General features: G+C 41.4%; 1 protein-coding gene across 2 annotated transcripts; it reads right to left on the reverse strand.

Annotated features, from left to right (window-relative positions):
* Positions 1–27,831: 27,831 nt before the first annotated feature.
* On the reverse strand, positions 27,832–98,357 carry MINDY4 (MINDY lysine 48 deubiquitinase 4). 2 transcript variants are annotated; one of them, XM_039726614.1, is made up of 18 exons: positions 98,186–98,357; positions 96,533–96,652; positions 95,302–95,504; positions 93,704–93,962; positions 92,256–92,674; positions 78,057–78,115; positions 77,625–77,734; positions 76,427–76,543; positions 72,942–73,030; positions 69,198–69,299; positions 68,154–68,217; positions 67,109–67,174; positions 66,618–66,685; positions 49,833–49,896; positions 47,386–47,547; positions 37,839–38,019; positions 34,127–34,199; positions 27,832–28,957 (listed from the first exon to the last, which is right to left on the reverse strand). In XM_039726614.1, the coding sequence occupies exons 1-18, from the start codon at positions 98,222–98,224 to the stop codon at positions 28,909–28,911; spliced, it is 2,244 nt and encodes a 747-aa protein (XP_039582548.1). In that variant the 5' UTR covers positions 98,225–98,357; the 3' UTR covers positions 27,832–28,908. The 2 variants fall into 2 exon arrangements, with proteins under 2 accessions (XP_039582548.1, XP_039582547.1); XM_039726613.1 differs by having other exon boundaries at positions 98,162–98,357.
* Between the last annotated feature and the right edge of the window lie 45,822 nt (positions 98,358–144,179).

The following is a 144,179-nucleotide window of genomic DNA, read 5'->3' on the forward strand; positions in this document are numbered from 1 at the left end:
GAAAGGTGCCTTGATAGAAGAAGCTCTAATTTCATATGGAATTGCTTCAGGATTTATGGATCTGAGAAAACTGTGCAGATGTTAAAGCAGAATTTTTGAGCATTAACTTATCACTGAATAGGCACTATTTCAACATAATTTGTATTTCAGTCTTGGGATTTCCCTGACAGCCTCCTCCAAATCATTCCTGCCTGTTAATGTCCTGTCAGATTTAATGATTCTGGCTTCTCTGATAGTTTTATCCTAATGTGAAATAAATGCATTCCTGATGCTTTGCTCTGTGGTGCTGATGATGTGATAGATCAACGTTTTTATTTGTGTTTGTCTTTTGGCCTTCAGAGGATAATCAAAGCTGGCCACTGAAGGCCATGAAATGGATCCTGCTGGCTTCACTGGAAGTCAGAGCAGTCCCCAGACCAGGTGGGAATGCAATGGTCACTGATGCAGATATGGAGGGGATCAGCCTCAAAGCAGAGGAATAAATCTCAAAGGAAACCACTCCTTCTTGCTAACTAAAGACAGGCGAGTTGAGAGACAAATATTTTTGCCAGAGGAAGTAGAAAGAAGGGAAAGTCCTGAGGCTCTTGGGATATCACAGGACCAGTTGCATTAAGAACACACCAGAGGAAGGAAAGTTTTCCTCACTAAAACTTCTTTCACTTTATACAACCCAATATCCAGGTTTCACAGTGCACACAAGTTCCACAACCAGCCCTGGTGTGTCACCCACGAGGATTTACTCCAGACACAGCATTTCTTTACTCAGCCCTTGCAAGAATTAACACCTCTGACTCAAGGCTTAAATTCTGCTTCAGAGAGACTGGGTCCAAGCCAATGCCAGCAGGACAAACTGAGAAGTTGCCATCTTTCCAAAGACTAATTTTTTTCTTAAGGTTTTGCCTTTTCTGGGCTGCAAATCCCCATGCTGTGGTCCCTCAGGACTGATTATCATGGGAAGAGGATCACAGTTATGTGATTTGTCTCCTGGATTGCAAGAGAGGCTTCTCCAGAGGCTCTCACCAACACGTCTCTCTCCTTTGAATAAGTGCACGGATCCCAAACTGCTGAACTTTGTGTCAAACTTTGGTTTTTAAAATGAGGTGACAGGAACATCTCCCTCCCCACAATGTCTATCCCCTAAATTATGGAGCCTACAGAGGGATCCACATAGTTCTGGAAACATGATAACTGAAAACCAAGGCACTCCAAGGGCCATGTCCCCCCTGATAAGACTTCATTCTGACTTATTTTGTTGATTTTTTCTTGCCTACTTAATGTGACCAAAACATCTTCAGAACAAGCCAATGCAAGAAAACAGGGCGGCCCCAAATAACAAAATATGAGGTGGAGAAGAAACTCATGTCTCTAACACAGCAAATATTTCAGAAAACATCATTTTTCACTCCACTGTTTATTCCTCTGATTTTTTTATCTCCATTTTTTTCCACATAATAAGCCAAAACCAAAAAAAAATATTCCAACCAACACAAAACACCATCCCAAAACCCAAAACCTTCTCAAAAGGTCAAAATGATGAATAATATTTCATACTGCAGGTTGCAAAGTCATTGCATTCCTTTTCAACAACTCCAAAACCACATGAGAAAGTTTGAAAATACCTTTGAAGATAGCAGGGAACAAGTCCACTTACAGAGGACCTCACTCTCCTACTTAGGCAATATTCAGCCTATAAAACCTAATAACTGCTAACAGCTTCCCTTATTAACAGCAAATCCTCTATAGGCAAAATATCCCTTAATCTGCCATTACCACTGTCAACATTTAATTAATCTGCTTAAAGGCCTGGTGCTGCCTCAGTGGGGCAAAGGAATTTTTTACCATTTATTTAGAGCTAAATCATAACCCAGTTGCCATTTTTAAACACTTGAACACTCTCTGACTTTCCAGAGTAACACTATTCTTTCCAGCAGCAGCAGTTGGTTTTTGTTTCTGGACAGATTTTGAAGCCTAATTTCAGGGCTAATTTCAGTGTTTTTTTGTAGTATAAGTGTTGTTTAAATGCCAGGCACTTCAGTGGTCCTCAGCCATCATTATTTATCTTCATTCTGTAAATGAATACTCCAGAATTAATTAATCCCAGGGCACAATGGAGGGATAAATTACTTGTGTTTCACACGCAGTTTATGCATGTGAGAAATTTCAGGTTTCAGAAATTTCAGAAGTGACATTATTTGTGTTCATTCTGTAAATGAATACTCCAGAATTAATCCTAGGGCACGATGGAGGGATAAACTACTTGTGTTTCACACACAGTTTATGCATGTGAGAAATTTCAGGTTTACAAGCTGTGCTTTCACTTCTTTTCCAATTCAACCCAACTCGTGGAGGGGTGTTTTTTTCCAGGAACCAGTTGGGTATGAAACTTCTTCAGCCCAGAATATGAAATGCTCTCATATTGCATGCTCATGTGATAGCCCATGTAATCTTCTAATATAAAGACACCTCTGTATATGGAGTTACTGTTTTCTGATAAAAATAAGCAGGAGTTTTTTTGGTGGTATTTGTAGCACTTTCAGCAATCACTATAACAGAGTGAAGTGATTTAGGCCCATTAGGTCCCAACTTCTTACAAATCCTTTCTCAAACCAAGTTCTGAATTTGAATCATTTGTTTCAACAACAACGTAAAGTTATTATATTCCTGGAATTCCCCAGCTTGCTGAAAAGAGTGAAGTGATTTAGGCCCATTAGGTCCCAACTTCTTACAAATCCTTTCTCAAACCAAGTTCTGAATTCGAATCATTTGTTTCAACAACAACAACATAAACTTATTATATTTCTGGAATTCTCCAGCTTGCTGAAACAGTGGAAATAACAACAAAATTCCATTAAAAAATAATAATATACATACATTTGCAAAGTCCTCTCTTTTGGCCAATGCCCACACCCAGAACAACCTGGAGTTCATCCTGCATCCATTTGTTTAAGCAACTAAAGAACAATGAAACATTTCTGGACATTCCTGCAATTGCCTTCTATCCATCAGCTCTGGCAGCTGCTTGGCAACTCTTCCCTTGACCTCCAAAATAAACCCACCCTCTGAAGAAAACAGTGCAAACCTCTAGAGCCAGCCTGTTTGCCTGCAAAGTGATTAATTTCGGTTTGAAACCAGAGCCAGTGTGCTGACAATGTGAAGAAAACAGAGGGAGAAAAGTGTTGAACAGCTCAGAACGAATCGTTCCTGCTTTGCAGGATATTCCTCAGGTTTTCCAAGGGATGGGAAATGAGCACTCTGGGCAAATTTGAAAGGCTTAAAAGGAGATCTTCCTCATTATCCACCTCCTCACGCTCATGATTGTGGAGACGCCCTTTTAAAACCTGCATTGAAGTCCTTCATGTTGTTCAAGTCTCTGTCAGATGAAATTCAAGGGTTTTGCTCTCTGAGACACCCCTGAAAATTCCTTCCATTATTCTACTGATAAAACAGGAATATTTCATAGAACAGCACAGACTGATAAGAGGTGAGGGCTGAGATGAAGAGGTGCCTTATGAAACCCAGTTAAGAAACACTTGGGTTATCTCAACCAGATGTTATGAAACTCACCACAGGAATTACTGGCTTAGATATGCTGGCCTGGGTTAGGAAGTGTTCAAGCCACATAATTAAAATTATCTCATTTAGCTCTAAAATCCACCTCTCCTTGCAGCTATTGAACTTGCTAACTTCTCTGGAATTCATGGGACAATATCAGTTTCTACTATTTTCTTCAGAAAATTATTTGCAAAGAAAGGCTTAAAAATCATTAATAAAACAAAAGGTTCCCTATTCCTTAATAATTTTCAAGTCAATATTGAAATTGGGAGTCACTGCCTCGGGATTTATAAATTACTTGAAAAGTTAGAATTCTTACCTACCATGTACACTTTTATTTCGTACTTATCCAATTGTTTCTGGACATGCCCAGCTATATCCAAGGAAAACTTAATTAATCTTGACTTAAGTCAAAACAAACAATTTAGAGCATTTTAAAATCCTCTCTGGGGCTCAGAAAAGAAAGCAAACAAGCTTCGTAATGGAAGACATGATTTCATTTCACAGGCTCTTACTAAGTTTTCTTCAATTTGCTTGAACATCTGCAGCAATTTTCCAAAAAAGAAAGCAACAAGTATTTGCTTGTAACTACAGAGCTTCAGTTCATGTCCCACCTGATTTTTCCTGACAGTCCTCAAGATGCTCCTGGACTTTTTTATGTTTTATTTTATTTCTCCCACTCCTTCCTTCATGTATAGCAAAGAGTCCTGGGGATTCATGATAGAGGGAATGGGGGCATCAGTTGATTGTTCCCTTGAACAAAGAGAGTGTTCCCAGTATTCCAAGTGTGCACGGGGATGGCAGACCTAGGGCCCCCCTAAAACACTGAGTTCCTCTTGCCTGAGTGTCTTTTTGGATGGAGACAATTAGAATTTTTGGTTTAGGCTGATATCAGGAAAAAGTTCTTCCCCCAGAGCGTGGTGGGGCACTGAACTTGGAAAGGGGCACAGCTCCAAATCTGCCTCGTTTCAGGAAGCATTTGGAAAACGCTCGCAGGCCCAGGGTGGGATTTTTTGGGTGTCCTGTGCAAGGTCAGGAGCTGGATTCCATTATTCTGGTGGGTTCCTTCCAACACAGCATATTTTATATTTCTATGATAATGTATTTTTGCAACCAGCTCCACATGCACCTGTATTTACTTAACTTCAAAATGAAGTCTGTGCTGGGCATTGCTGGATAAAGTGTCATCCTCTATAACCTGGTCAAATTATTTACTCTCCTCAGAAAAAAACTCTGAAATTGTTAAAGACAAATTCATTTCAGGGCATACAGAAGGTGATCTAAGTGGGTGGTTTACAGTTCAGTGAACTATCACACATCCACTGCTTAGCCTGGAAATATTTCCAAGATACACAGACCAGTGAGGCAGGATGGAGCAAGGAGGTATCAAAGAGCTCAGAAGAGCTGGTCAGGGCCCAGGAAAGAGAGTGAGCTGAGAAAGGAGCTCACACTGAGGTCAACAAGGTCCCCTCAGAGACCAGCTATGAACAGCAACTTCCAATCCCTCCTAGGACTGATGCCAGTGTCTGGTGATGCCACTGGAAATCCAAAGACAGTCCTCAACTTTATCTTTCCCATGTAGATAACAACAGAATCTGTCTGTGTGTTGTGTTGAAGCTCAATGTCACAATGTTCATCCTGTTCAATTAGTCAGTAGAGGGCCATGACTCAAGAGAGACCAGAATACAACAGGAAATCAGGGATATTAAGGATATTAAGGAAAAAGTTTTATCTGCTGGTCTGTTCCTGAGAGGAAAAGGTTATAGAAACTGTATCCTCAGCAAAATGTGGGAAGAGGGAAAACTTATTTTTTACTTTTTAGTTTGTTTCCAAATATTAAAGGAAGAGAATTCCTCATTACTTTATACAGGGCTGCACAGTTATGGGCAGCAAAATCAAATTACATCAATTTTTGATGCTCAGGAAGGCAAATGTTACAAAAGCTGAGAAAACTTCCCTTTAAAATTTCCAAAACAGTGTTAACAGTTACCATGCACAATATCAAGATCATCAGAAGAAGAGACACAAACAATTCTTCTATGTAAAATCTTGAGGCAGAAGAAACACTGACATTATGACTTGTCCTCCCATCTGATATGGGAAGGAGAAGCAGAATTCTTTTAAGGTAGATGAAATATTCTTTTGGATAGAAGTCTATCTTCTATTAGTCACCACAATGGAAATCTGGTGGAATTCACTAATAGACAGTTGAGCTCTCAATTTCTTTACTCTTTATGGTTTTCTTCTTTATGTTCATTCCCCTGTTTGTTGTTTGTTTTACTTCAAGACAACAATTTGCTGTTCTTTATTTCTTCATTATTCTTTCACTCAGGCATGGCTTTCTATTTGTTTCTCTTTATCATATTTGATCTTCTGAAATGCTAAATCTGCAAAATTTATTTTTTAATTAAAAATTCTTTAGAAATGAAGGAATTATTTAAAAAATTAAATCAGGAAATACTTTCCTGGTGGTCTACATATGCATGTCTTCTTAGCTCTGGTATTTATTAATTTTTATAAAATCTTTGCTTTGAAAACACCACTCTTGATTGTAGTTCTGACAGGTGATATGTGCTTCCTTTGTGTTTGAGGGTTTGTTTGTTTTTGTAAATTAACTTATAGATGGTTTTAAAATGTAAATTTTAAAGCTGTCTATTAAAACTGAAGATGGAAACGTAATATGAAATGTCCTGGTTCTGTGCCACTGCTCCATTCTGGATGAAATATCAGACCTACCACTGATTCTGTGTTTTTTTCCTTCGTGATAAGCGTGTCCATGCCATAAAACCACAAAATTCTAACAGATCAGTAAAATATCCAGCTGAAGAAAGGCTTTCTGTCTGGTGGGGCAGCAAACACATAACCATTTCCACCACGAGCTGTAAATTTCCAGTGTCACAGGAATGGGCACTTGCTTGGGAACAGTCCATCCATTTATGCAGCCTCTCAAAGCCATGTCCTGTTCCCAGCCCATGTTTGCTGCGAGCAGTGAATGCCATCCCTGTGGGGTCAGTGTCTGATGGGCCAGACCAAAACACCCCTTGGCAGAGCAATTCCCCCATGCTGAGATCTCTGCTGCCCTGGCTGCTCCACCTCCACAACAAGAGCTGGCTTGGTTGAAGGTACCAGCTGAAAAGACGTGATAAATTGATGTCATGACACCAGATGTGTCTCATCTACAATGTAGGGCAAGACTTTGGAAAAACTGCTATTTACTCATTGAAAACAAGGTTTTATTAATATAAGGAAGCTTAACTCATAGGTGTTTTAAGGCAAGCACTGAAGATCTATACAACCGCAGCATTAGAAAGGTGGGGTTTGGAATTCCTAGAACCCGAAATCTGACCTATGTCTAGAGAAAACCAAGAGAATGGGAAAAAAGTTCATCAGCCAAGCTGTCCAGGTACTACTTAAATATCAAATAAAGCCCTTTCTCTTTGCCCTCAAAGCTGTCAGGAGCTGCTATAAACCTTCCACCCAGCAGAGCCCCTGAAACAAGCTGTTAGCATTTGTCATCCTCCCTCTCCTGCAGAACAAACCCTCCAGCCATGTGTTCCACTGCAGAACAACAAAACAGATAATGGAGATGCCAAAAAAGGTCATTTTGTGTATTTCTTCTCCTTCCCGTTTCACGCAGCTTCTGTCAAAGATCCTGACAGGTGGTTTGAATAAAACATCCCACGTGCTTTCTTTTCATCAAAGGCTGACAAAGGATAATTTGTTTTGCTGCATCCCTCCTGCAAAGCCTTTATTGGGAAAAGCTTCAGCAGAGGCATTTTTAGGTTCAACAGTTATACCAAGCATTTCTAGGTGGCTGAGCTGAGGCAGACAGATCAATCAGACTGCTCTGATGCACTGCAGGCCAACAACACCTTCTCTCCAAGCCAACCAGGGCTACCAGGGATTCATTAATCTGAGCCTTGGCCAGTGGGTGTCACTAAAATTAAGCTGCAAGGGAAATTAGGGAAAAAAAACAAAACATGGGGGCAAGATAACCTGAATTTTAAAAGCATTCCAGACCTTACTTTTGGCCCCAAGCCTTGTTTTGAATCCTTCCTTTGGTCAAACAATGGCAATGAGATCAGAGCCAGGCATCCAGTGCCCGCTAATTACCAAGAGGACTGACGCTTGCAGGGAATTGCTGGTAGGATGCCTGGATGGGATGGGAAATGGTTTTACTGAGGCATCCCTGGTGGTGGTGGCATGTTTCTTTATGGGTTTCCTACTGCCCTGTCCCTCCTGCACTGGGGGGACGCCAGCCAGGTGACTCACTGAGGTTCTGCCCCATGTTTACTGCAGCAAACCTCCCCACAGGGAGTTGCTCGCTGTGCACAGCCTGATTTTCCCAAGAACACCTCAAAGGGCTAATTTTAAATGAACAAAAGCTTTGGAAGGCAGGGAGAAGGGAAGGGGGAGGAGGGTTTCTTGCGGGAGGAAAGAGATGGCAGAAATAGCCTCCTTCCTTTTTCCTCTCTCTTGTCCAAGATAAGGAAACATCACACGCTAAAGGCAATTTAAAAACAACTTAAAAGGCAGATAAATTTAGTCACAAGTATTTCACTGGGTGGACAGTCAAGATACAGAGCAAGTCTTCAGCCAGAAAGTTTTTAGGGAAAATTATCAGTGATTAAGGCAAAGGGGCAAAAATCAAGGAAATATGGTCAGCATTAAAACTACTGTAGGATGGGGTCATAAAATCCCAGTTCACCCACCCACAGCAAAGGGAAACTGAGCTGGGATGTTTCAGTACGCTTTGATTAGAAGTGTCCTTCTGTAAAAAGGGTGGAACGGCCCATGATGAGCATAAATATGCAATTTTCATATTAAAGAGCTCATGTTGCTGTTCTATCAGGATTCAGACTCTTTCAGAACTCTAAAAGGGTGAAAAAACTTACAACTCTAGGAGATAAAAAAGGGAGGTGATTAATGGACATCACAGGCACTGCTGTGGTCTGATGATCCTTCCATGAAAAGTTGAAGGGACCTGCAACTCTGAGGCAGAGAAATGCCACCAGAAAATCACACTGGCAACTGCTCAGAAGTTGAGGTTTTTCATGAAACCAAATGTGCTGGAGTCACACTCCAGATGAAATACAAGGATTGTAATAAAGTCTCCTCATTTCATGTCTCCTTTCAACTGTCTTTTTGCTACTTTATTGACTGTCTTCTCAGTGGTCTTTGGTTTATATGGAATTTGAGCCGACTTCTAAAGTTGGACAGTCCAGCAGAGATATTCTATTCATCATTGTGGCGAGCGTGTATCAACCACAGGTCAGCACTAGCTCGAGGACATCTGCACAATGCTCCATTGCACAAGGCAAACATGTCTTTAATCTCTCTGTACCATCTGGAAAATAATATTTCTTTTATTTTTCCCTTTTGATTTTCTTTTCTGTTGAGATTGCAAGTATTAAAAGGCAAGCCCTTTATCTGATTACAAAAGGATACACCAACACAAGCAGGATAAACAGTCCAGGACCTGTTCCTTGGCCCTGACGGCAAGTGGTGTGATTCATCTTATGGACATATGGCTAAACTTTTGTCCATGTGAAAAAAAATGAGTGGACTCACCCACACCTCCTCCTGGGAACAGGCTCTGACCCGTGGTAGTATTTGAACCATCTCTGAGCATTTTCTGGGAAAGAGAAAAATGGCATGGAGTGAAAATGTTTCGGGGAGTAGATCACTATGGAAGATTGCAGGCCCAGCCCTGGTCATCTTTAACAGCATAAACCCAGCTTAAGGTACAATGCCCAAGACAAAAAGACACAAGGTTGATTTGGACCTGTAGGTACTACTAGAAAAGAAATAAAGAAAAAATAGGGTTTTTCCATTTTTGTTTTTGGTTTGGCTTCTGTTAATTCAAATCATGGTCATGAGCACCTCCCAGCAGGAAAATACTGACACAAAGGCAGCAGGCAGCCCCTACACAATCCAGCACATGCTCTGGTGCACTCCCAGCCATTCTTTACTTGGTTTTCCAGCCCTGGAAATATGTGTTTCCAGCAGAATATTTGACACCAGTTCATGAGGTGGAAATGCCATTAAAGAGCGTGACTCTCTTGACAGAGAAGTGCTGGTGTGCATTGCTTGCCTTGGCTGTGGTGCACTTCCAAACACACAGCAAGGAAAGAATCACCTCTCAGATAATCCTTCCCAAGCGCAGCGAGAAGGAACCGCTGGTGCTACAGAACAGAAAAGATTTCCAAAGCCTGGATTCTAATTTCCTGATCTTTAAAAAGAAATTGCTCATCTGCAGCTAATCATGTTTGCGCCTTTTGCCGTCTCCAAGAGCAACATTTTCCAAGGTGCTTTTAATGAACTGAACAGCCTCCTAAAGACTCAGGAGAGACAGAGAGACTGTCAGAGGAAAATCCCTTTATTTGATTAGGCTTCACAGGATCTTGGTACATTCCTAACTGAAAAGAACACAACAAAGATTGATCCTCCTCCCACCCAAATCAGTTGGACTTTCTCTCCGAGGTGGGACCAAATCCAGCACATATTAATTAGAAATGGGTTTTGATGAAATGTTGTTCTGTAGCGCGAGGCGTGGAACCAGGAAAGCAGATTGGGTTGCAGGAGAGACATAGCTGGAGGTGACTTCCAAAGGAAAAAGGACGAGGAGAGACCAAGGTGGCAGGTTTGACCACAAAAGGCAACAGGGAGCAAGAAGGGGCAACCACACAACAAACCTCGCCTCTTGTGGGAGCTTGGCCCCTTCTGTGGGACACAGTGGTGTAACCCCACCTACATTCCCAACTCTGGGCCAACAGATAAAGGCATTTCTTCCTAATAAACTGCTTCATGTGCCTTGGCAAAGAAGCACATAGTTGGGAGCAGTTGGGAAAGCGTTTTGTCAGAGGCAGTCTGGCTGAAGGTTTGCTTGTAGCACTCTTTGCTGGAGTTCTGTTGGGATACATTTCTCATTTACAATCTGTTCTGCTTTTGCTGCTTCGTTTTTCTTTAAGTATTATTTCTACTCTATCTAAAAGAGCATTTTTCCCCAAACACAGATGGAATGCTCAGAATTTTTAATTTAGTCATTTTGTGAATTTAGTGACAGGTTCTTGCAATTACCTGCACATAACACAGTCTCATAAACACCTTTGACAGAAATCACAAGGCACATTCTGCACTTCTAGGCAGAGTCTGTGGTTTGTCTGTCAATTTATCTCCCACTTTTATGCTCTCTCTTTTTCTGGAAGCCAAATATTGCATAAAATTTGAGCACATAATTTGAACCAGCTCAACATAAACTGAAATGTTGTCAAAGGTTTATTCACAAGTTACAAAATCAGCTCTAGAGAAAAATAGACTTTTCTTTCTGCTCTGTTCTTTTGATGATAATCCACTTTTGAACAAATGAAAACCCACTTCAGTTTTCATCTGTAGCTTTCCTGACATGTGAAAAATTGACAAATTCCGTGAAATAACATTTTCTTACATGTTTTCCTTCTTTGGTACAACTGAGATTTGGCCAGGACAGAACACCAACCTGCCAGGATTGTGCGGAAGGCGTAGGATTCATGGTATTTCAGACCCAGTCAACACAATTAAGCCAGCTTTGTTCTATTTTAAATTCACAGAACACGGCGATCACCTCAGAAGTAACTTCCAGAAAGTTTTGATTTGTTTTGTTTTGTCCTTAAACACAAATTCCGGGCTGATTTCCAGGACATTTAAGTTTCAAACCCGAATAATCAACTTCTGAGGGATCACCTGAGCTGAATCTGCAGGTCCTTGACAAGAACTACCTGTTGGGAACAGACAGATCTTCTCTGCACACAGAGTTCTGTTCAGCTTCAGGCCTCCCTATAAGATCTCCTGTAACTGCCAAAACATATCTTTCCAGAAGATTCCTAGCAAAAATCTTCAACATCTCTGACCAAACCTGTTGGGTAAATGAAAAAGAAAATACTCTATAAAGCACTCCAATGTTCCAACAGTGCTGACCTATAAGATGAAAAAAAACCACCAAAAATCTCAGATGTCTACATTAAAAAATATGAGCCATTATACTATTTTTGCTTTTCTGTTTGTTGCAAACTGATTTAAATGCCAGGTTAAATCTAGCTCAGTTTTTTCAGAGCTATGATAACCCCAAAGCAAATTGCATCCTCAGCTTGCTGACAGGAGTCTTAAGGGTCAGAACTCTAAATTCCATCACTAAGGTTGAGTGCCAAGTATTTTGGAATGAGAAAAAAAAGAATCAAGCAATCTTCATATGCATCTTAAAAGATGCAAATAATTTTAATAAAAGTAAAGTGTTGCCTGGGTCTCTGCACCCTGGAGCCTCATTTAAATTTTATTCTGACATGTAAAATGAAACCTAATGAAAAGTTACCATTGATTTATGGGAAGAGAAAGGGATTTTTTTTTTTCCATTTCCAAACTGTTGTGGAGCCAGTAATGAATAAGAAGAATCTGTTCTGGATACTATGGTGTAGTTTAGATTGTGGTTACTGAGTTTTGGTTATGACATCATATCAGCAGAGACACATGGAAAAGGAAGAATTTTAAGGTTTCTTCTGGGCTTGCTGTACACTTAGTTTCCAGTACATTGTTTTGTATTTGGTATGAATTTGAATATTATTTACCTACTCCCATCTAAGTTTTTATAAAAGAAAAATCTGGGACACTGGGATTCAAAATATGGAACCCAAACACTCAGACCCTGCTATCTGTGGACAAGATCTTGCTGCTTTTACAGAATCACAGAAGAGTTTGGGTCAGAAGCAATATAAAAGATCATCTCATTCTATCCCAGCCATGGGCTGGGACACCTTCCACTGTCCCAGGCTGCTCCAAGCCCCATCCACACTGGCCTTGGACACTTCCAGGGATCCAGGGGCAGCCACAGCTTCTCTGGGTAATGTATTCCAGGGCCTCGCCACTTTCATTAGAATTTATTTCTAATATCGCATTTAAACTTGCTGTCTGTCAGCTTGAAGCTATTCCCCCTTGTCCTGTCACTCCAGGCTCTTTCCATCTTTCCTGTAACTTCCTTCAGGCACTGCAAGGGCACAATGAGGTCATCCTGACATCTTCTCTTTTTCAAGCTGAATAATCCAAATTTTCCCAGCCTTTCCTCACAGCAGAGCTGCTCCATCTCTCTGATCATCCTCTGGACTCTGTCCAGCACCTCCACATCCTTTCTGTGCTGGTCCCAGGGCTGGGGAACCCCTGCAGGTGGGGTCTCACCTGAGGGGACAAAAGGGGAGAATCCCCTCCCTCAATCTGCTGCCCACACTGCCCAGGGTATGATTGGCTCAGCCTAATGATTCAGTCATTAGAGGGGAATGTGAAATCTGCATCATTTTTGGAAATAAAATGTCTCTGGACATTATTGAAAGCTTAAGGCAGCTATATCATAACTGAGACATCTCCAATAGAGGTTAAAATGGAAATGGGTTCAACCTGCTCTGCTGTTTCCAAGCACAAAGTCACAAAGCAAGGAAGTTCTATCCTTATACCAACAGTCCCTAAAGCTCCCCTTACCTTGACAGCTCTAAAATTGTAAAAACCAATTAAAAATGTGATTAAGTTTTCAGAAATATCTTTTAAAAGCAGGAAGATGGGATGTCTTGGAGATTCCAGTATTAAAGTGTTCCACGTGCAATGAATTCCTGCCTCTTCTCAGTTCTTACTCTTACAGAATAACGCCAGGGAGGCTGATTAAATACAGAGAAATTATTCTTTTGGCTCCTTGGCAAGAGAAGGCTCTGGGATCATCCACTCCACACCGCTTCCCTAAAAAGGAGATGAGGAGCATGCACTGCAAAAAGTGCTTCCCAGGGAATGTTGAGGGAGTGATTAGGCACTAATGACCCTCCTGGGCCTCCTGGGGCAGGGAAAGGTCCCATTTCCCTTGGCCCAGGCTGGTTTTTCAGCTCATTTTCCTTGGTAGCACCACTGCTTTTTCACATCCCTGCTTTCTGTTGAATCAGTGATTCGGTTGTTTCAGTTCCAAGTTTTCTTAATTTTTTTTTCCCCTTCTAACCTTGGTAAACAGTCCTTCAGTTGTCAGGTCCTGACTGATTATCTTCACCTGGCTAAAGACTGCATTTTTCCTTCTTTGGTAAAAACTTCATGGGTATAGACATTTATTCCCTGATAGGGAACCCAAATTAACAGATAAAAAACAAGATATTTGTGCAGCCAAATGGTTGTACTTTTTTTTTAATATATTAAGTGAACAGAATTTTTCTGTTTAAGTCAAGGCTACGTTTTGTCTGGGATTCTGTAATTGCTCACCCAGTTAATTAATCTGAAAAAGACCATATGATTATTTTTGTGAGGAACCATCCATCACTGACGTAGCACTGAAAGTGCACCATGGCCATAAAACTCCAGCTGAAATAGGCCAGCCCTATTAAAGTTGGTTTAAGACTATTATATTTATTTATTTTGTACTTTGGGAGATACCAAATCAAGAAGCTATTCTCAATTATGGATTTGTATTTGATTCCAGATACCTCAAAGTAAATTTTTTGTGACATGCTCTTCATTTTGAAATCACATCATATTGATTTCAACAGGAGTGGAGTTTCACTTTTAAATCCTTTTAATGGGATACACAATCTTTCCCACTGGGTTTCCTTCAATCCAATGCTAAAATTTTTCTCCTCAAAGAAGTGATGGGTGGAGATCAGTCAGACTCGTTAGCTGGGAATTAGAAATTAGGAGGGGAACGAGGCTGGAGAGGGGCTGGGAACACAAACCCTGAGAGGAAGCCCTGAGGGAGCTGGGGGTGCTCAGCCTGGAGAAAAGGAGACTCAGGGCTGCCCTCATCACTCTGCACAGCTCCTGAAAGGTGCCTGTGCTCAGCTGGGGCTGGGCTCTGTCTGCAGCAGCACTGACACAACCAGAGCACACAGCCTCCAGCTGCACCAAGGGAAATACAGGCTGGATATCAGGAAAAAGTTTTTCACAGCAAGAGTGATAAAGTTCTGGAATGGCTGCCCGGGGAGGTGGTGCAGTCCCCATCCCTGGGTGTGTTCAACAAAGCCTGGATGTGGCACTGGGTGCCAGGGTTGAGTTGAGCTGTTGGGGCTGGGTTGGACTCAATGGTCTTGAAGGTCTCTTCCAACCTCATGATTCTGTGAATTCTCTGAATGTCTTGGCCTCTAATGGCCTGCTATGAATTACTCTAAACATTTTGTGCCAGTAGGGACAGAAGGCCCTTAAGACACGATACTGATGGGTGCTGAAATGTATTAAAGGCAAGACAGAAATTCCCTGATTAATTCTGAGAGAATCCCAAAATGTTTTGGGTTGGAAGAGATCTTGAAGATCACCCAGTTCCAATCCCCTGCCATGGGCAGGGGTGACACCTTCCACTATCCCAGGTTGCTCCAAGCCCTGTCCAACCTGGCCTTGAACTGTTTCATTTCTAATCTTACAGCATCCACTCAAAATCCTAGGGGAATTTTCCTTTTTAATTTTACGTGTTAGAGTACAAAGATGCCAGTTTCATTCTCAAACTCCGTGCTGTTAAGAAATAGGAATTGAAAAATGAAACTCAGTCAATAAAATTTCCCTGAATATCATTAAGCATATTAGGACAGAAGTAAACAAAAGACAACTGGATAAAGGCATTTTATTTGAATTTATTTGATGTTTTGAAGTTATTTTCTTTCTTCTCCCAATTTCCCTTCCCCTTACTGCAATCATGTATTTCTGTTGTCATTATATTCTTTATTTCAATTTCAAATTAGAGAAGGGAAGACAGGACATTTTAAGTAGTCACTTTTAATTTAATAATAACTTGATGTCATTTACAACATGGGTGCTTTCAGTAGGATGTGCAGGCTAAATTGGGGCTGCCAAACACTGCTAATTTTGGATAAAGCAGCAGCTCTACACTCCAGCTCTGGAGGATGTTGGAGCATTCACCCTTCTCATTCCTACTTTACACAAAGGGCAAATGCACCGTGGCTGAGTTTATTTGTTATAGCAGCATACATCTTGGCACAGGTTGGCACTGGCACCCGAAGCAGAGAAATGTCACCAGAGGCCGTTTCCTACACACAGCCCTGGGATTGCTCAAAAATCCCCACTGGAAAAGAGCCTGCTGAGCCCTGAGATCATAAAGGGCTCCTCGTGCGTAAATGACACCGACCCTGGTGCTGAAACAAGCAGTTAAAGACTCTGCAAACTCAGAAAGAGCACGGAGAAAACGCCTCTGAAGTTATGATTCATCATGTGTGCTGTGCTCTGCTTTTGTGTATTCCCAAGGCAACTCTAAAAGCTGGGTCAGGATGGGCCATCAATTCATCTGGCCCTGAAAGTTGTGTCAGGTGATGAGCTCTAATAAACCATTCAAGGATATAACTAAAATGGAGTTTAGGTTTTACCTCAAAAGGAAAGCAGCATTTCACACAATTCTGGTATTCAGGTACCAGTCAGTGCCTGATATTCAGGTATCAATCTGTGTCAGGGGTGCTCAGACCAGAGCAGCTCTTCAGACATATCCTCACAGCCCAAGAGAACTTTATGTTTGTAGAGGGGATGGAAAATTAAAGCTCTTCTCCTCATTTTGCCCCATTTTTGGTATAAAATGGAAAGCAGACCCATGCTGCAGTAAACAAAATGCAGCTTTGCTTCAGCTGGAAGGACACTTGTTTTTGAACATAAAAGTGATTACAAGAAATAGGTAAGCTCTGATTTTGACTTAAACCCAGATAAAATCTCCTGGCTAATCACCACTTTCCTGATCTGAATAGGTTTTTTTCTCCAGATCTCTGTTTTCACACTTAAAATTTATGTATGATTTGCAGACTTTAATAACACAAAAGGCACACTTAGCCATGAGGTTCCCAGGAAATCATGATTGAGATAAGTTAATGAGCTTGTTCATTAAAAAAGTCCTTATTTTTTAAAATCCTTAGCAATAAACTGAAAAGCACAAACCAAAGATGAAAATAAAGGTCATGCACTGGTGAAGAGCAGGTAAGCACACCTAAGCATAAAATATTTCTGAAGATAAAGAACAGAAGAAGAGAGTGGAGCTGCATTTTCTGTAAGGCTCTGGCAGTGCTTTGCCTTTGGATTTTCATCACAGATCAAAGTTATCCATAATATAAATTCTCTTTGCTTGTATCTGTCTAGATATTGGATATTTTTTGATAATGAGAATATTTTTATACTAATTAATATTAAAACTCACAGCAAACAAGAAGTTGGTGTTAGAGTTTCACTGGGGTGCCGTGGAGTTAAAAATCAGTAACAAAACTCTGGTTCAAACACCTGGCATTTAATCTTGGATTTGTGACTGGATGTGATGTGATTGGGTTGGATGTGAGGCACAGCACACTGGTTTGGCATTTCATAAATGTTCACCTTTACAATGGAAAAAGATGAGAGGAAATATTAATCAGAAACCCACTGGCCATGGAATCCCACATAATCCCAGAACAGCTAGGTTGGAAGAGACCTTAAAGATCATCCAGTTCCAACCTCTGCCATGGCAGGGACACCTTCCACCAGACCTGGTTACTCCACGCCCTGTCCAGCCTGGCCTGAAACACTTCCAGATCTGTAGAAACACAGGAGGAAAAAATCATCTGGATTGTTTGGTAAGCAAAAAGACAGAGATGATCTTATAGAAGAGGAAATTTGGAGCTCCCCCAGACCAAGAGTGGTGGTGATGTGACTTTGATATATGTCTGCAGTGGAATGAAGGAGCAAAGGAGATTTCCCTGAGTTGCAGAAGTCAGCACACAATGTTCTTCAGAAACATTTGTTGATGGAGCAACAAGTTCCCACCCCAGAGATTCAGAGCACAGGGAGTCCTCAGAGGGTTGCAGCTGTCCATTAGAGTTGTTAAAACCTTACAAAAGCATTAACATAAAATTTATTTCCCTTTTTAAACATAGCTTGAAATAGGCACCCAGAATCTTGGTCTCTCCCTTGGGGACTCACAGCATGACTGAAAGCCAATCACCACAAGCACCAAGGTTCAGTGAGGATCAGAGGGATGATGATGGGGGACCATGGGTCAGGATGATGGATGTCAGAGGCATTTGGGATCCCAGTGGATGTGAGGTGGCCACAGCTCCACATCACTCAGCCCTGCTTGCTGTGAGGTCATGTGTGTGTCCCCACAGCTGTGCACACACCCCACAACCTACCCAGAAGCTGCTTGAGACCTTCAGCCCCTCCAGCAGCCAACTTGCCACCCTCTGGCCCCTCCAGTATCTGTCCCAGGGCAGCAGTCTCAGCTCAGACCTCTCCCCTTGTCCCCAGCTGGGCTGAAGTTCTCTCAACAAACCAGGCACATCCACGTGTGCAGGAGAGCAGCTCCTTAGGGAACACTCACAGCCTGCTGTCCCCAGTTCCTGGACCACACCAGCCCTGTGAGCCACGGCCCCTTCTCCAGCTGCTGGCCCTAAGACCCCACACAAACCTGTGGGGGCCCCTTGCCCAGGAAAATACCTGGAAATGGAGTTTAATAAGGAGACAGGGCAGATTGAGCAAGAGCAGAGGGCAGCCCAGGTTTTTTGCATGTTCTACAGCTTTTATCCCCTTATCTCTCTGTTTTCCCACACTTGCTCCTCCCCAAGCCACATTGATTGGTCCTTCTCTAAATATCCTACAATAACTTTCACACACTCTCGCAGCTCCTGTAAAATCATCTCACTGTGAGTTTTATGCAATCTTCAAATGCTCCTCCCTTGCATCCCTGTTCCTGTGAGGGCAGTAAATCCCACAGCTCTCAGGATTCCCTCTGGGAGCATTTCTTTGGCCAAGCCAAGACATCTCAGTGGGTCTCAGCTGCTGTATGACTGAGACAGAAAATCCCATTGGCACCAAGCACAATATTGGGGTTTCCTCCACCTAATTGTAGTTCCTCAGCTCCTTGATGAGCCTTTGGGTTTATGGTGATTAGCTGTTAATCACCAATGCTAATGGCTTAGGGAAACATTCTGCCTGGTTTATTGCTCTTTCTTGCCAGCCCTTCCATGGCACCAAGCATGACTTACACAACTGATAATTTAAAAAAAAAAAATTCCCAAGGTCTGGGGAGCCCTGTCTGGTGAACTTCTTGTGCTCTCTTCCTTTCAGCCACCCTATATCAATCAGCAGCTTCTCCTTACCCACATCTGTGAAGATTTGAGATCCTATAAACCTCTTCCTGATAAACAGCTTCTACTCCATTTGTTGGTGTGTGCCTTTCCCTGCAGATCCCTCCCTCCAATTAAGCCACGAGTTGAGTTTTATTTCGGAGTTTCCTTCTCATTCACTCTGAGCCAAAGATGTGTGATGCTGACAGCTGTGCCCCATTCACATCCCTACTCAAAGCTCCTTTTCCTGGGAAGACTCACCAAATCAGCTGGTGAAACGTTTTCTCCACCCCACTGTGATTTAGAAGGGCAGGAATGAGAGATTGGTGAAAATCAGCAGCAACTGCTTTATTGGAGAAATATTCTAGAGCTTTCAGGCTGGTTTTAAAGCAAAAAAAAAAGATTTTGAAGCAGGGTCCACATGAAATATTTTTTGCTTTTCCATAGCTAAGGGTATCCCTTCCAGACTCACCCCAGCAGCTACAGAACCTGCACTTGGGGCAAAAAAGTTCCACCTGCCCAAGCTGCATATCAGCAAATTTAGCAGCACCCCAATATACAGCCTTGAGAACCCAAATAAGAACAGATTGTTCCATTTTCCCTTTACTTCACTGGGCACTCCAGGACACATTTTTCCCATACTCTTTGATGCTTTACTGGAGCAGGGACTCTGCTCTGAAGGTGTGGCCATGGCACAACTCAGAGGATTTACGCAGCTTCAAGACCTGGCCCTGCATTTTACCTTGGCCTTTCCAAGGTTTAATTTAACCCAAGGCCAAGAATTAAAATATTAAAATAAAATAAAAAAAAAAACAAACACAACAATTCATGCCTAGCTACATTTGTGCTTGTGACCTACGCCTGTCCGAGCAGGAGTTGGACAGGACAAAGCACAATGCACTTCCTTGCTTTTATTGCTCTCATTCACTTCATGTCATGCCAAAGAAGGTTGATTTAGGAAGCTCTAGTAATTAACTGCTGATGTTTTTGACTGCTGTTCCCAAGGGACTCACAATGACTTGTAATTGTTGTTCTGTAGGAAATGCTTTCTGGAACGATTGTAGATAACATATATTCTCTCTATGGCTTTACTTTTACTTGATTATTTTTTTAAGCTAGGAACATGATTTTTTTTTTTCCTTTAAGCAAAAGTCACCTGTTCCTTGCATCCTGGAAAACTCATAAATCACCTTTCTTCTCGCAGACCATGCTTGCATTTTACTGTCCACAAAATAAAGAAGGTTTTTATTTCAGTTACACATTAAACATAGAAAATGTGAAGTGGAAAAAAAAAAACCAAGGAGAGAGTAAAAATTAATGCTGTTTTTAAACTTCAGGTTACAAAGTGCCTTTCTTTGCTCTTGGCAGCTGAGAAAACTTGAAAGGAGGAGGCACAGGGGCAATGTATATTTAGAGAGCACCAGTTGTTACAAGAATTTAAACCCAGCCTGGTGCTATTAGAGGAGGCTCTAACAGAATCATAGAATGGTTTGTGTTTGAAGGGACCTTCAAGATTATTCAGTTTCAACCCTCTGCCATGGGTAGGGACTCCTTCCACTATCCCAGGCTGCTCCAAGCCCTGTCCAACCTGACCTTGGGCACTTCCAGGGATCCAGGGGCAGCCACAGCTTCTCTGGGCACCTGTGCCAGGGCCTCACCATCCTCCCAGGGAAGAATTTTCTCCTAATATTCAGTTGAAACCTGATCTCTTTCAGGGTGAAGCCATTCCCCTTGTCCTGTCACTCTACACCTTTGTAAATCCTCTCTCTCCATCTTTCTTGCAGGCTCCCTTCAGGTACTACTGGAAGGCTGCAATTAAGTCACTTCTCCAGGCTGAATAATCCCAATTCTTTTAGCCTTTCCTCATAGCTCTCAATATAGCCTCCCACTCATCATGATATTTCCCTATGTTTTTACTCAGTGTTCTGTTAAAAATTAATTTGTGGATGCCTTAGCACTATTGCATTATTGAATCCTTTTATAGAGTCTACTCAAAATTTAAAAATTATAATAATTATAATTCTAATTTCTCTTTTTGTGGCCCCTGCTACTCATGCACACAGACACATGGTGTGATTTTTGGAGTGTCCTTTTCAGGGCCAACAGTTGGACTTGATCCTTGTGGGTCCCATTTAGCTCAAGAAATTCTGTGATTCCATGATTTTATGCATTTCTTAAATACACCTATTAAAAACCTATTTTGTCTCTCAGATGACTCAACAGTTGCCTATCCAGAGCTATATTTCATAGTGAAAAAAAACTCAAAAGCCTAATTTTCAGATTTTCACTTATTATATTCCTCTGCTACTGACCGAAAACCAACCCCAAGGAACCCAGAGCAGATTCTACTGCTCGTGCTGTGTTTGCCAGGTTTGCAAACTGGAATAACAATTTGAGAAATGCTGGATTGTTTCACCGGACTGACCTGAGCAAGAGGGACTCAGGAAGGATATGGTGATAGGAATTCAGCCCTGAGAAGGATGTCAGTCATAATAAAACTGCTCTGCATTGAAGTGCTCGTAAAAGACCGACTTTCTTCACACGCCATGGCACAGCACTCATTACTCATTTGTCACCCTGCCTGGGAGTGACATTTACCAGCTGCAATTTGCCATTGTGATAGTCTTCCCCTTTTGCTTCCATTGACCAAACGTAAACAGTTCTTGACAGCAGATCTGAGATGGCATCAACAGCATGCTGCAGCCACTTCAAAACAGGAATATGGCCATGTGTCACTGACAATAAAGCTTAAAGGCATGGACCATGAAGATTTTCCTCAGCCAAGATGTCACAGCATGCAAAGGAGTGATCTTCCATCACAAAGAGAAAAATGTGGAGCCCACTGAACACAGAGTTTAGCTGATTTCAACAGAAATGGGTCAGATTGGAAGGGAGCACAGTGAGTCCAACCTCCTGCTCCAGCAGGGTCATGCCAGAGCTCGTGGCACAGGATTGTGTCCAGACAGTGCTGGAATATCTCCAGATCTACACTTGGAATGAGCTTGGCCCTCAGTAGGTTTTTCTCCTGATTTTAATGGTCTTGAAGCACAGGCCTAAAACTGCATCACAAATGAAAAATAATCTGAGTAACACGGAAATAAGTGATTGGTGATGTCCTGTAGCTGAGAGTAAAATGATTTGTATCATCTTCCATGCTCAATGTTTAAGGTGGATTTTTATTTCTTACTTGAGATACTAAAATTAATTTACTGTTGCACCTTCCACCCCCCACCCCATGACAATGCTTTTATAATGTTTGGGATTTAATATCTACCAAAAATCTACTAATGTGACCCATGACACGTTCACAGCTCATCCACAACCTACGACTGCTCCCTACCTGTGATCTTCAGCTTGGATTTTCACATCTCTTGGGAAACAGCCTTGCAGAAACCCATCCATCCTCAGGGGAACTGCCCCCATAGACCTGCACAGATGGATCCTGGACTGCTCCCTTCCCTCAGCCACAAGGGACATTTTTCCACTCTCCCTGAAGCAATGATTCAGAACTCAGGGTCTGGAGACCTTGGCTCCCATCCACACCACTCACCAAACCAAGTACAGCTCAGCAAAAGGTATGTTTGTGGAATATAACTTTTAACCTCCTATCCTTTGTGTATTTTACAGAGAAGAGCTGAGCACTTTCATTCTTTTTTTGGTTACACATTCTTCACCGGTGTTCTGTCAATTAATAAATATTTGCTGAATTCCAGTGCACGGAGTATTTTTTACAAATGCCCAGAATATTTCTTAGATTAGTTTGGAAGGTCTTGCCAAAAGATAAGATGATGATAAGGAAGTAAGCAGAACACCCGCACAAGGTACAGCTATCTTGGGTGTTTTATCAGGATTTAGGGTTGTGACACAGCCCCAGTGCTGTTCTACACGAAATCTGTGCTTACAAATTCTCACGTCCAGGACACCTTCCAGGTCCCACCTCTGAGATGGCTCCTGTGTGCCCACGTGGGTAACCTGATCTATCAGCAACTCCTTTTCCAAAAGCTGGCAAATTCCTGCTACTCAGCCTCGTGCTTTCTTCCACAGAGGTGATTCTCTGTCTCACAGGTGAAAGCTGTGAAGTGGAAGCCAGAGGTGAGGGTGGTGCAGGAGGCAGGAGGAGTCTCTGAGCCATGACCTCATTCACTTCTTCTGCCAAGCTCCATAAACACAACTTCCTTCTTTTCAGGCTTTATCATTCACACACAGTGGGGTACATTTGAATCAGTCATCCTGTGCTCCTCTAATAATCAGATAACCTGTGGAGATCCAGAGAGCAGCAGGCAGGGAAGAGAAAAATGCAATTCCTCCTGTAGCACCTAAACCAGGCCAGGTGGCCAAACTCCACCAGTGCCTGATTCTCACCAGTGGCTTTCAAGATATTCCTGGGTCACTGGTTTAGATGGAGATATCCACCATGTAATCACCTGTGAGGAGGTATTTTGATGATGATGATGACATTTCCAGGGATCCAGGGGCAGCCACAGCTTCTCTGGATAACCTGTGCCAGGGCCTCACCACCCTCACAGAGAATAATTTCTTCCCAATATCCCATCCATCCCTGCCCTCTGGAAGCCATTCCCTGTGTCCTGTCATTCCATGCCCTTGTCCAAAATCCAGCTCTCCTGGAGCCCCTTCAGGCACTGGAAGGGGCTTTGAGGTCTCCCTTTCTCTAAGCCTTTTCTTCTCCAGGCTGAAGAACCCCAAATCTTTCTGCTTTTCCTCAAAGGAGAAGTGTTTTATTCCTCTAACCATCCTCATGGACCTGCTCTGGACTCACTCCAGCTCAGCTGGAATTCAGCTTCAGAGCCATATTAAAGTCACCCTGCAGATTTATCACCTCTGAATATCTCTGCAAGACTCCATCTCACCTCAGGCTGTCCACAGCCAACTCATTGTGCTCTACTTTTTCACAAATTGCCCTTGAAAATCGAGGCACCCAGATCCAGGGTTGCTATAGGACATTTTAATCAGTGTTGGACAAGGATGTGGAATGCATGGGTTGTGCACAATGCCATGGAAAACACTGAAACACCACCTGAAATTCACTCTGGGGCCCAGAGGCAGAGATCAGAGAAAGTGTTTTAATGTGAGGGTCTGGAAGAGTCTCAGGGCCATCATTGATCATTGCAAGGATATTTGAGTTGTGCCTTTAAGCACAACTTCCTGAAGGATCAAGAGCTGGAGTTACCCATCATCCCTTCAGAAAAAAAAAAAAAAAAAAAATTTAAAAAAAAAAACTCACAGCAGATGAAACGAAAAATATTGAATTATTTATCTTAGAAAAATCCCAGTGTTTTCCTTGTAAAATCTGTGCTTGATTCCTTGATTATGCTGATACAGTCAGCAACTATTGGTGAGGGATGTCACAAAATCTGATTGTTTTCCACTGTACTAACAATCCCTCCTCACCCTCTTTGAAATGACAAATAAAATACCTGATTAAGCCCTTTTTCCTTTTCCAGTTTTATAAACAAGGCTGCTAAGGAGGAACTGCTTCCTTTTTTTCAGAGCTGGTGTTGAATTTATTATTTTATAGCCAATGAAAACAAATCAATGAAGAGTGTGAGTGTACACAAAGTGGAGTGACTTTTCCTTAGGAGGTGCAGCAGATGGGAGCATGCAGAGATGCAGGAGCAACCATTTTCATTCCATAAAAAAAATCCGTTTCCAACATGATCTTTTTGATGAAAAAATAAACTAAAACTATGCACATTAAGGCTTTGATGCTTGATTCTTAATTTTGACATTTCTGAAAACATAAACCGAAGAGAGAAATTATCACAGGACAAATTTTGGTGAGGGTTAAGTTTTTATAATCTAAAACACAGCTGTGCATATCCCACATATTGAGAATGTGAAATTCAGGGCAGTTCCCTTCATAGTAAATTTACCCTGGGACAGGAAAATAAAGCAGAGTTACCAAAAGAATTGAAATCCGTATTTTTTACCACATTATGTTATTGCAATCAGACCCCAAATCATGTAGGCCTTCTGAAAAATTACTATTTTACTGCTTCAAAAGATTGCTGCAAGTATTTTCAGGAAAAAAACAGTGGTTTGATGTCTTTGGTTTTTTAATGCAGCTCTTAACCAGCACCAGAAAAAATCCTGTCTTCTCCCAGTACTTCACTTTCAGCAAGTGAATCCTCAGAGCCCCTAAATCACTTCTCCCTAATGGAAAACTTGGCTTATGGTGGTGTCATTCTTCCAAGCTCTTCAGCTTTCCTTGATTACTGAAGTGACCATTTCCTGCCATTTCAAATCAGCCCATTAGATACATTGCAAACACAAACAAATAGAAATCTGCCCCAGGAAAGTGAAAACCTGAAAGCAAGAGACTCAAATTGTCATTTTTCGTTTACCTGGGAACCAAACCCACAGTGACTGCAGGGATTTATTCATGGGATCAGTCATCATATCTTCAACTTCTCCCAGATTTAACCAGAATAAGGACAGGCATGTAAAAAACAAACATCAGAAGGTCTATAAAACTGTGTATTTTTTATCCACAACCATAATTTTTCACTCTTGCCATTATTTTTCCACTGAGCTGATGAGGCCCATGAAACATTCACAACTCAATCTCCCAGATTAATTTCCACTAGCAAATCAATTATTAAAAAATTAGGAGGAAATCTGGGCTTTTGCCTGACCATTGCTCTAAATGTTTTATTTGTATGAGACACCCTGTACAAGACAAAGCTAAATAAACATTTTGTAAAAAGGTGGCAGATATGACACCCTGCCAAAATAGTAACTCTGCTTCCATATTCATCTCCACACACAATAAGCCATGTTTGTTATTAGTTAAGGGATCAATTTTCAGCACAGGGTGCACTTTTTTTTTATTCCACAGATAAAAGAGAATGAAATGAAGGCACCATGCAGACCTAAGTGCCAACATCACTGGTGCCTTTTAAAGCTCAATTATCTAATGATCCCTGCTTTGTTCAGTTCAGTGAGACACATTATTTGGGAAATTAAAAAAAAAAAAAATGAAGAGGAAGGGAAATAATTTCTGGTGCTTTACATGGAATAAAAACATGGAAACCTTGATGCAGGCAGCGACCAGGCAATGCTCTGGCATTACTTTTTGAGAGTATTTAGATGTAAATGAGTGCTCTGGTTGCAGATTCCTTCCAAGGGGCCATTCCTTTGTGCCTGGTAAGGACACTGAGCCCTGCAGAAGGATCCTGCTGTTCCCAGGGTCCAGGAGCAAGGAGCTCAGCAGTGCTGAGGTGCCCTGCCCAGCTGGGGGCTTGGGGAGGTGGTTCAGGTTCTCATTTTCCTCCTTTGTGAGTGAGGGACTGGGTGAATCTGGAGTTAATTCACTGTCAGGTGGGCAGTGGACTTTGCAAACAAATATACAAGGACACAGTGACAGATAATAGGTAAGAAAAATCTGTTTTAACAAAAAATATTCTCCATAACCAGTGATGAAAGAGCTTCAGAGTTCTTTGGAGTCTGTTTTAGAAAGGGGGACAGAAAGAAGGGCCTCTCCTCATCTTTGTTTACCCTCCACAAGAACCCAAAAACCACATTTTCCAAACACATTTTCTTTCTCATGCCCTAAAAATCTTTACATCTTCATGGGTGTGATGCACTGGAGACAATCCCCTTGGGATCCCTTAGTAGGAACAACTGTGTCATCCCAAAACAAAGCTCCACCACACCCTGGAATCTCCCCTCCTCTGGACAGAGAACAGATCCCCTGAACACCTCTGCACTGCAGACATCCAGATTTCAGCCAGACCAGATCTGCCTGTCCCACAGCAGCTCCTCCTGCTCCAGACCAGCCCTTATCTGTGCCTTATCTCCAACCTGACACAGTTTAAGGCTTTGAAATAAATGGTGTGGGTTTACTAGATTGGAAAAACCAGAAAGGAAATTTTTGGTTGCAAAAATCTTCTGACATTTGTCATCTCCACAGTATTTTCTTTCCAAATGCACCCCTCAAAATGTTATATTATGGATGTCCTCTGAGGAAGGTGGGAAAATCAAACTGTATTTGCTTCATGAAACAAAGTGGGGACTATAGAATAAAGAAATTTAAGAGAGGGGAAAAAAAGTTTTACATCTGGGATCTTTGGCTGTTTGGGACTTGCCAGAAACACAGAAGCTCAAGCTGAGGTGTGTTAAAGACATTTTTGAATCCAGCTGCAGCTGACAGCACAAACATCCCTAAGTACACAGGGATGGCAGGGCCAGCAGTCAGCAATGAGCTGGATCTGGTGCTGAATCTCTTTGGGAAACCTGGATCTCACAAAGTTTTCTGTTCATCTATGTGAACTAAACCAAACAGATTTTATTACACTGAAATAAATAAAATTAAAAAAGCTCAAGCTGAGGTGTGTTAAAGACATTTTTGAATCCAGCTGCAGCTGACAGCACAAACATCCCTAAGTACACAGGGATGGCAGGGCCAGCAGTCAGCAATGAGCTGGATCTGGTGCTGAATCTCTTTGGGAGATCTGGATCTCACAATGTTTTAAGTTCATCTATGTGAACTAAACCAAACATTTTATCACACTGCAAGAAATAAAATTAAAGTAACTGCAACCCTGAGATGCTTTATTGCATATAATGGCTTTAAACGGGAAGGGGGCAGGTTTAAATTGGATATTAGGAAGAAATTCCTCCCTGAAACCTGAAACAGGTTCCCAGAGAAGCTGTGGCTGCCCCTGGATCCCTGGAAGTGCCCAAGGCCAGGCTGGACAGGGCTTGGAGCAGCCTGGGATGGTGGAAGGAGTCCCTGCAAATGGCAGGGGGGTGGAACAAGATGAATTCTTATTTCCCTTCCCACCCAAACCATTCTGTGATTCTGTGACAGTTTGATGTGAATAAGAAGCAAAGGGTGAGGCAGATCTTCATACAAAGGCCATCTAAACCTTTCTGGCACTCCTTTGTAACTTATATTCAGGTTGATTTTCAAATCTAACTCTGCCAATTCCCTGAGATCTCCATTTGTACAGTTAGTTTGCACCCTACACCCAGAACAACACTGATTTTTTGCTGGAAATTGATTTTACACTCATTTTTAGGACCAAAAGGAGTTTCCACACTGACTAGGAAGAAGGTGCTACAATAAACATCAGGAAATAAAAGTCCTTTATTGAACTCTCATTAAATATCTTCTCTCTTGATTTTACACTCATTTTTAGGACCAAAAGGAGTTTCCACACTGACTAGGAAGAAGGTGCTACAATAAACATCAGGAAGTAAAAGTCTTTATTGAACTCTCATGAAATACTCACTCTGAAGAGAGGAACACCTCTAGAAACACCATTTATCTGCCTTTTTCCCTGAGGCATTTTTTTTCCAACCTTCTGTACAGTAACTTGCCCCAATTTTGGTAATAAAGTGTTGCTAAAGCAGAATTAATCAAACTGTGGCTTCAGTATCTCAGTATCCCTCTCCACAGTACCTCATTCCAGCACATGCATTTTACTGAACCATGGCACCTATCACAGATAGGCACCATTGGAATTTCAAAACTAACACCTCTTCTGTTTTCTTGTAGTTATGGAGAAGCAAATCCCAGATCTGCTCTGTCACCTGGGTGTGACTAAACCCTCGTGTAGAAATAAGGGCATCAACGTGAAGATGCTGATACAGCTGCCTCTCACCAGAAAGAAAAATGAGCTATATCAGCACGAGGCACTGTTACACACCAGCTGCACCTAGGAACTATCAATGGGATTATTTTGGTGACACACAACCACAATCCTTACTGCAAATTGATGACACAACAAGAACTTGGTATAGGCCAGGCTTTCCCAAAAATGCCCAGATGGTCACCAAGCTTTTTAGGCTTGCTAATACCAGGTAACTAGGTGAATATATGTTCCTTGGATGATGTTTTATCCTTTTTTCAAGGAAGAACAAGGCAGGACAGAGAAGGCTGTAAAGTGAGAGAAATCTGGGTTCAGCATCTCCCATCAAATGCTTCCAAACAATTACAGGATGCAGAGTGGATCCAGCAGGAGACCTCAAGGGGACGTTGATGACTTCAGAGCTTCATCTGCAACCTTGATTTGGTGGTGGGAACCCAGCCTGCCCTCAGGAGCTTTATGCTGAGGGCAGTGACAAGGAATTTACGTCAGTGTTGTTTATATTAAAAGCAAAATATCTGAAGCATGAGGTGACTGAGGTGAAACTCTGCCAGCCTGCAAACCTTGTCATTCTTCCTCATGTCAAACTGCCCTATTTCCTGTATTGGTGGGAATAGGAATGTGCTCATTCAGTCATTTCCTTTTGGTCTTCCCAAATAAAGTGCAGGTCAGATCAGTCACAAGATGGGTTCTGTGCCATTCCAGTCGATGACAGCTCCTTGCCACCTAGAAATGAAATAATTTACATCCATCAGTTCATCACTGGAAAGGCAAACCCACACCCCTGAACCACCCAGGGGAGCTCAGAGAGATTGGGATGGACTTGTTTGGGGTAGCTAATCCCATCCCAAAGGGAATGGAGCAGAAATGAGGAAGTTGTACTCTGATTTTAGGTGCCAAGGTTGGAGGTCTCTGTCCTGACCCTTCCTCCAGCCTCTCTGGGCAACAGAGCAGCAGCTGAACCTTCATGTTGGACAGAATAATTAGGGAATGCCAAAGATTGTGGTGTTTGTGAGGGTCCCCAGGATGAGGGGAGAGATGAGTCTGAATCCATCTTCTCAGAAGGCTGATTTATTATGATATGATATATGATATGATATGATATTATAGAATGCTATACTAAAACTATACTAAACTACAGAGAAAGGATACATCAAAAGGCTTAACAAGAATGAATAGTAAGAACTTCAACATAGCTGGACTATGATTGGTCACTAAATTAAAACAATTCACATGGAACCAATGAAAGAATCACCTACCACATTACAAAGCAGCAAAACACAAGGAGAAGCAATCAGATTATTATTATTATTTACATTCCTCTCTGAGGCTTCTCAGCTTCCCAAGAGAAGAAATCCTGGCGAAGGGATTTTTCAGAAAATATCAAGTGACACAAGATGGCTACCAGAATTAACCCTAAATAACCAAAATACTCACTCTCAGCTGTCAGGAGGCAATTTGCTTATTGTGTTTAGCTCTGATTAGGAACTCTCTGACTTTGAGATCCTGTGCCTTGATCCACTCACTGAGCACCTTTGCTCCTGACCTTGGGTCCTCAAGCACTCCATGGCTCACTTTAATGGTGACGTTTTGCTTTTCTCTGCCCTTATTCCTCCTTCAGAATGATCCTGAAGATTAACACTGAGAACAGAATGATTCTGGAACCTTCCACGTTTCCCATTCCTGGCTCTGCACTGGCTGCCACAGCTCAGCTGCCCACCTCAGCAATGTGACTGAAAGCAAAGGAGGCATCAATCCTGAATCTGCCACAAAATGTGTCTTCAAAGCGTGGCAAAAGACAGAGATCTGACCTAAAACCTGGTGAAAAGCAGGATGGTGCTCTCCAGTCACCTCCCTGAAGTGAGTCAGCTCACTCCTCGTGGTATGGATTCACCCTTGGCCGTGGCTTTTCTCATCTGCAAGGTCATGGCCCACATTTTCTGGGAACTAAACTGTTGCATTCCCAGTGCTGAGTATTTATATCTGTTCTGAAAATCTGTCTCAGAGCAGTAAGACATTGGTGAGGGGGTGGAGGGAACAGTGAGCTGCCAGTGCCACATTCTTTCTGTCACCGAGGACAGGATGTGTCAGCAAGGGTATGGCAGCTCAGACCTTGAGCTGAGCTAGCCAATTAAGTGTAAAACAAAACCAAAAGCTGAATTCTTGCACTCTTCAGGGCAATGTCTCAAAGGAAGTGACCATCTGAGGGCTGTTGTGAAATTTTTCCTTCTGTTTTTCACTTTACTGAGAAAATTAAAATCGAAAATTGCAGAAAGATTGTCTCCATCCCAGGAAAACAGAGCAGGAATACACAGCAGACGTCCCACACCTTAAATTAAAAGCAGAATTTGTTTCATCTGGGGTTACTCAACCTAAGTCTGGCATTTGCCAGAGGTGAGAGCTGTCCCTGTCAGAATGCCACCCTTAAACAACCAAATGGAAAAGAACAACTGCCACCTTCTGTCCCCATTGGATTTGTCAGTAATGCCATCAGATCATCCCTTATCTTTGAGTACAATCTTCCCAAGGTGCAACTTCCTATCTCACCAGGGTATTTAAAGCTTTGAGAGGGATCCACAAAGGCAAAAAAAACCACCAAATGAGCCTGCACTGTGCCCTGTGGGATTGCTAACCTTGCTGACACCATTTCTTCTGTTGTCGTTAATCACTGTGAAGTGAAGAACTGGCCTTTTTTAAAACTGGCTTTCCATAAAGAGCTTAAACAGAACTTAATTTTTGAAGCAGGACTGAAGGCTACTTTCAGAACAAGCCTCATCTCCTGGGTTTATTTTCAAACCACTTTTTAGACCAAAAAGTAGACTTTGGCTGTTTGCTTCTATGAGACAGGTCCAAAACTTTTTTCCCCCTCTTGCATCTGCACAAGAAAAGGTGTCAAAGACTGAGGAATCTCACTCACAGATGCTGAAATAATATTTTATTTACAAACAGATATAAAACTTCCTGGACAATGAAAGTGATTACTTCCCCAAACTATCCTGCCAAGGTGTAATTGCAATGTGAGGCATTTTCTAGCTGCTGATTCAATTATAATTTATCAGATTAGCAGAAGGAAAACTACATTTGACCCACCTGCCTCAAGTACAACCTCACCCAAGGGTCATGCAGTTAACGGGAACTGAAGAGGAACAGGTCAGGCCCTGAACAATGCTCAATCTGGAATAGCACTCAGTGAGCATCTCCTGTGCTGACAATTTGGGATTGTTTTGGAGCACATCCATAATTCAGGGTGAAATGCCCAGGTTCTGCTCTTCTCTCATCCACCAAATCCCCTTTGGGTGTTTCCCTTCACAGCCAACAGGTGAACTCATGGATCCCACAGCCCCACTACCACAGAGGGTTAACAAAAAAATCCTGCTAAATTCAGGTTCTAATAGCAGATGAGAGTTTGGTCCCCCTCAGGCAGAGCTAACAGATGTTATTTCCTCCAGTGCTGAGGGTCAGGACTGTGATATAAGAGTATTCCTCAGGGAAGAAGAGGATAAGTTGTCTGCACGGCATCTCCCAAACAAGCCAGGGATGCACATTCCAGACATCCCAGGGCAGAATCCCACTGCTGCCACAGATGTCTGGGGCTGAGAGCCACAAGAAAAGCACTTTTACTTGTCATTGTTTTGTGGGCCTGCAGGTTACACTGGTACCTGGTGGTGACTGGTCCTTCCAGAAGCAGCTGAAGGGTTCCCTGCTCTAAACTCAGAACTGAACTCTTGTGATGTTTTACACAACAGGGACTGAAAACAGGAGCTTCCTCCGTCTGCAGAAGCAAAGCAACCCTTCTCTTCTGATAACATTATTATTATTATTATTATTATTATTATTATTAATGGTTATTATTATTATTACTAGTAGTAGTAAAAACTAAATGCAAACCCAGTCTATTCCCAGTGCAGTTTTCCCTTTAGGAGAGGGTAAGAGAACAAAGAGCAGGCAGATGTGAGGCACAGAAGTCAGTGTGTTACAGGATGGTGATGCTCAGGTATTGGAGTAAGCAATGGCCTTAATTTAATTAATTAAATTAATCAATTTAATTCAATCCATTGTCGTGGATTAAACCAGAACTGAGGCATGTGAATAGAAGCAAAAGTCTCAATTAACAATAAAACAAATTAATGATAGCTTATTGTCTCAGCTCTGATTGTTCTGACTGTGGAATTCTCCACTCTGCCTGAGAAATTATCCTGCATTTTTTGAAGAGAGAAATCTTCATCATGAATTCTTCATCAAAATAAGTAACAGTTCTTTGCTTTATTAAAAAATTGTTTATGGGAGTTTTCCACAGTTTTATCATAAAAAACCATTCAATTTTTATCCCCTAAACTGATAAAAATTTGGGTTGGTTCTTACTTTCCCTTATATGCTGTTGTTTAGTTGAAAGAAAAAGTTCTTAAAACAAAAAGGAAAAAATTTAACATGAAAAACCTTTTCCAGCAAGGCCACGCTTAAATAAATACCCTCAAAGTAAAGGGAAAACATTGCAAACAAGGAGCTAGCCTGCCCAGGGTAAATCAGACAGTGCTGAGAATGCTACAAACAAAATAAATTGACACTGGAATTTGCTGGTAATTTACCTCTCAAGCAGATGAAAGCAGGGAACTTAAAATAAACAAACAGCAGCACTACCAACACTGTATAACTCTGACACAACGCCAGGAATGGAAGATACTCTAAGACTTTAAGGAGTTGCATGCATTATTCTCCCTGTGGGGCTTTCTGAGGTTATAGATTATTTATTTTAGTTTGCAGTCATGCTGATGTGTCACTGGAAATGAGGAATCAATAAAATCTGTATGTGCAGGAAGGCTGGACTGATGTCACTGCTGTCACCATGCAGGATGCCTCTTCTACCTTTCAGTGATTTTCTGATCAACACACTGGCAGCCACTGTTCTTATTTATTTACTATTTTTTAACTTTTTTTTTTTTCAGAGCAAATTGTAGCAAGGACAGGAGAAAAACTGCATGAGAAACCTGAAGCTGCCTGGCTTGCTGATTTAGTAAATGTTATGGTCTCCGACAATGAGGCTTTCACTTCTTGCTCCAGAGATATTCAGATAGTAACTTCCAAAGCTGTGCTGGAATTGATATAAAGCTGAATTTTCTGCCCAGTTAAATTTCTCAATTTTGCTTCTTCCATGTCTCACTGAGCTGAAAATGTTCCCATTAACTTCAGTATGATTTGGATGAATTGCTTATATAGGCCTCAAAATGGCCATGAAAATCCCAGCATGAGAGGAATTAGCCTTGTCTGTAAGGAGAGAACATGAGCTAAGGCCTGTCAGGAATGACTGCCCAAAACCTGACAAATCCTGTGCTCTCCACAGAAAACAGACTATTCAATAGGGCTTAATGCATTTAAAATAACACCCAGGTCCCCCCTTTTCTTCTTCAGAAAAGACTGATGAAAATTGAATAAATTGTATCCTTTTCTCATTATACCTCTGCAATCAAGCACTTCTGGGAATTAGATTTAGATTAAGATTAGATTTAGATTTAGATTAGATTTACATTAAGATTAGATTTAGATTTAGATTTAGATTTAGATTTAGATTTAGATTTAGATTTAGATTTAGATTTAGATGTAGATTTAGATGCAACCAAGCTGTGCTCTCAGACTGAATTTGGATCAGTCAGTTCTTGGTGATGGAAGTGAAGGTTCCTCTAAGAATGAACACCTTGGACAGTTCAATGTTAATTACAATAGCACACAACTAAATGTGTAAAATATATTATCACAGCCTGGTCCGTTCAGATCCTTTATGATTTTTAAGCATTAATTTTTCAGCTTTACTTGCTGAAATATTTTTTTTGACATTCCTCACATATATTACTTGTGTCAACAACTGAATGTATCTGTATGAAAAACTGTAATTTCACTTACTTTGTCCTAATACAGTGCTCAAGTGGAGGAGTAAGATCATTTTCTTTATTTTCAGGGCACACCTGAGTTGTGTCTGCAGAGACAAAACAGACATTGTTAGTGCCTGGGGAACCTTTTCTTCCTTCAGAACCCCACAGAAAAGACCTCTCAGATGGTTTGAGGCCAACCACTGCCACATCCACCACTGACCACCGTGCCTGAGCCAGGCTGGATTGCTCACGCAGAGATGGTTTGAAGGAAAACCACAGATCAGAAAATGAAATAATGTGCTGCAGGGCTGTCACGAGGCTTTTATTTTGCAATTGATGTTGTAATTACTGAGTAAGTTTGTTACTCAAACGCTAAGGACAGTGGTGGTGCTACACTTGAACAGGAAACCCCAAGTCCTGTTTGAACTGGCTTAGGACTATTCCACCCTGGAAAAGAAGGTTGTCCCTTTACTGCTCAGCAAGCAATGCACAGACAGGAGAAGAAGATGCTGTGTGGGACACCAGGGAGCCTCCCCAGGCTGTGAGCATTCCCTGGGGATGGAGAGGCCATCGCAGTGCTCCGGGGAAAACAGAGAGGTCACTGTCTGAGCCACGGCATCTGTCAACAGTGAAAGTAGAGCTGAACTTCCCAGGGACAAAACATCCTGCCACCAGCTTGGATGTCAGTCTGCTCAGCTGTTTCCTGTTTTGGAGGCAGACATTTAAACTGCAGCAGACCAGTTTTTTTTCTTTCTTTCTTTCTCCTTTTCTGTTGCCCAGCCAATGGTGCATGATGCCAAGGCAGGGTGCAGGATTTGGGTCTGCTTCAGTGAGGCTGATGGAGACAGGATGGGAGGGGATTGTCCTGACCATTCACAGCTGCCAGTCTCAGATCTATCTGGCTCCACAGAGAGGACCTGGCTCTCCCTTGTGTGTTGATCTGATGGGTACAAACACATGGGTACAAACCCTTGGATGACTGCAAGGGTTGGAGCGGAGAAAAACAGGCAATATTTAAAAGTACATAAAGTACTGGTGATTTTCATTTAGATCCTGAGGAACTTAGAGGTACACAGGAATCTTTTAAGTCTAAAAAAGCTTTTTTTATCATAATTTTGAAGAGTTTGTAACATAGAATTTAAGAATAATAAGAGTTGAATTTTTTTTTTTATCACAATTTTGAAGAGTTTGTAACATAGAATTTTAGAATAATAAGAGTTGAAACTGTTAAGATCATCAAGTCTAACCATAAATCCAGCACCACCACCATGTTCACTATTAAACCATGTCCCCAAGTGCCACAACTACAGGTTTTCAGAACACTTCCAGGAATGGTGACTCCACCACTTCCCTGGGCACTGTTCCAGTGCTCCACAACTCTTTCTGTGAAGGAATTTTTCTCTAAACCTCTCCAGGTGCAACCTAAGCCACTGTCCTGACCAAATCCCTGCTAGCAGGACAGGCACTTGGTGTGGCTGCTTTTCCCAATTGTGACCAACTTTGATGAATTTTGTCACTTTTAGACTTGAATTCTTCCAATCAAAAGGTTTGAATGGAGTGTTTCCATACAATGAAACAGGAAAAAAAGCATCATAAAGGTGTACCTAAGAGTAAAAGAAAAGGAATATGTATATTCTACCCTTAATTAGTGAGAAACTGAGTGCCAGTACTGTTACAGCTCTTCTCTGCCTATCCAAAATTTCTACCCCAATGGAAAGATTTATTATTATTTTCCTCTCTTTATGATGGGATGTTGATGTCATTAACCTGCTTTTATGAAGGAACTTTATGTTTCTTGTTTACATTCTGACAAACGGTTAAGTATGAGAAACAGAGCAAATTCTCAATATAAAGTAGCAATCGCTGCTACTCCCAAAATGTAATTCTATTCTTCTTTTTTGCCTTTCTTGCCCAGCACAAATTCTTCAATATTTCCTGAAATGTGACCTTGATGTTAATTTTAGCTAATTATAATCAAGATTCCCATTTTAAGGAATTCAACTTTTTTCTCAAATAAAGCAAACAACTTTGCTAGCCAGCAGCAGGGAGATGGACCCAGCTCCTCATGCTGCATCTCCAGCTGATGCTGCCTAAACATCACCTCTTGCTGGGATTCCCACAAGGGAAATACCAGCAATATTTAGCATTCTGATATTTCCATCTGCTCCTGTGTGCTGGGTTTAGATGTTTGGCCAGTGTTACCTTTTTGGATGTAAAGTAATTACAGTTTTCTCCAGACCTAGCAAGGGATTACTGCACAGCCAGAACTAGGGCAGGGTTTTGTGGAATGATGGAAATATTTGCATTTTTACTGTCTTTTGCAGAATTTCACAGATAACAAAGGATTTACTGGGACACATCCCTGGAAGGGGCTATGGCCACAAAGAGAGATATCTACAACTCCATGCACATTTTGGCTTTGAGGAGAAGCACAAAGGAATGCCATGACAGGTTGGATGGCAAAGGGAAAAATTTATACGTGTTCTGGGAAATTTATCAACCAGGGATCTTACAGGGCTTGGCAGCTCTTGATTTTGGAAACATTCCTGGTGATGGAAAGACACATTAGGATACCTATTTTGGACCAGATGTTATGTGGTACAACACAATAGACAAAACATGTCTCTAGTCCTGTGCTGAGCTGAATCATCCATGTCACTTTTATCTGGGATGTGGGAACCAGCTGGCAACCACAGTCCTGAGAAAATTGATCATTTTTGGAGCTAATATATCATGTGACCCATGCAATAGAATGACAAGGATTCTCTTTAAAGCAAGAGGATAAATAACAGGCAGATGATTGAACTCACTAGCAAATCTTGTGAGGGGCTCAAACCCCCAGCACTCCCAGCACAGAAACAAGTTTGCCACATGGACTCAAAAAGAACATAAAGCACCCACCCCGTGCAAAAACCTGGATGTTGGTGCAAATAAGGAAGAGAGAAAACTTATTTCTAAAGAGTAGACTGCAGCAGAGTGGCTCCTTAAGATTGAGAAGGAATTTGGTTATCAAAGAATCATGGGCAAGATTGTATAAATGTACCAAAGGAAAGAAAACAAAAGGTGAGTAGGATATTATTAGCAAACAGGGATTTAGTGGTGGAGAATGTGTTGAAGTAGGTGCTTTCTAAGGATCAGAATACTCATCCAAATGCCTTCCAGTTGAACAAGTATTTACTGTAAAAGCAGCTGTGTAATTTGGCATGGTTTCCTGACAGAAGGAGAGTAACAAGTTGGAAGATCTTTTGCAGGCTTGTGCTTCCAGGCAGGTAAGAGGCTAAACTTTTTTAGCAGATTACTGGCATCTTCTTGCCTTGGAGGCAAGGATTTCATGTTTTCCAATGCTCTCTGCTCGTTTTCCTACAGGCATTTAGGGTGAAGAACTGGAGACCTGCACTTTCTGGTACTGTGAGATGATGTGAAGGAGAATGGGAGCAGAGAAATATATTTTGTAGTCCTGGGAGTAAGAATAAGCCAGAGATCACAACCTGTTCCTTGGGAATCAGTGCCACTGGAATTTTTGCCAGTGTGTATGAAGTGACACGTGCTCACTGTTAACCCTTCCAGGAACTTATCCTCAAAACTTCCTTGCGAAATAAAATTAATCACCAAAACTAATTATGGAAATTAGGCAACACCACACAAATTAACATTCCCTGCCTGCACCCATCACTGTTTGTATTATTGGAGCCTCCTTTCTGCCTGCCCAGAGGTGAAATGCAGAGTCAGGGAGCTGCTCATACCCACTGTCAAGCGAATCTCTTCATCCTGGTTGGCCAAGCCATCGTAGTAATAGAGATCAAACCTCCTTCCCGTCTTCCAGTCGCTGAGCAAATCCTTCTCCAAACAGAAAAGCACACTGAAGTGGCTTTCACTGCAGACCAACCAAATTGGGTACTTGGGGGTCTTCAAGTAACAACCAACCTAGAGGAAAAATACAAAATAGCAGAATGTCACTGGGGTTGGGGGGAGAAACAATTCATTGTGGAAAACATAAAATTCGGAAGATATTTATTTGTTCTAGTCTACAAACACTAATGAAGGCTCATTAGAGACCGTTGATGAAGCAGACCAGTGCAGCTCTGGTAAATCATGGAGCATGTAAAGGAAACAACAGGCCTTAAGTTGTGGTAGGTAATGAAATGCAGTTGTAGTGCTCTTACAGATACAAGATCAGAATCCAGATGAGATGAACCAACAGGAATCATGTCCTCTGCAACAACTGTAAAACCACAGGAATACAATGGATCAGGATCCACAGGATCCACAGGAATACACAGGATCAATGGGAGGCTGTGCTGTCATTCAAGAATGACTGGAAACCAGGTAAGAGAGTCACAGGATCTCAAGTGCCCTGAGACATCCCTGCCTGGGCAACCCAACTGAGCCCAAAATCTTGTGTTGAGTAAAGAAAGCAATGTATTCCCTTCACTTTATCACCTCCTAGTTCACAGTGCAAACTTGTATTTTCAGCTACAGAAGAAAGAAAACAGAAGCATTTGTTTTGCTTCGTTATTCTTAAAAATTAAATATGGTCATGGGAAAATAAAACTTTAACCAAAGCCTTTTCTAAGCCTTAGTCCTTCTTTTGAAACTGTATTTATAAGTAACCTGAATATTCTCTAAGAAAGTGTATAAAAACTTACACATCAATTCATAGATGTTTTAAACTAGAATACTCAAGAGATTTAATCTATAAGGGATGGAGGAAGGGGATACCAGCAGCACTGCAGCTGGGTTTTCTACCTTTGAGAAATTGCTTAGGGAAACTGAAATCTGAAATTAAACATTTTGTTTTCAGTGGAATCGTTTTGCTTTCAGTCATTTTGCTTTTCACTGAAAAAATTTAACAGAAAACTTTAACAGAAAAATTCTCATAAATGATTTCTAGCTATAGACTTGTGGATGCAGCTCCTACAGTGCAGCCCTCAGTTCTTCACCCTGGGCACAGGGGCAGATGGCAAAAGCCAAAAGGCAGAAGCCAACATTATTTCTGTTGTAATCAAAACTCTATCCAGCACCCTAAGTGATAAGCAGTTTGTGCTTTCATCTTGATGGACATTTAGAATTTATATCTGAAGTGTTGCAAGTGCAAATTTAGCTGCCTTCCACAACAAGAATTTCTTCTGATGTTAGATAACAAGTCTCCAGCTAATTAAGTAACTGTTCCCTGACTCATTACTTTGCTAATATCTATTTAAAACAGCCTTTTATACAACAGTTTTGCTTTTTATGTAAATTCTTGGCTTAGAAGCAAAGAATTTTTTACAAGCTTCCAATAACACTCGTAACAGGAGTTATCAAAAAAGAAAATACGCATTTTCAACAAAAGATGGCAAATTAGAGGGACACAGATGAAAAGATTCAGTCTCACAAACATGCATATTTTAATATGCAGATAAGTCAAAGCCAAAAAGAACAGCCAGTCTCCTCCTAAAAATGCGTTCTTCCTACGTTTGTCTGCAAAAGGAACTTCCCAGCTTCATCAAAGAACATTTGACAAAGATTAGAGAAGATGCAGAACTTTCAAAGCCACATCCACTCCAGCTCTCACTCACATGAACCATCCCCCTGAAGCCAGGACAAGCTGTTCAGATGATTGAGGGCTGCAGGAACCTTCTCCAAAAATGTGCAGTTTTCAATTACAATCTTTGCAGAAAGCAGCGAGGGCATGAACTTTGAAACAACTCAGAGAGTCTAAAAATATTGTAGCTCAAATCCTCCTCTCCCAGAAGAAGGGAGAAGTCTTTGTTTTGGTCACATCAATTTAAGCAGCTGAGGATTAGCTGCTGCCTTTGACACCAAGAAAATATTGTACAAAATATAATGTGGAACCATGCTGCTGACAAGGTAAGGACAACCCTCACTGTGAGGGTTCCTTTGGCTGCTTCTTCAAGCATCAGCTGTCATGTGGAGCAGAATCACTGAGTCATTTGGGTTGGAAAAGACCTCCAGGACCATGGAGCCCAGCCTCTGACTGAACATCACCTCGACAACCAGAGCAGAGCACTGCGTGCCACATCCAGTGGTTTCTTCAATACTCCCAGGAATGAGGACTCCACCACCTCCCTGGGCAGCCCATTCCAACATCTGACCACACTTCCAGTGAAGAAATTCCTGCTGGTGTCCTGCCTGACCCTCCCCTGGTGCAGCTTGAGGCCGTTTTCTCTTGTCCTGTCACTTGTTGCCTGGGAGAAAAGGCTGACCCTCACTTCAGCACAGCTCCTGTCAGGGAGTTCAGGGAGCAATAAGATCATCCCTGAGCCTCCTTTTCTCCAGGCTCACCACCCCCAGCTCCCTCAGCAGCTCCTCACAGGACTGACTCTCCAGACCCTTCCCATACACTGAATTATGCCCTCATTTCACTTCTCCAGCTGGTGAGGCCTGAGGGCTTCCTCATCTGCATGACCAGCCTGCTTGGTGGCAGTAATACTGGGTAAAACCTGGAAAAAAACCTACAATAAATCCTGGAAACAGGACAGGGAAGAACACCCAGTGTTCTGACTCCTCAGGAAACCCCTCAAACCCCTCAGCAGTGTCTGTGTCATCCAACAAGAGCCTGGCAGAGAACAGAGCTGACTGAGACCCCTTCCTTCCAGTGTCTTCCCTACATCTGCAGGGCTGAATTCCAAAGGCAAATCAGGCATATGTGACTTGCATCCTTTTTATGAATTTTTTTTTATATAAGAGCTCAATGGCTGTGTTTTTATCACTATTCAAGTGCTGGTTTTCCAGCAGCCTCATTACTCATTTTCAGGCATAAGGAAAGTAAGGGGGGAATGAATGAGGTGTCCTTTCCTGCTGCATTTCTTCAATTCCTATGGAGACTTCCCTAACCCTGATCCTCTCCCTTACAAAGCCCTCAAGAATGCTCACAAATTTCAGGAGCACCGTTCTGATCTTTGGGAAACATCAACTTTTCAAAAGCAAGCACCTTCAAAGGGCTCATTCTCCCTCTGATATCTCTGTGTATTCACACAATGGTGAAATTCAACCTACAGACAAGTGTTTATTGCTGGAGAATTATCCCAACAGATCTGCCAGAGTGAGTGGATGGTACGTCACCATTCTGCCCTAATTTGTCCCTTGAACAAGGCCAACTTTTGCCATGTGTATTAAAAAAAACCCAACTAAACAACCAAAAAAACCCCAAAAACCAAAACAACCAAAAAAAAAACAATAAAAAAGCACAACCAAAAATAACCCCAAAAACCAAAACAACCAAAAAAAAAAACAACAAACAATAAAAAAGCAAACCAAAAAAACCCCCAAAACAAACAACCAAGAGAATGTGATAACAAAACCAAGCAGGATTACTGGATATGATCTGATGGCATTTTTCTCCAGGTTTTATCACTTAACATAATTTCACTCCCTTGCTTGTAGGACTTTACTATTCATTTTTTAGTTATAATCAAACACTCCTTTTGTGTTTCTTTCCCTGAATACAGCTGCTAGAGACGTTTATTTGAGAAGCAATCACAGCGTGTAATGGTTCCACAGAGGGCTGGGTTCTGCCAAACTGAGGGATTTCTGGTAGGATTGACAGGCAAAAAGATAATTACACCAAGCTTTCAGAGTTACAGGCAACAGCCCATTGTTTGTCCTGTCAGGGTTTTATTCCCCACAGCTGCAGTGACCTTTTCTGAATGAATATTGAACAATGTTCCAGGGGTGCTCACAGTGAAGTGTCAGTGGTGTAAAATCAGCCACGTTTTCAGCAGCCCTTGGGGGAGCAGTGACCCCACTGACCCAGGTCACCCCCGAAACATCAGCTCAGCCACATCACTACTGTGATAATTAAGGGACACTTAATTATGGGTGAGGGTGAAGTTATTGCCATTGCCAAATACTTGATTTCAATCAGATTGAGAAAACTAAAATTATTGCTTATGATAGCTGACATTCAGAGTATGCACTATGCCAGATGAGACAGAAATTGAAGAGTTTTTAGCCATAGATTTATAAAATAATAGCAAACACTACTGCTACACTGGAGCCTTAGGTAATTTCTCTGCAGCTTTGGATCATTTTTTTGTTTTCCTTTTTTTTTTTTGGTTTTTTTGGTTTTTTTTTTTTCAGAAAAGGAAATCTTTCTGATAATGTACTGGGGGGGGAAAAAAAAAGGACATGACTGATGACAAACAGAAAGAGATGTGGGTTAAATCCTAGGATTCCCAAAGCAAACAGACTCCTGGAAAGCACTGGCTTCTGATTAATGGTCCCTTACACTGCCATGGTGTGAAAAGCAGCAGATGTGGAAAGGAAAAAGAAAACAGAACTCAGGGGGCTAGGCAGCCTCAAGATCTCCTCTTTATCCCTGTCCCACTCAGCTGCTCTTCTGGAATGTCCCAAAAAATGAAGAAATCTTGAGGGAGATTCAGACCTCCCCCAGATTTCAGCATTTTGCCATTTCCTCACTACACACAAAGTTTATAGCCCACTTCAGGGAGTTACATCACTGCAATGACAAGGACAGGGCAGGATTCAGCCCACAGAACAATTCTGCATTTATTTCTGGGCCCTCTAATGCAAGTTAGCCCTCAGGCTTTGGCTGTAAAATCAAATAAGCAAGAGATGGGTATTGTCAGCAATTTAGACCCTCCCACTCACCAGTGATGCAGGAAGTTGGCTGAACTCCTACCGGAAGCATTTTCATCCTAAAAAGCACCTAAAGTGAGATGGGATAAATCCAGATCCAAATGCAGGTGTTTATAATCTAGAGAGACATGTGGAAAATATCTGATTTCTCATTTTCTGCTTTACCTGTTTGCAAAGCACGCAGAGCTCTTCTAAACATGTGGGCTTTGTTACCCTCATTGTCTAAAATAAAAGCTCTGTGATTCTGTTTCATTTGGAAGGATGTTGACAGGGAAGCAATGCCAATACCCCAGCAACAGTGACTGGCCTCTGGGAAAACAACTGGCCATAACTCAGAGGACAATAGGCTTTCATTAAAGAAAATTTCAGTTCCAGGCTAGAAAAGGAGATGTAAAAACAAGGAATGAAGAGCAGATTTTCTCAAAGACCAATGCTTTGTCAGCCTTGTTTCAGTCACATTTGAATGTACTCCATGTTTTTGCCCACAGTGATGCTCACTGAAGTCTTACATAAATAGCAGCTTCCTCTGCTGCACCTACAGGGCACAACTTTTACCCCTATTCATGAAAAATAAATGGAAAATTGGAGCCAACCATCAGTTTCCATTTTGCACTTGTGTGTTTTTGTGGTTGGTTTCTTAGAGGAGGTGGTTAAAACCCTCTTTCCAAACTTTCCCCTCCACAACCCCACCAATGGCTTGGCTTGGATCCAGCCCATCTGATGGGGAAAAGGAATTGTTTAGGGGACACATCTCCCTGGGAAGAAGGTTATAGGAGGGCAAAACCACAGGTGAGGTCCCAGGAGACAGAGCATGAGTGCTGAATTTCATCATTCAGGCCTTGTCACAGCACACAGTGGTTTCTTCAAAAGGACCAAAGGTAATATTTCCCATCTGTGGAATTTTAATGAATAAATTCTGTTTGTTTCTGTTGCTTTGCTCTGGTTTTTTTGAAAAGAAATAGGGAAAATGTGTGCAGCTTCTTTGTCAATGCTCTCCCCATTTTCAGAGAAGCAAAACCTAAAAAGCACCAGGTCCCTTGAAGTCTGGGACAGTCAGGAATCTGAGTAGGGTTAATTTGGGAGGTCAGACAACAGGAGGTTTAACTGACAGGACACCTTAAAGCAGGAGAGAACTGGTGAAAACAAAGACAAATTAGAGAGAAGGCTCAAAAGTGACAAATAACTTTGAATATTTCCATTTTTTCACATACAACATCACATACCCAAAGCAGTTTGAAAAAACATTTCAGAAGGATGGTGAAATTCATCAGCCAGCACCACACTGCCTTTAAAATGAGAGATCCAGACTGTACTCATCCCAGTTCAGCCAGGAGCCTGCTGGATGTCTCACTGGGATGAGCACTTTGACTTTTATTCACCCATTACCCCTCTGTGTAAAGTGGAAATGTCACTTGCCACTCTTGCAAAGCACAGATCCGCTAATAGGAAATGACATGTAAATGTTATATATTATTGTTATTATTATCATTACTCATGTTAATTAGCACTGTGGTGTTTGTTAATTGTTTGTTAAGATTATTAAAGAATTAGCAAGTTATGAATGATAATAATGACAAGAATTTGTTAAATTTATTACCTAAAAATGCAGATTATTTTTCCCTTTTTCACTATTATTTAATGACCTGGCATGAGGAGCCTCTTCTTAAAATTCTTCCTACTTTTAACATCTCAAAACACTTTGAAATGAAAATTTCATCATTCTAAGTCTTTTCACCAGCAATTTTAATGTGGTATTTAGGCCAAAGGCTCTGACCCAAACACAGGGATTTTCTCATCCAGGAGAGCTAAAATTGGTCCTGTGCCTCATCCCCCTCTCCAAGATCTTGTCTCTGCTGAGAAACCACTCAGCTTCCCTGAGTCTGAACTGCTGCATGCTGCAGCTCAGCAGACAGAGCAAACCCCCAGCAATTTCATGTGGAAATGTTGCTATTGCTTGACGTGCTCTAAATAAATCCCAGGGAGCCTAAAATCTCAACCTGGGCTTCTAAGTTAAATGTGTAAGATCACATGGAATTGATATTGCTTAGCACAAAGGAAAGAAACACCAAGATGTGTAACTTGCCTACTGAAAAGTAGCAGAATTGGACTTTTAGCTTTTTCCCCCCATTAAAATCCAGCATCTCACTGTGAAACTAAACGTTTGCACATGAAACAGATGGAATGGATCCATCTGTCATTGTGAAACAATTTGCAGCAAGTAATTACACTGCAAAAACTCCACAGAGTTTGGTGATATGTCAGGACTGAGAGTGATGACTGAACATGAACAATTCCAGACAAATTACTCGGGGCACACGTTTTTCTCATCAGCAAAGATAACACAGGATCCACTGGAGGAGATGAATGGATGGGGAACAGAGGGATTCTCCAGGCTGGAAGAAAAGGGATGGATCGTTTTCTTTGGATTTGCCACTGTAGGAGTTTGAGGATTAATTTAAAATATCTGCAAGTCAAAAGCCACACCAAGGTAGTTGTGGATTGCACACAAATGTTCCAAATTAGAAAAATGAGATAAAATGGTAGAGAAGTCTTCTTCCATGTGGATTTACTGCATCTAGCCTGGAATCTTGAATATCCCGTCCTAAATGTGCTGGCAAGTTGGAACAAGTCTAGAGCAGGGAAATAAAAACAAGCTTTGGACAGGATGTGCTGATGAAAAAGGGAGGCACTCTTACATCAGCTGCAAATGCCCAGAGGATGGGGATCAAGGGGATCAATTGTTTAGGGGGCAGGTTGGATTATGAGCAAAATTATAATTAGAGGAAACTAAGAAAATGAAGAGTCTGATTTATTAATAGTATTTCCAAACACAGTCTGTGTAATAGATATGAAAATCTCCAAATTCACAAGGACCTGTAAATCTGTATTTACATTTATTAATGTTTTAGAGTAAAGATGGATGAGAAGAACTGTAAGATCACAGTTATATGCGCTAAAATCAATGAAAAAATATCCATCTGAACAAAAAGGCAGGAACTTCATGGATACAGATTTTTAAAAGAAACTCTGCTATATAACAGGACACAAAAATATCCTGAGTTATCCCCTGAGAGATTGGCTGGATGTGACCTAAAGGGAGTTTTCTGACTCCAGTGCCTATGATTCACCATACAGCACGCTCAGGATTTTCTTACTCCTGGAAACAAAAAATAAACCCAACCAAAATTGACAGTCCTTTTCCATGGCTGGCTTCTGTTACCAGCTCAGAGCCACACTGTAATTGGATGCTGAGAGGAATAAAAGAGTCACTTTGAAAGACAAACTCTATTCTCAGTTCCACCTCTGCAAACTGCCACTGACATTGCTTTTTCCTGAACTGCTCTAAATTTTATAACAGGAAGCAGAATCTGGCCCCTCATGCAGAAGCCACAGTGGAGACTCCCCAGTTTTGGGCCAAAATCCACCAGAATCTGACTTTTGTCCCAGTCCTAAGCAGACATTGCCTCTGAACTGAAATACAGAGAACACCCAGATGTTCTTAATAAAAAGCAGGACCATTTGCAGCAGATGCCCAACTAGTCCAGACTCTTAAAAATAAAAAAAAGGGGAAACTATGTCTACTGGAGTTTCTGGAACTGATTAAGTCACTGGCTTGGAAAAACAGATCCTTGCTCATGAGTCCAGCTCCCATGCAAGAGCCCAGCAGTGGAAAGAGATCCCCTCTACCATATAATTTGCAGAATAACTGGAAAATGGTGTCTGAATCTCTGGGTAACTTATTTTATTTTTAGAGGGCAGGTGGGTAAGAAATAGCTCTTACCTGCCCTGACCTCATTTACCATTTTGCTACTCCCAAGTCATTTTCCTCACTGGAGAATGGAAAAAATGCTGGAGTGGTGCATAACCATTTTTGAGGGTTTAAATGTCACAATGTTTATAGAAAAGAAAAAGAAGTGTGAACTAGACACATAAGCTTATTTATTTTTAGTCCGCTCTGTTCTGAATTAATCTGATTTGGGTACACTGATAAGCTGTCTTGACTGAATTCAAGGCTTTTGTAATCCTGTGAATAATGTAAATAATTGTGTTAATTAAAAATAACAAAATCTGTAGTTTGCCAGTAGCAGGAGAATGTAGCTGACTTCAGCCACATGGGAAGGAGTTAAAATCAAGCTTTGTTTTCAGTCACACATTGATATCAGATCAGTAAAAACACATCCTTTGGTAATCAATTTCAAAATTTATAGAGGTGCTGCTGCTGCAAATGCAGGCGGGGCTGCTACAAGTATCTAACAAAAGCAAGAGAATTCCAAATAATATTCCTGGATCAAACACAAGATTGGCTGTTTGGTCCAGAACATGTCTTTAGGAAAGATGTCCATCCTGCCATCCTCCTCTTGATGGAGAAGTAGTGAAATCCTCACACAGGTTTTTCCTGAAGTAAATTAATACTTGTCACTCCTTTGAAAGTTTTAATCTGTCTTTTCATTTTCATGATGACTGCAATTAAAATATGACTATCAAAAGAAATTAAATGGAACAATCCCACTGCATTAACAGCTATTTTAGCTGTCTTTAATTTTTTTTTTACTGGTAACAGAACCACCACTACAGCACAGAAAAGACAAACTGAGCCAAGCCAGCAATTTCTTTGCTGCTTTACTTACTCCAAGCTGATTTTAAAAGTAATTGTTTTCTTTTTAATTGAATTTTTAATGGAAAGCATACCTGACAGACATCATAATGCTCAAACAGGGACAGCAAACCAATGTCACTGCGACTCGTGATGCCTTTCAAAATGGTGATATTGCCATTCCCAGAGTCCAGCTCGATCACATTGTTGAAAACATTGGACACAGCTTTGCCAGTCAAAAGCAAGTTCACCAATTCCTGTTCGGGACATGTTTGAAACAAATTAAAAAAAAAAAAAAAGAAAACAATAATTGATCAGCACAAGACTGATTCAGAATTGATGTGAAGTTACACATGTACATGACCCCCAGTTTATGGATTTGCTTTAGGTTTATGGATAGGATTAAAATTGGTTATAAAAAGATTCCAGATATTTTGGTCAAAGTCTCCCAAAGTAAAATGAGGATATTATAAAATCACAGAATATCCTGTGTTGGAAGAGACACACAAGGATCACCCAGTCCAGCTCCTGGACCTGCACAGACACCCCAACAATCCCACCCTGTTCCTGAGAGCTTTGTCTAAATCCTCCTGGAGCTCTGGCAGCCTTGGGGCTGTGACCATTCCCTGGGAGCCTGGGCAGTGCCCAGCACCCTCTGGGGGAAAAAACCTTTCCCATCTGTGGGTTGAACTTTTTGTCCCTTTGAATAAATCCCTGCTTTATTCTTTAACCCTGTCCAGTCTCTGTTCTAGGTCTGCCTTCCCAAGGCATCAGGATGCTGTGAGAGACAGTAGTGAAAGCTTTGCTGAAGTCCAAATATTAGAGGAGTTTTCAATTTTCATCCTTCTGGACGCAAACTGCTGATAATTTATTTGCTCTCACATCCAACTCTCAAACATCTCATGTAAGTGTTGTTTTGGGGTTCTTTTAATAAAAATGTTTTGGTGTCCCTTCTTCTGTACAATGGAAAGTACAGCATGAATTACATAAACTCAAAGCCTGTCCAGTACTACATGTCATTTCTGTATGTGCTTAGTGATGTATTTTGTATGTTGGATAAGATCTGTAAAATTATGATTCTTTCTCACTGACTATTTCTGGATTAAATTAAGTCTCCTTCAGTAAGACATTTACCCATATGGACCCTGATCATTAAGATATTGATATTTCCTAGAGATATTGATTATTTTTATTGATTGTTATTGATTTATTATTTTATTGATTATTATTATTGATTATTTCCTCTCCAGTTGAAGCAGGGGTGTGTCTAAGGCTAAATACCTGTGACAGGGTGGGTGGCATTTGCACATGTGAGGGTGCCTCAAGTTCAAGAACAGAGATATGGGATATTTTTCTCAGCTAACATCCCACCAGGGCCAGCTGGGGTGCATGAAAGCAGAGCTAACAGCAGACTGTGCTGTAGCAGTGAACCAGCTCACTATTAATAAATAACATATGGCTAAAACCAGGAGGGGAAATAACAAAGAGAAAGTTTCCAGAAAAAAATACTGCAAATTACCGTACCCAAAGACATTAATAACTCTGGTATGGCCAGTTTGGAACTGGTTTTAAAACCACTGCACACAGTTACAACTCTGTGTTTCTCCTGAAGGATTCTCTAGACTTTACAGGCTTTTAATGATATTTTTAGCACTTTTATTCACCATCACTGATGTTCTACCACCTTCTTGAGGAACTATTGTGTGGTCAAAGAACAAAAATCCCCTAGCAATAAGAGAGGAGCATGAAGCTTGTCTTTGGCAGCCAGAAGGGCAAGAGATGGGATCCTGGAATCACTGAGGAGCTGTAGGGTCAGACACAGAACCTCAGGCACCTTTCTGGAGGGCAGGGAGGGAACACAGCAATATCTCAGCACTGAAATCAACCAAGGAGTCCCAAAGAGGCAGATGAGAGAAGTGTGAGGACATGGACACACAGGTACAGGAACAGGCACATGCAGGCCAAAAAAACCAGCCTGCAAAGCAGAACCTCCGAAAGCAAAGACAACGTGTCAAAACACGAGGGAAAAGAGAAAAGGATGAAGGTGCCTGACAATGTGGGAATAAGGGAAAAAACAAAAATAAATTGGTGGAGATTTTATAGCATAAATCTCCACCAATTTATTTTCATAAATAATTTTTTTCCCCATACCTAAAAGGGCTGCAAAAGAGCTGGAGAGGGACTTTTCACAAGGACATGGAGTGATGGGACAAGGGGGAACGGCCTTCAGTGTGTAGCTTTAGCTGATATTAGGAAGAAATTCTTCACTGTGAGGGTGGTGTAATCCTGGCATAGGTTGCCATGAGAGAAGGTGGATCCCCATCCCAGGAGATGTTCAAGAAGGGCTGGATGGGTCTTGAAGCAAGCTGGGATAGGGAAAGGTTGGAAGGGTTGAAATAAGATGAGCTTTAAGGTCCCTTCTAACCCAAACCATTCTGTGATTCTATGACTTTATGACTGAAAAATAAGAAATCCATCTCTTCCCAGAGGTCAGTTCACAGCAGAGGCACAGGACATCCCCAAAACTGGACCTTTAGCTCACCTGGGTGCAGTAGCCATGGCTGCCGATCAGGCGGTTCGTGAGCACGTCGAAGTCATTGCGCACCCTGCAGAGGAAAACACAAATGCAAAACCAATTAAATTTCAATACAACTGTATCTTTTCACAGGCCTAACATCTCTAAATCTTACTGAAAAACAAAGCCAAACTGTTTCCCAACCATAAATATAGCCTTGCATTTTTTGAGTCCTTTCAAGGTAATTTTTTACATGGCAAAAAAAAGTTAAATCTCAACTAAACCTATGGGAAGCAGAAGGTTGGTAGAGCTTGAAGGAAACAGCTGCAGAGAAGAAAAGAAGTCATTGTCACCACTAGTTAGAATTTTAGAAATTAGAATTGCTGCACTGTTTGTGTGACTGAATCACAGAATGGGCGAGGATGGAAGGGACCTCTGGAGGTCCCTTTGTCCACCCCACCTCTGGTACCTGAAGCCAGTTTTACCCATCCACATCTGGATGGTTTCTGAATCTCTCTAAGGAGACAGACTCCACAAAATATCTGGGCAACACATTCCAGTACTCAGATAAGATCTGCTGTTTGCTACTCCTATCATAAATACTTGTAATATATCCATACAATCTATACACTACATTGTCCATGAAAAAAAGAAAGAAAAAAACCCCAAACCCTCTAGGTGTACACATTTATAATGGTGCTGTGTGGCCCCTAATTATATCTTGTGACACCAAAGAGAAAAGTCTGTAAAACTGCATTGCCCATAATTATGGAGTAATGTGTCCCCAAACTAAGTTCACTATCTCATAACTCCTGGAATTACTGAATTAGTGATTGGTTGATGGCCTAAACCATAAAGGTTGTAAGTGTGATCATTTTTTATCCTACAGATATAATGGAATTGCAAACATTATTTTATACTATGAATAAATGTTTAATCTAGGTTTGAGGAAAATCAATGTACTATGTTCTGGGGGAGTTGTGGCAATAAAACCCACTGATTAATTCTATGGGTCATAAAAAAGCTATTTTCCTTCAGTATCAAATATGCTGATCTCAATTGTTTTGACTCCATCCTTATTTTAATATTGCTACTGAGGTGGAGAGAATGCCTGAATACTGATCAATTAAAACTTAGTTATTCTACACACATCCAGGCTCCTCATTCCCATTTGACTTGCCAAATCTATGCATACAAATATCCATATTTTTTGACAATTGGCACAATTAATTTTGTTTTAAAATGAAAATATTTTGTTTCTGACAAATCAGGAGTTGAATTGATGTGGTCAGGGTAAAGCTAGCTGGAAATTTTCCCTTAACATTGACACACATGCTCCATTAAAAATGTATTTATTAAGTAAAAAGTCAGGACATTTCCTGTCTTCATCCCAAACTTTAGATAACTATTTTACATAGGTTTTCTTTGAATGCCAAAATCAGAATGTAACATATAATTTCAAGGTTTACAACCCTAAAAGTATTTAAAATAATGTTTAAAAAGTCACAGTCATGGAATCACAATTCCCAAACTTTAGATAATTATTTTCTCACAGGATTTCTTTGAATATAACATACAATTTTGAGGTTTAAAGCCCTAAAAGTATTTAAAATAATTTAAAGAAAGTCAAAGTTGTGGAATCACAATTTCCAAACTTTAGATAATTATTTTTTCATAGGATTTCTTTGAATGTAACACATAATTTCAAGGTTTACAACCCTAAAAGTATTTAAAACAATTAAGAAAAAAGTCATAGTCATGGAATGACGAGTCTCATTTTGAAAAATGCATTTTATCCCTTTTGTAAAAACGTATTTCATCCCTTTTAAAAACACATCTTAAAGACAATTCACAAGTCAGTGTCAGACATAACAAAGTGCCACTGACGTCTCTTGCTCGTGTGAAATCAAAGGAAAGGCTGGGGAAAGTGTGCCCGTGACACGGAAAACTCCCTCGTGCACCACTGCAAGGCATGGATGGGATGATAAAAATCTTTGGATTTTGGCCATTTTTCAGTTTTAGCAACGGCCTCATCTCGCCAGCGCCGCGGGCAGAATGTCCAACATGCGTCAGTCGGGGACGAGGGGACATACGCCACACACAATGGCAGGAAGCTCTAATTCCATCTGAAGGCACAAACAATCTGGGAGTCTGGAGGTGGATCTCAGCTCCTGCAGAAGAAGGACAACATCTGCCTTCGCAATCAGCCCCGCTGCTGAGGAAACCGACATCAGGCGCGCGGCCGCGGGATTTGCACCTCCGCTCCACGCGGGATTTACACCTCCGCTCCACGCGCCTGGGGCTCCTCTTCCCACCTGCCAAAGGCTCCCCAGCCTCTCTGCAGGTGTGTTTGTGGTGTTTCAGGTGCAAGTGCACCTCATGATTTGCAAAAATATCAGATGGTCACAATTCTCTGGGTGGTTTCTGCCACAGTGGGGAGACGTTCATTTGGGACACTCAAATCTGAAGTGTTTGTTCGTTCTGCTGTGCTGGCTATCAGATGTCAATGCAGACATAATCTATAAATTGTTATCACTAATATGACTCCCCCAGCGTGGAATTTTCCATTTGCAATTTTTAAATCACTTTAGAACAGAAAGAAAACCCAATAATTTGAAGCCAGGAGCCTTTTAATAATCCCAATGATCATCAGACGATTTAAGACTTGACTCCCTGAATTCCTTTTTAATTTATAGCCCATGTGCTGCTGTAACAGAATCACAGCTCAGTAAACAGACACTAAAAAGCAACAGTGTTCATGGTAAATATTCCTTTCTTGTGCTGTATTATCACTATTTTCCAGTGTTGTGATAGTTCATATCCCAGCTGGAGAGTGGGGTAGGAGAATGTTGGCTGCTAGAGCAGAACAGTGGGCTTTGTCTCTCCTGGTAATATTATACAATCTGTTTAAAAAATTATCCAGGCAGAAAGCAAGATACTGGTTTTTTAACTCTCCTGGATAAAGATTTTAAATCAAGCATGTGCTCCATGTGCATTTTTCAGCATAAATCATTCCCTGTGCTGACACAAATAGTGAAGTTGACAATGAAAATTTGCTAAATTTCAGGTCACTTGTAAATCTCCCAGCTTGGTTTTTAGTTGTAATGTGTGTGATTTGCTTTATGCCTGTATGAAACCAGGGAAGACAGAGTTTGGATTCGAAAATATGTACAGAATGTGGATGCATTTTAATATGCCCACAAAACTTAAATAATGGCAAAACTCAGCTCCACATGGTTTATTCACTCAAAGCTGTTCATTTAAAAATGATTTGTATTAAACCCTTTCCCTCCCCCCAAAAAAAGAATAATTATAAGCTCTTATCCTGAGGCTTCACTGTCCTCTCAGTCCTCATGCAAGCAAACATTTTTCTCACATTATTATCACACAAAATGAACATCATTATGTGGTGAAACCAAAAGATGTGTAAGGTGGCTTCAGAGTAAAAACTTAATACATGGCATCTGGAGAAATTTCCTCATGACAGAAATCACCAAAATACACCTGGTGTGAATTATACCCATATTTTCATGGTTTTTAATGCTGATGGGTTTAAGGCAGGGATGCCTGAAAGTCCTTCCAGAAAATATCTTTACATATTTTAAATTCATTTTCTTTCCATGTTCCTGTTGATGAATCTGTGTTTATCTTCAGCCTGGTTGTAACTGTTGGTTTCAAGTTATAAATAATGTGTTTATAAAGGATGTTAAGTACCGAAGGTGGACAGATGTTCTGAGCCAAACCTTTGACTGCTCTGAAGTGTCACAGCCATACTGACACCATTTGCTGACTTCCAGACAGTTATTAGAAATCTGCCTAGCAATCAATCCATTCTGGGATATAAAAATAGAAAAAAAAAATCTAAAAGTTAAAGACAGATGGACAAAACCACCATTTGAAAGAAGAAACTGTAATGTCATTATAAACCTTAGCAGTGATGGTCCATTGATAAAATACACTCCAGTGATCTGCATGGACTCAATAAAGTTTTAAAAGTGCATAAATACAAATCCAAATTTTTTGAGCATTGGAGTCTTCAATATAACATAACCTGAAATCAGATGAACTTTTCCTTAGCAAAAACTAAGTGAAATAAATGTTTTTCACATGCTTCAAATATATTTACTCTCAATTTACTTCCAGGAAAATTCTTGACAAGTCTTCAATGGAGAATAATTAAATATTGAATACAAAAGTCCCATACAAACTGTAATAGGGATAATCCCAGACTATCACAGTATGAGTCAGTTCAGACCATAGGTATCACGTGGCTTGATAACAAAATAAAATACTATAAAAGATAAATAATATAAAATAACAAAATAGTATAGAAGAAAAAAGAGTGAATTTCAGTAAGTGCTGGCTGGTTCACAGTCCTGAACTTTGAGGCGAAGCTGCCACAGAAAATTGGTGACCTCACTTTGTTCATGGCAACAGACAGTCACATTAACAAACACACAATTACAAGTCTACTCCCAAAATAGATTTGGGGCTGGCACGGAGAAAAAACTCATCTTCAAGCATAATGATTTCAAATAATTACAATGGGGATATGGAAAATGACAGGATGGGTGACTGCCTTATTGTATAAATGTTCCAGAATTTATTTTTTTTTAATACTGGCACATGGCAAAGGTTTTAAATGAATGTTCAAAGAAGAAGGAAAGAACCTCCCTAAAAACCAAAAAATAAAATATTGGGATAAGTTTGGGATTCAGACCAGGGAAAGCAAGGAAGTGGCTTTATTCTTTATTTATCACTTTGGCCACACACCTGCTAATTTCACAAAGTTCTTAAAATGGTCTGAGGTACTCATGCAGGTTAATTCATCAGCTCTGCTGCTCCACTGTGCTGACAGAATATGGGAAGTATTTAAGTATTTATATTTCACAGGGATAGATCTGATGGGAAAAATGATTAATCTATTGGCATGTTCAATCCACTATTTCATTTTTTTAAAGAAATTATCTTACTGACTGAATGCAATGTGTTCCTGAGTGCAACAGAACAAGCAAAGATATTAAATCTGTATCTGTCTCACTACATTGACCTTGAATAATCTGAATGTGTGAAAGTAACCTGCTAAAATTTGGCCAAAATCTGATCATTTATTTGTTACTGCTACATTTTGTAGTAGAATCATACTTAATTCTTCCACACCTCTGCAGTCTTTTAATCAATGTCCTTTATTTCCCTAAAATAAAAAAAAATACTTTCTGAAATGCTTTGATTCGCTAAAGAAAAGGGAAAAGGGAAAAAACATGGTTGGAAAGATGAAAAAATTGATTAATCACTTCAGGGCAGGGTTCATATCACTGATTTTTATATCTAAAGATGAACACATAGACAATCACTCTGGAATTCTTTACATTTGTGTACATGGAAAGAAACTGGTACATCCTGAAGGAAATTTAGGTGACCATGCTCAGGTAATTTGCAAAGTAGAGGAAGAAACTTCAGGAAAATTCCTTTTCTCCATCTGATGAACACAGGAAAAGGAGCCTGCCACAACCTGGCCATGGCCATCAAACTTCTAAATACTGAGGACTGGAGGGATAAATCACAAATATTCTGGCACTGAAGAAAGACTGAGTATTTTTTAATTTTTCTAGATGAAAAGCTGAGAAGTGAGAAATAAGGTTGCTAGAGAAATAAAAACACCCTGAAGCCATTCTTTGAAGAAGACTCCTCAACTGGACAAACCAATTAAAAGCTCAATTTCTTTAAGTTAACTTACTACAGATTTTTGCTCAACAGAATCTGAGCATTTAGATATTATAGGGTCAGAGGAATTTCTGATGGTCAGAAGGAAGGAGAGTTAAAAATCTGGAGCAATTTTCCTGTGGGAAGAGGCTGCAGAGACCAGGATCATTTCACTCCAGCAGGACACAACTGGTGGACTCCAAGGTAAGGCAATGATTAAAGAACATTTCCTCACTACTTTTCAAAGTTGAATTCCACACCACTCCTTAAACTTAATGGGTAATTCAAGGAAAAAAAATAAAAAAAGGAAAAGCTTTTTAACAAAACACATTTCTGCAGTGGGGAGCTCATTGCCACAGGGGCTGTGGAGGCCAAAAGGATTAAAGGGTTTAGAGAAAATTTGTGGAGGGCAGGTTTCATCAAGGGCTAATAAACTCAGTGACCTGGGCACAACTGGCAGCTTGGGAAATCCTGGGATTACCGCTGGAAACATGGAGAATATTCCAGCAGAATGATCCTTCACTGCATTTCTTAAAGAGTTTCCTGTCTTTTCCCTATCAAACACAAGCTACCAGGCTTGCAGAACCTTTCCTTGATCCTACAGGAGCAGTCCTATGGAACCAAGGGGCAGCTAAACCCACAAATCTCAGGTTGTCCCCAGAATATTCCATGTTTATATCAGCCCTTGTGTGGATTACAACCAGAATAAAGCAGAATTGTGGAGAGGGAGAAGAGAAGATGATGTTCTCTGCATGTGGCAGGTAAAACCCAGCCATCCCAGTTACTCTCTTTCACAGAAATTCAAATTTCTTGGTTGTTTTCTCAGCTTTCCATGCTCTTCTCAGTGGTAGCTCAGGCCCCTGGAATTTGGTCACACTCTGATGAGGTTTACTGATGCACTTTCTCTCTGTACTAACACTGATCTTTAAATTAAATCTGTGCCTTTCTTGTTTATTTACAACCACCACTATCCCTGTTTTTAGGAAATAGTTATGTCCCACCTCAAATTTTGCTTTTTTTAAGGCTAGAAAACATAAAACCTTCTGTTCTTTTGGAATTCTTCTTTGATAAAACATTCCTTCTTCCCTGGTCTGTGCTTTTCCTACACTTCCCCCGGATTTAATGTGTGAACCCAGCCTGCCATGGGGTTTCTCTAAGGACACATCAGTGCCTTGCACAATCCATTAACATTTCTACACCTCCTAAAACTATTCTGATACACCCTCAGAGCAGATCCAAGGCTATTTTTTAATGCTGGCTCAGAGGCGCTGTGTGCTCTGCTGCTCCTCATCCTGCCATTCACAGCTGATGAACCCCCCAGGACAGCAGTGAGCAGGCTCTGTTTACAAAACCTCGCACTTTCTGTAGTGAAAATAAATTCCTTTTTTATTGCCCTCATCAGGAGGCTGAGCCAAATCTTTTTTACAGCACGATTTGCTCTCTGTATTGACAGGGCCTTTCAGCTTTTCAGTCATCAGGTCACTTCAGCAGCACACCACTCCCTTTTTCCATCTCAGTGTCCCACATGTTATTAAAAACAAAAGTGTGTGGGGGGGAATATAGCTCCTCCAGAACTTTGCACTAATATTTACACTAAAAATTTTGGAATCAAATCAAATCAAATTTGGCCCCTTACCTTCCTGAAACACACTTGGAACCCCAAGAATTAGAGCTCCTGGGTTCTGTGAAATTGGATTTTTTTTTAAATACACAGGAAGGAATCAGTCTAAAACCTTTAAAAAGTTTTTCCCTGTCAGCCCTGTGTACAAGAATCAAAACTTTTGATACAATATTAATTCTGGTAGCCTTTCTATAGTAATGCCTCCCCTGCATCTGCCATCAGGAATGTTTTAATTCATAAAGATCAAGTCTGAGCCTTTTAATGGCTGGAATTTTTTAACTAAAAGATTATTTTTAAATAGGTATGTATGTGATAATTTTTGATAATAATTGTATTAATCACGATACTTTTCAATGTGAGCAGTGATTAAGTAGTAATACCATTAAAAGAGTGGTTTTGGTGGAAAGGCAAAGGGGGAGATGTTGGTGTACACAAAGCAGAGAGTACTTTGGACCTTATTAGCATAAAAGATTTGGTAAGAGGATGCTTTGGCAAGAGCAAACAGAACTTTGAGAAGTAAATCAAGATTGCAAGAAATCAAATCAGACTGATTTACTGGAAAAAAAGACAATTACATCAGACTTCTGCAAGCAGGAGATGTTTAAAATGTGTAAGTTTGTTTGTGTGACCTTTAACCCAATCATTGCAGTAAACATCACTAGCCTTCCTAAAACAGTATATAAGCATTTGTAGTCCAGAATAAAATCAGATTCTCTGACCATCACGCGAGTCCCCACTTCCCTCTTCATCACTGATATTAATGTGGGGAATAAAACATCTTTAATGCCAGACTGATCATTGACAAACTCCATCAGTCACCTTGCCCATCATGCTAACAACTTTTCTGAGTCTCTTTCCTCATCACCTTCAGAATTCTTAAAATATGTGCTATTTTCACATTAGTAACTGATTTTTCATTTGACATATCAAATAAAAATCTTTTATTAGGTCCCCATAAACTAATTTTATTATCTTTTTTTTTTTTTTAGTTTAATCAACAATTCTCTATTTACTCCTGTAACTGCAAGTCACGTTACTCTATATTTAAATAAGGCATGACAAAGGTAAGCTTTTAGGATCAGGTCCATTCATAAAGTCTGGCAAAGCAAGAGAAAGCTTCAAAGTGCTGAATAAACTTAGCAATGAGGTATAGGTACAAAGGTACCTGGTTTATTTTTTCCTTCCCATTGTGTAGCCACCACCACTTTTTCAGGTTAAATTCCACCTGCCACAAATTGGATGCAGTTATTATGCATGGACTTCAACCAGCCATGCTGGCTTTGCACCGTGCTGCTCTCCTTACTGAAAGGCAGAATATCAGTTTAGACTTGGAGCATTCTTTACATTATTCCTGATATCAGCCACCTCCACTCTTCACAGAAACCTCACATCTTTTCCTGATATCTTTGTATTGATATGATAAGGAAATCATTTGTTGTTTCATTTCCTCACATCTGACCTCACCTGAACCACATTTTTTCTCCATATTCCAACCAGGACTCAGACCACTGATGACAGAGAAGGTTGCTGCTCACCACAATTTTGTCATTCCTCTGCACTATTTCAAGAAGTCAGAAAACTCCCCAGAGAATGAGCTAATAATCTTCTCTTTCTTCAGTTCCTCAGCTTTTTGATTTATCCTGATCAGTTCCACAAGGAGCTGGATGTGTCAGGGGAGCAATCTGTTTTTATTCCCACAAGTGACCTTCCTGCTGCACATCCACACCACATTTGCTGTCACTCAGCCTCCAGTCCTCCATTCTGTTCTGTGAACCCAGCTGGTGACACAGCTGAAATTCCTGAATTTCCTTACCAGGGAAACAGAGTCACATGTCTCAATTATTGGGCAAATTCCACATTTTCCCCCATTTATTATTTTTGGCACTGTTTCCCAGTTCCCCAGTCCCTTACCTATCAAGATAATGAACAAAACCAGCGTAAAAACATCTTTGTCTTCTTGATTCTGCCCATTTTTTCTTAGCTGAGTCTCATTTACTCATTTTTCTTTACCACTAACCTTTGTTCCCTCCAGTGCAGCAAACACCCTCAAACCTAATCCAACCTTTCCTCTTCTTTGCCTTTGTGGTCACATTTCCACTTGAGTCACATTCCTTATTTACAATGTTAAATAGCTTCCTTATATTCACATTTTATTTGGCAAATCCTACACATTTCTCTAGAGTGAGACCCTACTCTCCTCTCCTTTATTTTGTCTTCCAAACCCCCTCTTCCCACCACCTTTTGTTGCTGGGTCCCCTCTCTCTCAAGCATTATTAGAAAGTGACATTTCACACATCAATCTATTCCCTTTTTGAAAGCACGGAGTTTCAAATCTTGGTCTCACATCCTCCCACAAATATTGCTAAGGCTGTCACTGATTATCCTTGTATTCTTGCCCTTTTTTTTTGAAGGAAAAACATTAAATTCCTTCAAGCAATCTCCCTTCTTTATTACCTTCAGCAGCTGCATTCATTATTCTGCATTTATTAATTGATTCATGTTGCCAGCAGCTCTTGCCCAGTGAACATTTTGGCTACAAGGGCCTCTGCCCAATTCCCACAACAGAACCTCAAAGGCAGGGAAGATCCTGAAAATGAGGAGTTGCATGCAACCCATCGAGCAGGAGGCACAGAAGTTCACTCACCCCAGCAAAAAAGGGCTCAATTCTTCCCCACCAAGGTCTGGATCCCACAAAATCTCTCCTATTTGCTCCTCCTCCTGTTCCTGGTAAATCTAACCTGATTTCCTCATGTTGCAAAATCACAAATGGCTCTTGGGGAGCTGTGAGATTCTCAAATACATTTTTAAAATATTTTTTTTGTGTCCAGCTCCTTGTTTTTTAGCACTGCAACATAATTGGCAGCTGTTTCCCCTCAAAACCAGCAGCTTCCCTGTGTTTTTCAAACACCAAAAGCTGTAAGAAACCATGATGACATCTATTTATATTACATAACTGGAAGCCCTGAGTGCAAACTGCTCCCAGACACAACTTCCCCCTGCTGCTGCTCTCCCAGGCACCCTCAAGTGGAGAGGAAACTACCTTTAAAAAGGTTTTCCCAGAAAACTGGCTCACAGGAAAATCTACTTCCATCAAGAGCTGAGAGTGCCCCAAGTGATGGGAACCTCCATGAGAAGCTGGAATTGGAATTTTCCCCCTGGCCCAGCCAAGAGGATATTTCACAGAAAGCTTTTCTTCAGCATCAGGAGAGAAGGTGAATTTCAGGGGAACTTCAAATTAGAGATTGGCTCTGGCACAGGAAAAGGTGTCAGCAAAGGAAAGTGGATTGAGGGTGGGGGACCCTTTGTTCCACCCACAGCTCATGAGCCAGCAGAGCATCACTTTCCTTTTCCAAGTCCTGCATGACTGAAAGAGATTTAAAGTCCAGTAATGTGTCAGAACTGGGGTTATTTTACAGTAAATGATACAGAAAGGATACAGAAAAAAATGTTTACTGCAGTAATGATCATTTCCTGCTACTAAAAATAAGAAGTAGAATAGAAATAGAATAAAAACTAATAAAATAAAAACTTCTCTTGATGAGTAAGGCAGACAGAACTGTTAAAATTACAAAAAAGAAAAAAGTAAAAATAGTTTGTCAATGGACCAGAAGAGGAAGATTCTTGTAGGATTGCTTGCAACCAGATAAATGATTACAGAGGGAAACCCAAGATGACAAACAGATCTATTTAACCATGGTAACGGGCATAACAATGGGCAGCATTTAACATGATTTGGTGCTTCTGCATGTTTTTATTTCAAAGATGGATTAGAATGACAGAAAAAGGAGATTTTACTTCTCCAGTTAGGTAAAACAGTACCATAGGAATGAAGAGTAATGCACAGAACAACATCATTTAAATAATTTGATTCCCTCAAGTGAAAACTGTTCATTAATAGATTTCAGAGAATGAGGTGAATTGGTAATAATCAAGGACAGAGTTATTGGGTGTGAGAAATCCTACACTGATGAGTAGTCATAATGTGATTTATTTGATTTAATAGCAACTGGCTATTGAAATAAATAAATTAAATAAAGAAACGCACAAAAATACCAACTCCAAACAACGAAAATTCCCAATGCCAAAATGGGAACAGCACAAACAACTCTGAAACAGGTCTGAACACCCTTCTCTGAAGCAGTGAGGGCTACAGAAATGCAGTTAATAGAGCTGTGGGATCACAGCAAGGAAGAAGATGTTGACGTGTATTTTCCAAGGTTTATGAGCAGCCAACCTTAATGAAGTACACAGCCTCCTCCTGACTTGCAAAATCAGTCTCCTTTTTTATTTTTCCCACAACTAAAGCCATTGTTTTACTTATTCTCACAGCAACACCTTAGAAAAAAACATGGAAAGGACACCCGGTGGCCAATCCTGACTGGAGAGTGACACGTGACCCTCTACCAGTAACTGATAAAATATCCCCAGGTCAACAAAAATGATGCAAACAGAGGCATTTTGATTTGTGAGCAGCACAATGAGCCAGTGCTTCAGATCAGGCTCTGTGCATTGTCTCCAGGTAGCCTGAAAATGGCAATACACCCGAGGAATTTTCTTGTTCCATGTGTTCTTTGCTCTCCTGGGTTCCAGTAATGATGATTTTATGCAGGAAGTTATTGTGGTGGAGGTTTTACAGTGACTTCTGTGAGCCAGAGAGAAGCTGGATAAGAGGATCCATGTTAACCCCTGAAAGAATTTTCTACCAAGGTCCTTGACACAGAAACTAAGAAAGAAAGGAGGATAAATAACAGAAACCTGCAACTGCTTGTTCCAATGAGCACTTTTTTTGTTTCTAGTGACCAAAAGTATAAAATGTAAACTTAGGGGTTTTTTAAGAATGTAAAAAAAGCATGCATGCTAGAATAAAAAAAATTTGAAGTCTTCTGGAAATGGAGTGTGTTGTTTTGTATTGTCTTAACAATAACAACAGGTTATTGCAGTGATTAGGAAAAATGTGGGAACAGGGCTGGTGAGGAGCTGGAATGTAAAGAAAGCTGAGGATCCTGTGAGTGCATCCAAAGGAGCCACATCCCACTCCAGGAATGGCTTTGCATGAGTAAACACAGCAAGGAAGGGACCGGGGTTGGGGAGGATGAGGGAGCACCCAGCAGGGAAAGCTGTGCTGCAGCCCCAGGGCAGGCTGGAAATTCACTCATGTTGGAACCCTGGATGCTGAGAATTTTAAACTTTCTGTGCTTTAAGGCACAGACCCACAAGAGAACACTGCATTTGACCTGAGGCTGTGGAGAAGGCTTCCAAAATTGATTAACAGCACTGGGATTACAAATGTGCTGTTAGTTAGAAGTGTGCCATATCACAGGGTGGAAAACTTAAGAGTTTGGGGTTTTAGAATATAGAAATAAATATGAAGTGAGATAGAAGTTTTAGGGCAGAGGCAAGTTGTTATTTTTTACATTCTTCTTCCTTCCTCTTCATGGGTTTGGGTGATGTTTTGTGATTGGGCAGAAAAGTCCACATTGCAGGCTTCGAGGGATCAGTTATTGAGTCAAACAAGAAAATAATCTAAGTGTCATTTCTTAATTAGATAGTTTAGTCTTGCCTTCCTCTTCATGGGTTTGGGTGATGTTTTGTGATTGGGCAGAAAAGTCCACATTGCAGGCTTCGAGGGATCAGTTATTGAGTCAAACAAGAAAATAATCTGTCATTCCTTAATTAGATAGTTTAGTCTTAAAAGAGCTTATAACAAAAGATAGCCATTTTGTGATCATATATCCACACAGTCAGACTGTAGGGATCACTTCAGCTGGCATTAAAACCACTCCTGAATATTCACAACTTTTCTGCACTCAGTGGTGAGGTTCAGTGGGGGCTTCCAGCCCAACTTTTGAGCTTATTCTCTCTCCCATGCATGGAAAATATCCTGTAACTCTTATGAGCATGAAGATCCCAGCACACACCTTGCACACTCAGAAAGATTAGTCCCTTGAGCAGCTATAATATAACTTTTTCAAAAAAATTTTTTGCTGGTTGTTTTAAAGAAACACCAACAAATTAAAATTAAAAAAACAGGTAACAATTGTTAGGAACCAGAATTCCTTCCTGTACCAGAAGCAACAACGCGTTCTCAGCAACTTCCTCAGGAATTCTCACTCCTCTCTGGCCATTTGTTATCAGCTCAGGCAGTGATGATCATTAGTGCTCAGAGCATGAAAAACTCATTACCCAAAATCTACAAAGCAGCACAAACTCCTGCATTTCCTGGCATGCGTCCCCCTGAAATAAAAATGCTTCAGATTGTCAGTGATCTTAGAACAACTGCCCAGCAGACCTGGCTGAAAGCTGGAATTTCCATTTGCAGGGGAAGATCTGTAACAATGTAAAAATTATGGAGCTGGACCAAAAAAGCAGCAAAAGCAGCAGGAAACATCAAGGCAGAACACAAAAATGGGGAACATGGGGATAACATCAAGGCCAGGGGGTTCAGGGATGCTGGAGCTTGCACCTTCCATTAATTGCTCTAAATTTATTTGAACCTCTTGATACTTTTGGCCTCCTCATCTCCCAGTACCAAAAGTTATTTATGCTGTGGAAAAAAATTAGAATTATGCTTGTTTTAACATCAAAGCCTGAGTGCTACTCTGAGAGCACCCAAGATTTTGGACTCTGAGGAATAATATATTTAACCTTGTCATGAGTGCCTGAATTTTTATTACTTCCAAGTTATTCCTCTTTGTTGGTGAAGAAAAAAGATTTATTTTTTTTATCTGTGCAAACTAAAGGGAAACTTTGTTTTTGTTGGTTTTGTCTTCCACTTTATGCTATGTGACTTTATTGGCCTGGAGAGACAGGACTACATGCAAGATAAAATATGGAAAATCATATATTTATATGAATCCATTAATGTGTTTTTATTCTGTTCTCAACTGTCAACACCTGATTTATCTCTTGTCTATCACAGAAAATTAAACTGATGTGTTCAGATAATAAAATTTCTAGTGCTGGTGCTAGAATTTCTCTTTATTTTTTTATAACAGCCTATTTAAAGCCCATCGCTAGGTGAGTACAGTTGTAAGAGTGTTTTTGTCATGTATAATGCTCTGCATTATTAACATTTAATCTCCCATTTTTCATTGACATGTCACTAAAAAGCAGATTTCATTTCACAGTTTGATATTTACAGTGTAAAATGTCTTTATGAGTAGGTTCTTTAGATTTTCTCACTTTATGGGGAGATAACCAAACACTTCCAGAGATTATTTATGTCATTCTAAGTTAGACATCCAAAATAAGTCAAATTAATCATGACTTTTTTTTTTCTTCTTTGGAGTTTAAAGGCCTAAATGCAAATATTTACATAGAAAGTAAATAAATCATTGAATCCTGGAATGGTTTGGGCTGGGAGGGACCTTAAAGCCCATCCAGTGCCACCCCTGCCACGGGCAGGAACACCTTCCACCATCCTAGGGTGCTCCAGCCTGGCCTTGGACACTTCCAGGGATGGGGAGTCCACAACCTCTCTGGGAAATAAAGATCATTAAGACAGATAATTACACCCAAAATAGGAAAAATCTAACTGCTGTCAACTCCTCAACTAAAATTAAATAATCCTTTTTTCTTTTCAGTGCAATATGCACACAAAAATCCAAACAACTTAAACTTCCATGGAGTTTTCTGTTGTAAAAACCTGCTGATTTTTCTGTCAAATAAAACCAAAAACCAAAAATTGGGGCAGAACAATCCCAGGGAGATCTATTACTGGCTGAAATTCCATTATCTAAACCAACTCTTCTTTGTCTTCAGCTGTTCATCCAGAACTATGCCAGTTATGTAAATAATTGCTTACCATGCTGGTAACACTCTCTGAATGGTACATATTTCTTGAGGATATCAGCACTGAGTTATTTGTCTTGATATTTTTAATATCCTAAGAGAAGCAAGGTGACATAGGCAGCTAAATCGATTGCTGAAGATTACATAAACAAAATTCAGCTTGCACTTCTAAAAAAAAATTGTGCAAAGGTCTAAAACCACCTTCCATTGTGTTTAAAAACAGAAAAATTCCTATTTATTGTAAAAAAAAAAGGTACCAATGAAGTGTCTTACACAGTACAAGCTAGAGGAGAAACAGTACTTTAAAATGAAGTTTTGTGAGAAAATCACGGCAATTCCTCAAAACAGAACTGCACTTCATAAACCCTTCTGAAATTCTGGATCAGATCTGTAAAAATATTTAGGTAGTTTAAAATGCAAACAGGCACCCAAAGGAATTGTCATGTTCACTTTAGGCACAGCTCCCCCAAATAAAAACACAGATGATTGATTGGCCTTGTCATAATCCAGCTGGTAGGAACTGGGAGGTGATGAGGGAGAATATATCCTTGCTTAAATGATTAAATAAAATTTATCATTTTACAGCAAGCAAAGCAGTGCAGAGAGCAGCAATTATGAACCTACAGATCATTACTTGCACAAGTGACTTTACTAATCTGAACCTCTCTGTCGTAACCAGCTCAGAAAAATGAGAATAAATGGCAGGTGCCCTGAAATCATCACATAATTTGTGTTAAAGTACAAAAGTGGAGCCAAGCCAAGGGCTGTAGTGTTACTATAAGCAAAGGAAAGGAAGAAATTACAATAAAACCAAAAAAACCTCAATCTGCAAACCCTTGCTGGGATCCCAGCAGGTGAGCAACTGATTGTGGATCTCAAATTTGGACTAAGTTGCTGTTTTTTGCCAAGACAATGCAGAGCTGCAAGAAATCAAAGCTCCCATAAATCAGCCTCGTGCTGCTTTCAAGTGCAGCTGCTCTCTCCCTGTCACTTGTTTATTGCAGACTGGCAGGGAGCAGCTTCCCCTTGCTCCTGGGGCTTTTCACAGCAGTGAAAATTTGACTTTATATCCTGACCCACTGACACTCACAGCAGCACAGAAACACCTTCAGCCTGTGTAAAAACTCAATTAAATGCCACTGTGCCTGGGCAAGCCTCAGGGAGTTTTTAAGGAGGTTATGAGCACTTCCCATGAGTTAGAGTCAGAATATCCATGACAGCAATAAACTGACAGCAGATCTGTCATGCATTCCTTACAGCTACCTAAAAATGAGCTGCCTCACCCATTTTATCCTGGATTTTCCTTTTATCACTGACAGAGACTGGGGAAGTCATCACAGGTTATTCCCCCCTACCTAAGATACCAGAATTATATGAAATAAATAACCCTTTAAATAAGTCTTGCTTGAGCTGTCAAGGTAGAGAGAACAAAAAAACATCTTCAGACATGATACCTAATATTTAGATGGAGCATTTGATATCAGATACGGTGGATTGACCACTACAATATATATATAACTATACACACACACAAGAAAAGACAAGATTAGGTGTTTAAATCTGCACAACCCCCCCATATTTATCAGAGCAAACACCAGGACAGATTAAAAAGGCCGGAGATTGAAGCACACCGTGGATTTTTCTCCTTTTCCCAGCTCACTTTGCAGTTTATGAAACAAGGCTAGAGAGGCACTCACAGGTTGATGGATCTGGATAAGATGACAGACACAGTCAGGAGGATGCAGCCATAGGGACCAATTTCAAACTGAAAAAGAAAAGGTGTTAGTTTGGTGTTATTTTGCTTGTTTGTCTAGGATTTTTGGTGCTATTTTGTTTGTTGTGTATAAAATTTTTTTGCCCAGTTCTCCAGAAATGCAAATGGAACTGAAGGAATTGCTGTGATTTATGCTAAAGCTGAACTTGTTGCTGTGTTTGTCTAGGATTTTTGGTGCTATTTTGTTTGTTGTGTATAAATTTTTTTTTGCCCAATTCTACAGAAATGCAAATGGAACTGAAGGAACTGCTGTGATTTATGCTAAAGCTGAATTTGTTGCTGTGGTTGTTAAAATGCAAAACATGTCCATGGAGTGGCAGAAACATTTCAGAACACATTGTGTGAGAGTAATACACACAAAAGCTGGCAGTTGAAGCATTATTTGTTTAATTAATATATAATTAAATAGAATACCTGGTGAATATTCTGCTGTAGAAATACAATCAAGTCCTCATATCTTGTAGCACTGTGAAGTATTAGCTGGGAAGAAATTAAAGGAAAAAAGGTAGCTTAAAAAACAGCAACTCCTGAAAGTTGAAATGAAGTAGCCAAAACTTTCAAACTGCCTGGAAAGATCTGAACTAACAAAAAGAAATAAAGATCTAATGAAATCTAACTCTTACTGTTGTCACTTTTCATAGAATTACACCTCAAAACCTGATATATTCTGAATTTTTCAATGCTGCTTTTTGATGTTTTTTAAGTTTCTTGAACAGACACTTTGATTCAATTTTAAGCATTGTCTATGCAATGAAAAACAATCCCTAGGACAGAGGAATTCTGCAGCTTTAGAAGACACAGGATGGGCAGGAGGCTCAGGGGTTTGTACCTTTGTGGTGAGGCATTTACCACACTCAGAGAATATTTAACAAGAAATCCAGGAGAGCTCACAGATCCAGGCCCTCACTTCAATATTCTTTGCCTGTTTTTCCACCCTCAGATTTTTTGAGACATCCATTCCCTCATTTAGGAGGCCAAAAACATTTCCTGCAACCACTGAAGCCTGGCTGGAGGCAGCACTGCTTGCAAAGCCATCAGAGAGCCTGGGATGGAAACAAGGCATAACTGGAAAGTGTTCTGCCACTTGGAGCTTCTGGAGGGGGGAAAAAAGGCAAAGAATTCTGTGTAAGACAAGAAGAAAATAGAGCCTTTTCATGCTCATGGTCAATTGGAGGGGCCCACATTCATTTTTACTGTGTGTCATTAAAAGCAGGCAGAGTTTTTAGGTTTGGAAGCTAAATAAAGATTTTAAAAAAGGATTCCAGAGAGCCTAACTGCCCACAGCCACTGGGACAACTCAGAGCCAGGCAGGCTATGGGATTTTATTTCCTCTTGGGTTTTGGATCATAACTAATCTGATTTTAAGACGTTAGGAGAGCAACAGAAATCAGATTCATTGAAGTGAAACAGGGAAAGCAAGAAAGAGGATCTGGAGCATGGGAGTCACACAGAGCCTTACAGTTTCTAGGATTCCATCTGCCTTGTATTTCCCTGTGGGAGTGAACTGCTGTCTTCCTGATGGCCTGAAGGGGATATTCAGACAAAATTCACGTTAAAAGGAAGAAAATGGCATTCAAGAGAAATCAACACATTATATCAGCTGAATGATGTGCCAAAGATTTGCATTATTATTATTTGTAATGACTTTTTAAAAAAAGATTTCTTGTAAATAAGTTTATATTGCAAATCAAACTTCTACCAGTAAAACACTTTATTTTTGCTGTGCTCTCTCAGTCTAACATGAATTACAAATTTCTCCGTACAGAAAGACAATAAATATAAGATGTTAATGACAGTTTTTATTGAAAAATCTTTTTAGAGTAATGACATTCAAACAAGCAGAAGAACATATGTAAAATATCACAGAGGAAGCAGCTTTGAGATATAAAATATGTGAAATATCATTTGAAATGTCTTTGAATTTGCTGCTTCTATTTCAGATTTATGAAGGATTTCTGTGTCCCAAAGCCTCTCTGTTATTTTGCAACTATTTTAGTTGATCTAATAAAGGAAATTAATTATGACCACAAAATCTGACTCACTTAAAAATGTCCTTTAAGTTACAGTGCAGCCAAAGCTAGGGATCTAAAAGTTGGATGGTTTGTATACAAGCAGCCTAATTGCACTGCACAAACCAAGCAGGCAAACTCAGCAAAAGGAGCTTAATTCCAGCCATAGTGGAATATCCTGCAATACAGCAGCAGAATGCTGCATCTGGAAAAATAACTCTTAATAAGAAGATTTTGAAGGATCCCAACAATCAATTAAATCCATTCTATCAATTAAATAAAGATCCAGGATCTATCACAGCAACTTCTAAGTGTTTTGTCTATTCTGTCCCAGCTGCTGGGGCAGCAGAAATTACATTATGGATTGCTCCTTAGGGTGTTTTAGTTGGTATAAATGCAGCTTACAAAGCATTTCTATTGTAAATTAGGTAGATTTGGGACAGATAGAGGTGCAAGGGCAGTGTACAGTGACTGAAAGTGCTTCTCCTACTCACAGTGCCACCAGGGCTTTCTCGTGGCCCCCCGCACGCCACAGAATGTCAGCGAGAGCCAGGGAGAGGCACTTGGTCCTGTGAGCTTCTGAGGGCTGGAGACAACTGCAGTCCAGGAAATAAAGGAGAGAGAAAGCAGCAAAATGTCAGGGAAAACAGATTCAGGGCAGGTTTGTCCTTAAAAGAACAAAAGCATCTTCAGAGAGAGTTTTATAATGGTTAATAGCAGGGCTCTGGTGCGCTGCGTCAGAAAATCATTGTTTAGGTACCTCAGCTCTTCTACAGCTGAGAAGGAGACAACCTGGATGGTCAAAAATGCTGTGAGTTGGAGAGGCAGCTGGTATTGCCACTGGGGAGACATTCCAGGAGTGAAGGTAGAGCTGAACCCCACCTTTCCCTGGGAATGAGAGACCATGAGAGCACCCAGGGCACACCCTGGGCTGAGGCTGCTCAGCACCTGCAGAGGGAGAGGCCACCGATGTCACCACTGGGCTTTTTGGAACCATTCTCTGAGGATAAACCTCATTTCAGGCATCTAAGAAAGTGCTTTGGACCTTGGAGATAATCAGACCCAGTGAAGGGAGCTGTAGGGAGAAAAACTCTCTTCAGATTGCTGCAGAACAAACTGGGCACACTGGGTGGGTTTCTTGTCAAGTCAGAAGGAAAACAGGCGTTGGAAGGACATTAATTCACCAAAGTCAAGTGTTAACAGCTCTGTGCTGCTGTTTTTGGGGGGATCTCCATGAGTTTATGTTGCTCCTAATGAGGGTTATAAATAATTGTAAACTTGCCATGTCTGTGTGTTCTGTGACACTGCTCCTGTCACACAGGTGAATTTAAGTGATAAAATTCACAGTCTGCACTTCCAGGAGATCATTCCTTAAGGCAGTGTCTGATTTATGAGGAATTATTAAAATAAAATCGGTTTTATCATTAAAAGCAATGGATGAAAATGAGGAGAAGAGTAAATAAGGTATGATCAACAGCAGGAACTGGTTAAGCACAGATTTGCTATCACACCCTGATCTCCTAAAAGAAAGAGTTCTCTTCCACAGAATGTATTTTTAATTACTTGGACAAAAAGGCAGGTAAATCCTTCAGGGAACAATATCATATTGGCAAATAATGGACAAGAGAAGCTACTTCATCTTTAAATCTGTAATAACACTTCCAATATTCTCCAACAGGATTATGTTTTAAATTTGATTTTTAGTTTCTAAAGGCATTCATACTTTCATACATTCATTTCTTTCTGAAGTTTTTACTTCTTAACCCTTTTAAACAAATCTACACCATGATGTTTTTACCCACTACTAAACTTTCTCCTAAGTACTATCTGCACTAAAAGCTGCTTGCATTTTTTTTAAGATAATGTGTGCCCCAAAGTCAAGACCTAAAACATTTTAGGACCAGGAGGCTGAAAGTCCCAGAGTGGAGAACTGGCAGATTTGAGAATAAACCCAATATCCATGAGACTGAAGAAATGGCCAAAAACCCCATGCCCTGGGAAGAACATAACTGGAGTTTTCTCTAGAGGTTACAAGAATGGCAGTCTTTGAAATTCAGATTTTATCAGTTTTTGAGTGTTACCAGCATGGGAGATGAGGACAAAACCTGTTCCCACTGTTTGAGTAAAAGATCTAATAATTCAAAAGACTAAACAAGAAACACCAAAGATCAAAAAAATTAAACAGACTTTCAAGTTCAATGTCTCCCTTGAAAATAATGTTAATTTAGAAAATGTTTCCCTCTCTGAAGGATGTGAGATATGGGAAATAATTGGTGAGAGTTTTCAAGTTAAATAAAAAATTATAATCACAACTTTCTCTTATCTCTGCCTGTGTTCCAATACAGACACCCAGAAATTAATGGGAATCACAAGTAATTTCTGTGTCTGAGAGAGGCAGCAGAGGAAGAAGGAGACATGATAATTATTTCTTGAGTGTTGAAGAAGCCTGAAATCAAACACTTCCTGTGAAGTGGTAGATAATTTGAAAATCCAGGTTAGAGTCAGAAAGGAATATTTATCCTCTCATTTGAAGCTCTGAGACTTCCCTTTCCTTCTGCCTGCTGAAAGCTTCTGCCCATGGCAAACACTACATAAGAAAAGTATGTTTATCTCACAAATAAAAACCAAAAAATCTTTTAAAACCATGTGGATAATAAGGGGGAAAACAGGAGAGGCAAATTCTGCCAAGTAAACAGGATTTGTTGGAGATGGCACAAGTTGGGACATCCAGTTTAAAGAACCTGGCCTCCATCCACTTATTTGGGTGCCACAAAATTTTATTTCATGTATGATCTCTGAACCATGCTGCAAGAGGGAAATTCTCATCTCTGTTTTCACTAAGGATGACCTGAGACACAAAGGGACCAAGGAGCAGATGATCAAAGGCTGTCCTCAAAGCTGAAAGCAATTCTTGGTTTTCACAGCCAGAAATAATTCTTCTGTGGAGATCCCTGGTCATAAAATCTAAGTATGCACTGAGTTCCCTGTAAGAAATTTTCTGAGGTTTTTCCTTTATGTAGACAAGAACCTTGAAAAATCTGCCCTCATTATAATCTGAATTAGAATCTTAAAGTTTTGCAGGATAACTTCTGTCACTTCCCATCCTGGATGCTGAAGAAAAATAATGATCCTCTACAGGTACCTGTTTCTTTCCAATATTGATGAAAAATGGCCCAAACAATGAATATACATTAAGGGTAAGGCAGACAGCACCAAGGAATATTAACACATACCACAGCATTTTCCTACACACATCCAAACAGAAAAATGGGTATTTAAGGCCAAAATTTAATACAAGAGGAACATTTTTATATTGTAAGGTAATGAAGGATCTCAGCATGAAAGCTTCTCTTCAGACTAAATCAAAGTCAGGCTAATGGAGGTCACAAATAAAAGAAGGTGGTGACAGCATAAACCCTTTTTTTAAATTTTCCCTATTAAACATTTTGTTCCTTTAAGGCACAGGGAGGCTTTGTGGAATTAGTCTTTTGTAAAGGACTTAAAGTCTTATTGAAAACAAGAGGCAAATACATGAAAACCGGTAACAAAGTAATTTTTGAGGCATTATTTTCCATAATTTAATTCAGTAACCCATGTTCCTTTAGCAACGTGACAAGTACATCATTATTACAGCAGCCCAAGCAATTTCCTTGTCAGCAGCAACACCTAACAAAATTCCTTTAAAGCAAGTAGAAAATATACAGAATATAAATTCAAATTCCATTAAGGAGTCTAAACAGAAATGATCAAAATCAGTTACAAGAAAAAAAAAATCATTACAACTTTAATTTTTCAACCCTGTTGAGATTCTTAAGTGTCGAACACTGGATGAACTTCATGGTTTTTCAAACCTTGATTACTTTTTTGTTTGAAATCCAATTTCCATGAGGACCTCGAGGCTAAATAATTTTCATTGGCCTCAATTCAAGCTGTTTGGTTTTTGTAGAGGTTCTTGGGTTAATCACAAGCAATTACACAAATAAGACACCAACTTGTACATTCCTACAGTTCCATGGGAAGCAAACACAAGTAAATCAGAAGCTGCTTTCTTTCTCTGTCTCTCTCTGAAACAAAAAGAAGTTCAGTAAGTTCAAACTCAAAAGGCTCCTGAGTGGCTGCAGCAGAGAAATAAAATTAATAATAACAATAAAATTGTTATTTCTAATAAAATTATATATATATATATATATTTTTTTTTTACTTCTGTAGGCAAAACCCCTGAAGTTTCACTGCCTTACCGGGTGTCTTTGTTCCTGTTGATGTCTGCAAAGATCAGCTGCTGCAGGACACAGGCTTGGACAGCAGCCAGAACCCCACATGGGCCACCCTGGGGGAAAATGGGACACTCCATCAGCAAAAAACTGCTGGATGCTGGGGAAAACCCCTGGGAGCTCCCACCCAGCCCAAAGCCATCCTTTCATCCCTCTCTCTCCAGGCAGGGCTTTACAGTGCTCTCTGTGGCTCCGGGGTTTTGTGCAACCCAATGAAAATCAGGGTTTTTAAGTGTTTTTGTGGTTCTTGCCTATTTTTCCTGGAAAGAGCAAGACATCTATAATGTCAAAAGAAATGTGGGCTTTTGTTAAAATCTGGGTTACATGAACTAAAAACCTCCTGAACCCTACTGAGTTGCAGTTTAATTTTCAGAGAGAAATCAAATCTGAGTGTTTTCCAAGGGCTGAAAACAAGCCTTGCTCTTGTACCTCCCCTCAGCAACCTCCAGTTCCCACCTGCAGCACTAAACAAAGGTTTCAGGTTTCAGTACAGCACCTCAGATCCTCCCTCTCTCCCTCTCACTGGGGAAGAGAAAGAAAACCAAGAAAGTCTGAATCCTTCAAATTACAGTCTCAGAGGAAAAAAAATCACAATAACGAAAAATGCTATATTAACTTTCAATTTTATGGATTCTCAGGTTCTCCCTCTCTCTGTCTCATTGGGGAAGAGAAAGAAAACCAAGAAAGTTTGAATCCTTCCAATTATCAGTCTCAGAGTAAAAAAAAAAAAATCACAATACCAAGAAATGCCATATTAACTTCCAATTTTATGGATTCATAGCTGGTTTTGGGCTACATGCAGGACACAAGGCTGACATCACAGACTCCACAATGCCACCCACGAAACTCCTCTCAAACCCTGCAGAAGAAGGGGAAGGGCAGCCAGCCCTGCTGTTTTCACACAATGGGATTTAAAGATCAGTTTAATTCTCTGATTGTCCTAAGTGCAGCACCAAGGGAAGGGGACCTGGAGGTAAATGCAATATGGAAATTAGAATAGCTTAGATACTGACATCGCCTCATTTCTCATTTGTATTATACATACTCTGCTCCTCTAGATTTATTTAAATAACTGATGAGTGAATAATCTGAAATATAGCAAGGAAAAAAAGCAAGGTTTGTGTCAGTCTATCAGGGAGAGCCTCCTAGTCAAAAAAGAAATGACAGGATTTATTTTAAATATCTACTTATAGCACCACAAAAGCTTAACATAAGAAAGAAATGAACAATTGTTCAGCTGAATTGAATTTTGGAAGTGAGGAGGAAATATATGAACGAGCTGAAACAGGCACAATCTAAGCAGAACACCATTCCTGCACTGGAATTCATGGTGGGGAGTTTAATGGCTGGAAGTGATGAGATATCCTTTCTGCAGGCTGGAAACACCAAAGTAACATTTACTGTGGGCCAGTGACCACCAGAGCCATGGCTCCTTTGGGAGTTCAAATGAAGATTTAATATATTCTTTTTCCACTAGGCTTTGTGAGATAAGCAGCTTTCTTCTGAGATCACCAACCTAATGAAATGTTTAACTAGATGAGGTAAGTTAATTAAACATCTTAATGACATGTTTATTAGCCATCGTCCTTGCCTCAAAGCCTCTCTTCCTCTCATTTCTGTACAATGGTCTACTTCTTCCAGGCCAGATAGACTTTCTGCATCAGCACAGAGGCTTTAACGAGTGTTTTGGAAAAAGGAGCCTACAAGTGTTTATTGAATTCCACAGAGCCCTGCTCCTGAGGGGAGAAACCTCATGTGGACACCCCAGGAGCAGGAGCACAGCCCCAGGGCTGGCACAAAAGCATCACAAAGCTGGGGAGGATCCACTCTTCCAAGGGATCTGGTGGATTTTTGTGGAGGAGGTTTTGCAGCAGCTTCTGTGAGCCAGAGAAGTTTGATGGGAGGATCCATGTTTGTCCCTGAAAGAGTTTCCTGCAAAGGTCCTTGCCATGGAAACCAGGAAAGAGAGAAGGATAAATAAGAGAAACCTGTAATGAACACTTTGTTTGTCTCTTCTGACCAATGAGTAAAGTGGAAACTTAGGAGTTTTGTAAGAATGTATAAGGAGCATGCATGCAATAATAAAAAGGGTTTGAAGCCTTCTGAAAATGGAGTGTTGTTTTGTATTGTCTCCATCTCAACCATGACCACCCCAACTAGGACAGATTTTGGGGGGACAGCTCCATGACCCGGTGGCACAGGGGTGGTCCCTGAGCTGAGCCTGTAAAACCAAGGTGAGCAACACAGAGCAGAGAGGGGTGAAGCTCTGTCTGGGAGCCAGGCAGGGCTGAAAGGGAGAGCTCGGAGAAGTCACTGGATCAGAGAGCACCAAAAAATCTCTCTGGACTGGTGTAGTGGTTTTGGTTTGCCAATTTTAGATTTCCTGGCCAATGCACCAATGAGTGTGGTGGGTTTAGTGCCAGCCAAGAACCAGTGCACTCACTAGAATGTGCTAGAATGTACTTATTTCCTGCTGTGAGGTAGGATTAGGAGAAAGGCAAAGCAGGCTCAAAACTCTGAAAGGGTATAAAGAAAAATTTATGAACAGTGACCAAAAGAAAGAGTAATAAGAATCAGAAGAAAACTTTTAGGACATTTCCCCTAAAACTTCTTCTTTCTTACTGACAATGTAAAGAGACAAAACTTAAAATTTTCAGTTTACCAGCTCTAGAATAGTCTTTCTTTAGTTCACTTAGGGAGAGAAGTCTTTCTTGTTAATGTTCTGTGATGCAAGACTAGCACAACTGGGCACGTGCTGGCCAGGCTGGCCCAAGTCATGGCATGGTGGTTTTACCAGCTGTGGTCACACAGGGACCTGCTGGACATTCCAGATGTGTCCCCCTGCTGGACTTTGCCAGGGAATTAATTAAAACCTCGTTGTAGGGAGGAGCTGGGATCTTGTGGCTGCAGGAGAGGTGAGCCCACCAGCAGTGCCAGTGTCCCAGGGAGGCTGCAAGGTGTTTGTTCCTTTTATTTTAGGAATGAACCTCATCACCTGACCCCACTATCTGCAGCAAGTAAAAATGTCCATGTCATTTTCCAGGCAACTCTTGCTACATCTCATTTTGAGTCAGATCAAGCTGCATCTTTAATTTGTTTGGCCCCACATGTCATTTTTCTCTTACACTCCACCCCTGGTTTATGCTCTTTTATTCTTTTACCACCACTGGATTTCAGCTGCAGTGGCTCCTCCTCCTCCTCCTCCCTGTGAGTAATTCCCCATCACACACACACACACATTTGCACACTTTCTGCAGCTTTTTTCACATTTTCCTCCATCCATCTCAAGTGTCCCATCACAACTTGACAAGGTGATAACATCCACTGGTCATCACAGTTTAAAGAAAGAGAAAAGTCTTTAGAAAAGCAATTTTTTTCACTGCTGAAACACACAGCCTTTGTAAAGTCAGTGTAAAAAGCAAAGATCACTGTTAGGAAGGAATTTACAATACCTTTTTCTGCACAATGCCATATTTTAGCTGTGGGATATTGTTAAATGTAAAACTCTGGATTTTCCATTCTTCACTGAAGCAACAAAGACTGGAGCCAAACAGAAGATTTTTTAATTCCTGTAAAAGAAAGAAAAAAAATTTTCTCATTTCAAAAATAAATCAAAAATACAGAAATTTGTAGAAAAGAAAGGAGGAGTGTGGAAGAGTAATGACTAACTGTACAACCATCCTCTTCTGTTTTATCCATACTGTAAATAGCAACACCCCAATGAAAAGGAGCAATATTTTCCTTTTCCTGCCATATTCCTTCCACTCGTAATGCTGGGAGCTGCTCAGCACTGGAAAATATTTATGTCTAATGTCTGGGGCAGGGTTTCCCATGAAAGCATCCCAGTGCATTGCCTGAAATTTAACAGCTGGAAGAGCAACCAGTGGTTACATGAGGGAGAAAAGGACCCTGTACAAGATAAATGCTAATTAAATGTTTGATTTCTGTATTTCAGGTGGTGCAAATCCAGACCTTGGTCCTGAAAAACTGCAGACCGTGACCAGCAATAGCCACAGTGAATAAATTGAAGATAAATGCTAATTAAATGTTTGATTTCTGTATTTCAGGTGGTGCAAATCCAGAAAAACTGCAGACCATGGCCAGCAATAGCCACAGTGAATAAATTGCATTAATGCTAAAGCAGAGCTCAGGAAATAAAAATAAAACTACTCAGGGCTGGTAGAGTTACTCTAAGCTCATTGATCTAGAAATTAAATTGGAAGATACCCTCGTTATTTGGTCTGGGGTTTTTTCTCCTCTGTCTGAATGGGAAGGAAAAGTGATTAATAATTTCATCTCTGCTCAAAATAGGGGAGATAAGCAAGGCAGAAACAGTGAGAGGGGAATAATAAACCTCTGTCAGTTGAAAGGACTGGAGAATAAGCACATGAATAACTGACTAGGGGCATGAGAAATAATACAAGCTTAATTAATTAAAGCTATTATCTGTGCTTCAAGTGGGCTGATGCATGAGGGTATTTTTCTGAATTTAGGCATCCCTAAATTACTCTGTCACCTGGACAAGGAATAGACTCAGGAATACAGCACATGGTCAAAAAAACAACACAGAGCAACCTACTGCAGCTTTGGCTAAAGAAATTCAAATAACAGCCTCACAAATCTATTTACTTTTACCATAATTACTCTTACTTTTGCAAGAGAAATATCAATTGCCTTTGATACTATTTGAAGCATATAGAGTGTTGAAAGATCTGAGGTTTTATTGACTTCTCCAGTTGTCTCTTCATCCTCAACATCAACTGAAAGAAAAAAATAATCAAGTGTTGGATGGAAAGAATTGTTTTCCCCAGCACACTCAGTGCTAGGGGCTCATCACCATGAAAATTAACATTTATTGTCTTTATAAAAAGAAAAATAGTTTTAGCCAGAAAGGGCAGATAAAAACACATGAGCCAGCCTTTGCCTGATTATTTCTTAATGATTTGTCTATTTAGCAAATGCAATTGCTCTAAATCAATTAAGAGTTACAAAATAAGCCACTCCTATGTATTTATTTGGCTACAGCTGCTCTGAACAATACAAAAGATGGCAAAAGCCAAACTGAAACTTGACATAACTTACCCAAATCTAAGACTTCTTTCATCTGGTCTTCTTTACAGCCAGTGAATGTTGGAGACTTCCTACATTAAAAAAAAATCAAGAAACTAATGACAAAATGTTCATTTTAAATGAGAAAAGGTGTTTGAATAAACAATAAGAAATAGGGAGAATTCCCACACAAGGCTATAACTTTTACATGTGTGTGTGCTTTTATTTTAATAATAAATTTTAAAATTTAATTAATAACTTTTTTATTTATTTTTATATAAAATAAATATACGGTGTAAGAAAGAAATGGTCTTAGAGAAAAGTCTTTTCCAGTGGAAGAAAGCTGCACTCCAGGAGTTTATCAGGAAAATCAGCCAGCACAGAGCAATGCCCTGTGTTTGATTTGGGATTTCAGTCCTGTTCTGGCATTAATCTAATTTCATTTGTGTGATATGACAGATCAGATCATAAAATAAAAATTAAATCCCTGACATGGATCAGTGTCAGACTCAAATTAGTCATTAAACTACTTGAAATATCCAAATAATAAAAGTGGTAATAGGTCTTAGACTGGCTCCTTTACCAGGGTGTATTTTTAATCCATTAAGAGGGATCAGTTGTTCAACTCCTCTTGTGATTTAATTGTATATTACACAATTAATAGCTTAAAATCCTTATGAATAACTGCTAAAAGGACTAAGCATTTAAACTTCGCTGTGAAGTCAGAGCTGAAATAAAACATTTGATTTTTGGAAATGAAATGGGTTTTATTCTTCCTGTTGAAATCACACCAAAAGAAATTCAGAATCAAGGAAAACTTTTCAATAACCATTTCTAAAAATGGCAAAAATTGACTTTTTTTTCTTTTTTTCCCAAAAAAAGCAATACTGTATCACTGGCTTTTGCTTTGGAAAAAAAGGAATTGCACTGACAATCCTTTCAAAAATAGAATGGAATAGTTTCCTCAGACACATTCTTTGTATGCACGATATTACAGCAACAACTGCTGTCATGTCACATACTTTCCATGAGCTTAATTTCCTTTTCAGAGTATGAAATAATAAAACCAGAACACAGACATATCACATTCAGGATTTGCCCAGTTTAAAGGCATTTTGGCAGCTTTCTCGCAGATAGTATTTGATACTATAAGAACAGAAACACTTCTCTTTTTAGCTATAAATAAGTTAAAGGACGGAGGCAATGAAATGTGGGTGGCCCTGATTCAGGCCAGACAGAATGGAAATGAATCACCCACATTCTAGGAACTTCAGGTAAAAATAAATGGGAGGCCCAGCAGGTCAATAAAAATAAGAGGACTGAGAGCAAATTTGTGTAGTGGCACAAGCAGCTCTGAGCTCCCACTGAGCATTACTGTATTTTTATGTGATACAGAATTGAGTGGAGTTGATTGCGGTGTATTTTACAACACAGTCAGTGTTTCCTGACATGAATTTCAGCTGAGATTCCCCTCCCACAGCTGCTTGCTACTATTTTCCTCTCTCCTGGTCAAGGAAAGGGTCTTAATGACAATAAATTCACCAATTAAATACTTTTAGCCAAGTCATGTCACTCAGGCATAACCAAAGGCCATTTTTGTTTTGTCTGAGATTGCACACTATTCTCTCTACTTTTCTAGTGCTTCTTCCCAGTCAATCAATTTCTATCTAAATTTGCAAGAGTTTTTTAACGCCTTCCAAGGCCAGGATGGACAGGGCTTGGATCAAGTTGGTCTAGTGGGAGGTGTCCCTGCACATGGCAGGATGATCTTAAGGTCCTTTCCCACAAAACCATTCTGTGATTTTGTGATTCTGTGATTCTGTGATCCTGACACTTAATGCAGCACTACAGTTTCCATTTCTAAATTAAAATACAGCCACCCATGGTACAATTCACACGTGGCTCTCCTGGCACCAGTTTTTGTAGTGCTAATTCTCTCTGGAAGGTCTAAAAGATGCTGGTTCTACACCCATTCCAGGAAGAACCAAGCCCACGATGCAAAGTGCTCGGAATTGTCAAGGCTGAGAATTCCCATCAAGCTGAGGAAAGCGCTGACATCCAAGATTAATGTTGGGTGTTTTCTGCCTAAGTGGGGTATTTTTGCAGGTGGAGGTTCCCCTCCTTGAGGGGAACTTGTGTTTCTCAAAACAGCGAAGACATTTATTGCAATTTCCATTTCAGCACAGGGCTGCTGTTCCAGGAAAATTTATTGTAGGTGTAAAACCAATTGGTTGGAACACTTAGGGAAGGGGGAAGTCATCCATCATGGCAGGAAAATGGGACAGGAAGAAAATATGTTTCATTCTAAACATACTATACAGTACTTTCTCTAAATATTTGAACATTCCTCTCTGGCCTCCAAGCAGTGCAGGAAAATGGATTTACAGAGAAGAGCTGAACTCACAGAGAGGGAGCTCCTTGGCACAATAATGGATGTGCATTCCACCATTTCCTATTTACACCAACACTCACAAGAGGTCAAATAAACAAAGGGGCCTAAAAATTAAACATTGGTGGCTTTAAGGTGACTGTGGTGGTAAAACCCATTTTCATTGCCAGATCACAACAGCTTTTCTACTGGACCTAGAATAGGCAGATATATCTGATATTCTTAGTGAATAAAATCTGCAGAGTAGATAATTAAAAAATAGCCTCTATTGCTGTTTGCAAAAGGGTAAAGAAGGCCATTCTGTATAGTGCAGCTTGTCACTGCTTTGGGGCACAAATAAAAAATCAGAATTATTAAAAGAAATTATAAAGATGCAAAGGACACGATCACAATAAATATTTTTCTGCAGGAAAAGGTCTTGTCATGAGGGTTTAATATAAATTCTATCATGCTGGCAAGACTGTTTGACAAAGGTAATAGAGGCTCATGCACTTAATTTCCCCTAGTTTCCTTTTTAGTGAAGACTTGCATCTGATTTGAACATTTGCAATATGAAAAATTAACTGGTGAAGAGATGACAGATAGATTTGTGAACACTGACAGATGTAAAACAGGTAAATGAGAAACTTGGCATTGAAAGGGTAATTTCTAATAGAAGTGGTCACTTCTGATAGAAATAGATTCCCTCACACATGAGTCTGCATTTCTCCTGCTGAATTTTACTAGCTATAACGATGTGAAATCTTTGTTGGGAATGTTTGTATATAAAAAAGAATTACTATAATCACAGGTTGAGCTACAAGGTGGTTTGAAGTACCTGATGGCTTGGGCTCACCTGAACACAAAGCTCATCCATAGGCTGTGAATAAATATTTATCTCCTGCTACAAAATCAGAATTCTAATAAAAACTGAGCTGCTTTGCTCCTACTGCTCTCCACCAGAGATTCTGGAGTGTGAAATTCCCACTAGAATATCCAAGGAGCTCAGTACCACCTGTGTGAGCTCACCATTATGTTCAGCAGCTCTAAACTGCTGGCAGCAAAATAAACAAAAATCAGTAAAGTTAAAAATAAAAAGGAGATAAAATTCCACTAAATAAAAATGCACAGCACCCACAAGACACTACATAAAGCACAGAAGAGAGTTCCCAGATTGTGGCACTCAATCAATTCACATCACTGGAGATGAATCCAACCCCCTGCTCTGTTCACCATCCATAAAGTGCTCACTCTGTCTGGTTTGGGCCTTCAACTCTTAGGCCATTTAATTTTTAAGGATGTGGAATATTTGTGGTCTTCCATTTCCTGTCAGAAATCTCATATTTTTAATAGTCCAAACCATGGTAACAATATAAATGATCTTCCTGAAAACTAATATCAACTGTTAAACTAGGAGATAAAAGCTTATACTGAGGATGGGGTATTCTCTTATCTTATTATAAAAAAAGGTGAATTCAAAAAACAGGGTACTGGTGAGCCCACAGAGATTTTATCTCCTGGTAAAGTAATCTTAGGGGTAAAATGGGGTGAAAAAGCTTCCTTGTGCTACCTGCACACAAATGATTTTTTTTTAAGGAGCAAGTAATTCTACAGAGTCATGGAATAGTTTGAGTTGGAACACACCTCCATGATCCTCTAATGCAAATTCTCTTACTGCATTTCAGGCAAGAGGCTGGACCTCTCCAGATTTACGTCCTTTCCAAAAATAAAGAAATTATACAGAAGCCATTTGTCATTTCCAGTAATTGCAAAGTGTCTCTTCCTATGGAGTGCTGGAAAAATACTAAAAGGGCAAATGGCAGCCCCACAGATGTTACACCATGGGCTCTGCTGCCATAAATCCATTGGCACCACAAAAAAGTCACAATAGTTTATAACTTTTATTTTAGGCCCTATTTTCCGGTCCAAGCATTATGTTATAAAAGGTGTTACACAACTCCGGGCACTTGAAGGTTTTCACTCCTGATTTGGCAACCACAAGCTCTCTTTTCATCCATGGGTGAGTCAAATCCATATTCCCCATGGATGAGCCCGTTTTGTGTGACAGACATTCCTCTGCTGCCAGTTGGATGAATCAAATCCGGGCTGACCCCATGGAGCAAGGGACCAGAACCCCTCCAGGAGGGTTTGGTTCTTCTCTCCAGGAAGGTGTGGCTGCAATGTTCTCACTGTTTCCTGCCTCCAAACCCACTCCAGAGCACTGGAGATGATGCAGAGTGTGGGTAAAGGATAACACAGAGACTCCTGACAAAGGCAGAAGGAAATGTGACAACTTAATTTACCCCTGGGCTGCTCCAGAAGTGTTCTCACTGTGTTCCCTGCCTCCAAAACTATTCCAGAGCAGTGGAGATGTTGCAAAGCGTGTCTTGAAGGACAATGCAGACATCCCAGACAAAGACAGAAGGAAATGTGCCACCGTAGTTTACTCCAGCACTGCTCTCACTATGTTTCCTGCCTCCAAAACCATCTCTTCCTATGGAGTGCTGGAAAAATACTAAAAGGGCAAATGGCAGCCCCACAGATGTTACACCATGGGCTCTGCTGCCATAAATCCATTGGCACCACAAAAAAGTCACAATAGTTTATAACTTTTATTTTAGGCCCTATTTTCCGGTCCAAGCATTATGTTATAAAAGGTGTTACACAACTCCGGGCACTTGAAGGTTTTCACTCCTGATTTGGCAACCACAAGCTCTCTTTTCATCCATGGGTGAGTCAAATCCATATTCCCCATGGATGAGCCCGTTTTGTGTGACAGACATTCCTCTGCTGCCAGTTGGATGAATCAAATCCGGGCTGACCCCATGGAGCAAGGGACCAGAACCCCTCCAGGAGGGTTTGGTTCTTCTCTCCAGGAAGGTGTGGCTGCAATGTTCTCACTGTTTCCTGCCTCCAAACCCACTCCAGAGCACTGGAGATGATGCAAAGCATGGCTGAAGAAGAACACAAAGACCCCAGATAAAGGCAGAAGGAAATGTGCCAACCTGATTTACCCCTGGGCTGCTCCAAAAGTGTTCTCACTGTGTTTCCTGCCTCCAAAACTATTCCAGAGCAGTGGAGATGTTGCCAAGATTGGCTGAAGCAATGCAGAGATCCCAGACAAAGGTGGAAGGAAATGTGCCACCCTAATTTATTCCTGGGCTGCTCCAGCACTGCTCTCACCATGTTTCCTGCCTCCAAACCCACTCCAAGCACTGGAGATGATGCAGAGTGTGGCTGAAGGACAATACAGAGGTCCCAGACAAAGACAGAAAGAAATGTGCCACCCTAATTTACTCCAGCACTGCTCTCACCGTGTTTTCTGCCTCTAAAACCACTCCAGAGCACTGGGGGAATCTGGAGATGATGCAGAGCTTGGCTGAACAACAACAGAGATCTCAGACAAAGGTGGAAGGAAATGTGCCACCTTAATTTATTCCTGGGCTGCTCCAGCACTGCTCTCACCATGTTTCCTGCCTCCAAACCCACTCCAAGCACTGGAGATGATGCAGAGTGTGGCTGAAGGACAATACAGAGGTCCCAGACAAAGGTGGAAGGAAATGTGCCACCCTAATTTACTCCTGGGCTACTCCAGCATGTCCTCACCATGTTTCCTACATCCAAACTCACTCCAGAGCACTGGGGGAATCTGGAGATGATGCAGAGCATGGCTGAAGGACAACACAGAGACCCCTGACAAAAGCGGAAGGAAATGTGCCAACTTGATTTACTCCTGGGCTGCTCCAGCACTGTTCTCACTGTGTTTCCTGCCTCCAAACCCACTCCAAGCACTGGAGATGATGCAGAGCGTGGCTGAAGGACAATACAGAGGTCCCAGACACAGGTGGAAGGAAATGTGCCACCCTAATTTATTCCTGGGCTGCTCCAGCACTGTTCTCACTGTGTTTCCTGCCTCCAAACCCACTCCAAGCACTGGAGATGATGCAGAGCGTGGCTGAAGGACAATACAGAGGTCCCAGACACAGGTGGAAGGAAATGTGCCACCCTAATTTATTCCTGGGCTGCTCCAGCACTGTTCTCACTGTGTTTCCTGCCTCCAAACCCACTCCAAGCACTGGAGATGATGCAGAGCGTGGCTGAAGGACAATACAGAGGTCCCAGACACAGGTGGAAGGAAATGTGCCACCCTAATTTATTCCTGGGCTGCTCCAGCACTGTTCTCACCATGTTTCCTGCCTCCAAACCCACTCCAAGCACTGGAGATGATGCAGAGTGTGGCTGAAGGACAATACAGAGGTCCCAGACAAAGACAGAAAGAAATGTGCCACCCTAATTTACTCCAGCACTGCTCTCACCGTGTTTTCTGCCTCTAAAACCACTCCAGAGCACTGGGGGAATCTGGAGATGATGCAGAGCTTGGCTGAACAACAACAGAGATCTCAGACAAAGGTGGAAGGAAATGTGCCACCTTAATTTACTCCTGGGCTGCTCCAGCACTGTTCTCACCATGTTTCCTGCCTCCAAACCCACTCCAAGCACTGGAGATGATGCAGAGTGTGGCTGAAGGACAATGCAGAGGTCCCAGATGAAGGTGGAAGGAAATGCACCAATGGAATTTACTCCTGGGCTGCTCCAGCCCTCGTTCCTTTCCACTCTTTCGTCTGAAACTCTGACTCAACTCCTACTTTCTAGAAACCCCAGCCCAATGCATCCTCTTCCTCTCACAGTGGGAAAAACTGATTTGATTCCTCAGGCATTGCTCACACACACACTGAGGATCCTGGAATAATCTGGGGCTTTCTGGCTGGTTTTAAATGAGATCAAGTCCAAAACGACCCGGCTGTGGGAGCTCACCCTCATTGCACAGAACTGGCTAGCCAGGTGGTGAGGGCTTCTAGGAACTGGTCAATACCTCCCAGGATCAAAATTTCATTACTCACCAAACTGCCAGGTATTATTTTGGACAGAGCCAGCCCATCCCACACACCGATTTTGTGAGTAACACTGAAATATTGCAGCCCACCAGGCAAATAATACAGAATATTCCTAGAAAACCTGCTTTTACACCAAAATGCACAGTAGGAAGGATTGAAGCCAAGCAAATCTGCTGGGTAAATAATGTACATTACATAACTTTGCTGGAACTATTTTTCCTTTCAGCTGGAAATTCAATTTTATTTTTTTAAAAAAATAGCATTAAAGCTGGAACATTAATTAGTATTCCTTATGAAATGAGACATTCACATATTAACCTTCAACAGGCATAGAATTCAACTATTTCACTGTGTCAAAAAATTATCAGTGCAGTCCAGAAACCTTCTGGGTTGCTTGTGCTCTGCTTTGTTGCTTACACTGACTGAAGGAACACCAAATCCTGCTCAGGACTTGCTCAAGAACTCATGGCCAATATTCTCTGCCAATCTCCTAATGCAGATCAGCCCAGACTGTAGCTGGGGATGATGCAGGATAAAAAGATAGGAGAGGATATTTACAGTTTTAGGCGCTCAACCTCTATAATTGACAAGTATTGGCTCAGTCTTCACATGGAAAATAAGCTGTTTCATTCCTGTTGATAACAGAGAGCATGAATATCAATCCTTTAAGAACCATAACGCTTTCAAAATATTATTTTGAAAGCGTTATGGTCCTTATAATATTTATACAATAATATTTTTAAAGTGTCAGATATCTAAAAGAATAAAAAAACAAAACAGCTAAACAACCCTGAATATATTTTTAAGGATTTAAGGAATTTGTTTAAAGATCTGTATTTTTTATCTCTAGGGATTTCCTATTTCTATAAAGACATTTTCAGGACCCTTTTTTTTTTTTTTTTGGAACATATGAAAGAGAAAAAGGAGAATTCTCACTAACACAATGGGTTCACCTGCACTGTGATTTTATAATGCTGAGGACCAGGCCAGGAGCAGAAGGTAGCAGTTCTTGCCCTGAGAGTCACAGTGTGACAATGCTAGAGACACCCTAAATACATGGAGGAAATAAAAAACAAATCAGTAAAACCTAAGAGAAAAACAACAGCAAAAGTTCAGAGCAGCAAAGATAAAAATATTTAACAGACAGTACAAGCTTCAGACAAAAAATGCCTAAAGGAACATGAAAAATATTTAAAGTATTTTAACAGAGGTGAATGTGTAGCAAGGAACAGAAACACCAGTCATAAAATCAACTTCAGCTATGGATAACAGGGCAAAATACAGCAAATGGAAAGTGACTACAAAAACAACAACAAAAAAAAGTTCCTTATAATAGGAACTGCAAGAAAGTGAATGTATTATCAGGGGAGAGGTGTCACCTGAGTCATTTAAGAACGGAGCATACAGAACCTGGAAAAAGTATTTCAGCAAATATAAATATATACAGCAGTGATTAATCTGCCATAGAAAGAAATTACCCTAAAAGTTCTTTTCCATCCATAATTTCTAAGAGTCTATGAAATATGAGCAATATTCCACTTGGTGTCTGTGGCAACTCCCTAACCCAACCCTATCCATGTTAGAACGCAGGGCACTGCTAGGGAAAGGCTTCTTACCAAACAAGGAGGGATATTTTGGGAATGGGAAGCACTGAACAGTGCCCAGCTGTGGTGAACTCAGCAGAGAGACGGTGGCAGGAGGAGAAACCCTGGCTCTGAGCTCACTGGCACTTTCCTGGTGGTGGAGCCACAGAGCATGGGAGGGACATCATGGAAATGATGCCTTGAGAAGGCTGACCTAGAACAGAGACTGGACAGGGTTAAAGAATCAAGCAGGGATTTATTCAAAGGATCTCCTCCATGGATCCACCTTGGGCAGCACCAGAGCCCAGCCAGGGCTGCACCCAGGATGAACCCAAATGGTCCCAAAATGCACGAGCACTGCCGGGGTCTCTCCCTGGGCTCAGCTCTGCTCCATGTGCACATTGCAGTTCAGTGTCCAATCCCAGCTGCAGCCCCTGCAGTCCCATCCTGCTTGTTTTTCTCTCTCCAGCCCACGGGGTTTGTGCTCTTGGGGCTGAGATTTGGATCATTTGTCCTTGGTGCCCAGCTGGAGCAGGAATTGTTTTGTCTCCCTGCTCTGTGCAGAGAGCTCACCATGCCCTGATGTGAAGCCCAGACCCACACACTAAAGCAGCACAGAACCTGAAAATAGAAAAGCTAAAACCTGAGGCATCAGAAAAGGCACCTGAATCCAACCTCCACAGCCATAACCCAGTCCCTGGTGCCTGGAATACCCCTCTGCCCTGGCAGAATGCTGGCAGGAGAGCAGCAGCACAACCAGGCTGATGGTCAGGCACAATCAGGTAACTGTAATCCAGGGGATTGCTCACAATGGAAGGATGAGTGCAGAATCAATTATCCTCCCTGCTCCTGGAGCTGCACACATCTGTGCCTCTGGACAATGGGATTCACTGCTGCATCCCACTGCTCACTAATGGCAGCAGGAAATTTTTGTTTTGACGTCATGATACTCCCAGTTCTTTGTGCCTTTCTGATTCTGAGCCCTTCCCTTGGAGTTCCTAGGAAATATCCTTAACTTCAGGTCCTGACTGCAAAGTCCTTTTGCTCTCTTGGTCAAGTCTTACCCTTTTTTTCTGATTTCAGTGCTCTGATTTTAATTTTGTACTGTTTTTCCTGGAACTGGGGGAGGGAAGTTGGTTGGCTTTCTATGTGAAAATCAAAATTTCAAGTATCACATGTTCTTCTTTGTAACTACCAGAAGAGAAATGGAGCTGTACAGACCAAATCTACCCCTCTAACTCACCAAAAGGTGGTTGCACCCCACTGCAGAACTGCCAGCTCATATTTACTCATCCAAAAATTATTCAGCTGACAACTGGAGGGCTTCCACAGAACCACCCCACTTTGCACTGACAGACTTAATGGGAAATTGGGAAAACACTTCAGGGACTGCAGGAACAAGAACTGCAGCACGCCTCTGTAGTCAAGACAAAAGAACTGTTTCTCAACTGTTCTGAAGTGGGTTTTTCTTTCCTTTCTCCAATTTTGTTTGCTTAAGCTGTGAAATGGGGAAATCTTGACCTTCTAACCCCATGTAACCTTCCCAAAAAAGTCATTATTCATTGTGGGTTTTTTTCCAGAAAAGCAATAGAAAGTCTTTAATGCAAGGATAGTCATCCACTTCAACACCCATTTATTTCTTTACAATTTCTAAAGAACATGAACTCCATTCCACTCACTCTTTATTCTGTGTGCTGAGATTAATGATAAATATTCCCCTCCAGCAGGGGATTCAGCACCAAGGAGAATCACAGGATGATTTAGAGGTCACCTGGCCCAACCCTACGTCAAGATATTAAAGGAAGCAGAGAACCTTTCCTTGCTGCCATTCCAGGCTCTACCCAGGATAAAAGACTCAGGAAAGTCTTTATTAATTTGCTGCCTGTGACCTGAGTGATGTTCCCTCAACATCATCTCTCCCAAGTTCCTAGGAACCTTAAGAAACCACAGACACAGCAATTTTTAGGTGGAATCTTGGATCAGTCACTTAGTCTGGGTACTTTTAAATTTAGGTTTTTATTTCCTTCAAGAATCTCTTTAAAAAATAAATAAAGTAGTGAAAAATCCACATTATATTTGGCCTTGCACACAAATGAGAGGAACAGAGACTCAACAAAAAGAGGGGAATACTCCTTTGAAAATGAACAATAAACAAGAGCATCAAAATGACCTGAAAGGGGTTTCAAATTCTCCACTGAAGTAGCACTGAGACATAAGTGTCATTTTTAATTTGTTAAGTTAAATAAAATTGCTGAGAAGGAGGAATTACTGATATATTTCTGTATAAATGGGTGTGCACTGCTTGCACAACATCACCACATCCCAGCATTTAAAGCCTGGCTCCAATTAAGATGGAAACTCCCTTCTTCCAAGGAATCACATGGAAAAGACAAGAGGCCATGGCTACAAACTACTCCTGGGGACATTCCAACTGGACACAAGAGGAAAATTTTTCAAGAGAACAATGAGCCATTGGAACCATCCCCCCAGGGAAAAGTTTTGAATTCCCAAACCCTGGGCACCTTTAAGATTTGGCACAAAGGGTGCTGGGTCACCTTGTCTAGGCTGTGCCTTTGCCAAGGAAGGTTGGACCAGGTGATCCTTGAGGTCCCCTCCAACCTGGTGTTGTGGGATTCTGTGAACTGAGAAATTCAACTGGCTGCTGCCTGCTTACAGCTGAGGATAAATGAAGATTTGCTGCCACCTATATGTTGCTTTTCTCATGGATTAATTAAAACAAAAATTATAAAAAAAACCAACCACCTGTAGAATCTGGGTAGGTATGCAAACTCCACAGCATGTTATATTTTTTTATTAAATAATCCTTCATGACTTGGCAAAAAATACAATCATGGCAATAAAGAACCATCACTGACCCCTATAATTTCTTTCAATAAAAGGTGTGAGTCAAAATGCTGTGCATCTGCCTTTCCCTAGGATATTTTATGGCCAGGAATTCTTTTAAAGCTTGGCAGTAGTTTTACTTCCAATTTTTTCTCATGTTTGTACGGGATGCCTTCAGCTTGAATGCTGTGACAGCAATTTTAGCATGGGAGAAAAGAGAATAAAAAATAAAGTAAATAAAAGGAAAATAAGATTCATCTTTAGTTTTCTATGGGGAATAAAACAAGAACTGCAGATGCTGTGAAGAGCCAGCTGTGGTTAATCCTATAGAGGTTTTCTGCTGCTCATCTAAATACTTAGATTAGGATTTAGTAACAGAGAATGGAAGAGGATCCAGACAAACACCTGCTGTATTTACACTGTAATTTTTCACTGTATTACCATTGCAATCCAGTGGTAATTACCACTGTAATACACTGCATTATCACTGTAATTTTTCATTCTTTAAAATGCTCAATCACGTTGACCAAAACCTGCACGATTTGGCTGAAGAGAAAAAAAAGTCTTGCAAGAGCCAGACCTAATATTGAGGTTGTTTATTTGGAGTTTCTGCTCCTCCCTCTGACCTGCAGGAGTCCCAGCAGCCCTGCTGGGTTCTGTGGGTGCTCCCAGGAGCTCAGAGCTCAGCAGGGATCTGAATGCTCTGCTGGATCAGCTCCCACTGCCGGCAGGAATGAACTCTGGAGAGGGCTCTGCTTAGGAAAGAGCTCCCTCTCCTGCTCCTGCCGAGACCAAAGGAGCTCTGGGAGGGAAGGGAATTGTTCCCAATCCCTCCCTGCCTGCAGGGATGGAGCACAGACAGGATGGCAGCACATCCTGTGGGTCACCCACTTCCAGCCCAGCCTCTCCAAAGGCTGGGAAGTGTCAGTGTGTCCAAACACATCAGAGTGAACCACAGAATTACAGAGTTGTTTAGGTTGGAAAAGATCAAGTTCAACCAGCACTGCCCTGTCCACCACCAAACCCTGTCCCCAAGTGCCACGTCCACACTGCTCCTGAGCACTTCCAGGGGTGGTGACTCCATCACTGCCCTGGGCAGCCTGTTCCAATGCTTGACCATCATTTCAGTGAAGAAATCTTCCCTAATACCCAAACTAAATCTCCCCTGACACAGCTTGAGCCCATTTCTTCTCCTCCTTTCCCTGTTCCCTGGGAGCAAAGCCCGACCCCCCCGGCTGTCCCCTCCTGTCAGGAATTGTGCAGAGCCACAGGGTCCCCCCCTGATCCCCCTTTTCTCCAGGCTGAGCCCCTTTCCAGCTCCCTCAGCCTCTCCTGGTGCTCCAGAGCCTTCCCCAGCCCTGTTCCCTTCTCTGGACTCGCTCCAGCACCTCAAAGTCTTTCTTGTCACGAGGGGCCCAAAAGTGACTCCAGAATCTGAGGTGGCCTCACCAGTGCTGAGCACAGGGGACAATCCCTGCCCTGGCCCTGCTGCCACCCTATTGCTGACCCAGGCCAGGTGCCACTGGCCTTCTTGCCCATCTGGCCACACTCTGGCTCGTGTTCAGCCACTGTCACCAGCACCCCCAGGTCCCTTTCCCACTGGGCAGCTTTTCCAGCCATTCATCCCAAAGCTGTGGTGCTGCCTGGGATTGTTGTGACCCCCATGCAGGACCCAGCTGCTAAAAAGTGAGGTTTGTATCAGACTTTTCACTGGTTTTTAGCAACAGTCCTCCCAGGGAACTCCATCCAGGGAATTCCACCACACCTCTGGGGCTCATCCATAATGAACTGCTCCTTCATTGATTAGCCAATATCAGGAATACACTCAATAATCTCATCTTTGCTGGGGAGCTGCCAAAGGTCACTGAAGCTTTCTTCTCTGCCTAAATTAAAGAGGAGTGTGAGGAAAAAATCATCCTGACAGTGGAAAGGATGAGGCAGCACTACCTTATAGGATCAGCACTACCTTACAAAATCAGTCAAGCTGTATGAAACCAGAGTTTTTAAGACTTTAGACTGTGGTACTTTGGCCTGTTACACATTAATCTTTTACAAATTAAATGAGTGTAGAATGCTGCCACTGTGGAATGCTCTTTTCAGCAAATTTTTGATTCCAGATAGGAAGCAAGTGCCACTTCTCACCCATCTGGAGCTCCAGCAGATCCCCAGTTTGATAATTCCCATAGCCCCTAACTTATAAATGCACCAATACCTAATGTATAATTGCTTCCTTCTCAATAGGGTCTCCATGTATGGTGTCTCTGTAAGAAATTAAACTGGAAAACAAAATAGCAATAATAATTTTAAAAATCAGTGTTAGTGTATAGATTTAAAAAATGCTATGCCTCACACTCTTATATTTTATCCAGAAAAAGAAAAAAAAATTAAAAACCATCAATTAAGAACATAAGAGAGAGAAAAGCCAAAAATATATATTTGGAGTTCTCTGAGGGAGACACTTTGAAAACTTTTATAGCATGAAATAGTGCAGAAAAATAATAAAAACTCTGTTTTAGCATAATACCCCCAGAAATACTCTCACCTGTGGCCTGACAACCGACTCTCAGTTTTCCTGAGGGATCTTTCCTTCTTTTCTCTCCCAGCCCCTGAATGTCTGTGAGGGGCACTCACTTTAAGGCTTTTTTCACTGCTGTCTGCACCAGAGCTTGGAAGAGATTTCCTTTCTTCTGTCTTGGCCCTCTCTCTCTCAGACAGCAGCTTGGATAAAAAGTCCTCTGGATCTTTGGGGCTATTCCTTGGTTTCTCAGAGGCAGAACTGGTGTGTGAGCTTTGCACAGTCCTTGATGCAAACTCCAGGTGGGATTTTGTGGGAGATGCTTTGCTTTCCTGCAAATCAGGGCTTGGCACACTCAGGTCATGCTCTTCGTGCTCCTCAGCCCTGGGCTGGGCTGTGCTGCTGATGCTCGTGGATCTTTTGGAAAGCCTCCTTTTTTGGGGATCCTGGAAGAAAGTGCCATGAAAACCACAGATGAAAAGTTCACCTTTATCTTTAAATAAACACAAAAAGCATATTCCAATAAAGGAAAGCTCAAGCATTGACTTCTGAGCTGACCTGTTCACTCATTTTCAGGAATCAGCTTAGAGGGTAAATCAGATTTTTAAAATAATCAGTAATAAAATAAGACAAACACTTGCACTTAAAATTTGACCAGTATTAAAGATCTACCTACCATTAAAACATGTTTTGTATGATTTTACCAGGAACAACAACAAATTACCTCCTAAGAGCTTAATTTTGGGGTTGTATCCAGCTCAGAAAAATCAAGATATATAAGATATTTTACTGATATCTACCACTACAGGTATCTAGTCTTTACTTCTAAATCAGATATATTTACAAATATTTAACTAATTAATTGAATTTCCATATGCTCTTCAGTACTACCTAAATGTCACAGTTAAATATTTTAATTTCTCATTATCACAAGCTTAATTTTACATTGGAAAAGTCCCTGTCGTTATATAAAAGAAGCATAAAGGAAAAAAAATAGGCAAGAAAATTTTAACTGTGCTTCGAAAGCACTTCTTGGTGGAATATTGTCTGATTTGAACAATTCAGAAATATATTTTCAACTGAAAGCAATTTTCAGTTCCAAACTGCTACTGATTAAATGTGGGGTCTTGGAAAAACCAGAGTAAAACAGATACTGAGAAGGTAACAAAGCAATTTTCATAGGAAAATGGAAAACCAAATCTGTCAAGAGGTTTCAAGAATGGGAAAGATTTATAAAGGAATTCAGTGACCTGAGATCACAGACATGCAGGGGATGGTTGCCTGCAGTGGCTAAATCTGAAATTCTGAATGAAGCAGAAGGATTTCCCTAACTTACCCCTTCTTTTTAGCCTGCAGATTTAATGAATTAACATGCAGAAGCCATTTGAACATTATTTGCAAGTGACTTTTATCCCAGCAGGCTGGATATAAAATCCATGGGCAAGCCAAGCATTTTGTAAAGTGTTGGGAATCACCTCTGGTGGACTTGCCACTGGTCCAGCCATCATTCCTCTGGCAATGAGACCTGCCCTGAGCCTGGACTTCTCCTTCCCTGTGGATTTCAGCTCCTCAGAAATCACAGCTGCTTTTAAATCCTCTCGACTGTCTTGTAACTTCTTGTCCCCAGCACAGGGCAGGTTACTGCTGTAGGTTGTCCCTGTGTGGCATTTTTCACTTCTGTGCTGATGTTTTCTGGGTGGAGGGATTTTATCCAGGGGATTCTCAGCATCATACCTAGAGGGAAGAAAGAGGAAGAGCTTAAAACTGCAAAGTTATTATGCACAAGTAAATTAATAAAACCAGCTAATTAGAGCACTGCTGTCACGTTAAGTTACTTTTTATCCTGAAATGGTAATCAAATGCAGTCACTTTGCACCTAAACATGTGGATGTAGGACTTCAGGACATTATGTCATCGTTATTATGTGTCACAATTATTTACAATATGGGTAACACCTTCCCATGCTTACATATTTTGATGTAAAAAGGGTTCAAACTGAGAGAGGGGAAATTTACATTCGATATTGGGAAGAAATACTTCCCTGTGAGGGTTGGCAGGCCCTGACACAGGGTGCCCAGAGAAGCTGTGGCTGCCCCTGGATCCCTGGAAATGTCCAAGGCCAGGCTGGATGGGGCTTGGAGCACCCTGGGATGGAGGACTGGGATGAATGAGATGATCTTTAATGTCCCTTCCAACATTAACACCACTGGGCACTGCTGTGCCCTCCCAGAGCAGTGTCAGGGACTCCCCTGTGGGAGAGATCCCTGAAAGGGAAAGAAAAAGGGATTAAAAGAATAAAAACAGGAAGAAAAAAATGGGGAAAAAGTCTTTGCACTGCCTCCTTTTCAGGTGTTGCTTCTGAGCTAAACTTAAAACATCTTGGCTTTCTTCCCCTATAAGAAATGACTTCATGGGTTTTCTTCATCCACTGATGCTCAGACTTGGCTGCTTTGAGCATGTTGCATTTAGGAGGAAGAACAAAACCTGATTAATTCCCTTAGGGTGGAGGCTGGGAAGATGAATTACACTTCTGTGCCCATTTTAAAAGCTTTCTATGGAAGTGCAGGGCTGTTAATCCTCTTTGAGGCACCAATAAATGAAAAACTTGGTTACATGCCATTTTCAGGTATTCTGCAAGGTCTGAACCTACACTATTTGTAACAACACTGAATTTAAGACAGCAAAACTTGCTTTTGCCTATGTAAGGCATGAATAGTCATAGTTTGAGCACAGGTGGTTTGTTATACCTCCAAACCTGCTTCAGTTTGAGTATTTCCAATGTAAAAGGCATGAAATCTCCTATTTCAATGTGCTTCAGTGACTGAAAGATGCAATTGAGGTTATCAGTCTTCATAATTGGTAGGGAACATAAAAGATCATTTTTGAAGGGTGGCTTGCACAGGAAATTTTAACAATCTGCAGAGTTAAGCTTGGTGTTACGAGGATAACTAACAGAACAAAGTTGAGCTCAAGATATAAATGATAAAACATTTAACACTCTTTCCCTTCATTAAGAAAAAATAAGTGAATGTGCAGGGCAAAGAGAAATAAAGAGAAATAAATCAGACAGTACCTGGAGGCCTGAGTTTTGCTGTCATCCAGGGCACTGGCATTGCCATGCTCCTCATCCAGGAGGTCGAGTGGGTGGGATGCTGAGCTCTTACTCTGAGATGCTGCCAGAGCAGAGCTGGAACCAGAGCTCCTGGAAGTGCCACGGTGCTCCAGGAAGTAATTAGTAATGATTTCCAGCAGTGTTTTCAGTGGGTTCTCCTTTGCCTGGCCAAAAAGAGAAAGGGGGGGAAATTAATTTGTAGGGAATTCTCAAAGCTTGACAGAAGGCTCACACAGTGTCTGCATCTGTGTGCAAACCTTGAGATGAGAAATGCTGACTTGGAAATGCCATGGAATGGACAGACATTGCTGAGAGAGAAATGGAACCAAGCTTCAGAGGATGGCCTTGCAAATAAGACTGGATACTTTGGAGAATCAGAACTATGAAAAATACATTGTAATAAGACCCACAAGGGATAATTTTAGATCATTAGCTTTGAGGCATTTTCAGCATGGTGTGGCTAAAGCTGATAGGCCAAGAAACACTTTATAATGTATTGTAATTAGGAAATAGTTGACTTCTGATTGTGCTGGTGTGAATTATAACATCAGTATTGTCTCATCCTTCTCATGAGACTCAAAATGGAATAAAAGTGTTTAAAACACCTCTCAGTTGCTTCAGTTCTGGGTCAGAAAAGGGAGTAATTCAACAATAAAGTTATGGTGACTATTGAAACGCTGTGCTAGCCTGGCTGCAGGGCATGATTTTTACATTCTACAGCTACTGAACATTTTAACTGTTTCCTAGAGTTACCTGAGGGTGTATCCCAGGAGTGACTGTACAAACAATCCAGGGAAATGGAAGACAGCAGCCAGAGAATGTCAAGAGCTCAAAGTTGCTGCTGTGTTAAGAGAATGAAGCAGGATACAAAAAGCAACCTGTCACGGTGCTTTCTGACTCTCATTTTAGCTAAATATTCCAAAGCGTGGAAACTGTGCTAGAATGCACCTTTTCTACACTGGGAGAGGGTTTTCTACACTGGGAGAAGGTTTTTTGAAGTGGCATTTATAGACTTTATATGAAGATACCAAAAGCATTGTGATGCCTCAAGGTATGAGTGAACTGTTTACATTGCATTTCCAAGGATAATAAATACTAAAAGTGTAATTTCCATCTGCTGTGCCACATATACAGCTGCAAATGGAAACGGGCATGCAAGGACACTTCCACACAGTGCCAGGTATCCCCTCACCTTGTTCTGCTTGTACAGGGAGTGCAGGTGCAGGACATTCCTGAGCTCATTCCTGTTGTTGATGCTGAGTGCAGAGCGGGGAAGCTCCCGGTCCATGGTGCTGATGGTTTTCTTCAAACCCTGAGAAGGAAAAGTGTCAGACCCTAAAGCTTTTACTCTGGGTTTTGTTGGGTGTGACACAAAACTTGTGTGTTTGTAAGCAGGTAACCCTCAGAACCTGTGCTGTGATGATACAAAATTGAATTATAGCAGCCCATGGATGTGAGAATAATTGAGGTGGTCACGTGAGATGGAAATTCCTGAACAGAAAAAGCCAAAAACCTCTATGCAGGTGACTTCAGCTGCTGAACAGCCTCCTAGGGCTGATGGTCTGTATGAAAGGCCCCGAGCTGAAGTTATTCCAGGCAGCCTCAGGCTGGAAATCAGTCAGATCTCCATGGCATCAGCTGCTTTGGGGTCCTCAGACTTCAACTTTCAGTCTGTGGTCAGCACCCATGGGCACCTCAGAGACAAAACCCACGGGAATTTCACTCTCTGGGGGGAGACACTGATTTATTGAGAGTTGGATCCCAAAATCATTTAAGTGGTACAACACCAGGCTACTATTTTGAGAGAGAAAGCCCTGATTCCTTCTGTCAAGGGTTATTGTCACAATAAAGGATTTATTTTTCTGCTGACAGTGCGTCTGGCTCAGATTTATGAAATTGAGGGCAAGTTGTGGTAAATAAATCATTATCTCTGTAGGCTCTGATGTGTATGAAAGATCTGGGGGGAGCAGATGCACAAAGCATTATCAGTGCCCCTTGTTTTGAAAATGTGAATTTGCAGACATGATGTAAAACATGAGACTGAGGTTTGTGTAACACTTAATGGGACAGTGGCTGCTTAATTTCTGATATAACTCGCTCCTGACACAGGGAGTCCAACATCAGCAATATTTCCTAAGGACTGAACATAAATACAAAGTAATAGGTGCTGCCACATGGAAATGTGAAGGTGGTTTCCAGTCTGCTCAATCCCACACTCCCCACATGCCTGTGCAGTCCAAAATTTGCATTATAGTATTAAAGTTGTGACAGGTACAATGGCCTCTTCCCTCCCTTTATCTCAATTCCTTTCCCCCTTGCCAAAAAATGGGTTTTCTGCTGCGTTATTACCGAAAACTGGGGGGGGGAATGTTCGTTACCAGTTTCTCTAAAACTGTGACCTTCTGCCTTAATGTAAAAAATAAATAAATATTTTAAAAATAGGCTTTGTATGCCTCTTGCAAACAGAAGGACAACAGCAAAACAAGAAATTAACGAAGGAAAAAAGAAAGAAAAATTTAATTTTTTTAGAAAAACCTCAAAAAAAAAAAAATAGACAACAAGAAAAACCAAGCTGAAAGTGCGTTTCTTGATTTAATTCCCAGTCTCGCAGGCATGCCAAGGCAAGGATGGGTTTCCCCTGAGCAGCAGGAAGCAGCTCCACGGCCGGCAATGAAAGGGCACTGTGGGAGATGTAGTCCAGCTGCTGACCCCAAACCTCCCCCGTTCCCACCCGGCTGATTTCGGGATAAACCCCCGAGCATCCCAAAATTCCCCTTTTTCCCCGCTGCCAGCCCCGGCGGGAAATCCGCCCAAGTTTTACCTTTCTACTGAGAAACTCTCTCACCAGAGATGCGGCCACCGCTTCCACGAAGGCGCTGTCCATGTTTTAGGGCCAAAGAAGGGGATTTGGGGTGCGGGGATGCTGCTGAGGCCGGGGCAGCGATGCCGGGGGGACCGCGGCATCGGGAACGGGGAAACGACGGGGAAATGGGAAACGGGGAAATGGGAAACGGGGAGACGGGGAAACAGCTCCTCCCACGGCTGGGAGGGAGGGAGGCGGAGAGAAATTTGGGATGGAGGGAAGTTGTAAAGGACGGGGGTAAAATATAATTTAAAGAAAAACTAAAACACAACAACCAAAAAAACCACCAACGCCCCCCCCCCGCCCAAAAAAAAAGGGAAAGACAACAACAAAAAAAAAGAAAAAAAACCCCAAAAAAACCAAAAAGCAAAACAAAAAGCAAAACAAGAAAAAAACTCACCAAAAAAAATCCCCCAAAACCAAAACAAACAAAAAAAACCCCAAAAAAAGCTCACCAAAAAACCCCCAAAACAGCCGAAAACCAAAACAAAAAAAAAAAAAAAACCAAAACCAAAACAAACCAAAAAAGCCAAAAAAACCCCACGAATAAGGAAAAAAAATTCCACCAAAACAAAACAAAAAAACAACCAAAACCAAAACAAAACAAAAAAGCAAAAAAACCCCACGAATAAGGAAAAAAATTCCAAAAAACCCACAAAAAAACCCCCAAAAAACAAAAAAGCCCAAAAACCAAAAGGAAGAAAAGACAACCCCCCAGAAAAAAAAATCAAAAAAACACCCCAAAAACCCCAAAAAAGAAAACAAAAAACCCCCACAGAAAACGAACAAAAGCCCCCCAAACCAAAACCAAACCCAAAAAACCCACAAAAAACTAAAACCAAAAAAACCCAAGAACCAAACAAAAAGCCACAAAAAACCCAAAAAAAACCCCAAAAACCAAAACCGAAAAACCAAAAAAAAAAACCCCCAAAAACCAAAAGCAAATTAAAAATAAGAAAACAAAAACCCAAACAAACAAAAAAACCCCAAAAACCAAAACCGAAAAACCAAAAAAACCCCCAAAAAACCAAAAGTAAAACAAAAATAAGCAAACAAAAAACCCAAACAACAAAAAAACCCCAAGCCCAAAAACTGAATGAAACTTGGAATAAAGTTGAATGATAAGCATTCAATTATAAGTTCTGTTGTCAATTACAAATATAGGTTTTGGTTTTCGTATTTATGTATTAAATTTTGTTGTGCAAGTTAGAATTGGGAATAACAAAATTCACTGCTTAGGGGTTCCGAAAGTTTACTACTACTACTACTACTACTACTACTAATAATAATAATAATAAATTATGCATTATAATAATCTAGTATAATAATTCTATATGTTGGTATTTATTTAATAATTCTATAATTATATTTCAAATCATTATTATGTCATTCTATAATAATTATATATAGTCCTTATATAGATAGTTAAATAAATAATAATATATAATGATGACGATTATTGTTATTGTTGTTGTTGCTGTTGTTATTATTGTAATAGGATAAAAAAGGGACAGTATTTCCAGCTGGGGTGCTGCTGGCCAGAGAACACACTGGTATATACAGACAATGTTATTTTTATACTGTTACATCACTAAAATATGTGAATATTCATGTGTTTCATGCATTATTCAAACATTCTTTGGAACTTTCTGATGTTTTTGGAGCCCCTTTTGTCCAACTTCTTCACACTCCAGTTTATCTGCATGACATCCTGGGTGGCAGGTCAATATATTTTATTTCTTCTTGTGCCTCCATCCTGCTGTTTCCCATCCTCTGATGGGATTTTAGTGTGTCCTCCTGAATTTTAACATGGTATTCTCTAATTGTCCTCCAGTGCTCTGGTTTGTGTCAGGGTTTTCTCATCCCTGGGACAGGTTGGTCTGTGGATGGCCTTACACTGGTTTTAGTTACACAAAAGCCTTTTTGTTTTTCTTTATGTTTTGCACAGGTCTGTAACACAATACATTCATCATTTCCATAAGTAATACATAGATATTACACTCATTACACTACTATTTCTATGAGCAATAAAGTGCAGACTATCGATTATATTGTACTAAATAATAGATTGTATTATATCTATTATAATCTGATCAATTATATTATACTAAATGATAGATTCTATTATCTATCATTTAGTATAGATAGATTATATCATGCTAAATGCAGCTAAAAGGAGCTATAATTGGTACAACTTCTAGATAATTATAATCACTAACAACATGCATAGGCTAATACATAAATGCAAAAGCCAATATAATCTGGTCATTTTTCACATTATTGATGGCCTTCCAGCCTCCAACTGCGAGACTTCTGGGATGTTTGGTCTAACAAAATACCAGGATTATGCTAAGTTATCAGACTTAAAGAATTACAAGGATGATGCTGAGAGTGCTGAAGATAAAATATAAATATATAAAATATATATTTTTTAAAACATTAAAAGTATAAAATAGAAAACCAAGCAGAAGATCTAAACTCAAAAGAGTGTTTGAATATGTATAAACTCTTATGAATATGCATGTACATATAATGTAAAAATATATGGAGATGGTCTAAGTTAACTCTGTGCTTTTGGCCAAGAGCCAAGCACCCCAGCACTGGATTTTATCCCTTTTATCCCTTAATAAACTTTTATAAAATTTTTAAATAGTAAATTTGTGTTTATCACAAATTATATTATATTATTTCATATCATATTACATTATATTAATGAAAAAATATAATAATAATAATAAAAATAATAATATTTAATTAAGGAATGTGCAGCTCTGAGATAGGGAGCCGATTTATGATTATTTCATTCTTTATTTTTAAGAACTGTACGTAGTTATCTGCAGTGACATACTCCTGTGCTAATTCAGCTTTTAACCATGTGTGTGCCTTTAGTAAGTGGCGCTCTCTGAGTATAGCTGTATAAAACAAAAGCAAAACAAAGAACAAAAAAAAAGAAAAAAGAAGGAAAAAAAAGAAAAAAGAAGAAAAAAAAGAAAAAAATTTGCAGATGCTAAATAAAGCTGAATTTCCCACACTGGCAGTGTCTGGGGTGGAGATTCATCAGCTGAGCACCTTTCTTTGCAGGTTATACCTGCATCAGGCAGTGATATAATGTGATCAAGGCTGAGATTGTGGTGCCACTTCTGGGCCAGGGGAGCTGATTAAACTACCCTGTGCCCCTGGGTGTTGAGATTCCACAGCCTGGCCAACCTCTTCCCAAATTTGGCCCCTCCTGTGTGAGCAATTTTCCCTGTCTGTATGACTTTTTGGAGATGAGATTCCAATTCTTTAGATTCCCTTTCTCCAAGGCCTTCAGAACGATTTTTGGTTGCATTGGGTACCAGCATCTGCCAAGGTGTGATGCTCTTGAGGCACAGAGGTGCCTGCCCACCTCATCCCTGTGGTGCTAAGATTTGATTATTGTCCTTCATGTCAGTGACAGCCCCTCCAGTGCAGCAAGCCCATTTTGGCAGCACGATGCTCTGTAATCCAGACAAGAAACCAGCTTGCAATGGTTTCACTGAGAAGAAAATCACTTTTTTCTTAACCCACCAGCTGCGTCCCACCTGCTCCAGTTTCCCAGCTGCTGCAGAGGGATTCCTGAGGCACATTTCCCACATTTCCCTAATCTCTGTCTGAGCAAAGGGCAGAGCAGCCACGCTCTGGGGACGTGGCACTGCTGTCTGTGCAGGTCTGTTAATCAACAGGAACTGGGGCTGCCTTGTGGGTGTCTGGTTTTAATCAGTCCTGGAGCTCACAAGTGTCCCTGTCCCTGCTCCAGGGTGGGTGGCAGTCATGGCAGGTATATGGAGTCACCTCCTGCCACTCAGCAGCTGCAGCTGCAGGACAATTTGGCTGGTTCAGCATCACCAGCTGCTGATCATATCATCTAAAAACATTCTTCTGGTTAGGGGCTAAGGGAGGTGCTTCCAGTAATTTGAGAGTTCCAGCAATCCAGGAAATAGGAGGTCTGAAAAGATTCTTTAAAGTTTTCTTTGAGCATTGTGGTATCTATAAATACCATTATTTTCCAAAGTGGGTAACACTCAATGAGTGTTGCAGCTCTGGCTTTTAAGAGGCACCTGTAGTTGGCTGACAACTTTTTGGTAGAGAATTTAAAATACAATAAAGCCTGATGCTAATTCAAAGTAATTAGAACAAAAATAATTATGTATAACTTGTGTAATTGTACACAGCTAGGTGCGTGCTGCAGTTTGTCGGCTCCTTTGTTCTCTGCTTTGTGCTTTGGAGAACATAATTGCACTTAAGCTTGATGTTTTATGCTCTGTTTAAGGTGATCTTTATTTGTCTGGTTAATGTTCCTGTGGGTTTTTGTGGAAATGCAGAACATTTCATTGTATGTAACAGCAGAAAGTGAAATGCATTAAAATAAATTTAAATGTCAAATCCATCAACTTGTTGTGAACAAAAGGCATTTTTGTAAACAGAGAGTTGGCTCACCAACAAATGGGGTTGAAGAGTGGCTGATTTGTACAGGAAAGGAATTGGCTGGTATTTGTGGTGATGAACAAGAAAGTTGGCTGATCACCTTGTGTTGGAACCTTGGCTGCTGAGAATTTCAGAACTTTCTGTGCTGCCAGGCACTCACCCCCAAGAGAACACTGCATTGACCTGAGGCCGTGGAGAAGCTTCCAAAATGGAATGACAGAACTGGGATTGTGGGTGTGGAGTTTGAATAGAAGTGTGTGATACCACAGAGTGGAAACTTAGAGTTTAAAGGTTTAGAACATAGTAATAGATATAAAGCAATATGGAGGTTTTGGGGCAAGGCTGATCCTTCTTCTTCACCTTCTTCTCCATGGGTTTGGATGGTTTTGTGTAACCTTGTTGCCAAAGCATTTTTTATTTTTTGGTCCACAGTTGTTTCTTTTTCTATTGCCTGTCTCTTTTTTTCACCCCTTAGCTTGGGGGGAAATGAGTTAAAGGCACGAGGAAGAAGCAGATGAGTCAGACCTGTGAATATACACAGGGCCATAGAATAGAGAGCAACTTACCTGGGACAGTCATTGGAAATAAAGCTTCATGAGCACACAGGACAGACTGCACTGACCTGCGGAACAAAGACAAACAGACCTGGCTGCTCACAGCCAGCCCCTTCTAACTCCTGACCTTTCTATTTACCTTGTACCAGGGTACCAGAAATGTGTGTGACATTTCCCCTGCACAGATCATGGGGATGTGACCCTGTGAGATCTAAACCCCACAGAGCCAAGGGGGTGAATAATTCCCCTCAGGAATTTCTGCTCAATTCACAGGCCATGCTCCTTTTGGATGCTGCCAGCTGCCTTTGATGCCAGGACACATCACCTGCTGACTGCCAAGACATCCACATCCTTTCCCACAGACTATTCCCAATCACCACCATTTCCTTCATGTAGAAATATGTTCTGGGAGGACTCATTTCATCATTTCCCCACAAACTGAAGGGAAGCTGAGCTGTTTGTGTGTCCCTGGGTAGAACTTTTGGCCTCTTTTTGAAGCAGCTGAAACATTTATCTTTCATCAGTGGCTGAGGACCTCCTTCGGTGCCCACAGCTGGACAGCAGCCTTGCTATGACCCCAGTTCATAGGTGTGAGGGAAGCAGCACTTCTCTGAGCCCTTAAAATCTTCTACAAACATGAACTGTGGGTTCAGTGGCTTTTCTGACACCATCTCCACGTGCCTTGGCAGCGTTTCTAAATTCCTCCGTTGCACCCTACAATCTGTCACAGAGCTCCAGTCATCCACGCCTCTTGTGTTGATGTTCTCATGGTGTTCCTTGACCCATGTGAGGGAGCAGCAAGTGCCCAAGGGCTGGGTGAGCCTGGCAGCTTCTCCTCTGCACCCCTGATCCAATGCCAGGGGAAGCAGCAATTCTCCCTGGACAGGGAGGTGGTTCTTTGTCATCTGGCTGTGGTTCAGGAGCTCTGAAATTATCTGGAGTCCTGATCAGCACTAATGTGGGCAGATAAGTGGTTTGATTCCTGGCCACCTTCTGAAATGCCTTTGGAAAGGGGATGAAACTGCCCTTTGAGGCCTCATGAGAGAAGCTGGAACAGCTTTGCCCAGACAGAAGTGGATGCCTCATCCCTGGAAACATTCGAGGTCAGGTTGAACAAGATCAACCTGCTCTGGTTGAAGATGTCCTTGACCATGACAGGAGGGTTGGACTAAATGAGTTTTAAAGGTCCCTTCTAACCCAAACCATTCCATGATTCTGTGATGCCTATGTTCCCTGGAATTGGGACTGACCTTCCTTTGTCTCATTGTCACAGAGGTGGGTTCTCCTGTGGAACTTGGAAGTGTCTGTGTGCTTGTGTGTGTTCTTTGTGTGTGTTCTGGGTCATTTGAGGTCTTTGGAAGGAAGGATTGGGAGCTGGACTTCCACAGTCTTTGTGGATCCCTTCCAGCTCAGGGGATTTGATGGGGTCTCTGAGGTCAAGATGACCCCAAGGTGTTAGAAAGTCCTTTTTCTCCCAGCCCTGAGACTGAAGAAGAAGCCAAGACTCTTCTCTCATTCTCAAGGTTGTTTATTTTCTCTTACCTAATACATCCTTTCCCTGACCTGCTGAGGTCTGTCTGGCAGGTCAGTTCGTGTCACACTGACCACCCTTGGGGTGGTGTTAACATTTTATACTAAGAATTAGGTGTGCTTTATTTACAATAATTTTCCAATAGCTATCACCTATATTAAACAGTCTGTCCCTACTCTAAACCAATCAAGCAGTGTCACCATCACAGCAGAAGATGGAGGACAAGAAAGAAAGAGAAGAAGGACAGGACACACCCAGATTCTTCCATTTTGCCTCTTGAACCCCCATTCTAAACCCCCAACATTCGACTTTTGCACCCTGTGACAAATTCACTATCATTCTGCTCAGACTCTTGTGGCTTGTAAATCCTCACACAAAGCTGGTAGTTGTTCCAGGGGCTAAAATCAAAGGCACTGGTGTTTTTGACTCTATGCCAAGGTCTCTGAGCCCCTTGCCAGGGTCTCGAGTCCTCCAGGGCAGCCAGAGGAATGTCCTGGGTTCTGACAGAGATTCTGTGATTGTCAGTGTATTGACAGAAAAGATGCACCTGAGTGAATTTATAGAGGTTTTCTGGAGGGCTTGGTAGCACCTTGACTGATTGGACCAGAATCTGTAGTGCACCAGATTCTTTGCTGCTTAAAAAAAGATAAAATTACTGTATGTAGCTATAGTTTCACCCTCAATTTAAATTTCTTTCGTGTCACCTCATATAAAGGATTGATCTTTGCATGTCTGCATTTTATAGATACAATTTTCTCTCCTCTGTGATTCATGTTCTTTATTCACATGAAGAATTTTCTCCTTGTTCTTTATTATTTAATGCAACAGTACTTGAAATGCTCCATTTCAAGCCTTAAATTAACCTTGGATGTGAGACATAGATTGGCAACATTGTACTAGGGAAGGATCTCTATTTAATAATTGACAGAGTCTTTGAAAGTGGTGCTTAAGCTCCTGAAGGCTGTGACACCCCCTTCAATTTATAGAATTTGGGTTTGAGCAAAATTATGCATTTAGCTTGAACTCGGCTCATTAAGCGCGGGTATTGATTAGAAAAAAATTTCATTTCAGTTTTGCAATTGTACATTTTATTTTAAAATGTACAGTAGTTTGTGCTGACTGTGAACAGGAATACAGGAAATTACTGCTGATACACTGAAAAAAAAGAATTAAAGGAGGGAAGGTGTTTTTGGGTGGGTAACCTGCCCTTGCCAGCAGCTTGTCAGGTTCACATTGCAGGGAATGAGAATCAGTTCTGGGGCTTTATTGACAGCTTTGGTTTGCTCCAATATTTTTAAGTCACTACAAAATATATCAGAGATGTGGGAATCTCCCCAAGGTCTGTGTCACAAGAGCCCAGTACCACTGAGTGTTTTTGCAACATTTTCTCCATCAAACATTCCTGGTGATTCCTTAGCTGCCTCCTGTTTTAATGCTTTTCAAGAACTTCTTACCATGCAGTTAAGTGTCCACTGTAAGGGGCTGTTCAAATTAATTTCTATCCTCTCAATTTCTTGTTTAGCTTTGATCTGCCTGTTTTATGCTTTTCTGCTCTCTGCATGTGGGTAAGTTTTCAACTTCTTTAAATTCTGACCTTTTCCTTCAGCCTCTTGAACTCCCTATTGAGCCAAGCAAAAATTAATTGGATTTTTTTTCTTCTTTTTTTCCCCTTTGGTCTGTGTTTTATTTGGCTTTCTAACCCAGTATTCTGTGTAATCTTTAGCATGTTTGTAGGTGTGACAGTTCCTGCTTCAGGAGCTGTTCTTCTCATCATTTTCTTGTCTAATTGCCTTGCTTCTACATTGTTACATTTCTTCACATTTTTTTTAATCTTTTGCTTTTTTTTAATCTCTTTTCTACAGCAACCCAATTTTGTTGTGAGCACCACTAGAAAACAGCTTTTCCAGTGATTCCACTTGAACTGTTTTCCAAGCACCACTTGAGTCTAAATCCAAAGCAGCATCTTTCCTGAGGATTCCTGTATAGGTTCTTTGAGAAGTTTTGGGTTTGCATCTCCTCCTGAGCAGCTGATGACCCATTTTGGGTATAGGTGATTTAACTGCTCTCAGTCCAAAATTTTCCCTTTCTCTGCTCAGCATTTCCTGGTCACTGTCATTGCCCTGGTGGGGATCCAGTTCCAGTGCTAAACTGGGATTAGATAATGGGATTCCCTGTCCCAAGGGTTCTTCCACACTTTTCTTTTCCTGTAACATCTTCATGCTGTTACACTGCAAACATATAAAATTGTCCAGGAGTTCAAGCAGAGCACAATTTTCCTGTTTGAGGCTGCTGCAGCCCCAGCCCTGGGAGCCTGCTCTAGCATCTCCCTCCAGAGAATCTGTCATTTCATTTCCAAGATTTTCCAAGTATCATCTTGTTGCCTGTGTTTATCACAGCTACCTTCACTTAACTGTTGGAAATCAAAGGCAGAAATTACTGGAGGAGTAAAACAAATATGGCAAGGAATTTCATAAAGCTTTTCAAGGATGAGATGTTAAGCTGATGCTTGAAAGCTGTTAACATTGCTTTCCTGCTCAGGAATGCTGCTGTGAATCAGTGCTGCAAAAATTAACCTGTCACAATGAGATGTGAAGAATGCATTTAAGGAAAAAAAATCCAAAAACTAAAATACCTGCCACTCTCTGAACACTTCAATATCAAGGTAATTTTCTGCTGCTGTGCTGACTGAAACCAGCAGAATCTGCCTGGGCCACACGTGGATTCAGTTTATCTTGTTGTGTATTGTTTAGTCAGTGTAGAATCATAGAGCCACACAATAGGTGGGGTTGGAAGGGACCTTAAAGCCCATCCAGTGCCATCCCTGCCATGGGCAGGGACACCTTCCACCATCTCAGGGTGCTCCAAGCCCCATCCAGCCTGGCCTTGGACACTTCCAGGGATCCAGGGTAAGCCCCAGCTAAGCAGGACCCCTGATGAAGCCTCACTGTCTGAACGGCTGGAATTCCATTGCCCTGCTCTTCAGGTGCTCCCCTGCTGACTGTAATCCCCCTCCAGACACTGAGCATCTTCTGTTGGATGTGAGGAATGGGGTGGATTGAGGTTCCCCTCTCCCAGCAGCTTTAGTTCAAAGCCATTATTATCATTATCATTATAGCCCCTGTTATTTTAGACCCTATTATTAAAACAAATCAAAAGATGTGTTTTGATAACTGTCATGTTGGATTGGATTCCTCCAGTGTTCTTTGGGCAATATTTCCTTAAGAACTGTGTTGATGAAAAAACTGTTTCATTCTGTAAAAAAAGAAAGGCATGGCACCAGGGTTTTTTTTTTCCCCCACCATTCTTCCTTCCCCATCAGTTCAAGGAGGATTGGGAACAAAGGACAGGTGTTCAAAAACCCTTCATTTTTACATTGCCTGGTGGCCTTGGCTGCATCTTTATGCAGTTCTGAGTATTTCAAAATAACAAACAGCAAGCTAGTAATCACAGAAGTGCCAGCCACAGTTTGAAATGCAGCATCACCATCCTTTGTATAACTCATAGACTGTGAGCTGTGGCATTGTTTCAATCTGGAGTTTCATCCATCTTTTTGTCTCGCTCCTCTGGTGAAGGAGGACTGGTTTAATGGGAATCTCAGCTTTCTATTATAGAAAAGTTATGAAACACAGGTAAAAACTAAATTTCTTAGAAGAAATGAAAGGCAACAATATGTACTTGCCCACCACTGAGTTTTGTAATTGCACCCCAAGGCCTTGAGAGGAAGGAGCTTTGTAATTTATAATATTGTTGTAGTATTTCAGGTAGGAATATGATGGATGTTTTTTTCTTCCTGAGCCCTGTTGTTCAAGAACTGCTGGAATCCTGAATCACTGTTAACTATAGCCTGTGTGTAATGACATCTGTGTCTTTTGGGTACAATGCTGTTATATTTCCTAATATCAGGCTGTCTTATCCCTGGGAACAATGCATATTAAATAGTTAAAACCTAATTTAGTCAAAATCTCTGGGATTTTGGATCTCAGTTTGCAAATGCAAGGTGTTAGGGAGCAGGAGGCAGAGACCATTGTCTCACCTTAATGCTTGGAAAATAGTTATGGACAAATGTTGGCCATGATCCTGTTGGAAATATGGAATCAATGCAGCTGCACAGCGGGGCTGTGCTTGGAGCATCCCCACAGCATCTGCTAGCAGCAGGATTTGCTGCTCTTTCTTTGCGCAGCCCTTCCATGGTAGATGACAGCCTGCTTTTCTTGTATTCTCCCTGTTTTTATTCCATCCTGGTTTATGGGTGACTGTCCTGGTGTCTGCTGAGGCTCTCAGGGAAATCCAGCCATCCCTCACAGTGCTATTTCTCCACTTTTCCACTGTTATTTTTATTCAACAGATTCTAGTATTCTGTCCAGTAGTTTTTCATGGTCTGTTCATTTGGCTAAACCTCATCCCAGTGCCCCAGCTTCTTACAGACCTCAGCAGAAGCACTCTGAGTTTGGTGGCTCACATAATTTTCTTTTTTTTATAACATTCTGCCGCTCAAAGACCCACAGAAACTTTGTGGGGAGTTTTCACTGCTCCTGACTTATCTCCAGTACCAGCCAACGTGGCTGCATGGAAAATCAAGAATGTATTTTGGTATTTAAATAGGAGCTGGTGCTGTTGTCAGGAAAATAATTAACTCAAATCCAGCAGTGAACAATAACATCTTTTGGCACATAGACTGAGAAACAAACAAAATGCAGAATAAATTAGAGGGACAGAACACTCGCTCTGGCTGTCAAGTCAGATTTCAAACATCCTTTTTCTCTTTTAAGGTTTTTTCCCTCAAGATACAAGCTATGTTTAATACAAGAATGTGAATCAGAAGAACACAGGAGATGTTTTCTTTTTCTGTGCAGATCACTGTCAGCAAAATAAGATGTTTTCTTGTCCCCATCATGCTTTTGCTGGCTTGGATGGGATCTGTCAGGCCCCCACTGTGGACTAGCCTTGCTCTTATATCTCCTCTGTAAATCTTTTTTATTCTTACAGGTCCAGTTGTTCTGACTGAGATAGAAATAAGAGATTTTGTTCTGAGATTTAGATTTGATTTTTTTTTCCTTTCTGAGGGGTTTTTAAGAAGGAATTAAGGTGGAGCAACCACCTACCTTAGTCACAGGTTATGCATTAATTGAGACTTTCTTATAAATCCCACATGAAATGCTTCAGACTTTCAGCTGTTCCTTTTCTTCCCCTTTCTTTCTTCTCTCTTGTGTTTTAAACTACAGAGTAAAATCCTCATTAAAAATTTGCTAAGGACTGTCCATGATAAATGCTGCTGTCCTTGGAGCCTGCAAAATAAACTTTAATTTACTGATTTGATATTAATTAATTGACACCAAAATGTGCATCAAAACACTATTAAGAATGAACCAAAGGCCTTTACTTCCCAAAGTTTTGGCCCTCAAATTTCTGAGCCCATCTCAAGCTTTTCCTCCTCCTGTGGGTTTTGAATTCAGGTATGAATTATTTTCCTCTTATGCCAAGTTGTTATTGTTCACTTTGGTTTATACACAGTAACACTGAGGAATTGACACACCGAGGGTTTTTCTTCCTGGTGTCATTCTGTTGTCCCTTTTCTAAGGGAAAGAACAAATTTCCCACATCTTTGGAGCAGTTTTGTCTCAGGTAAATGCTAATGTTCACCCACCGTCTCTGCAGGGTGGCTGTTCAGTGCTCTGCATGCTGCAAGTATTCTTTTCTTCCCCTAAAATAGTCCAACCACTTTCTGACTATTAAGGAATTCACCTGCTGTGGTGAATTGCCTTTTCTTTTTTTCCTCAGAAGAAGATTTTACATCTGTCCCTAAAAAGTTATAGTTTTCAAATGCTTGACCATCCATCTTTTTCTTTTCTCTCAAAATTTGCAGGCCAATTCCAATACCAACTTCTGTTGGAATTGAAGTGTTTGCTGTCCCACTCCTGCTGGAACTTTCTGTCCTCTTCCTGAAGAAGGTGACTTTGCCAATTTACAGGGGACAGGCTGTCTAAAAACCGTGGGTTATATTTTTTTCCTCTAGGCTGGTCTGCGTGATCATGGAATCCCAGAATGACAGAATGGGTTGGCTTGGCTTGGCTTGGCTTGGCTTGGCTTGGGATTGGTTGGATTGGAGTGGATTTGGTTGGGTTGGGATGAATTTGGCTTGGTTGGATTGCATTGGTTGGGATGGATTGCGTTGGTTAGGTTGAGTTGGCTTGGGTTGGGTTGTGCTGTGTTGGATTTGGTTGGGTTCGGTTGGTTTGGTTTGTTTTGGTTTGGTTTGGTTTGGTTGGGTTGGATTGGGTTGGTTGGGTTGGATTGGGTTGGTTGGGTTTGATTGGATTAGATTGGATTGAGTTGGGTTGGTTTGGTTTGATTTGGTTGGGTTGGGTTGAGTTAGGTTGGGTTGGATTGGATTGGATTGGATTTGATTGGATTGGATTGGATTGGATTGGATTGGATTGGATTGAATTGGGTTGGATTGCGTTGGTTGGGTTGGATTGGGTTGGTTGGGTTTGAATTGGAGTGGATTTATTGAGTTGGGTTGGGATGAGTTGGGTTGGTTTGGTTTGATTTGGTTGGGTTGGGTTGAGTTAGGTGGGTTGGTTGGGTTTGATTGGATTAGATTGGATTGAGTTGGGTTGGGATGAGTTGGGTTGGTTTGGTTTGATTTGGTTGGGTTGAGTTATGTTGGGTTGGATTGGATTGGATTGAATTGGGTTGGATTGCGTTGGTTGGGTTGGGTTGGGATGAGTTGGCTTGGCTTGGTTTGGCTTGGCAAAACTTTAAAGATCATCCAGTTCCAGCCCCTGCCATGGGCAGGGACACCTCCCACTGTCCCAGGCTGCTCCAAGCCCTGTCCAACCTGGCCTTGGGCACTTCCAGGGATCCAGGGGCAGCCACAGCTTCTCTGGGCACCCTGTGCCAGGGCCTCAGCACCTCACAGGGAAGAATTTCTCCCTAATATCCTATCTGACCCTTCCCTCCTTCAGCTTAAATTAATTCCTCCCTTTTTTAGTCCCTACATGCCCTGGCATTGACCTGTCTGCCTAAAATATGTTATTTTATTGGGAATTAAAATTTAAAAGGCACAAAGAGGAAGAAAAATTAGAAAGACAGCTGCATGTAGGCTGTATTTATGTAAATGGACTCATTTCTAAAAACCAGGTCATGAATTAATTGAGAATTTTGTATAAATTTCACATGAAATGCTTCAGATTTTTAGCTGTTGCTTTTCCCTCTCTCCTTTCTTCAGTCTTCTGTCTTAGAGTAAAATCCACACTAACAATTTGCTAAGTATTGCCTATGGTAAATTTTGCTGTCCTTGGAGCCTGCAAAATAAACTTTAATTTACTGATTTGATATTAATTAACTGACACCAAAATGTGCATCAAAACACTGGAGTATGTCTATTTTGTCATAAAATGGGAGAGCCAGATGAGGAAGCTTTTGTTAAATACTAACGGAGAGAAATCAGAGCTTAGGCAAGGATTTTTTTTGGCTTTTATACAGACAAGGTGCACAGCTAAAATGATTTATGAAAACACCAAGTAAAATATGAAGGATTTTTTATCTCCTCACTGCAGTTTGATATTGAAACACTAGGGAGAGCTCCTGATTCATGGTTTCGTTTTTTCAGAGGCTTTTTTGAAGAGCTGAGCTTCCTCACGTTCTCCTAACTGTAAATAAAAGAGAAACTTTCAACAGAATATTGCCTTTTACTCCATATCACAGCAAATTTGTGGCTAGTTAAAGTTTAATTGCAATTTAATACAAGAAATAAACAATTTTCTCAGTAGTGAATTAACAAAATCTGATTTCACAGATCTTCATCTACTGCTTATCCAATTATTTTTTTCTTACCATTAACAGTTGCAGGTGTTGGGAACCCACTTAACATTTTTTTTTATTTATTCCACTCTGAGAACAACACAGGGGTTTTACTGCAATATTAGAATTTTGATAATGCATTTTTGGAATATCTTCCCTGTCGCAGTGGTCCCAACTATTCTAAATTTCCTTTGTGGCATTTGGGAACGTTTGGGTAAATGAACCACAAGCAGTAGCAGCATTTCCGTTCCTTGATTGGATGAGCAGCTCTGGCATGAATCACATTCTTGTGTGTGTACAGATCCTCTCTGGAGCCTCAAATATGCACCCCTGAGAACTCCAAACTAATTTCTTATGAGTATTTCTGCTAAAAAAAGGAATGCCTGAATGTTTGCTGAGAGCCAAGCTAAAGTCTATTTGTCCCAGGCTCCTGCAGGAATCCCAGCCTTTTGTTACACAGTAATTTGAAAGATTTCCAGCCCAGCAGCTTACAAACAAATTTACAACAAGTTTGCAAACTTGTTTGGGTTTGGTACCCAGGCTGTGTGATTTCAATTTATTGAGAGCTGCAGAACTACAAAATAATTGACAATGGCTAATGTTTGGATTGAGAAATAAGGCTGAAGTCAGACATAAGTGTGCAGGCCTTGTATATGTGATCACGTGTATGTAGATGTTTTTAAGAAAAAACATTTTGTGGTTGCTGTCCTGGCCATTTTTTCAGCCCTCAGCATTTCTGCCATCAAAAACAAGGCAATTTTACTCTATATTTGTACCCCAAGCCTGAAGAATGGCAAGTTCCCACATGGTCTTCTAAAGTATGTTTGACTCAGAATTAGATTAACTGACCCAGACCTTATTGCAGGTTTGAAGTTCAACTTTTGGACTTAAATCAATGTTTTAAAGTACCAAGAGGATAAAATCTTGGGGTTTAGACTAGATCTACCCAGGTCTGGTCTAGTGGAAGGTATCCCTGCCCTTGACAGTGGAATTGGAACCAGTTAATTTTTAATGTCCCTTCCAACCCAAACTATTCTGTGATTCTTTGTTTCTATGGTAATGGATATTTCAAAAGAAGGAGGAAGAAAATCTGCAGTGCACAGGCCTGGCTAAACCTTGCTTCTCTTCTCAAATTTTAATAGCATCCAACACACCTCATTTCCATTGTGTTCTCTCTACTTAACAAGAGTTCTGGTGGTGAGGACCTCCATCCATGCCTTAAAAACAAAGATGCAGAGAATTTGAGTAATGTGCCATGAAGGGCACATTATTTGAGCTGGAGTGGAATTTACACCTCATCCCCATCTCTCCTGCACCAGTCTGGGTCAGGCAGGTTTTGCTGCACAGGTGAGCCTCAAGAAGAGGTGCCTGGTTTGGATGTCACCATGTCACCAGTCACTTTCCCCACATTTTAAGTGGGACAAATCCTCATGGAGCTGAAGTTCCCAGTGACAGAGGCTCCCAGGAACAGGCTGCAAGTGCAGAGCTGGAGAACAACACTGCTCACCTGCTTCCAAAGAGGTGCCTGTGGCCTCTTTGTCTTCTCCTGTTGTTTGTGGGTGTTGTCAAAGTTTAATCCTTTATTTATTGAGGCACGTTTCCCTCCTAATGTTTATGCATGAGCAAATCTCTGTTTACTCCAGCATGACTGGAAGGTCACAGTTGTTGCTAACATGAGTGTCACTTCTTTTGATTGCTGTGTTTCCCGGGGTGTTTATTCCCCTCTAACAATGCTCTTCCTTTTTTTGAGCAACTGCTCTCATTAGTGTGATGTTGTTTAATGATAATGTCTAATTGTTAGAGCCTCTGCTTCCCCCTTCCAGATGTGTGGGGAGGTTTTGTTTGTGGTACAGGATTGTTCAGTGAAAACATCACAGGAGTGGTTTTGGATTGGGAAATGGAGCAGGGATTGATTGCAACAGGAACATTCAACTGAAATTAGGTACAGTGAAATTGCAAGGGAAAGTAAAAATTATTTTTAATGGAGATTCTGGAGAAGAAGCAAGGCCAAATGTTTCCCCTGCAGTTAACCTATAATTAAAATGTTAATTGGCTGATAAGAGCATTCATCCTCTATCATATCAAACTTGTGTTGTCTCCAATGTCAGTTTTGTTCTTCCCTTCTGTAACAGACTGTCCCTGGACCTTGAATCTCTTTCAAAATTCAGAGGTATTTAAAATTTGGATTTAAAATGTGTTGTGCCTGAGGGCTGTTCCTACTTCACATGTTCATCTCATTTGAATGAAGACCTTAAGGTCTGCCCAGCCATCAAAGGCATTGGAATTTGCTTTTCTGGAGAAACATTAAAATTTTTCACTGGGGGGAATGGAAAGGTAAAATTCCAATGGAAATTGTGTCCTGCCTTTCCAGCAGCCCAAGCAAGCATTTCTCATCCTGTTTCCCTTCCTACTGAAGGCATGCCTTCCATATTAGAAGCCTGATATAAATTACAAACGTTCAGAAGGAAGCTTTGAAACATTTGTGGCTCTACAGTATTCCTGTGCTGTCTTTAGGATCATCACTCAAGCTTTATCAAAAATATCTGCGGTCTTATGTTCATGTTTTTTTGAGGGAAGCTAATTATAGGTACTAAATCTAGCTGAAGTGGAGGAGGTTTTTTTTCCCCTTATCCTGTTTCCCTTCCTACTGAAGGCATGCCTTCCATATTAGAAGCCTGATATAAATTACAAACGTTCAGAAGGAAGCTTTGAAACATTTGTGGCTCTACAGTATTCCTGTGCTGTCTTTAGGATCATCACTCAAGCTTTATCAAAAATATCTGCGGTCTTATGTTCATGTTTTTTTGAGGGAAGCTAATTATAGGTACTAAATCTAGCTGAAGTGGAGGAGTTTTTTTTCCCCTTTTTTTTTGTTTTTGGTGGAGGCACCAAGCCAAGCTCCTCATACAAGGCTGCACAGTTTGTTGCCTGTGTAGGCCTGGGGAGCAGATGGAGGGAGGTATAGGGACTCTCTCAAGTAGAGCTGGCTGGGAATCTGTGCATCTGCTTTGTGAAAAATAGGGATGCTTTGGAATACGTGTGGCTGCCAGTGTGGAGCTATAGGGCTGGTGCTGCCCTGATGGATGGGGAGAAGGCAGCTTCCTGCAGCAGCAGCAGCTTTGCTGTCAAAGACAAGCTCCCAGTGATGTCAGATGCTGGTTTTTCAGCAAGATTTGAGCCCAGGAGTTGTTGACTGAACACCCCATGGAGGGGAGAATAAGGAGAAGGGTGTCTGAGTGTGCACATTGCTCTAAAATGTTTGTAGTTATTTTTTCCCTTTTTGTTTTTTCCCAGTTATTTGAAAGCATGGTAGTAAAGCCTAAAATTTCATCGGGGCATGTAGGGAGTGAAGGGTTAGATAAAGGTATTATTTAGAGATATTAGGAAAATAGCAAGAAATATTAGGAAGAGATATTAGGAAGAAATTCTTCCCTGTGAGGGTGGGGAGGCCTTGGCACAGGGTGCCCAGAGAAGCTGTGAGTGCCCCATCCCTGGACATGTCTAAGACCAGGATGGAGCACCTGGGACAGTGGGACGTGTCCCTGCCCATGGCAGGGGGTGGAACAAGATGATTTTTCAGGCCCCTTCTGACCCAAACCATTCTGTGATTCTCTCAAAATGTCACTGAAGACCTGCTCTATCCATGGCTTTGATAAATTCTGGTTCAATGTCACCTTCAGATGCTGAAGGATTTCCACAGCCCCAGCAGGACAGATCCTGTTCCTGGGGTTTCAGCTTGACACGGTGAAGGGTCTTGCTTGGATCACAAAGTTGTAAGTACAGAATTACAGAATGAATTACAGAATTACAGAGTTGTGTCTCTGCTTGTCACGATGATAGAGCCATTTAGGCTGGAAGGGATCTCTGGAGCGCCCTGGTCCAACCTTGGTTTCCAGCAGGATACACTTCCCAGTCAGATCAGTTGGCCTGAGGATTTTATTAGCTGAGTGCTGAAAATCCTCAAGGACAGGGATTCCACAGACATTCCAGGCACCTGTCCCAGTGCTGCACCAGCCTCACACTGAGAAAAGCTGTTGCTTATTCCTCCCCAAATTCCCCTTGGTGCAGTTTGTGTCCGTTGCCTCTTGTCCTTTCAGTCTGGTTTCGTCTTCCCCATAACCTTTGTCTAGACAGCTGAAGGCAGGAATTTGATTCCTTGCAATAATCTTTCTAATTTGGTGCAACTGGGACAGGAAAGGAGGGTGACTGCAGCCAAAGGATCACTCATTTCAAGTTGGCCACATATTCATGGATATTTCCCTGCTGACCCAACTCACCCCATGGAACAGATTTCATCAGCACATCCTTGTCCCCCAGGTTAATTCCTCTAAGCAGCACATCCCAGAGAGCAGAATTTTCCTTCCTTTTTTATTTTAACTGCTCTAAATTAGATAATTACTTAGAGCCCTGACAGATTTACAAGAATAATTGCCTGATTTTATGATGCAACACTACTGAAAACAAAGATTTCTTGATTTAAATCAAGTCTTGAAAAGGAAAGTCTCGCTGGAAGTGTCTGAATAATGTCTGAAAAATACAGTTCAGCTGGACTACAGTTCCCTGAAGTTCAGCTGGACACTCAGTGGAAGAATCAGTTTAGATTCTGCCCCAGCCAGCTCTGGGGAAGCAGCACAGGGAACTGGAGATGCTTGGAACATAAAACCCCACAGTACACAGAGAAGTGTAGGACAAGTGGGAGGACACAAGTAAGGAGATCCACAATAATGATTTAAAGACCTTGATGAGCCCTTTATCAGCAATCTGAGTTGAATTTCCAACCAACTTCTTAGGGTTTTTTCTATTTTTCTTTCCACTTCTAGTCATTCAAAATAGCTACTTGTTCCAGCAGTATCGACCCTGCATTGAATTTTATCCACTCTGTCCTCTTTCATTTTGACTGGCAGCATTTTTGAACTCTAAACAGTAGGATACTCTAGGATAAGTGCACTTATTGGAAAACAAAATAGTAAAATACAAAATTATAGGAAATTTGTCTCTTGCCATTGTTACATTCTGCTCAAGCATTTTTCTGACTCTCCTCACAACTGTAAAATGTCAAAATGGCTGTTGTAAATCAAACAGCAGGGTTTTGGCTTCTCTGTCCCTTCCTGATGTGCAAGTGAGGGGTCCCAGTTACTCCCTATGTGGCATTTTGTTCCCCTTGCAATAAAATCATCCCCCAGCTAAATTTCTTACTGTTTTTAGTACTGCTTTGAATGCATCAAAAGGGATCCTGGAGCCAGGTGGGTTTTACAGAGTCATAATTTTATTGTGTTCAATCACTTCCAAATCCCTTTTCCATGGGCGTGCTGGGAGAACTAATAATGGGCTTTTCTGCATGTCCATGAGATCTGTACCAAAACCAAATCAAGGCTTTTATTCCAAGAGACCCTGAAGGCAAGATCTAAGAACTGTGCAGCTGCTGCATTCTCCCTGCAAAGTGAGCCCAGTGGGTTGAGGAGATCTCAATTTCCTCAGCTGACTTTGAGAGCTGGGTGGGTTTCTTCCTGCAACAGCAAACATCTGGCTTGGAACAAGGTGCTGAATTTCTGGGTGGCTGAGCTAGGTTTGCCTTGCCAGTGCAGGAGGAAGGTGGGATCTGGTGAGGAATTTGTGCCATTTGTTCCAGGGTAAGACCTCCAAAATTTGAGATGAAGCACCTCCTGGAGGTGCCAGTCTCCCCATTTCCTGGAAATGGATGCCTGGAAGAATAGCTGAGATCCAATGAGGTACATTGTGCTAACTGAGCAGCTGGAGCTTAATGTCCAGCTTAAGAGGAGTAAAAATCAATGAAACTGAACCTTCTTGGCTCACATTTGAGTTTTCTCACCCATCTTTGGTCAGACCAAATAATTAAACAACTAAACAGAATATTCCACTAAAAGCTAAAGAAATCCCAGAATGGTTTGGGTTGGAAGGGACCATGAAGAGCATCTCCTTCCTCCCTTGCCACACCTTTCACTAGACCACACCTGGATGGATCTAGTCTAAAAAAAAAAAAAAAATCAAGATTTTATCCTCTTGGCACTCCAAATCATGATGTACCTCCAAAAGTTGAATTCCAAATGGCTTTTTCTACTTTTTGAGCATAACGGCCCAGATGCCAATATTTCCACAGCAAGTTAAACAAATTATAGAATCCTGGAATGGTTTCAGTTGCAAGGGACTGGAAAGACCATAATTCCAACCCCATGCCAAGGGCAGGGACACCTTCCACTATCCCAGGTTGCTCCAAGCCCTGTCCAACCTGGTCTTGGATACTTCCAGGGATTAGGCAGCCACAGCTTCTCTGGAGAACCTAATGGAAGACCCTAAGCTTGTGGCAGAAGTAAGAATCACAGAATCAGCTGAGTTGGGATCCATCAGGATCACTGAGCCCAGCTCCTGTCCCTGCACAGACACCCCAACAATCCCAGCCCGTGCCTGAGAGCATTTTCTAAACACTCCTGGACCTCTGTCAGGCTGTGACCATTTTGATACAAGGTGCTGATATGTTTTTACTTTTAGATGCTGACATTGCAGCTCTTTTATTGCCATTTCCTGTGGTGGCTCCTCTGCTGAGCCACTGTTTTTTTCAGTACCAACCATCCCACTGCAAATTGCTATGGCAATAGAAATCAAGCACAAAAACAGTCCTGCCCAAACATGTAAAGATTTATTTACCCACACTATTGGACTGCATACTTTCTCAGGAATATTTTTGGGGTATCAGACTCAGAACAGAACGAACTGAAAAATTGTGTTTAGTATGAAATATATGGATGGCAAAATGACAGGTCCTAGATGCCCAGTTATCCCAGGAGGACTGACTTGCAGAAAATAGGTATTGTACATATTTCAAAAAACAAGAATCCTTCCTGTTACAACAAGGCCACTCAATCCCTGATGGTCTTATTTACTTTTGTGAAAAAAATCACTCCAGAGTCTGCCATCCTAATGAGGGACACGTCTGCCCTGTTAAGCAGCTTGGCTCCCTGCTTTCTCTGATCTGTTATTGACCATGCTGGTTAATTCCCAGGCCTTCCAGCAGAGGCAGAAATCAGCTCCTTTGGGAGTGAAGGCTGGGTTTGTTCATTCCAGGATTTCTGTGATCAGTAGACACAGGTCCCTGTATCGTGTGTCCTCCAATTTACATCTCGAAATGATTCCAGGAGAAAAGCTACTCCTGCCATATGTGCCAAGGGCTGTCAAGTGCTTGAGAGAATTATGATTCTTTTAGTGGAAAAGTAACAATTTCTCGTGGAAAGCTGTGCCAGGAGAGGCTTAGATGGAACAGGAGGAAGCATTTCTCTGCTGAGAGAGTTTTCAGCTGCCCATCCTCCAGGGGCTTCTCTGGGAGCCTGGGGTTGCTCCCTGGTGTGCATTTAGCACAGAAGCAGGATTAGGATTAAAGGGAAAAAATCCAATAAAAACCCACCAAAAACACCTCTTGGTGTTTGCAGACTTCCTAAAGCCCAAATGTTTGAACAGAAGAGTTGCCTTTTGGAAATTCTGTGTCTTTGCTAAAGTGAGAATCCTTCAGAACACGCTGCTGTGTTTTAGATGTGCTTCCCCAGCCACAATTTAAGTCCTGTAAATCACCCCATATTGTGCCACTACTGAGCCACAGACTGAGACTTCTCCTTCCTTAAATCATACCAGAGTTAGGCTTAAAATGCTTTCAGTGCATACATTTGTGTGAAAATAAATAGAGCTGAATTAAGTGTGGCAGAACGCTTTCTTTCCAATTAAATCAGCCATGTAATTTATCACTGAATTTTATTCACAAACTCATATTTCAACAAGTGATTTTTCATATCATCTTTTAATTAAAGTTGATTTACATCCCTGTGGAGGCTCTTAAAATGAACTACCATTATCATAAGTCCATAATCAATCACTTGTAGAGTGTTAACAGACCAGTGACTGCAGATATTTTCCCCCCAACTATTTATTAAGGAGCATTTGTTAAATTTCCTTATTTACAAGCATCTCTCTGTTTTGGCAATCAATCTCAGAATCAAACTGAGTCTAAACATTTGTGGTTTACATCAGTGATGGTGCCCTCTGTGTTTACTGGGAAGTGAATTTATACCATACTGAAGCACACTTTGGAACCAAGAGTGGAATAATTTTGTGACTCGATTTTCTGCTATGAAAATATTATCTGGGAGGAGCAGAGGAAGCTTTCCATGAAGACTTGAGAGGATGTGGAAAGTGGGAGAAGCAGCTGGTTTTGGTGTAAAATATAAAATGAGAGGGCCTGCACTTACCTGGTTGAATATGCAAAGAGAGGGAAAGGTGGAACTGCTGAACAACCAAAATGCTGGAGAGGTGTAAAAAACTATTACAGAAGGTGTGGGCTCTTTAAAATTCTTGTTTCCCAGGTCACAAATCGGATGTCAGCTGGGGTTGCTCCCTAAAACATGAAAAGATATAATTTTGATATTTTTGATATTTGTAATATCACCAATCTGGTGAAGGGTTTAGCCATAGAATGTTAATGTGTTGCCAAATTCTGCTCTAACCTCACCACTGCCAGGGCTCTTGGTGAGATTATTGTATCTTCTTTGTAGGCAAGATGCAGCCAGGTGCCACCTTCTCCTTCACTGTACTCCAGAATTAAAATATTTCTGGCTCAGACTGTTTTTGGATGCTTTATGTATCACACTGGCATCGACTGAATTTCTTCCCATTGCCTTTTTTTCATCACCACAATAAATTGACAGCAAAGTGAAGATGGAGGAATGAGTCTGATTCCAGGAGAAAAGCTGATCTGGCCTTATGTGCCAGGGACTGTCAAGTGCTTGAGAGAATTATGAATCCTTTAGTGAAAAAGTAACAATTTATCGTGGAAAGCTGTGCCAGGGGAGGCTTAAATGGAACAGGAGGAAGAATTTCTTTTCTGGGAGGGTTGTCAAACACTGGAACAGGCTTCCTAGAGAGGTGGTTGGTGCTCCAAGAGTGTCAGGGTTTTTAAGAGGCATTTGGACAATGATCTTAATATGAGTTTTGGTCATGCAGTTTGATTAGATGATCATTGTCAATCACCTTCATCTGAAATTATTCCATTCTATTCTGTTCTATTCTATTCTATTCTACAATTTATATAACAATATTTTTAATATAATTTGAGAAAGTTAATGTTTTCTTAATCACAGAATGATTTGGGTTGCAAGAGACCTCAAATTCACCCAGTTCCACTCCCCTGCCATGGGAAGGGACTCCTTCCACCATCCCAGGGTGTTCCAGGCCCTGTCCAGCCTGGCCTTGGACACTTCCAGGGACTGGGGAGCCACAGCTTCTCTGTGCAAGCCCTTCCCACCCTGAAAAGGAAGAATATCTTCCCAAAATCTAAACCTGCCCACTTCAGTTTAAAGCCATTTTTCCATGCCCTTTTTAAAAGTCCTTCTCCATCTGTCTTGTGTTTTGTGTGGGGTTGTTTTTTTGTTTTTTTTTCCATTTCCTATCTGTTAATCATTAATATCCTTTTTAGTATGGATGATTTGGAAGGTGATGCAGGAAAGAGACCTGAAATCTTTAGCATTCCTCCAAGTTCTGTGAAGATCTGTGAGAAGTGCTGTTCCCAGTGTGGGTGCAGAAAACCAAGTCCATTTCCAGCCTCAGGAGATCCTGTGGGGGAGAGGAACCCCAGAGGGGCCCTGACAGCAGAGCTCTGCCAGAGCTGAGAGAGGCTCAGAGCTGAGCCTTGCTTGGAGCAGGACAACATGGATGGAAGATGTAAAAATCACAATGAATATTTTCATTTATTTAATTTTTTTTATAACCTTGCAAACTGAAGTCAACACAGCATGTTGAGAGTGGGCAGGAACCTCCTCTTCCCATCTCAAAACACCAAAAAAAACCCCCATAAAAATGGAAAAAACATCTACCCAGGGACTGATACTTGCATTTTCTCAGCTGTAGTAAAAGCATGCCAAAAAGATGCTGTGTAGCCTAATTGAGGGCAATTCATTAAAAATGAGTAAAGAGTCCTGCCCCTCCAGTCAGCTGGGTGTGCTTGGAAAGCAGAAACCAGAGCCTGTGTTTGCAGCTTTCCTTGGCTGCTTTCATCATTTAATGAATGAAATAATGCAGTCAAAGGCTGTGATTGTGAGCTGCTGAGTGATGCCTTGCCAAGCATACTGTAATAGTGATTAGGACACAAAAGGTGGTAAAAATGTGTATAATTACATCATGTGCAACATGGCTTAATTGTTCTCCGCAAGAGCCAGAGGAAATTCCCCCTGTGAAGTGATATTTCCTTGGATTGGAGATCCACTCTGGTTGCCTTCTTGGTAGCATATTCTGATCCCTTCAAGAAGAGATGTCACGGAACAGTGAAACATCCTGGGAAAATCACATTTTTGAGAAGCATTTCTGTGCCCTGATACACCCAGAAAACAATCAGTGGGATCTGCCCTGAAGCCAGTGGGATGAAACATCCATTTTCCAATATTTTAATAAGGTCAGTCATTAACAAGTCTTGCTTGGCTTGAGGGTGAAAACACCACAATATTGTTTTGCCTCCTGAACCGTGTCCTTCCATGATTTATTTCCTGTCACTGCCGTTCTGCCTTGTGTTGATCTTGGCAGCTTGAAAGCCAACAGCAGCTTTGTTTTGCTGCTGCAAGTCCTGTAGTTGCTCTTGTCACTAAAAGCCAGTGAGTAGTTGGTTTATTACCCACATAACACAATCAAAGAATTGCTAATAGAGACTCCCAGGAGTTAAGCACTCATGGCCAGGGGCAGGAAGCAGAGGAAATGATGACTTCTAGCTGCTTCCTGAGCTGCTGCAAGTCCTGTAGTTGCTCTTGTCACTAAAAGCCAGTGAGTAGCTGGTTTATTACCCACATAACACAATCAAAGAATTGCTAATAGAGACTCCCAGGAGTTAAGCACTCATGGCCAGGGGCAGGAAGCAGAGGAAGGTGCTTGATGACTTCTAGCTGCTTCCTGACTTGCTGTGCAGAATATGGGTGTCTGATTCCTGGGTGAGATCTGATCCTGTGGATTCTTTGTTTCTTTTTTATTAAGGTGTGAGATGGTATTTCTTGTTTGGATTTAGATGCTTATTAGCTTTTGTTTGTATTACAGTCTCACAAACTGTGAGTTTCACTCTAATAAATTAAAAAAGGAGTTGTATTTCTTTCTTTACAAAGCTTTTTTAGGATAAACTGTTTAATTAAGAAATTACACCTAAGTTATTTTTACTTTTAACTAACTAACTACATGTGGCTCGTAATGTGGATTTTTTTTATTTAATTACACAATACTACTTAAACTCAAGGTGAAGAAGAAGGGCTAACTTCTGCTCTGAAACTTTTAACTTGTTTTTTATATATTACTATATTTTAAAACTTCAAGTTTTCTACTATCTGATATTACACACGTCTATTCAAGCTACAGACTCATAATTTCAGTTCTGTCATTCCATTTTGGAAGCTTCCCCACGGCCTCAGGTCAGTGCAGTGTTCTCTTGGGGGTCAGTGCCTGGCAGCACAGAAAGTCTGAAATTCTCAGCAGCCAGGGCTCCAACATGATCCTACTGAATGCAGGGAAGAGGAATTTTTGGTTTTTACAGCCCTTTGCAGAGCAGCACTCGTTTACAGATGGGATGATGCGATTCTGTGTGGAGCTCTGTGTGAAGTGCAGCAGCAGTTTCTGGAGTGCTGCTTCTCCCAGGCAGTCTGACCTCAGCTGGGGGCACAGGGAGAGCAAAAGGATGCTCAGGGCTGTAATTCCATCTTTCTTTGCTCCAGCCCGTGTGCCAGCAGGCTGCCAGCTCGGGGTGCTCTGGTTTAACCCTGGCTGCAGCAGGAGCAGGCCCTGCAGTTTCCCTCAGAGTGTTTGATTTGATGGTGGCTGCTACAGCAGGATTTAACTGGAACTTGGAACCACAAGTGATCAACTCAGATGAGAGAATTATTTTTAATTAGCTGTAATTGAATTTGGGAGGGATTACATCAGTGGTCTGAGAGGATGAATCACTCAGAGCAGCTAATTTTTCTGCTCTCCTGGCTCCCTTATCAGAATTTGCCTTCTCTCTACTACTTTTTTACAATAATTGAGACTGGGACAATGGAGAATTTCCAATCTGTGCCCTGGTGAGAAGCTGCAGGAGCTGCCTGACACAAAAACCAGTGTGAGCCTCGGGAACTGTGTTCTCATTCTTGATGTGTGGTTATTTGGTGTGAAAACTGCCCAGACTGGGTTTGCCTGCCCCATGCAGCTGGCAGCTGAGCACAGAGAGCACAAGGGGAGCTGGATGAGGTGGAAAGTGAGTCAATTGAAAAGAAGAGATAAAAATAAGGATAAACCAGCCTCAGATGCAGTAACTGAAACACAAAACCTCTCTCCTTGAGATCTGCACTTCTTTATCACCCTCTCAAACTGTGGCATGGCACAGTGAACTAGAAATTGTGAGCTTTGGTTTCCCTGGTCGAACAGTTCTCAAAGCTGCATGAGAACACCATTCTGTGGATAAACCTCCCTTGCCCTTGTGAAAACTTCTCAATGAGAACAAAGAGGGAACGGCAGGTGCAGAAAGAGAAATCTATTAGATTAAGTTTCTGCAGCTTGCTGGAGCAGAATGGAATGGACACTGCACCCTTTCATTCCCTGGAGCTTGGGCAGGATCCAGGAAGATCAGCCCTGCTGAGGAGCTGCGGGGATCACAGGCTACCCCAGCACAGCCTGTTGGCCTCTTTCTCCCTCTGTTTGCCATCCTACCCTAGCACAGGGATTTTTTGACCTCTTCCACCCTGCTCTGCTCTCAGGCAGGCACCACCTGAGAAAGGAAATGTGGGTGCCTCCATTTCCCAAACCCATCAGTTTTCTGCACTCTCCTGTGGCTGTTTCTGGATCCCCAGGATGAAAGAGGAAAATGATGAATCTGATTCCATGTTCTTAGAAGGCTAATTTATTATATTATGATATTATATTATATTAAAGAATGCTATACTAAACTATACTAAAGAATAGAGAAAATTCGTGACTCTCTTCCCGAGTCCCAACACAGCTGGCTGTGATTGGTGATTAAGTAAAAACAATTCACATGAAACCAATCACACATGCACCTGTTGGTAAACAACGTCCAAAACACATTCCAAAGCAGCAAAACCAGGAGAAGCAATGAGATAATTATTGTTTTCATTTTTCTCTGAGGCTTCTCAGCTTCCCAGGAGAAATTCTGGTGAAGGGATTTTTCAGAAAATATGACAGTGACACTCTCCAGTCTCTGGGAGCCTGGGCTGTGAATGCACCCATGTGCAAGTGTGGGAGAAGAAGCAGCCACCTGAGCTGGTGTTTGTGTGCCTAAAATATTCCATTTCCATGCTGTCCTTGTCACTGGTGGCTGTGGGGTCTGGAACAATTGTCCCTCTGGGTTATGCCCTTTGGGATGTGCCTGCCAAGAGGGAATTCTTGGGTGGCTGTGTCAAGCTGGACGTGGTGCCAGTACTGAGCTACAACCTTGGGGAGGGTGGGTGGGCTCTGGGGTGGGTGGTTGTGCCCCACAATGCCCTGGCAGAGGTGTTTGGGGGGCTGTGATGCCTTGGAGGAGCTACCTGAAACAGAGGCTAGACAATATTAGGAGAATAAAAGTGGGTATTTATTGAAGGCCTTCAATAGGTTCACCTTGGGCAGTCCCAAGAAGGGCTACACCCAGGATGGACAATGGTCACAAGTCTTTCACACAATTATAAGTTTGGTCCCTTTACACACCAGGGGTTAATCCTCCAATGACAGCTTCAGGTAATGAAGTCATTTACTGCTGGAATCCCAAATTCAGGGAACTCTCAGAACGTTGGGCCTGTAAGCCAAATCTTAGAATTAAACCCAGGATTTGATCTGAGACCTTGGAAAACGCTCCCAAACTGAGGTGCTAGAAGAGAGAATGTGGATTTATAGTTTAACGTAGAGACACGTTGAGCTAAGTAAAGTTTAGAGTTTTAGAGTTTAAGATATAAAAATAAAAGTAGTTACAAAGGTAAACAAGAAGTTTAGAATGCAATACTGTAGGTTTGTGTGTCATCAGATGATTGGCTAAGAAAGCTCACACTGTAGTAAAAGTCCATAAGGCAAAATATTTAAGGATTGGGTCAAAAACAAATATCCTTGTTGGCAGTGTTTTATTGGTGAATAAATCCTTAAAAGGTCTTGTAACTAAGGTTCTTGTGCCCTTCTGAACCATGGGATAAAGATGTGAGCTGAATTCACCCTTCCTGCCTATGTAGAAGAGAAAAATAAACTGCATCATCAAAAACAATTCAGAGGTCCCATCTCTAACTCACTCAAAACTCCTTCAAAAATCCCCATAATTTACTCCAAATTTTCTCCCCCCTGTTCATTGCTGTTTACATCTCTCAGAGCCTGAGATAGTCCTTGAGTTTCAGGCCCAGAGAGGAAGTTTTTGTCTGAATAAAATGGGAGAACAGCATCTGACAGGCTATGGAGTTTTAGAGCTATACCCTAAAGCAGTACAGGATCTGAAAAATACAAAAAAAAAAATACAATACAAAAAAATTTTTTTTTTAATTCCTAAGTCATCAGCTGTAGTGTCCTCCTGCTTTTCCCCCTGCAAAAAACCCAAAAACCCCATTGTGCATCCCAGCCTCCCAGCAAACAGAACAGCAGCACCTCAACCCACGCACAGGGAAAGGGCCTGGCAGTGGGAATGCTGCTGTGGAGTGTGGAAAGCCTCACTCAGAATGTCATGTTTTCATTCCATTATTGGCACTGGAGTTTTTAACAGCAAACAGCCACTTGGATGCTCTTCCATCACCATGTAATAATTCTGCTGCTTTGTCTCATTTTGTTTTCAAGCACTGCACTGAAAGCAGCCACTTGGAGTGGAACCATTACATCCTCTCAATTATTTCTTTTGTGTGAGGCATGACTGCCATCAATTTTGTCGTAAATGTGAAAAGCTTGTACCTGGGAACTTAGGAATTAGGGAAATCATGGTTTTTTAATGTTTTGAAACATCAGGCTTCATCACCCTTGCTGCAATTTTCTTTGGCTGTTTTTCTTTCAATGCTATTTACGCACAATGTTGTTTTGAGAGGGAGGAATGAGGTTTGTTTTTTTTTAAATTGAGGGTTTTGGGGGGTTAGGCTCTGTGAATAATGCATATTATATGATTGGCTCTTGGCAAGTATTAAAATGAATACTATGTGTTAAGTTAGAATGTTATGCTGTATTAATCTCTTTTAAGTAGTGTGGTAAATATAGTTTTTAGGCTATAGCATAATATTAAAATAGAAACTATGTGATGTAAGATACTTTTTGGAACTAGCTCAAGGAATGGATAAAATAATCAAGGAATTCTTCACATAGAGATGACAACAACAAGACACCAAGATCCCAAGAGAAGAATTATTGCCTCCTTATTGGGAAAACCCAGACTTTGTGAGGACCAAGGCAATTGATTTACAAGATGAGGGGGGAAAGTTGACAAGAAACAGAAAAATCCCTAGTTTGAAAGGAATGTTTGCATCATGTATGAGATATATGAATATACAACAGGCTTTTGTTTTTAAGAGTTAGTCCTTTGTTAGCAAAATGTGTTTCTGTGTAATTCTTTGCTTCTTCTTGTCCTTTATTGTCCTAACTCTGATTGTCGAACTTTTTATTGCTCTAATTTTTATTCCTATTTTTATAGCTATTTTATTACTATTAAAATTTTAAAATTTTAAAACAAGTGTTTGGCCTTTTTCACAGGCTCCTTAACATGACTCATTTCTTCAATTCCTTCAACTGTTTCATCCCGAAGTCTGACATTTCTGTTTGAGAAATGTGTGTTTTCTGAATATTTTATATCTTGGTTTGAGTATTATCATGCCCACATAATAAATAGGAAGTACTTGTGGTATCACTTTCAAACAATCCTGTTTGTGGTGGGATGTGGTCAAGTGAGATGTTAATTTGGCCAAACAGAGTTTTCTTGGTGCCACAAGAGCCCTCATTCTGCTCTAGGGCTGCTGTGTCACTTTAGAGTAGATGTAGAATATGAATGCCTGGGTTTGCATTGAGGGACACATTAGGTATTTTTCTGAATATAGTTGCTCAAACCATTCTGGTGAAGGAGAAAATAATCAAATTTTTAGTACAGTTCTGAGGAAATTGGTTGTTATAACTCAAATTCCAGCCCAATTTTGCTGCTGTGAGGTTAGATAGCTCTCAGGTTGCATTAAAAGGAAAAAAAATGGAGGAGGGGGGAACACAGTAGTTTTTGTATGTATGAATTGGTGGCCAATTTCTGATTGAATCTGGAAGATCAAATTCCAGGCTGTGTGGAGAGCAATGGTTACAAAGAGGAGAGGAAATCACCAGCACTAATTCAACTGAAGCTCACATTTAAGGCTGGGATTAGCACCAAATCAGTTACAAACCGTTCCTCTGCTACTCCAGACCTCTTAAAAGCTCAGAGGGTCACAGGGTGGGTGCAAATCTGATTTTTCCTGCAGAGAACTTTGAGATGAGGCTGTGGCTGGAGTGTGAAGCAGCACTGGGGTGATGATAGGGAGCAGTCTATGTGTTGTGGCTGCTGTCAGACACTTCCACCTATTATATGGAGGCTTCAGGCTGTAAAAGAGGGAATTTTCTGTCTGACTTGAGCAAAAATAGAATAAAAAAAGCTTTACCAGATTGGTGCCAAGGACAAACAGCCTGTAGCTGTGCTCTGAAGAGACCAAAGACGTCTGGACTCTGTTCTCAGCCTGAAAGATTTTTGGTGACCTTTTGCAGAAGCCTTTTAATCATTTTGCCCCTTGAGTCTCCCAGCATAAAACAAGAATAACTGTCCCTGTGTCGCTCCCATTCACTCTTTTCTTTTGGCATCACCTCCAAAGGATGCTGCAGCAACCTGAGCAGCAAAGCCCCATCTCAGCAGGACCCCTGATGCTGACATAATTAAGAGAATTAATGGGTATTTTCATCCTTCCCTGAAAGCGTTTAATTTTGCAGCACACTTTGGAAGTTTTTATGTTGTTATGTTTTTTGTATCTTTTAAATTATATCAGTTGTTACCAACTTTTTTGCTTCAAAAGATGTTTTGCCAGGTAACTCAGGGCACCAGTGCTGGGTGTAAAACTGACCAGCATGGGTGGAAAACCTTCAGGCTGAATGAGCATGGAAATGATGAGGCTTTTGCTTTCAGGGAAAATGTGCTATTTATTGCACAGAAATTTCTAAGTAGCTCTAAGAGCAGCTGTTGGAGCACTTATTGAAGGCCTGCTGTTACCTCAGTGCTCTTGGTGCTGAAAAATCAGTCCCACCACAAATTGTACTGGACAGACACAGAAATGATGCAAATTCCAGGTATCATCCTCACAGCAAGGAGGGTTAAATAGCTGCTAAATACCTAGAAATGGAAAAAGAATCAATGCAGTGGCTTTGCCTTCAGATGATGTGTATAATTCTGCCTTACTGTCAAGATACTTGTGATAATGAGCTTCTCTGAATTTCATTTCTATTCTCTCCTAAGTAGCTACCTAAATATGTATTTTTAAAATTGCTTATTCTTGGGGAGTGAGTGCATTGAGGGCTCTAACAACGTGTGGGGTCAGTATAATTTTGTGTCCTTGTTTTAAAATAACTCAGAAAAAATGGAATATTAGCTCCACCTTTCTACAAGGACAGGCTGAGAGCGTTGGGGTGGTTCAGCCTGGAGAAAAGACAGCTTCAGGGAGACCTTGGAGCAATTTCAGTGCCTAAAGGGGCTTCAGGAGAGCTGGAGAGGGACTGGGGACAAGGACATGGAGTGATGGGACAAGAGGGAATGGCTGCAAACTGAAAGAGGAAAGGTTTAGATGAGGTGTTAGGAGGAAATTCCTAAGTGTGAGGGTGATAAGGGTACCCAGAGAAGCTGTGGCTGCCCCTGGATCCCTGGAAGTGTCCAAGGCCAGGCTGGATGGGGCTTGGAGCAACCTGGGATAGTGGAAGGTGGAACAAATGAGTCTTTAACCTTCCAACCCAGGGAAGTTGGGTTGTTCTTCAACAACCAACTTGAAATTTGTTCAAGTTAGTTTGAACTAACTTCAAGTTCAGTGTTTCTAGGGAAATGTCCTGGTACTGACACAACCAAGACAGCTGTGGGCCACCTGGGCCACTCCTCCAAGAGCAGCTGGCAGCAGGGACAAAATTCACAGCTTTTAAGTAGCAGTTAAGCTTTTTCATGGTTAAGACTCACCATGATCTTTCCCAGCAATCCCATTTTGCAGTGGTTTTGGGTCATGGTGAGACCGAGTCCAGATGTTCACCCAGCCTTGCCCTGGTTCCATGCACAAATTTAAGGTTGTGCTCCCCTCCAGGTGGTTCCTCACAGTGGGACACACATCAGATGCAGGACCCCAGTTGTCTGTTCTGCATTATTCTTTTATTTTGCACATGTTTCTCGTCCATTTCTGGTTTTTAAAAAATAATACCGTGCACTTATGGCTGAAAGGCACATGGGAAATTGGAGTTCATGAACTTAAGCTGATACAAAAAGTAGGATGGAAAGTTAAGATTCAAGGTGATGATGGGGAAATTGCTGGAGTGAAATTTGGGAAACTGAGCTAATTCTTGATCTGCTGCTGCCAGGAATGAGTGTAGAGGAACCCCCTAACCCTGCATTTTGTGGTTTTTCATAGCAATAAAAACAGCCTTATTTTATTTTAGCTGGAGTCTCTCTTATCTAATGGATTTTTGAATTCATAAAGCTGGAGCCTTGACACATCTGTGGTCATCATTTGGAAAATTATGAAACCCTTTGGGTTGGAAGTGACCCTTGGAGTGTCTGTTCCCAAAATCTTGCCCAGAGCAGTGCTGGCTTCTTTCCCAGACCAGGCTGCTCAAGATTTTAGTGCAGTCCTGAAAATCTCCAGTGATGGATTGTTGGTTGAACATTGTGGTTGAACATTAGAACACATAGGCTCAAGAGGTTGTGGAGCCTCTGTCTTTGGAAATATTCAAAACCCATCTGGACATGGTCCTGGGCAACCTGTTGTCACTGCTTTAAAAAAAAGAGGGTTGGGCTAGAAGGTCTTGAGAAATCCCTCTAATCCCAACCAATCCATGATTCTGTGGGGTTTCACAGCCTCTCAGTGGCTCTGTTCCCATGCTCCACCACCATCGTGGCAAAACCAGTTTTCATTTTTCAGCTGGGATTTTGCCTCCCTTCACCCTGTAGCTGCTGTTTCGTGTCCATCTGCTGTGCCCTGCTCTGCAGTCTGGCTCCTCATCTCTATTTTCCCCAACTTGAGAGTTAAAGGAATTCATTTAGGTCCCCCTTGGCCTTCTCCAGGCTGAAAAAACTCTTCCAGGCTCTCCTCATGGATCGCATCCCCCAGGTTGGTAGACCCCAAACCACCTTCATGTCCCTAATTCAAATTTCTCAGCATCTTCCTTGTGCAGGACACACACAGCATTCCAGAAGTTGTGTGCCACGTGGAAAGGAATAAAAACTTTGCACAGCCTTCCCAAACCAGGCAGCATTTTACCTGAGCATCGTTTGCTGTCACTGTGCCTGTCAAATCCTGAGATGTGAGTTCAAAGGTGGCTGAAGCGAGGTGAAATCAATCTCCAGCTCCATCTCCAAAGGAATAATTGATGCTGGGCTGGGTCCAGTTTCTCCTCCATCACTCTGGCATCTCTCTGGGTGTGCAGGGTTTACCTAACACACATGTGCAGCCCAAGGCAAAATCCTGAAGCTGTCCTGTGACAGCTGGTAGAAAATCCAATATATCCGGAAAACCTGGATGCAATGCTGGCATGAGGAATCAGAGATAGAGGGAAATTGCTTCCAGCTACAGGCAGGCTCGTTTGTAAAACATCTGCAGGAGAAGGAAGAGTAATTCATTGAGTTATTTCATTATTGTTATTATTTATTATTTGTTATTATTATTTGTTATTATTATTGTTGTTGTTGTTGCTGTTATTGTTGTTATTGTTTCTTCTGTCACTGTTATTTATTTGGCTGTATTACAATGCTCATTTCTACTGTGCACACCAGAACCACTCATCATTTTTTACCTATACCACCCAATTGCACCCACAGCCCACTTTGCCTGGGGTGAATCTGATTTCTGGGTTAAGCTTTCTTGTCCTGTGGGAGAGAGGGAAGGCCTGCAGAAGGGAAATGGATAGATTTGAGAAAGCCAAGCTTGCCCAGCAAAGTAAACTTTTTATATTGCTTCTGGTATTGCAGGAAGGAAAATGTTTGGAAACAATTAAAATTTTCCAGCTGGAAACAATATCTGCAGAGCTCATGGAGTAGTGAGTTGATAAGCACAGGCTTCCTCTGGCAACTGCTGCCCAGTGCCTTGACTGAATGTGGAATTTGTAGAGTGATCAAACCAACCTGGAGAATAAATCAGGATGCTAAAACCCAGTGGATCATGGTACACTTTCATTAGCCAGGGTGGATCTGGTTCCAACCCCATATCATGGGCTTTAATGCCATTAATCATAAATCAAAGCACTGAAGAGAACACTGACAATTTCAAAATTCATCAATTTTGTTGAATTTTGAAAGGTGAGTAATGCCTGTAATATTGCATAATTTGCTATATGCAGGGGAAATTGGGACCTCATGAAAATCACATTTTTAAGCCTGTTTTCTGCATGTGTCCCCTCAGGACTGTGCTTCCTTCAGGGTATCCACATAGGAGAAGTTAGATCAGCCCTCTGGGCCAATACACCAGAATAAAATTGCAAAAATAACACAGAAAACAACCCCCTGAATTATGGACAGTCTGGAGCTGTGGGCAAGCAGGTTCTGACAGGGCTGCCTGTGTGGTTCAGGCTCTTGGGGTCACACGAGGATTTTCTGACACCTAAGGACCTGCTGGGGTCAGTGGCTCTTTTCCAACATTAATGTGGAGCACAGGATTAACAAGGCATCTGAGGGACTAAAGGTCATTAATTCTCCCCCCACATCTCCACTGCATACTGACACAAGTCCCTGTCACCTGTCCCAGGATCTGCCACTTCCACACAACAGTTTTAGACCTAGAACTTGTGAGGGAAAGATCATAAAGATACCTGCTGGAAGGTAGACCTTAATTCCCAAGTGACTTCAATATTCTGGACTTTTCACCTCTTTCTGCTTTAAGAGTGAAAAAAAAAAATCCAGTCCCACCCCCACCCCAGATTCCAGTGGGATTTCATTCCTGCTGACTGCTGAGATGAAAACAGGCTGCCATGGATTTGGCTGGAGCTGGGTTTGTCTGTCATTAAGTCTAAATCTGCCCAGAGGCATCTGTGGCACTTAGATGGCAGAGCTCGTTCCTGTCACAGTCTCCTTATTCAGAGATTGGCCCTCAAAGTAAAGCTAACTGATTAGGAACAGGTTTAAATACTTATCCATTAGAAAGAGGAATTAAAACTGAATGTTTTGGTGTTCTCAGATGTCTGAGAAATTATACAAAGCCATAAAATGCTTCAGTCCTTGACGTAGAAATAATAAAAGATTAAGAAACATTTAGAACAGACATGGTGAATTGCAGGGATACATTAACATGAAATATAGAGGAGCTGATCTTCATCTGGCAAACCTAGATACGGCTCCACTGGGTTTTGGGGAGCTGCTTCCATCAGCTAAGATCCAAATCAGGTTTGATAGAGGCTGGGGTACAGGTTTTGAACCCAGGAGGTGTCTGAGGGGCCACACTGGGTGATGGTTAAAGCAATAAATTCAACCCCACAGCAATTAATTCACCCTTTCTGTTTGTGGCTCTTCCAGGAGCAAGGTGGGAGATGCTGCACAATTCAGTGGTGCTGCAGTTTCTGACCTGTGTAAATCAAAAGATGGTGCCCTTTGCTTGAGAGCTGTCTTTGAGGTCTCCTGATAAAAAGACAGCTTATAAAAGTTAAATGACATTATTATTTCTTTCTCGTAGCGTGTGAACACCTACAAAACTTCAACATGTGACTATTGCATGTGTACCTTAAACACTTGCTGTGTCTCTGAAATTTATACTAGAGGCAGGAAAACACTGATCAACTTTGGGGACTAGAGCTCTTAGAATTAAAAAACTGCAAAAGATTTAAAATCCCTGACTTTGTCAGACTCTCTTCTTACATCAGACTTGTGTATTTTGTGCAGTTCTGTACAAATTTGAATTTACATTGAAGTGATCAGATTGTTTCATTGTTGTTTGGGACCTTTTTTACTCTTTATGGAGCCCATAGTTGCTCTGACCGTAATCAAAACCCACCACGACATTTCTAAATACACTTCAGCAAAAAGTGTATTTAGTGTATTCAAAATAATTCTGAAAACAATATGTTCCTGGTCCTGATTAAAGCCAAGCTCAGGTAATCCCAATTAACCCCACTACCAGAACCTGCAGAGCACTGCCTTGTGCAACCAGGTCCCATTTTTTAGTTTCCAGCAGCCTCAATTCAGCTGCCAAGAGTAACCTCAGTTCCCATCTATCAGAGGTGAAACAGCAGCCCTCTGCCCTTGGCTTTTTGGCTCCTCAGCTGACCGTGGCATCCAGCCAAACCTAACAAAGGGAAAGATTTGAGCCAGGAAATAAACACAAAATAGACCCTGCTGTTGCTACTGGGGGAAGAGGTGCTCATTCATCCCAGCCACGTGTGACACAGTGGCACTGCTGGGGACAGCCCCCAAGCTGGTTTGGACAGGGGTGGGTGTCTGCCTGCAGGAGCAGGTTTGGGGGAGTGGACAGTTGTGGAAACCCAGGGCATTTGGAATATTTCTCTCTCTGCTCTGGGGTGCCCTGACCCCCAGGGGAGCACTGACTCTGACCCTCATCCATGGAGAAAGTGTCCTGGACTTCAAGATAGACCAGAATACAGAAAAGTGTGAAATAGATCACAGAGATGGGGGCTCTTTGGGATCAGTTATTGGGTTAAAAGGGAAAATAATCTAGGTGTCAGTTCTTAACTGGATAGTTTATTGTTAAAAGACCTTGGAACAAGAGACTGTTGACCATTTTGTGGTGATTTCCCATTATGCTGAGCCTGGTGTGGACAGCATGCAAAACTCTAGATAAGATAATAATGAAAAAGAACCTGAAGACTGAAAAAAGCCAGTGTGTCTCTCTTTCCTGGCACAAGATCACTCCAGGAGGGTGTTCTCTGACAGGGGAGCCCCAGGGAGGGCCCAGCCTGAAACCCAGAAGTCGAGGAATCAGCAAAAGGTACCCTGACAGACAGTGGCTGTCAGCTTTGAAGAACAGCCACCAAGTGCCTCCTGTGCCAAGCTGCTCACATCACCATCAAATGTGATATTTTGGGGTGGAGAGCTGCTCTGATGGAACCACCTGTCCCAAAGGAGCCAGAGGGGACATCAGCCAGTCCAGTGGTGGTGGGAATGACCACTGAGAGAGGAAGCTGGCAGTCTCTGGTGGAAAACTCTTGTATTTGCAGGGTTCCCAGATGAAGGAAGGAATAGGGTTAGGGTTGAATGATTCTCAGAAGGCTAATTTATTATTTTATTATACTATATTATATTAAAGAATACTATACTAAACTATACTAAAGAATACAAAAAGGATACAGACAGAAGGCTGAAAAGATAATAATGAAAACTCATTACTCTCTCCAGACCCTTGACACAGCTTGACCCTGATTGGCCAATAAATCAAAACAATTAATATGAAACCAATTAGATCATCAGCTGTTGGATAAACAATCTCCAGCCACATTCCAAAGCAGCAAAACACAGGAGAAGCAAATGAGATAATATTGTTTTCCTTTTTCTCTGAGGCTTCTCAGTTTTCCCAGGAGAGAGCCTTGGGCAAGGGGATTTTTCCAGAGAATATTACTGCCACGGAAAACAGTGTTAGGAGGAGGGTGTCAGTGCTGGCATGGAAATGTGCCCGCAGTGAAATCAGCTCTCACCCAGCTGGGCCACAGCCAGGGGGGCAGGTGGCTCTGTCCATGGTGGTGCTACATGGAACTAATTAAGCAGGAGGGTTCGGCTGTTATAGACAGAAACACTGACAGGAAAAGTGCCCTGCTGATGGGAATGAACGAGTCAGAAGCCAGGAGATGCCCTTTGGTGTTTGTTCTACAAAGTGGTTGTTAATGCTGACACATGTCAGCAGTCGGTCTTGTGCCAGGGCCTCAGCTGGTCCCCTCCCCAGAGCAGCTCTGACCTCCTGTCCTCACCTTATCCCTCTGCTTTCTGTGCATATTTCATCTGGAATTCTTCTTGCACGCCCTCTTCTTTAATAGCCATCTTTTTAATCCTTTATTCCCTAAATTTCACTTATTTTCCCATTATTTCCCTTTGTAGCGTAGAACAGTTGTAACAACAAAGGATTATAAATGTTGTTGAGGGAAAAACATGCTGGAAAAAATGGGGTCACAATATGGCAGGTGTGGAACTCTCTTTCCAAGCTGAGGAATAAGGATCTGGAGTAACTTTCCAGACCAAATGATGGCACATGGTGCTGGATGTCTCATTTTGGCCATAGTTACAGTGCTCAGAACTCTAAGCCATTTTTACAGTTGTTCAAAACTTACAAAACAATGTTGCGGAGTAACTTTCCAGACCAAATGATGGCACATGGTGCTGGATGTCTCATTTTGGCCATAGTTACAGTGCTCAGAACTCTAAGCCATTTTTAGTTTTTCAAAACTTACAAAACAATGTTGGGGTCACATTTTCAGTTGGGGGGTTGGAATGAGATGATCTTTAAGGTCATCCCCAACCTAAACCATTCTGTGATTCTGTGAACCAAGCTTTAATCCAGCTGTTAATCTGGATTTCTGAACTGCACAAAGATCTGCCCTTTTCCAAGACCTGCTGTTTCCAGGACCACATTTGAGAGGAGGTCACAGGCCTGGGCTGGGTTGAAGAAGCAGCAGTTTGCCCAGAAATCAAAATCCAGACCAGGGCACAGTGTGTTCTTACCCACAGGGACTGCCACAAAGGGCAAGATTACAACTTCTGAAGGCCACTTCTTTATGTTTAATATTTCACTGCACTCCAGCTAATACAAATTATTTAAAGTGTCTGTTCCTTTTACTGAGGGCTTTTGTGCCTTCTCCCTGCCCTGTACAATTATGCAGTCATGCAGCCTGACATTTATTTATATGACTGCTTGCTGTAGAGGTACAGAAAGCAGGACCAAAGGCTGTGTCCAGCGAGCTCTGGAGCAAGGGCATGATGTCTGCAGGGCATGGCTCAGAGCTTGCCTAATCCTCACAGCTTTGGCACACAGTGTGTAAGGCCCTTTATCCAGATTTTACAGATGTCAGAGACTGGAATTCTTCCACGAAGTACCTTGGCTGAGAGCTCCTGGTGCAGTGTTTGGGCTTAGCTGAGGATTTGTCTTCTCCTCCTGGTGGATGTGGCTGTGCCAGCTGTGTCTAGACTGGGGAGAGATGAGAGGATGGCCTTCAGTTCTGCCTCTTGATGCAGGATCAAATGCATTTCTTAATGTTTGATAGAGTGTAGGGACTAAAGGAGCCTTTCCTGGATTCCCACCCTGGTTGTGACTCCAGCAATGTGTGTGCTGTCTGCCTCCCTTTAGAGCCACTGAAAGGTTATCTACTGATTTTTGCACTCCTCTCAAATTAGCCAGAGGCCACATTAAAAGTTGCAGTTTGAATGAAGAAGTTCAGAAATAATATGTATTATTATGATTATGATTATTATTATTAAAATAATTAATAAATATGAAACATTAAATACATAAATAATTAATGTTGAAATTTTATTATTATTATTATTATTATTATTATTATTATTATTATTATTAAAATAACTAATAAATATGAAACATTAAATAAATAAATAATTAATGTTGAAGTGATTAATATTATTACATAAATAATAAATAAATATAAAATAATTTATTTTCCTCCCTCTTTCCTTTTTCCTGAGCCTTGACTTTTAGCCACTCTTGGTTTTCATCTGGGTTTTGGGGGGTCGTGGCTTCTGAGGATGCTCAGTCCTTGTGATTCTCTCAGAGCTGAGCACTGAGAGGCTGAGAGAGCTGAGGTGGTTCTGCCTGGAGAAGAGAAGGCTCCTGGGAGAAATTATTGTGGCCTTCCAGTATCTAAAAAGGGCTCATAAAAAAGCAGAAGAGAAGCTTTTTACAGATACAGATAATGATAGGATGAGGAGAATTAGTTTTAAACTAAAAGAGGAGAAATTTAGTTGGATTTTAGGAAGAAGTTCTTTGCCCAGAGGATGGTGAAGCCCTGGCACAGGTTTCCCAGAGAAGCTGTGGCTGCCCTTGGATCCCTGGAAATGTCCAAGGTCAGGTTGGACAGGGCTTGGAGCCATCTGGGGTAGTGAACCAACCCCCATGGAGGGGTTTTGGAACTGGATGATTTTTCAGGTCCCTTTCAACCCAAATTATTCTGTGACAATCTTGACAATAGTAGCCATGAAATAGCAGAGTCCAGGACCCTAATACACTAGAAAGCCTGGATTTAAGGAGAGTGGAATTCAATCATACTAGTATTACTCTTTTTTTGTACTGTCTCTAGCTTTGGACTTTATATGCAGAGATGAATTTTTTCTGTTAAAAAAAAATAAAACACACCAAAAAAAAGAAAACCCACCAAAAACCCAATCAAGAAAGGAGGTCACAAACACTTTTAATTTCCCAAGATGTGCTTCTGCTCTCATGAGAAGGAGTGTGTAAATCCCGGGCTGTGAGCAGAGCTCCCTAAAGCTGTGAGACAAAACTGTTCACAGTGAGAGAAGCGGGCTAACTCATCCATAAATTCAAGTGGTAAGCATCAGATCTTTCCTGAAACCTCTTCTGTAGCTGTGAGTTCACACATTTGTGCTTCCTGGAGCTTGCAGTGTTAGTGTGAAGTGAGTGGCCGTGGGGATTAATGCAAAGCTAAGCAGGGACATTTCTAGAGGAAAGATTCCTTCCAAATGCAGTTACCTGTGGTATTCTGAGGGTATCCTATTCTGGTTGCCATGGTGATGAGCAGATTATAGAATTATATAGGTAGATAAACAAAGTTAGGTTTGTGTTGAGGTGTTTAAGTGGCTGAGGAGCCGGGAGCATCTTTTATTCAATTATTCATTATTTATTCCATCTCAGCAGCTCAGTTGGACAGAGCCCCTGTGCCAGAGCATCTCTGAGAGTGGATTAAGCCCAAACAATTGGAAATGTCACATTTTTGGGGGATTCAATGGGATGTGTCACAGGATTTTTTTGAGAACTCAGCAAGGACCTAATTTTAGAAGTTTAAGTATCAAATAATCTGGTTAACTACATGCCAGTTTATTGGATTTCCAGCCCTGGGCAGAATTATGGAAAAGCTGATATGAGATTTGATTAATGAAGGCACAATGTAATTATCCCATGTGCCAGTGTGGCTTTATTGAACATGGGTCTGTTGGACACTTGATCAAGGGAAATTGGAAAGATTTGTGTCTAAATACTCCAAAGCATCTTTCAAATGCTTTTAATTAATATTGAGCAATATTTTGGGCAATAATGAGCAATAGATCATGTGAATAGATATTCTTATCCATAAAAACACTTTCAAATTATTAAGAACAAGGGCAACAGCATTCCTGTACTAATGAAATTACTTTTTGAGATACTTTACTGGCACTTTACAAGATTGGCTCTGAGCCCAGCACTATCAACAGGGTCATTAATGATCCCAAAGTAAATATGCAATCACAGCCTATAAAATTTCTGGGTGTCAAAATGATGAAGCACCTATAAATAATAATGAAGACAAGATATTTAGAGAGGGGCAATTCTGCCTGCTTGCCAAGGAGGTTTGTGCAAATGGTCTTTTTATTGCAGACAAATGCAATCTGGTGCCTCTAAGAATGCAGGTAATTCTTGGAGAATAAAAAGTGTTTTGAAAACAGTGACTCTGAAGACAATCTTGTGGGTATAAATCCAAGCAGCTCAGTCTGCCCTGCTAGTCACAGACTGGGAGTTGTTTGTGTGCTTTGGAGGGGGGTGTCTGATTGATTTTTTAGGTGTTTGGGGAGAGGAGCAGTTGGGTATAAAAAAAACCCCTTAACTGGGAGCACTGGTCAGACCCACATGATATCTTCTGGTGTCAGCATATGGATAAACTAATCAGGAGGAGAAGCAATACACAAGATTATCAGAGGCTGGGGAAAGCACTTTTGGTAAGTGATTTAATGAGCTCGGTCTCTTCAGTTTGTCAGAAAGATGATTGAGAGGTGACCTGATTGCAACCCAGAACTACAAGTTCCAAAAGAAAGAGCAAAGTCTTTAAGAGGTTATTTAAACTAACACAAAATAGCAAGATCAAGTGTTGGATGGCAGAGAAAAACTCAGGCAGCAAGGCCCCTGGTTTTTTACCCCAGAACAAAAAAAAAAAAAAAAAAAAAGAATCATCTTTGCAGCCAAGGAGCTGAGGGACTGAACTCCTGAAGTCTCAAAACAAACTCCAGACACTCTGTGTGAGAGATGCTGCTCCCAGGAGCTGCTGGGCTGTGACCCAGGGCAGCAGTGAAGTGACAGATGCTCAGCAGTGACGGCTGATGGCTGATGGGTGACAAGCCCTGTCTGCTGCTCACACTTCCAGAGCCTCTGCACTTGAAGCCCTGGCCCAGGATCCTAGGAGAAAATGAGTGGTTTTGGGCAATGTCACCAGTGCTGGGGCTGGAGCTTGAACAAAGAGTTTCCACAGGTCATTAAATTGCTTAGAGGAGAGCAGTAAACAGTTATAGGGTCACAGTTCATCCTGAAACAGCTTCCAAACCCACAGAGGGGGAAAGCCATGTGTGAAGCACCTGCCCACAAGGAGCAAGCCATACCAGGGATCCCTCTTGGCCAGATACATCCTCATGGAGCCTGAGTGCACCCTCTGAGGGCTGGTTTGAGGCACAGCACTGCAGCCCTGGCCTTTGGACATCTTTCTTCTGCACATGTCCAATCCAGGTGCTCTCTCCCCAGCTTGGTGCTCGTGTGCTGCTGCTTCATCTTCTCTCCAAAAGCTTTCAGATGCTATTTCATTTTATATATCTGTGTAAAAGGCTTCTTTTTATAGCTGAAGCTGCTCAGCTTCACAGCAGTGCCAAGCTCCATCCTCCTATTTCATTGCTCCTTCCCCGGAGCCTGGATGTAAAAGCTGCCTGTGAGCTGCTCTTAATGTAGTCACAGTCTGTTGCACTGTGTTAACTTGTGAATGCATTGTCTGGCAGGCTCGTTTTTATCCTGAAAGAGGAGAGGAAGGAGTGGGGAAAGGAGGGGAGGAAATAGTGTTAATGGAAGCAGCAAGATGGGAATGGCAGAAATCAGCATAAGCCATCTTTATTTTCTGCACAGCTCCGGCTTTTGGCAAAACTCCCCCAGCTGTGGCTCAGGTCAGACTTTCCAGTGGCTCTGGTGACCTTTGGATGAGACTGTGCTGAGGTTGAGTCCTACATTCCTGCAGGTTAATCAGGTATTTGAAGCATCCACTCAAGTGCACCTCTGCTCCCCTGAAGGCCACTGGGAACAGCTCCACCAGCAAACATAACCTGCTCCAGGTCATGGAGGGTGAAGGCTGTGCTCTTTTGTGCTGGAGATAGCACAGAATCGTGGAATCCTGAGCTGGAAGGGGGCCAGAAGGTCAAGCCCAGCTCCTGGCCCTGCCCAGGACACTCCAATAATCCTGCCCTGTGCATCCCTGGGAGTGTTGTCCAAATGCTCCTGGAGCTCTGGCAGCCTTGGGGCTGGGACCATTCCCTGGGGAGCCTCTTCAGTGCCCATGATCCCCTGGGGGAAGAACCTTTTCCTGATATCCAACCCAAAACTGCCCTGACACAGCTCCAGGCCATTCCCTTGGGTTCTGTCAGTGTCACCAGAAAGAAATCAGTGCCTGCCCCTCCTCCTCAGGAGGAAATTGCAGACAGGGCTGAGGGTCAAGGTCTTAAACATGGGTTTGGAGAGAATTGCAAGAGGACAGTGAGCAGGACACCCCTGATGGTGTCTGGTGCTCCTCACAGGCATCCAGGGAGCCAGCTGATGCCATCCTGTCATCACCTCCATCCTCCTCTTCTGCTCTCCTCCTCTTGGTGCTTAGAGGACGAGTTTGCCAGGGTTGGGAAAAAGTCAGTGAGGTGATAACACAGCTTTGGGTGGAGAGGGAAGGGAAGCAGCAGAGCCAGGATCAGAAGTTCAGGGAGAAGCCAGAGAGAAGAACCACAACTGGGAACATCCAAAGTTTCAGCCTGGAGCAGAAACAACCTCAGCCAGCAGCTGAACCCTCTGTCACAGGCACCTCCAAGTGTGGAGGTAAGAGGACAGTAACAGTTCAGAAGGGACCAAACCCTTCCCTCCATCCCCCAAGGAGACACTGGGCCATGTGTTTACAGCTTAAAAAAGAGGATGGAGGAAATGGAAAAAGCTCTGAGTGATTTCAGTGGATCAGTCCCAGAGGCAGTTTTAGAGACACATCATCTGCAAAGACTTCAAAGAGCAGCGTTCAGGAGGAGCTCATTGCAGACAGCTTTGGCCCCAAGCTCTCTGCAGGCTGATCCAGCAGCTTTATTGCCTCTACAGCTCACAGGCAAGGCTGGGGCATTGTCACAACCCAGCCCAGGGTGGACTTTTATGTGCACCTCCTTGGGAAGGCGCCAGTTCTCCCAGCACAGCTCCAAAACAACGAGTCCCTTCGGCAAAAACTTGGCTCTTGCCACTCTGTTATTTTTATTAGTTTCCTAAAATACTGAGCACTTCAGAGGAGAAACAGATGGGCAAAGATACCCGGCGCTACCAGCTCTCATTTTAATGTTAAATATAATGCATATTTTGGAGAATGAGCAGAAAAGACAGCTTGGAGGGTGCAAAGGACAGTCTTTGCAGGAACATAACAACATCTGTGTGCCGTTGCTGCTCTGTCATTTTATCCACTTAACTACCTGCTTTGTGTTTTTCTAATTCACTTTAAGCCAAAAACTACAGGATTTTACATTGAAGGCTTAAGGTCAGAGAGCTACTAACAGACACAGCTAATTTATACCCTCTAAATATGACCTTAACGTGGGAGCTCTGAGACAGGATATAGTTTAGCCTTTAGGCACTTAATTTTCCCCAGAAATCTTTCTAAAGCTGGGATGGTTATAAAGGTATTACCAAGGTTCGTGACCTTTCCTGAGAAAGCTGCATCCAATTTGAAGCACACCTGGGCTGTTCAACAGGTTTGCAAGAAACTGGAGCTCAACAGAAAGTTCATGATTCTTATTAACATTACTTTTTGGAAACCTATCTCTAAAGGAAATCCTAGTAAATGTTTTTGTGTTAAAAATCAAAGAAAGTGGTAACACCGAAGCAGGTGAGTGTAACTACAATTACATAGTCCAGACTTCCTGCTTTTAACTTTGGGATCCAAAGCTTTTAGTGGTTTGACTATTTCATAATATTATTTATGAATCCACTACAGTAACACGTGTTTAACAGTTCAAGGAAATTATATTCTGGGCAATACAGAGAGCTGACAACTATTTCCAGATGGTTCAAGGCACCAGAGGTGGCATTTCCTCTGTTGAGATAGAGGGCACACAGAGATGAAGTGAAGCCTGCCAGGGTCTCAGACAAAAATCTGTGTTAGGTCTGGGAGTTGATTCTGAGTCTGGTGTGTTAAATCCTCTGGGCTGGTGTCAGCTGGAGTGTTTGAGGCAGGCCAACACGTAATGTGGGAAGTCTGACATTTTCAGGAAGGATTTGGTTTAATTCTCACCTGGTGCAGACAG

The sequence above is a fragment of the Passer montanus genome, unplaced genomic scaffold (assembly GCF_014805655.1).
Source record: "Passer montanus isolate IOZ18808 unplaced genomic scaffold, ASM1480565v1 scaffold59, whole genome shotgun sequence".
Taxonomy (NCBI): domain Eukaryota; kingdom Metazoa; phylum Chordata; class Aves; order Passeriformes; family Passeridae; genus Passer; species Passer montanus.

Bases quoted from the DNA above. Each gene is read 5' to 3' on its own strand.
- MINDY4 (XM_039726613.1), bottom strand. From the start codon at position 98,224: ATGGACAGCGCCTTCGTGGAAGCGGTGGCCGCATCTCTGGTGAGAGAG. The intron at 77,735-78,056 runs GTAAGTTATGTC...TTTTTCTTTCAG, and splicing joins GAAAGAAGTCTTAGATTTGG to TTGATGTTGAGGATGAAGAG. The intron at 49,897-66,617 runs GTGAGTGCCTCT...TTTCCTCTGCAG, and splicing joins TTATCCAGATCCATCAACCT to GGTGCGCAATGACTTCGACG.